Source organism: Oncorhynchus tshawytscha, linkage group LG22 (assembly GCF_018296145.1).
Source record: "Oncorhynchus tshawytscha isolate Ot180627B linkage group LG22, Otsh_v2.0, whole genome shotgun sequence".
Taxonomy (NCBI): domain Eukaryota; kingdom Metazoa; phylum Chordata; class Actinopteri; order Salmoniformes; family Salmonidae; genus Oncorhynchus; species Oncorhynchus tshawytscha.
Genome location: NC_056450.1, coordinates 3,981,530 through 4,090,635, shown reverse-complemented (window position 1 = coordinate 4,090,635; position 109,106 = coordinate 3,981,530). Strand labels below are relative to the sequence as shown.

The window sequence follows — 109,106 nt, the reverse complement described above, 5'->3', positions numbered from 1 at the left end:
CAGGGCCCCTGGGTATGTGCCTGGTCGGTATTTGGCCAAAATTAGTACAAGTTTAGCTGGCTAGTCTAACTACCAATAAAAAAATGCTTAGCTTTATAGTTATGTGATGACATCATGTGCCCCGCGTACCTTCAGAATTATTCTGCAATCATAATTTATTTGAAAAACACTTGTTTCCATCATCATTTGTCGCAAATAAATAAAGTTTGACTAGATAAAAATCCACCGTTGTTGAAAGGATAAAAATGTTGCTCTTTTGAAAATGTCTCCTATATCTCCCGTTTACATTACACATCACAATGTTGTTTTTTGCAACATCGCTTTTGTCTAATAAATATTTATATATATACTGTATACAGTGCATTCGGGAAATATTCAGACCCCTGCCCCTTTTCCACATTTTGTGAGGTTACATCCTTGTTCTTAAAATGATCAAATTCTTTATTTTCCCACTTATGCCTGGAAATGTCCCTGTTTATTTTGTTTGGTATCGTCAACCTCCTACTCACCTCCTTAGTTGTGAACTGGTTTCCTAGGCGTGTGCGGTTGTGTTCACGGCTTTAGGTAAATGTTGCATGCCCCTCTGTAGGCTATTTGGTTTATCCTGGTTAAGGGGTGTTTTCATTGTTTATCAGAAACACTCATGGAAACATAATGCATAAACTTGTGCAAATGATCCCTTTGTGGTAATTAACGAGTTAACTATTGGCCATTGTTGGTTAATATAAATTGTGGAATCGGATTGCCAGTCAAGTGTGTTAACTAGCCTACTGTTAATTGAAAATGTAGCCTACCTGTTTAAAGGTGTGAATGGTCTATGCCAGGTTAGGGGTGGCAGGTCCTTTCAGGATCCTCATTCAGGGAGATTCACTTGTTGTTTAACTATAGCTCTACTCAGATGTGAGTTTATGGGTGTTTTGCCCAGTGTTTGAGGCACGTTTTATTTTTCAAAAGTTAAATACACTTATTTCTCTCAAATTCTGTGCACAAATTTAGTTAGTGAGCATTTCTCCTTAGCCAAGAGAATCCACCCACCTGACAGGTGTGGCATATCAAGAAGCAGATTAATCAGCATGATCATTACACAGGTGGACAAAATGAACTGTAACTCATCTTTGAAAATGTTGTATGTTGCGTTAACATATTTTTCATAATTTTTCATCCCCTGTGTATTTTGAAAATACTTCTCTGGATCCAGTCTTCTTCATCACCGCCTGCACTGTAAATACATTCTACTGTTTTTTGCCCCTGAAACTCAACAGCCAGGTCCTTGCCTTATTGCTTCATTATGCAGTTTCATAATGCTCTACACAGTGTCCTGCACTACTGGCACAGTACTCAAATAGTTTAGCTTTTGTTCCCTCCATGTGCACTTTCTCTTCTAGTTTAATGTGTTTCATCCTAACAGGAGAGCCATTATGGGGCCTGGGCGCTGATCACGGCTCTGGAAGCCCTACTCAGAGCTATACTGAGATCTCCAATAACCTTCCATCCCACAGCAAGGGGATCAGTTTCAAACCACTGTCCCCCACCACACACACACACACACAAAGACAGATGCACACAGAGACAGACGCACACAGACACATCCAGCGATGTAGTGGTAAAACAAATTGGTGGAAAAACTCTGATCGCCAGTCGTTCTGAAAAAAGTAACGTTCCCTATACTTTCAATGCATGTTTCTCCAAAAGGTCAAATGTTTTGCAAAAAACACACAACAAACAAACATAAGACCCTTCTCTCTGTCTCATCTCACAGAACGCAAGGGCTTTGGTTTCCTGCCCGAGTATGTCAACAATAGTCAGTTCTGTTGATACAACAGCCCACGCAATCCTAGCATCTCCTTCCACAAGAATACTTGCACTGCCAACATGGAGTAAGTTTCTCCAATAGACTTGACAAGGAAGACTATTTCAGAGGTGCCAAATTGTTTTTTTGAAGCTGTGGCCTGGGTCTGACCGTCCAGTTGTGGCTGTCTCTCTGCAAAAGAAGGCAAGGACAATCTGGATGTGGTGAGTGCACAAGTTCTTATGACATGAACTACTGGAAGAACTCTGGCTAAAATTCAATCAGCCTTGTTATAGTGATGTTTATGCAGTGTCCTTTAATAAGGACCCTTACAAACTAACAAGGCTGCCTGTCTACTACTAGGGTCAGCTCCCTCTCCACACACACATGTTGGGCCTGAAGACATACACACACACAAACACACACTGGGTGAGCTATAGGTTGGGATGCCAATACGGTGGCACATTAACTGAAACGTTGCTTCTACATTGTGTGTCCAGAAACATTACAGTTCTTCTCAATCGCATAAAAGCATTTTCTGGAACAACGCTATCAATTTTCAGAATAGAGTGCACAAGACACAGAACTCTGTGGCCTTTTGTAAAACAGTAAATGTGTTTTTAAAATGTATTTTCCTTCTCAAAACATGACTGTTAAATTGCTAATAACTACTGCTCCCCTCTCTGCTTTCCCCCAGACTATCCACACTGACTTTATGCCCATCCACATGTCTCTACCCACTCAGAACACACACCTTCACCGTCATTATTTCACACACACACCCTCACACCTATGATGCTGCTAAAAATGTTATTGATTCGATTCATTATTACCATTACTCTGCAATTACTATCTATGTATTTAACCTGCTACTGGTCACTATTACTTCTGGGCAATAACAGAATTATGCTTTCACTCAGATTTCTCACTTGAACCCTTAGCCTACAATTTCCGTGGCCCCACGGAAATCTAATTCACGTTAAAAAAAATCCCCATCAAAATCTGTCTGTTTAAGCTAGAGATGTATGTTTTTGTGTATGGGCTACGTCTCAAATCCACCTCATCCACCAATATGGCCCTTCTGCATCTGGGTGGAAAGGTGACAGAGCTAGAGCGGCGTTAGTCTGACCATAAGACATCCCGAAAATCGGCCTTCTCAATTGGCCTATAACCTATAACCAGATCTCCGTTTTCCTCGTCTGAAGTTGGTGCAGCCTCTTCTGTGTACAGCGTCCCAACAGTTTGGGCTACACACTAATGTGACCATTTTGTGGAAAGGTGAGACTCTCACAAACACGTTCAATTAAATATCCAGTTTGTCAACATGTGAATCATTTAAATATCCAACTCAAACAAAAACTTAAATTAAAGAATCGGAATAAATCTAATTAAACTTTAAATGCACTTTGTTTCCTGCTACTGTCCTCCCTTCCATTGGTATACTGTTATGTTCAGCTCATAGTGTCTCCTGCTACTGTCCTCCCTTCCATTGGTATACTGTTATGTTCAGCTCATAGTGTCTCCTGCTACTGTCCTCCCTTCCATTGGTATACTGTTATGTTCAGCTCATAGTGTCTCCTGCAACTGTCCTCTCTTCCACTGGCGTACTGTTATGTTCAGCTCATAGTGTCTCCTGCTACTGTCCTCCCTTCCACTGGCGTACTCTTCAGCTGTACTGTACTCTAATTTACTCTACTGTACAGTACTGAACATATCTACTGTACTGTGATGTCTATGACTGATTCAGATTCACCATTGTTCTACATCAGCATTGCTTGCTGTTTGGGGTTTTAGGCTGGGTTTCTGTACAGCACTTTGTGACATTGGCCGATGTAAAAAGGGCATTATAAATACATTTGGTTGATTAAATGCCCATGCATGTTATGTTGTAAATGTGAACATGAGTTAAGGCTGCCACTTCAGACTACTCTGGCGTTTAATCTTGCACTGTACCCAATGATTTATGAAAACTTACTTGATAGGTCAATGTCCTCATTGAGGTTTTACAGACTTGTTTAATGCGTTTGATGTACACACTTTATTAGAATACTTATGAAATGCACATTGTTATATTTGGTAACACTTGCTTATTTTCCCTCGACTGATACCCCATTCGATGCATTGAATGGTAGTGGGTGGAGCAATGTCTTCATAAGGGTGCAAATTATTAACACTCACAAAAGCTCTAAGGAAGAGCTAGAGGCCGAGACATCGGGCTTAATAAAGAGCAGTAATACTAGCAATAGCAGTGTGCTGGTTTCTTCTTTTTTTCTCATTGTGTTAAGTGACAAAACTACACTATTAAAAGTGGTCTTCTATTGTCCCCAGCATAAGGTGCAACTGGGTAATGATCATGCTGTTTAATCTACTTCTTGATATGCCACACCTGTCAGGTGGATGGAAATTCTCACTAATAGGGATATAAACAAATTTAAGAGAAACAAGCTTTTTGTGCAGATGGAAAATCTGTTAGAGCTTTTTATTTCAGCTCATGAAACATGGACCAACACTTTACATGTTGGGTTTCTATTTTTTGTTCAATATAATTTGGTTGTTTTTTAGATGGTTGAAAGCATAGTGATAACACATTAGGACTTCTGACTGTCTTTTTGAGTGGGTGAATAAAAGTCAGTAGAAAACTGATTGATCAATCTCAACCAAATATCACAAAAATGTCCACGTCGAAATGACAGTGGTGTGCCCAGTGGGCTAAGACATTATTTTTGACAGGGATCATTGAATCATTGTTTGAAAATACATGCAATGCATAAGTGATGTGGTCTAGGCTACTGTATCACAGAAATTAAGCTAATACTGTTGTTTTCTTTCTTTACTTACCTATTGTTCACCTAACACCTTTTTTGCACTATTGGTTAGAGCCTGTCAGTAAGCATTTCACTGTTGTATTCGGCGCACGTGACAAATCAACTTTGATTTGATTAGCAATAAATGCAATACAATAGTTTCAAAGTGATTGTAAAATAATGATGCTATTGGCTCTACCATGCCTGTCTTGGACCAGTGCTGCGCAATCTCCAGTGTTTTCAAAATAATGTATTGGGTTGAGCCATGAATGCATGTATGCATTTTGTAGGCTATCGTAATGAATAATGAAGTATGGTTACTCACATGAAAGGTTGAAGATCTCCTAATCCCACTGACCAACATATCCTCTTCATTAAAAATATAAATGTTATTGCCATCTTCGGGCACATTTTCTCATTGACGTGAAAACAATGCTATTTTCACCTAATCACAAAAGAAAATGACACGCAAAGCCATGATGTCCGAAATATTGTCCAAACTAACAAATGTCCAAAAGTTTACCCAACCTTAAAAATACTACGTTTGCGTATTTGCGCTATTGCAGAGGTTTTCCAGCTGCACTGTTGTGCCGTGCGCCACCTCCAAAAGCACCTAGCCTACAACTTTTTGACTTGGAGGATTAGTTGATGTGTAAACTACTGGAAAAAAATTGTGTTTCACCAGATACAATGCTATTTTACAGTAAACAAATTGACAACAGAATTTCAGCATGCTTATAGGGAAGGACACTCAACAAGCACTTACACAAATGACTGATGATTGGCTGAGTGAAATTGATAATAAAATGTTTGTGGGGGCTGTCTTGTTAGACTTCAGTGGAGTTTTTGACATTATTGATCATAGTCTGCTGCTGTTAAAACATATGTGTTATGTCTTTACACCCCCTGCTAGAAGCCAGATAAAGAGTTACTTGTCTAACAGAACACAAAGAGTGTTCTTTAATGGAGGCCTATCAAATATAATCCAGTTAGAATCAGGAATTCCCCAGGGTAGCTGTTTAGGCCCCTTGATTTTTTCCATTTTACTAAACGACATGCCACTGACTTCGAGTAAAGCCAGAGTGTCTATGTATGCGGATGACTCAACACTATACATGTCAGCTACTACAGTGACTGAAATGACTGCAACACTTAACAAAGAGCTGCAGTTAGTTTCAGAGTGGGTTGGCAAGGAATAAGTTAGCCCTAAATATTTCTAAAACTAAAAGCATTGTATTTGGAAGAAGAAAAAAACACTCACTAAACCTCACCTAAATCTTGTAATAAATAATATGGAAATTGAGGAAGTTGAGATGACTAAACTGCTTGGAGTAACACTAGATTGTAAACTGTTATGGTCAAAACATATTGATGCAGTAAAAGCTAAGATGGGGAGAAGTCTGTCTATAATAAAGCGATGCTCTGCCTTCTTAACAACACTATCAACAAGGCATGTCCTACAGGCCCTAGTTTTGTCGCACCTTGACTACTGTTCAATCGTGTGGTCAGGTGCCACAAAAAAGAACTGAGGAAAATTGCAATTGGCTCAGAACAGGGCAGCACGGCTGGCCCTTGGATGTACACAGAGAGCTGATATTAATAATATGCATGTCAATCTCTCCTGGCTGAAAGTGGAGGAGAGATAAGACTTCATCACTGCTTTTATTAATGAGAGACATTGACAAGTTGAATGCACCGAGCTATCTGTCTAAACTACTGGCACACATGCATACCCCACAAGACATGCCACAAGAGGTCTCTTCACAGTCCCCAAGTCCAGAACAGACTATGGAAGGCCCAAAGTACTCTATTCCACATCAAGTAACTGACGCAAGCAGTAAAATTTGATTTAAATAACAGATTAAAAAAACACCTTATGGAACAGCGGGGACTGTGAAGCAAAACAAACATTGGCACACACACACAATGACATGACTAGACATACACTTCAATACTGTAGATATGTGGTAGTGGTGGAGTTGTGGCCTGAGGGCACATAGTGTGTTGTGAAATCTCTGAATGTACTGTAATGTTTAAAAATGGTATAAAATGCCTTAATTAATCAATACTGTTCACTTGTCAGTTAATCAACTGTCTGAGTCACCCAACTATGTAGGTTTTGGGAGGAGGAAGAGAGGTGGAGGGGCACGAACCCAAATCATTGATTTTACATTTTTGTATTGAGTTTAGCACCCTGGGTGGAAGAAAAAGAAAAATCACTAAAGCATTACATGTAGGTGTTTACAGAGTTAGACCTACAATTATTTTTAGTCACATTACCAATTAATGAATGTGCTCTCAATCATATCTCGTAGCATTTACAGTCAATAGATTTAGCACATTTTTTGCAAAATGATCCTTTTATACTCCACTATCTTTCATGAGGACATACACACACTGACCCATAAGTACACACACCATTTAATTTAGGTCCTATAGATCAGTGTCAGCATAGCAACATTACACAATCAGTTGGAGCATACTTTAATGTGATGGTGGATGTGAATTGTATTATGGGTTCATGTTAGGGCTAGGAGTTTATACTGGCCATAACCTGGCCTCGAAATGATAATGCCAATCAACTGCTGCTGTGAGAATAGCATATCCCACTGCACTCTATTTTCTCTCTCACACACTCACACACACACACACACACACACACACACACACACACACACACACCCCACACACACGAAAGCAAAGAGAGAGACAGTGTGATGTAATGAAAACTAAATAAAGCGGGATCAATTTTAAGAATATAAGACTGAATAGATCCTCTGGAACTCTAAATTGCCCAGTCTACGGCTGCTCTCACAAAATACATACTCGAAGGCTACACTACCACCTTGTGGACTTTGTCTTAGCCAGGTTCAGCATTTTGTGAGAGCAGCCATAGATGTTTTTTCTATTGTGTGATTGACTGTACGTTTGTTTATTCCATGTGTAACTCTGTGTTGTTGTTTGTGTTGCACTGCTTTGCTTTATCTTGGCCAGGTCGCAGTTGTAAATGAGAACTTGTTCTTAACTGGCCTACCTGGTTAAATAAAAGGTTAAATAAAAAATTAAAAAATTATTCCAGTGAAACAGTGTCGGATTCCAGATGGACAAGCACACGTACATTATCAAACAGCTATATTCTTTGTTCTCGCTATTCTCATTTTAGCAAGCTATATATATCAATGCATTATCTAAATTGTGCAGCTGCAGTGCCTTCAGAAAGAACTCATACTCCTTGACTTACTCCACATTTTGTTGTGCTACAGCCTGATTTTTTTTAAGACACCCATACAATATCCTATAATGACAGTGAAAATGTTTTATATATATTTAGCAAATTTATAGAAAAATAAATACAGAAATATTACATTAACATAAGCATTCACACACCTGAGTCAATACTTTGTAGAATAATCTTTGGCAGCAATTACAGCTGTGCGTCTTTCTGGCTAAGTCAAAGAGCTTTCTACACGTGGATTGCGCAATGAACAAAAAGTAGGCCTAATAAACCCAAAGGAAAACCCAGGCTCAATGCTGCCTGTTAACCCGGGCGCATGCCACTCTTATCCTGTCTGTTTCAGTCGTGTCCACCAAACAATAACAGGGTTTAAATACACATACCCACAATGCATCAGCCAATAGGAGGACGACCTGACACAATGATCAGTTAACCTTCACAATGCAATAAACTCAACATGTTCAGTTCATAAACATATGTATTCATATGTAAACATATACATTCACATATCAATAAAAGATGCTTGACCTGATCTACGCATTACTACAACCTGGGATTTAAACATGTACGTCCCCCTGGCATAAGCTACGACCGCATTACCGATACCCTGAACAAACCATGCACTCAAACACATCCACTGTTGGCCTGTGAAAACTCAGACCTGGAAATGAACAGATAACACTCTTCAATTAACAAGGAAAACAAGGTAAACATATACATTTATTTTGCTTAGCCTTAACGATATGATAGTTAAACATTGTAGCTGTAATTTTTGACCAGTATATACAGTGCCTTGCGAAAGTATTCGGCCCCCTTAAGTTAATACTTTGTAAGCGCCACCTTTTGCTGCGATTACAGCTGTAAGTCGCTTGGGGTATGTCTCTATCAGTTTTGCACATCGAGAGACTGACATTTTTTCCCATTCCTCCTTGCAAAACAGCTCGAGCTCAGTGAGGTTGGATGGAGAGCATTTGTGAACAGCAGTTTTCAGTTCTTTCCACAGATTCTCGATTGGATTCAGGTCTGGACTTTGACTTGGCCATTCTAACACCTGGATATGTTTATTTTTGAACCATTCCATTGTAGATTTTGCTTTATGTTTTGGATCATTGTCTTGTTGGAAGACAAATCTCCGTCCCAGTCTCAGGTCTTTTGCAGACTCCATCAGGTTTTCTTCCAGAATGGTCCTGTATTTGGCTCCATCCATCTTCCCATCAATTTTAACCATCTTCCCTGTCCCTGCTGAAGAAAAGCAGGCCCAAACCATGATGCTGCCACCACCATGTTTGACAGTGGGGATGGTGTGTTCCGTGTGATGAGCTGTGTTGCTTTTACGCCAAACATAACGTTTTGCATTGTTGCCAAAAAGTTCAATTTTGGTTTCATCTGACCAGAGCACCTTCTTCCACATGTTTGGTGTGTCTCCCAGGTGGCTTGTGGCAAACTTTAAACAACACTTTTTATGGATATCTTTAAGAAATGGCTTTCTTCTTGCCACTCTTCCATAAAGGCCAGATTTGTGCAATATACGACTGATTGTTGTCCTATGGACAGAGTCTCCCACCTCAGCTGTAGATCTCTGCAGTTCATCCAGAGTGATCATGGGCCTCTTGGCTGCATCTCTGATCAGTCTTCTCCTTGTATGAGCTGAAAGTTTAGAGGGACGGCCAGGTCTTGGTAGATTTGCAGTGGTCTGATACTCCTTCCATTTCAATATTATCGCTTGCACAGTGCTCCTTGGGATGTTTATAGCTTGGGAAATCTTTTTGTATCCAAATCCGGCTTTAAACTTCTTGACAACAGTATCTCGGACCTGCCTGGTGTGTTCCTTGTTCTTCATGATGCTCTCTGCGCTTTTAACAGACCTCTGAGACTATCACAGTGCAGGTGCATTTATACGGAGACTTGATTACACACAGGTGGATTGTATTTATCATCATTAGTCATTTAGGTCAACATTGGATCATTCAGAGATCCTCACTGAACTTCTGGAGAGAGTTTGCTGCACTGAAAGTAAAGGGGCTGAATAATTTTGCACGCCCAATTTTTCCGTTTTTGATTTGTTAAAAAAGTTTGAAATATCCAATAAATGTCGTTCCACTTCAATATTGTGTCCCACTTGTTGTTGATTCTTCACAAAAAAATACAGTTTTATATCTTTATGTTTGAAGCCTGAAATGTGGCAAAAGGTCACAAAGTTCAAGGGGGCCGAATACTTTCGCAAGGCACTGTACATGATTAGAACAAGCATCATACTGGGCACTGCACAACAAGAGGTTTTGCACACACAAACCAACTGTGGGCGTGCGACAAACTCGAACACACATTTCTTCTCTCTTTCACAGATGATAGTCAATCAAAAGGACATTGCTAACCACACAAATACAATTAGTAAATGTGCTTCTCATACATCATTAACCGTTTGCAATGTTTGGTTATTTAGAATAAGGCCTGGCTTTAGATTAGGTGACAGAGGACATAAGGATGATCATCACAGTATCCATAACAGTGGTGGCTGCATCATAAGCTTGAAAATATGAAAAGTGGTACTTAATGTGTTGTATTTGATTTGCCACAAAAATAACACTTTGTATTCCGGACAACAGGTTGATCGCTTTGCCACGTTTTTTGCAGTATTACTTTAGTGCATTGTTGCAAACAGGATTTATGTTTAGGAATATTTTTATTCTGTACAGTCTTCTTTTTACTCTGTTAATTAGGTTAGCATTGTGGATGAACTATAATGTTTTTGATTCATCCTCAATTTTCTCATTTTACATTTTAGTAATTTCATATTCAAAAAGGCACTCGCCACATCCAAGCGAACAGTTGAATAAGAAGAGAGAAAAAATAAGAAACCTGCATACTGCTCATGCTAGTATCACTGCTCTTTATTAAGCTTTACATATCGGCCTCAAGTCTTCTGTACAGAGCTTTTGTGAGTGTTTATAATTTGCACCCTTATGTAGACATTGCTCCACCCACATCCGTTCCATGCATCAAGGGGGGTTGGAGTTGAGGGAAAATAAGCAAGTGTTACCAAATATAACAATGTGCATTTCAAAAGTATTCTAATAAAATGTGTACATAAAACATGTCTGTGAAACCACAATGAGGACATCGACCTATCAAATCAAACTTTGTCACATGCGCCGAATAAAACAAGCGTAGACCTTACCGTGAAATACTTACTTACAAACCCGTAACCAACAGTGCAGTTCAAGAAGAGTTCATATTTACCAAATAAACTAAGGTAAAAAATAAATAAAAATAATCAAATGTAACACAATAACGAGGCTATATACACAGGGTACCGGTACTGAGTCAGTGTGCAGAGGTACAGGTTAGTTGACGTAATTTGTACATCTAGGTAGGGGTGAAGTGACTATGCATATAGTCAGGTGGCCATTTGATTAATTGTTAAGCAGTCTTATGGCTTTGGGGTAAAAGCTGTTAAGGAGCCTTTTGGTCCTAGACTTGGCGCTCCGGTACCGCTTGTCGTGCGGTAGCAGAGAAAACAGTCTGACTTGTGTGACTGGAGTCTCTGACAATTTCATGGGCTTTCCTCTGACACTGGAAGCTGGAAGCTTGGCCCCGGTGATGTACTGGGCCGTACGCACTACCCTCTGTAGTGCCTTTCGGTCAGATGCCAAGACGTTGCCATACCAGGCAGTGATGCAAACAGTCAGGATGCTCTCGATGGTGCAGCAGTATACGTTTTTCAGGATCTGGGGAACCATGACAAATCTTTTCAGTCTCCTGAGTGGGGAAAGGTTTTGTCATGCCCTCTTCACAACTGTCTCGATATGTTTGGACCATGATAGTTCGTTGGTGATGTGGACACCAAGGAACTTGAAACTCTCGACCCGCAACACTACAGCCCGTCGATGTTAATGACTTTCCTGTAGTCCACGATCAGCTCCTTTGTTTTCAAGTAAGTTTTCATAAATAATTGGGTACAGTACAAGAAAAAAACAGAGTAATCTGAAGTTGCAGCATTAACTCATGCTCACATTTACAACATAATGATGAAATGCCCATGCATGTTAAGACCTTCTGGGAACAATGTCTGGGGGGTGAAAATCCCAAAACATTCTATTTTGCTCAGAGCATTAATTATATCACCTCCCCTATCTGATATCTTGACTTTCTCTATGCCACAAAATCTAAAAAAAAGGTAGAAATGTCATGTTTTTGGACATTACAATGTACTACAACTGGATAATCTCTGTCATGTCTCCTGATTTAACTTTTATGGTCACTAATTCTCTGTTTGAGCGAACAAGAGGTTTAACCTACATGACACAGCCCACATGGACATTACCAAAAGGTCTTAGTGATGAGACTCATGCATGTTACAGTGCCTTCGGGAAGTATTCAGACCAATAGACTTTTTCCACATGTTTTTTTATACGTTACAGCCTTACTTTAAAATGTATTTAAAATCCTCATCAATCTACACACAATACCCCATAATGACAAAACAAAAACAGTTTTTTAGAAATAAATAAGCATTCAGACCATTTACTCAGTACTTTGTTGAAACACCTTTAGCAGCGATTACAGCCTGGAGTCTTCTTGGGTATGACGCTACAAGCTTGGCAAACCTGTATATGGGGAGTTTCTCCCATTCTGCTCTATAGATCCTCTCAAGCTCTGTCTTGTTAGTTGAGAAGCATTGCTGAACTGCTATTTTATGGTCTCTCCAGAGATGTTCGATTGGCTTAAAGTCCAGGCTCTGGCTGGGCCACTCAAGGGCATTCAGAGCCTTGTCCTGAAGCCACTTCTGTATTGTCTTGGCTGTGTGCTTAGGGTCGTTGTCCTGTTGGAAGGTGAACCTTCGCCCCAGTCTGAGGTCCTGAGCGCTATGGAGAAGGTTTTCATCAAGGATCTCTCTGTACTTTTCTCCATTCATTTTTGCATCGATCCTGACTAGTCTCCCAGTCCCGGACGCTGAAAAACACCCCCACATCATGATGCTGCCAGCACGCTTCACAGTAGGGATGGTGCCAGGTTTTCTCCAGACGTGACACTTGGCATTCAGGCCAAAGAGGTCCATCTTGGTTTTATTAGACCAGAGAATCTAGTTTCTCATGGTCTGAGAGTCTTTAGGTGCCTTTTGGCAAACTCCAAGCGGGCTGTCATGTGCCTTTTACTGAGGGGTGGCTTCCGTCTGGCCACTCTTCCATAAAGGCCTGATTGGTGGAGTGCTGCAGAGATGGTTGTCCTTCTGGAAGGTTCTCCCATCTCAACAGAGGAACTCTAGAGCTCTGTCAGAGTGACCATTGGGTTCTTAGTCACCTCCCTGACCAAGGCCCTTCTCCCCCGATTGCTCAGCTTGGCCGGGCGGCCAGCTCTAGGAAGAGTCTCAGTGGTTCCAAACTTCTTCCATTTAAGAATGATGGAGGCCACTGTGTTCTTGGGGACCTTCAATGCTGCAGACATTTTGTGGTACCCTTGCGCACGTGTGCCTCGACACAATCCTGTCTGAGCTCTGGAGCATTGGAAAACCTCTCAGGTCTTTGTGGTTAAGTCGGTGTTTGAAATTCACTGCTTGACTGAGGGACCTTACAGATAATTGTATGTGTGGGATAGAGATGAGGTATTCATTAAAAAAAATCATGTTAAACACTATTATTGCACACAGAGTGAGTCCATGCAACTTATGTGACTGATTAGCAAATTTCAACTCCTGAACCTATTTAGTTTTGCCATAACAAAGAGGTTGAATACCTAGACTCAAGACATTTCAGCTTTTCATTTTGAATTAATTATTAAAATTTCAAAAAACATAATTCCACTTTGACATTATGGGGTATTGTTTGTAGGCCAGTGACATTTTTTTTAATGCAATTTAAATTCAGACTAACAAAAAAATGTGGAAAAAGTCGACAGTGTGAATATTCATGTGCCTTAATAACAAATTTGTATTCAATCAAAGTTGGTTTAGCCACGGAAAAAAAAAACAGGAACCATTCCGCTAGCCATGATTAGCTGAGATAATGAGTGGGCTGGACACTTCACTGTACCGTTTACACCTTCTGGATCCTGTGCATGTGACAAATAAACTTAGATTGTATTTGATATCGCGTGTGTTAACCACATGGCCTCACATGTGAATCCTAAAGAGATGGGTGGGGCTACGGCTTAAGAGGGTGTGAACAATGCTGAATGGGTGTAGACAAAGAAGAGCTCTCCAGTAGGTGTACTTAAACATTCAAGGGCCATTTTCTCAAAAGTAAATCATACATGTAAAGTTAGCTAGCGAGCCAGCAAGCTAACGTTTGTTAGCTAGCAAACAGTACACTGTAACTTGCAATGAAAATGACTTTGACAAAATTAGAAACGTATAATATCTGAAAATGTAGCTAGACTCTTACCCGTATACATGGATGACAATTCACGGCAGACTGGAACCATTTAATTTCGTTTTGTTTGTAGCTACATCTTGTTTGGCCAGCGTTGTCAAGTCACTCCGGTTCACACTGACCATGGCGTGTGCAGAAAGTAGCCCATCACAAATTTTCAACTTATCTGTAGATAGCGCCTGCTAAATTCAGGGCATCAATGCTGTTGAGAAAAGCAGCAAAACTTTTGCAGTTCTCAATGGCTGATGTTATACACTATATATACACACAAAAGTATGCAGACACCCCTTAGTGGATTCAGCTATTTCAGCCACATCTGTTGCTCACAGGTAAAATCAAGCACATCGCCATGTAATCTCCATGGACAAACATGGGTAGTAGAATGGCCTTACTGAAGAGCTCCGTGACTTTCAACGTGGCACCGTCATAGAATGTCACCTTTCCAACAAGTCAGTTCGTAAAATGTATGCCCTGCTAGAGCTGCCCTGAGCCAAATGTAAGTGCTGTTATTGCGAAGTGGAAACGTATAAGAGCAACAACGGCTCAACCGCAAAGTGATAGGCCACACAAGCTTACAGAACGGTAACGCGAGGTGCTGAAATGAGTAGCGCATAAAAATCGTCTGTCCTCAGTTCCAACACTCACCACCAAGTTCCAAAGTGCCTCTGGAAGCAACGTCCTTCCGGATAAGAACTGTTCGTCGGGAGCTTCATTAAATTAGTTTCCATGGCTGAGCAGCCGCACACAAGCTTAAGATCACCATGCGCAAAGCCAAGCGTCGGCTGGAGTGGTGTAAAGCTCGCCACCAATGGACTGGAGCAGTGACAACGCCTTCTCTGGAGTGATGAATTACGCTTCACCATCTGGCAGTTCGATGAACGAATCTGGTGCCCTACCTCACTAATGCTATTGTGGTTGAACGGAAGCAAGTCCCCACAGCAATGTTCCAACATACAGTAGCTTTCAACTGGATTCACCTGGCCAGTATACATCATGGACAGAGCAGTTGTTCCTAATGTTTTGTACACTCAGTGTGTGTATAGATAGATAAACACAAACACACAAAAGACCTACTCTTTCCATGACGTAGACTGAACAGGTGAATCCAGGTGAAAGCTACTGTATATTCCGGACTGACATTGCTCGTTCTGATATTATTGTATTGACCACAATCATGTGCTGTCAAGTCTCGCACACCCAAATACCTCTCTGCAGCTGCTACCACAACCTACATTTTCTGACACTTCTGATCCATCCCTGCAGTACAATTAATAACCATTGCTATAAATGCTAAAAATCCAATCTTACTGAAACTTATTTCACTTCTTGGCCTATCCCTCTGTACTGGTATATCTCTACTACTCTCACCTTAACCCATCTTCCTCTACTTTCGTCACTGCCTCAGCATATGACAACTTCTGCTCTACTCTTAACCCTGGAAACCTCAACCTGCCTCTTTCTCACAGGACATTTCTGATCCCCAGCTCCATGGGCACCCCATACAATTAACACATTCCACTACTTTCCCCAATACTACACATTCCTTTGTCTCACACCTTGGGCCCTCTCTCCCACGCACTGTTGCCACATGCCCATAAGCTTGACACCTGTAACATCTTAATGGATAACTTATATATCCTAACTTCACTTTGTCAGGCAAAGACTCAACTTTAAAACTCAAAAGAACAGACAATGACTCGTCTGTTTCCTCCCTCCCACCCCCCTGTCTGTGTTGCATCAAACGACGAGCATCACATACACCGGGAATATTTTCCCTCAGCTAGTCAACGTTTATATCTACTGCTACCCCAGTTACCACTCCTTTCATTGGTGCCCTTTTCTTGAGAACGAAACAATTAACTTTCCTTGCCCCCATTCGTTTTATTTCGAGCGCATTCTTCCTCTGCCCAACAGAAACACAAACAATTATCACTAGACCAACTTATAGTTACCCTCACCGATTCCACCTGACCCAACACCCCCACAGTGAAACCACAAATGGATCAGCCAAAAGGCAAGAGTCCCCCTTTTCCACTTCACTCCTACTGTCACATACTCTTCTTCATCCTGATCTTCAGTGCATACCACGGTCTCCGATAACTTTACCACATCTACCACCTCCGATACTTCACCCTCATTCACTTCCATTTCTCCTCCTGTCTACCATTCTTCTTTGACCAACCATCTCCTTTTTTCCCACAATTTCTATCCGACTCAAGCTCACCCTCTTCTAAACTCACCCTCTCCGTCCCTCAATCTCTTAGACCTCTTCTCTCTCACTTTTTCCCTCAATTCAGACACAAACGTGACAATTTACAACTTTCTAGCTAATAAAAAACACAGTGTCGTAAAAATTCCCAACTAATTCCGACACTTCCGGTGCTATCATCCAACGTGATTTGCGGTAATTTCAGTAAACCCATGCAGAAGTGTCAACGATAGATTGGTGAGTTGCTTAAAAAGTAATCCACCTCAAAAAGGAATGGAATCCCAACTGCTAGACATAAGCGACAAATGAGCAACAATTGCACTCAATGGATGTATTGCCACGATGTGAGAAACAAATGCAAAGTGTTGCCTAACTAGCAGCGAAATGCTAGTTTGCAACCGCCATAACTTAGCTAGCTCGCTAGGTACGTTAACTCACTTAGCTTGTTTTGGTTAGCTTGTTAGCATGCTAACTGGTTAGGTTTGACAGCACTCAAGATTTGACATGGACATTTTAGCTAAGGTGCTGTTATTTGGATAGCAACATACAGTAGCTATACAATATTTGAGTACCAGGTTATTAGCATCGCTAGTTAACGTTATCTAGCTAGGTAAAGTTAGCTTACCTACCGTGTGCATTGCTAGCTACTATAGTTGTCAACAGGAAATACTTCCTACACTAATAACTCAAATCTTAAGCGGTCATCTCCTGATCTAACGTTGATATTGGTTAGAGAGAATGGAGAACCACATTTGACGGTCATGTTTTTTTTGTTATACTGGTAATTAGGTACTATAGCTAACTACTCAAATTGCAAACTTGAGTTAAAGTGACTCTAAAGCATAAATACAATGTGGCTTCAGCAAAGACTAAAGGGCCTACCAGGTCTGCTGTCAAGCAGCTGGGCTAGAAGAATGCTCATTGGACTGCTGTTTTTCCTAATCTTCTACTGGTACCTTAGCTCAGACGGCGCTTTGAGGTTGTTCAGTGGCTTAGGCCAGTCGGGCGGGCCAGCTGGACAATGCCTCCAGACTGAGATCCACAGGTGGAAGTCACTGGTGGACCGGGGCGAGGGAATCTACACTACTCCCCAGGAGAAAGCGGTCACGCCTTTCGTCTCAGGTAACGGCCATTTCCTGGTGGACATTGACTCCAACAGACTGTGGGTGGCCTCGTCCTCCCAGCCCGGCTCGGCCCCAGTTTACCAGACTGAGTACTCACCCATAGTGGGCATCCACGTCCCGGGGATGCGGGCCAAGGCGAGGGCCACCATGCTCTGGTTCCGCAAAGGGGCTGTCCTGTCCGTCCGATGCGTCCTCCCAGGGGGAGCCGGCAGCTCCGGGTCAGCCCGTGACTGCCTCACCATCCGAGAAGAGTTCATCGCCCACCGCAGCCGGCCCAATGTCTTCCTCCAGAGGATCCACATCAACAACCCCTCTGAGCGGGCCGCCACCATGGAGGTGTCCACCGAAATGCCCTCGTTCGGGAGCAAGTTCTCAGCCAGTGTGGAGAAGGTGGAGGACAAGGAGGTCGTGCTGTCATCGGGCCGCGTGGTTCTGCCTGAGAAGAACCAGATAGTGCTGGTGGTGGTGGCCACCAATAAGCTTGGCAGCCGCATCCAGGTGGCTGCCAAGTCAGAGTTTGCCGAGAATGTGTTGTCGGTGGTGTGGATGTCGGAGCCCATCGAGTCGGCCAAGCTGGAGGAGACCTTCACCAGGCTCCGAGACGGAGCCAAGAAAGAACTGGGAGAGCTGCTGAGGGCCAACGTAGAAGATCTGGTCCAGGACCACCAACAGGCCTGGATGGACCTCTTCATCTCTGGTGAGTGAATACAAAGTCGAGGCTGAGATGCCATGCCTTTTGCGTTGCAGTGCAGAATGACATTGTGGTATTTAGATAACTCTCACATGCTTTCTCATAGACTGTACAGGATGAAACAATTATTGGATGGTATTTGCATGCCATCTGATTATGATGAATGACTAGGCTAATGAATTATGTAGTTCTAGATCAAATTACTATAGAGCTGGGCGATATAGACAAAATTCCATATCGTGGTAAATCAAAGAAAAAAATAAAATAAATTACGATGCGATACAAGTGTTGATCTCATGTTTTATGGACTGAAATAAAAGATCTCATAAATGTTCCATACGCACAAAAAGCTTATTTCTCTAAAATAAAATAATTAGTGAGCATTTCTCATTTGCCAAGATATTCCATCCACCTGACAAATGTGGCACATCAAGAAGCTGATTAAACAGCATTATCATTACAAAGATGCACCTTGTGCTGGGGACAATTAAAGGCAACTCTAAAATGTGTAGTTTTGTCACACAACATAATGCCACTGATGTCTCAAGTTTTGAGGGAGCGTGCTATTGGCATGCTGACTGCAGGAATGTCCACCCGAGCTGTTGCCTCCAGCGTCATTTTAGAGAATTTGTCCAACCGGCCTCACAACCGCAGACCACGTGTATGGCGGCATGTGGGCGAGCGGTTAGCTTATGTCAACGTTGTGAACAGAGTACCCCTATGGTGGCGGTGGGGTTATGGTATGGGCAGGCATGAGCTACGGAAAATGAACAGAATTGCATTTTATCGATGGCAATTTGAATGCACAGAGATATCGTGACGAGATCCTGAGGCCCATTGTTGTGCCATTCAGCTGCCGCCATCAACTCACATTTCAGCATGATAATGCACGGCCCCCCAATACAATTAATTCCATTCCCCACCCCCAAGAACCCCCAATGCACCAACAACCAAGATAATGAACTAAAGAGAAAAAAGGAAAAGACAGAAGAAAACAGCAAACAACAATGCAAAAAATATGCAACAAAATAATACATTTTAAACAAAGGACATGAAGGACAACTGAAATCATTACAGCAATGCCAACTGTATATGTTTGTGTGCATGTCTGGCACTATTACATGTATGTGTGTGTTCTTGTATGTGTTTATTTGAATGAGAGTATGTGTATAATCATGTGTACAAACAGCTGCACGGCATCAGCCTCAAACTGGCATTAGTTGTAAAAACACTGCCACTTAGTGTCATTCAAATGTACCTTGTTTTATTTAGCCTTTTTTTCCCTTTATCTTTTGACCATCATTCTCTCTCTCACACAGCACCTCCACTCCCATTAGTCTCCAATTCCACATACCAACCCTCAGCCCATCCCATCTATCTCTGCTGGTCATCCACTTCGGTTTTCTATGCAACACATATCTTTCAACTATGCTATGATGTTTAACGTACAATTTCAATCTATCTAATCGAATAGAATCTACAGATTGCGTGTTGAAGATAAATACTTTTACTAAGAGTATTAGTAATTGACTGACCCGGTCTCTCCAGATCTCCTAACAGTACTATTTCTAGGGTCAATTTTAAATCAATGCTATGCATTTTCAGCCATTCCTGAACCTGAGACCAGAAACAGGCTACCTGAGGGCAATACCAAAATAAATGCTTGATTCTGTATCCTCACAACAAAATCTGCAGAGCTTCGATGATTTTATGCCCCAAATATTCAACATTTTGTTGGTGGCAAGAATTCTATATAATAATTTTAGCTGAAAAGCACGAAGTCTTTAAATCTTGCGTTGTTTCATATATCAAATCATACCATGGAATCGGTACATCAAAAATCTCTTCCCAACTACCTGTATGGCACAGTTGTCAACATCCTGGTCCTCAAATGAAACTTAACTTCCTATTTATGTTATTTTTATTCCTCCGCCAGTTTTGATTCTTTATATTGGGCAGACCAGTTCCCCACCTCCTCCCGCTGCCACCCGCCTCCTCCATTTTTGGGGCAATGTTGTAATCAATTGGTTGTACTCTTGGATTAAGCAGACCTTCCCGTACAATTCTGATAACTCCATGAAGGACATAACTTTACCATTACAATTTACAATATAATTTAAGAACAAAATACCCTTTTCAAACATCTTTCCCATAAATACAGGTATTTTATCAACCAGCACATTTGAGTTCAGCCATAATAGTTGTGGTAATATTTGTTCTATGTTTTCAGGGGGATGAAATTGTAGCCAGCTCTGCATTGCGTGTTTGAAAAAGACAGAAAATCTCAAATTTTCTAAATGTCCATTGCTTGTGTTTCTTGGCCCAAGCAAGTCTCTTCTTCTTATTGGTGTCCTTTAGTAGCAGTTTCTTTGCAGCAATTTGACCATGAAGGCCTGATTCACACAGTCTCCTCTGAACAGTTTATGTTGAGATGTGTCTGTTACTTGAACTCGGTGAAGAATTTATTTGGCTGCAATTTCTGAGGCTGGTAACTCTAATGAACTTATCCTCTGCAGCAGAGGTAACTCTGGGTCTTCCATTCCTGTGGCGGTCCTCATGAGAGCCAGTTTCATCATAGTCCTTGATGGTTTTTGTGACTGCAAAAACCGTATTGACTGACCTTTATGTCTTAAAGTAATGATGGACTGTCGTTTCTCCTTGCTTATTTGAGCTGTTCTTGCTATACTATGGACGTGGTCTTTTACCAAATAGGGCTATCTTCTGTACCTTATCACTAACCCACTACCTTGCCACAACACAACTGATTGGCTGAAATGCATTATGAAGGAAAGAAATTCCACAAATTAACTTTTAACATGGCACGGCTATTAAATGAAATGCATTCCATGTGACTACCTCATGAAGCTGGTTGAGAGAATTCCCAGAGTGTGCAAAGGGTGGCTATTTGAAGAATCTCAAATATAAAATGTATTTTGATGGGTTTAACACTTTTTTGGTTACTACAAGATTCCATATGCATTATTTCATAGTTTTGACGTCTTCACTATTATTCTACAATATAGAAAAACCCTTGAATTGAGTAGGTGTTCAAAAACTTTTGACCGGTAGTGTACATTCCTTATACATGTAAATGTATTAATGAGTTTGAGTATGGTGACATGAATAAGTACATTTCAAGCTAGAATCTAACAGCAAAATAAACGTAAGCTACCGGAGATAACTCTCATCTGGCTATACCTGCTGAATGGGGCTTACAATAGATTTAGATTCACCACCAGCAATAGCTTTGGTAGTTTTGCTTGAAATAATATATGTTCATTTTTAGATGTACATGTTAAAGTTTAAAATGTCATAGCAAGGACTAAAGTCACTTTTGCAAGGTGCACTGCTTGGCCGAAGAGAAGATCAATCTGTAAAAACTTCCAAACGTTCAAAACCATTCGATTTTGAGATAGGGTGGTGAAAGCCAAAGTTGTGCTATATATTCATTGCCTATGTCATAGCTAATTTGTGAACAAATATTGATACATTACTAGCTAACACTTAATCTGCAAAATTGCAAGTTAATTAGTAGGTGATGGTGATTTCAGAACCAAAGTGCGGGGACAAAAACCATAGGCTACAATCTGATAGTGTTAGTGGGGTGGTAGATGCCTTGTCTCCCTTAAGGGGCCTACATAGTACATACATTATTTATACCCACGCACAAACACGTACACACGTCAGCACAGAGAGGCCATGAGCTCCATCAGCAGATTTGAATTTATAATGGAACATTAATGTGTTTATGCAACAAATGGTAGTGCATCGAACCGAATTGCACCGATTAGTTCGCTAATCAAACGGAATCGTTTAACCTAAAACATATTGTTCCTGTGTCTGAACGGGGCCCATTTATATAGATGATTCGTATCGAATCCACATCCAGAATATATCAGGAAGTCTAGGCTGATGTCCTACAAAAACTTTCCAGCGCTAGGCCTAGGCTACTTGGCTCTGCTCATTGGGCGCATCAAATAACATTTTATTGGTGTCCTAAACAGTACATACATATGAGATGAGTAATGCCAGATATGTAAACATTGTTAGTGACTAGTGTTCCATTCCTGAAAGTGGTCATTGATTTCTAGTCTATGCCTATAGGCAGCAACCTCCAAAGTGCTCGTGATGGCTGTTTAACAGTCTGATGGCCTTGAGATAGAAGCTGTTTTTCAGTCTCTCGGTCCCAGCTTTGATGCACCTGTACTGACCTCGCCTTCTGGATGATAGCGGGGTGAACAGGCAGTGGCTCGGGTGGTTGATGGCCTTGATGATCTTTTTGGCCTTCCTGTGACATCGGGTGGTTTAGGTGTCCTGGAGGGCAGGTAGTTTGCCCCCGGTGATGCGTTGTGCAGACCTCACTACCCTCTGGAGAGCCTTACGGTTGTGGGCGGAGCAGTTTCCGTACCAGGTGGTGATACAGCCCGACAGGATGCTCTCGATTGTGCATCTGTAGAAGTTTGAGTGCTTTTGGTGACAAGCCGAATTTCTTCAGCCTCCTGAGGTTGAAGAGGCGCTGCTGCGCCTTCTTCACGATGCTGTCTGTGTGGGTGGACCAATTCAGTAGGCTGTCTAGTCATCGTTGGCAATCAAGCCTACTACTGTTGTGTCTGCAAACTTGATGATTGAGTTAGAGGCGTGCTTGGCCACACCATCATGGGTGAACAGGGAGTACAGGAGGGGACTGAGCTCGCACCCTTGTGGGGCCCCAGTGTTGAGGATCAGCAGAGTGTAGGTGATGTTTCCTACCTTCACCACCTGGGGGCGGCCCATCAGGAAGTCTAGGACCCAGTTGCACAGGGCAGGGTTCAGACCCAGGTCCTTGACCTTAATGATGAGCTTGGAGGGTACTGTGGTGTTGAATGCTGAGCTGTAGTCAATAAACAGCATTCTTACATAGATATTCCTCTTCTCCAAATGGGATAGGGCAATGTGCAGAGTGATGGCGATTGCATCGTCTATGGATCTATTGGGGCGGTACGCAAATTGAGGTGGGTCTAGGGTGGCAGGTAAGGTGGAGGTGATATGATCCTTGACTAGTCTCTCAAAGCACTTCATGATGACAGAGGTGAGTGCTACAGGGCGATAGTCATTAAGTTCAGTTACCTTTGCCTTCTTGGGTACTGGAACAATGGTGGCCATCTTGAAGCATGTGGTGACAGCAGACAGGGATAGTAAGCAAACTGCTTTGGTAATAAAAAGGCAATCTCTTTTAGCTTTTGCAGAGGCACCAGCAATTCTTCCTAGGGTCCACAAAAAAAGAAAACATCAAACATGACAAGTAATTAAACACTGATAGACAAGGACAGCCACACATTTGAAATACAACGATATACAAAATACAAATAATACAACAAAAAATAAAACTACAACAATTGTGTGTGTGTTTGTTTCTGTGTGTGTATCCCCTTCACAGTCCCCGCAGTTCCGTGAGATGTTCTGGAGCGTCGGTACTTTTCAGTTGTTCATCCCAGCTCTACTATGTTGACATATTCTGTTCCCACATCTGCTGTGTGTGTCCTGCAGGGGTGGAGATGCGTAAGATCACCGACGCACACACGCCATCCAGCGCCACAGTCAACACCACGCTCTACTACGTCCTCTCGGCCTCGCCGGCTCCCCTGCTGGACCGCCGTCTTGGCACTGAGGAGCGCGCCCGTCTGGAGTCCAGCCTCAACTACGCCGACCACTGCTTCAGCGGGCATGCCACAATGCACGCTGAGAACCTGTGGCCGGAGCGGGTCAGCAGCGTGGCCCAAGTCCTGCAGCTGGTCAACCTGTGGACCCTCACCCTGCAGAAGAGGGGCTGCAAGGTGCTGGTGGCGGCGGGCGCCCACGGCGTTATGCAGGGTGCCGTGCTCAGCTTCGGAGGCCTCTCATTCAACGAAAACCACCTTCAGTTCCAGGCAGACCCGGACGTGCTGCACAACAGCTACGCGCTGCGGGGAATCCACTACAACCAGGACCTGATCAACCTAGCTGTGCTGCTGGACTCCGAGGGCAAACCCTTTCTGCACGTGTCAGTCAAGCCCCAGGAGAAGCCCGTGGCACTGTACGCCTGCGAGGCGGGCTGCCTCAACGAGCCGGTGGAGCTGACGTCGTCGCTGGTGGAGGCCAAGGGCCACGTGTTCCCTGTGATGGTGACGCAGCCCATCACTCCGCTGCTCTACATCTCCACGGACCTTCGCCACCTGCAGGACCTGCGGCACACGCTGCACCTCAAGGCCATCCTGGCACACGAGGAGCACATGGCCAAGCAGTACCCGGGCCTGCCCTTCCTCTTCTGGTTCAGCGTGGCTTCGCTCATCACTCTCTTCCACCTCTTTCTCTTCAAGCTCATCTACAATGAGTACTGGGGCCCCGGCGCCAAGCCCCTCTTCAGGAGCAAGGTATAAAAACACAAACACAACTACTTTGAACTGATGAACAAACAGCTGTCCACAGCAAACTGATTTGCACTGATTAACAACTAAACTGTCAGTTGTCCTCTTCTCGATTTGTTTTTTCTGTGTGGTGGCGAGAATTCCCTTTTTCTTCAATGCTTTTCGGGTGTCTATCTGTCTGTCTTAGCAGAGATATAGTTTGGATGTGTGTGTGGGATTTTGTCTTTGGAGTGGATTTGCATAATTGCTGTGCACCCCCTCGCCCATTTTCCTGCTCCCCTCTGTACAAACCAGAAATTATTTGGTGTGTTGTCGTTTTCTATGGATGAAAGCAATCTTTTTGAGAAGTAATTTGACGACAAATTATCTAATTGGAAAGTAATGCACAATATTTAGTGGGGTCCGAAATTATTGACACCCTTGTTAAAGATAACCCCCGTTAAAGCAATAATCACTGTATAAATTAAACAACTCCCAATACGGAGCTATATTGTATGCTCAACAAAATTGGGAGGTTGTATTATTTTTATATTAACACAGTTGCTCTGAGATTTTGTTTCACAAGTCATACTTTTGTTTCTCTCAAAATGAGTCCAAAATTATTGACTTCCCTGAAGATTCTTATAAATAAAGTAGTCAAAAGTTTAGAATTTGGTCCCATATTCCGAGCACACAATGACTACATCAAGCTTGTGAATCTACAAACTTGTTGGATGCATTTGAAGTTTGTTTTTTTGGTTGTGTTGCAGATTATTTTGTGCCCAATAGAATATGAATGGTAAATAATCTATTGTGTCATTTTGGAGTCACTATTATAAATAAGAATATAATGTTTCTGAACACTTCTACATTAATGTGGATGATTATGGATAATCCTGATTGAATAGTGAAGTTACAGAGGGTCAAAGATCATACCCCCAAGACATGCTAACCTCTCACCAATACCAATAACTGGAGGTTCGCATGTTTGGGGCATGATCTTTAACCCTCTAACTTTCTCACTCAACATTATTCACGATTCATTCAGGAGTATCCGTAATCATGGTAGCATCCACATTAATGTAGAAGTGTTTAGAAACATATTCTTATTTACAATAAAAGTGACTCCAAAATGACACTACATAATTTATTATTAATTTCTGTTGAAAACAATCTGAAACGCAACCAAAACGAACTGCAAATGCATCCAACAAGTTTGTAGAGTCACAAGCTTGATGTAATCATTGCGTGCTAGGAATATGGGACCAAATATTAAACTTTTGACGACTTATTTATTATTTGGGGCGGCAGGGTAGCCTAGTGGTTAGAGCTTTGGACTAGTAAACGAAAGGTTTCATGTTCAAATCCCCGAGCTGACAAGGTACAAATCTGTCGTTCTGCCACAGAACAGGCAGTTAACCCACTGTTCCTAGGCCGTCATTGAAAATAAGAATTTGTTCTTAACTGACTTGTTCTTAACTGACTTATTTTTAAAAAATATTTTAAAATTCTATGAATAATTAGGGGTGTCATTTTGACCCCTACCTCTTTGAAACGAAAAAAAATGGTACTTGTTAAACATTTGCTCAGAGTAAGAGAAGTTGCATTCGTATAATATAATCCCACCCCCCCCAATATAACTCAGTATTTGAATTATTTATTTTATACAGTCATTATTGCTCATCTTTATCAAGGATGTCAACAATTTCGGTCCCCACTATATTTTGCAATGACTAGCCTTTTAATTTAAGCCTATATATGAGATATGTACATTTGATTAGAAAACGTCTGTCATTGATCGCAGCAGTATAAGGAGTCCTCATTTAAGATGGCGGACCACAAAATCCCAGTTCTATTACTGAACATTTAACTATATGCACTAGCGTTGTCATAATACTAGTATCGTGTTAAGGAAAAAACAAAACATGAAGCGGATTTCATTTCTCCAGAATAACTGTCCTAATGTTGAAAAAACACAAAATAAGTAGGTTTTTCAAGGACCATAGTTTCATCTTTTTCATGTTTTTTTTTGCCATGGATCTGGTATCGCGATACTGGTGTTGTGACAACCCTAACATGCACTAATGCATCGATAATATAGTCTTACTTGTTTCCTGACGCAAGTTGTTTTAGTCCATCGATTTCAGAAACAGTGCAAGCAACCTCCTTTTGTTGTACTTTATCAGAGAGGATGAGGCGAAGTGAGGTTGTTAACTCCACCCAAAATCTGTCCCCGTCAAGCAGATCATTATTTATTAATCAAGTGGAGTTTTTGTATGAGGGCTAATCAGTGTCGAATTTAGTCGAGTTAAAATTCATGTGTGAATTTATTTGATCTAATAAGGTTTCGTAATGCTTAGGTTGTTACAAGTGTACTGATATCAATGCGATACACGTGACTTTGAGAAAATACACTTTATATCGGAGTTGTCCCGGTTGAAATTCGAGGCTAGCATAGAATCTCACTCTCCATTGAATAGAAGCAGTTGATGTCAACACACCTCATCAAATTGAAATCAAATTTTATCGGTCACATACACATATTTAGCCAGTGTTAAAAATAAAAAAAAAGATGTATCCACCAATCCAAAGACGGGAATAGGCGGGAGCTTGACAGCCTGCCGTTCCGCTCTGTGGACAATGAATCCCATTGTTAGTGGAGACACAAGCATCTCGTCATTTTATCCATTATCTTTGACCTTATACATATTTCCAAATGTAGGCTGTAGCTTTTCCTGTCCGTGTGGATGCAAACAAGGTTTCCCCCCAACCTTAAGCCTCTGGTATAGCTAATGATGTGTTTTGTTCCCCTTTGTTCAATCCCTTTACTGGTGCCTTCAAGTCTTCTCTCAATCAACAAGTGTACGAATGTGGGTTTTGAATCTTTTCAGTTCTGTTCGCTTCAGTACTATCCTAATTTCTACTTTCTATTGACACGCGGCATAATTATTTCAGCAAGAAATGACTGAGCCCAGATCGACCCAAGGTTGAGCTTCTTGTGGTCCGCCATCTTAAATGAGGACTCCCAATACTGGTGCGTTCAATGACACACAAGTGTTCTAATCAAATGTACATGTCTCATTTTAGACTACAGGCCTAAAATGCTAGTCATTGTAAAATATAGTGAGGTCTGAAATTCTAGACTTTGTCTCAAAATGAGAAAGAAAATATGCCCATCAGGCATTTAGCCAAAGAGAGACCAAAACTGGAAAACGCTAACGGGGTTAAACGAGGTGGTTCTAATCCGGGAATTTTCCAAAAGCTTCTTGATACTCATCTATCTACAGTATTTGTTGCAAAATTAGATGTGTGTTTGAAATAATGGGCACTACGAAGGATGGACATTTCTGCTGTAAGTGGTTGTGCTTTGATTAACTATGACTGAGCGCCAACTAATCCCTTTTCGCTGCGTGGCATCGTTTTGGTTTGTGTGTATTTTTTTGGATGGTGTTTACTTTTGATTCACTGATTAAATTAAGGAATTAAATTGGTCTCTCTTTGATAACGAATCTAACAATAAGCTTGCTGTTTACGCATACCTATGTGTGTATAGGCACTCATCCTATCCCCAACTGACTTCTAGCTCCTAGGCACTTGTAGAGATTTCGATGACCGTTCCAGTAGCTCCACATTGTCTTCTGATAGGCCAGGTGGAATTTCTGCCATATTTCTTACACCTTTCCAAACTTCTTAGATCACATTTGCCCTGGGGTTAGAAGCTCAAGCTTGGGTCGATTTGGGATTGGGGTAAATCAAATCAAATTTATTTATATAGCCCTTCGTACATCAGCTGATATCTCAAAGTGCTGTACAGAAACTCAGCCTAAAACCCCAAACAGCAAGCAATGCAGGTGTAGAAGCACGGTGGCTAGGAAAAACTCCCTAGAAAGGCCAAAACCTAGGAAGAAACCTAGAGAGGAACCAGGCTATGTGGGGTGGCCAGTCCTCTTCTGAATATGAATTCAATCACTTTTTGACAGCATCCTTTCTGATTTAAACAAAACTTTGCATATATGTTTGCCCATGGCAGTGCTGGCGTTATGGGCGTTATACCTCCTCAACCGTCCAAATTCAATATTGATCATTTATCTGACCGAGACACGCTCAGACAGAAAGACGGATCAATCTCAGTTAAAGCATCCGGGCGAGTGAAACAGCGCCCTCTGTCTCAGTATGTGTAGCCCTTGTATCTGATGCTTTCTGGACCAAAAGAGTATGGCATGTCATACTATTTTGGTCCAGACAGCATCAGATAAATGGGTTACACATACTGAGACAGAGGGCGCTGTTTCACTCGCCCGGATGCTTTCTCCAGTGATGTAGTTTCAGACAAAATCTGTCCAATGCGTTTCTATGGGAATAATATGCAGACCTAAGCTTGTCGCCTGCTTTCCCAGACTCCCATTGTTAGGGCGGAGATATGACCATCTCATCATTATATACCGATCTCTGATTTCAGCCTCTTGCGAATTTGAAAGGAAAGTTGGCGGGTGTATCGGGCACTGTTAGGATGCTGGATTGCCCTAAAGTAAAGTGATGTTTTGCCAAAATTATGTAATTATTCCTGTCTAAAAAATTAATTTTTAAATACTTCACCAAGGAGCTTGACTTAGCCATCCATTTTGGTAGGATGCGTGGCAATAGGTCTAGTTGATTGAGTTGCGGCTGTCGGTGAAAAGCGTCTAAAATATGTGTGAAGATAATGTGTCTACACACATATATAATTTAATTTAAAATGTTGCATCATGAAGAAGGGGAGAGGGGTGTGGCGAAGATATGGTGCGTCTCCAGAATGCATGCATCAGTAGGAAAGTGCCCATTTAGCCGCCAATGGATCACAGTGTAACGATGTGTCCATATGGTAGAGGCTAGTGCTCTAGCCATAGTTGAGTTTGAACTTTTTAGATTTTTATCATTTTATGATTGGGGGAGAGAGAGAGAGTGTTGTTGTTAACATTGTTCCTGTGTAATGTCTGAGTGTGCATCACACATGTGCACACCTACTGTAGACAAAGCTATAAGGAAATTAAACTGTTCCACGAAAATGTGCACATATTAATTACTGGCATATAGATCGGTAGAAATTGTAGGATAAATTGTAAGCTTCCTCAAACTTGAAACTCCTGAGCTGCGTATGGTCTTTACTATTACACCTATTTAGAACATGTGTGCAAGCGCATGCACACACAGAAGGTCCTGGGAAAAAGTGGGCGAGCCTATGGAAATCAAATGCCCGTCCAACTGATTCATTCTGGCCCATGGAAAAATGGTCAGAAAGTGACTTTTTGGACCTGAATGCCAAAACATTCAGGAGATAGAGGTGCTCAAAGTTGACCCATTTTGTATACCCTACCATATCATGAGACATCCATGTCTTCATCACTGGATAATATAAACAGTTCAGTTTGATATCATTTAAAACCTTACAAACAGGGTTTTCAAACTTATCATTTCTTGAACATCATGTTTTTAATTAAAAAATATATTTTATTTACATTTAACGTAAATTATCTGAAAAAGCATAAACACACATTTCTCATTCGGATAGATTGTAGCTTAGACCCGACTTACATCATCTGGGGTTTTTGTGTTGTGCCCGCCATCTGTTGAGACACAACATGCTCTTGAATACAGGGTGGGTGTCATTTCAATCATAGAAATCAAATTTATAGAATGGACCTATCCCTTCAGACTACTGCGATTTAGCTGGTACACCATTGAAATGTAAATGTACATTTTAACTTCTAATTACTACCACAAAGATGTCTGCTAGTCTACCCACCATCGAACGTCAACTTAAATGGTCATATCTAATTCTATTATCTATATTTCTATGATTTCAATTGGTTTTCTATGGAGGGTTGACTGTATAATTTAAAACGCATATTCCTATTCAAGTCAACATTATCTGATGTATAGACCACCAACCATCTTTGGGGTGCCATTTAAAAGTTGATATTTTAATTATATTCCCATTTTAGTACATTTATCAGCCCAAGCATGACACCCACCATGTATTCAAGAGCATGTTGTGTCTCAACCGATGGCGGAAACAACACAAAGACCTCAGATGTCAAATGGGCTCTAAGCTACAACCTATGCAAATAGGACAAAAATCTGAGTTTGCATGTTATTGGATAATTGACTTTTAAGGTTGTTATTTTTTTATTATTTTTCTTAAATAAATTATGAAACAGTTTGACCACCTATTTGTACGTTTTTAAATTACATACATCTCAACCATTTATCTTTTCTGGTGATATTGAGATGGATGTCTTATGGTATGTGAAATCAGTCAACTTTGAGCCCCTTTATCTCTTGAATGTTTTGGCATTCATGTCCGAAAGGTCACTCTGATCACTTCTACAATGGGCCAATATGTATGGAAGGTTTTGTTCAAATCAAAAGGGGTGCTATCAAAAAGTGATTTAATTCAAATGGATTTGTCTTGCATTTCCTGTTTGCTCTTCCTGTTTATAACCCTCCCCTTTAAACTCACCAGGTGACGAAGCCAAGTGAGGAAATGGAAGCTTAGGAAGCAGCCATGACATCACAGGTGCAGAGTAGCAGCCAGCGAATTACATTGCCATAAAGTGTGTTACTGTTCATGTCATCTGATTGGGGTCATTATTTGATAATGATATTTGTGTTGAGATGGTCAACGTGTTGATTTGACTTTCGACATGTTGGAGCTGAATTCAGAGAATAAAGCTCACATTGCCTGATGAGGTCTTTCATTGGCAAGGCAAGTGAAAGTTTGTCATTCTTTACAATGCTTCCATTCATTTTGTCAGGGCGACCTGTCGGTTTGAATGAATACCATCATCATTCACATTATTGGTCCTGTTGGTAAATGTTAATATCCATCCTTGCTTTCTTACATGGAAGTCTAACATGGTCTAAAATGATTGCATTGGTAAAGGGTTCCACTATCTAGCTTTCACCAGTGTTGTTGTTACAGGGGATGGATTTTCTAATTATTTAAACAGGTCAATTTCCTATACCCCTGTAGTCTATTTTCTGCCAAGCTTAATATAGTCAAAATTAAGTATAAAAAAAATCTGAGGATCAGCTTGTGCCGAGCAAGTGTCAATTTAGTCTAAAGACCCATTGATATCAAACTGATGCTAAATTAGCAGGTCCGTCCGGCAGTGTGCATTGGGTCTTAATTTCCTAGTGGAAAAAGTGAGTCTTATTGGTGAATTGCTCTGTCTGCCACTCAATGCACTTCTTCAAGACCTCTGCTTCTGAACACCAAACATTGCTAAGGTGACCAAAATATATTCACTTCCTGATCTTTTCCTGTCCCTTTACGGGAGATGTAGTAGGCATAGAAGTAGAATCCTAGAATAGGGGTATAATTTATATGGTTCTAGTCACTGCTTTGTGCTGTTTCTACCATATAGAATTCTGGAATATGTGAGTCTTCCCTTCCCTGTTTTTCATGACATCTCATGACTGAAATGATTGGCACCCTTCATAAAGATGGTATATTGTGTTTGCATTTTTTGTTGTTGAAATTATATTTTATACTAATACAATTCCTCTGAATTTTTAGTTTTTTTAATAAGTAATACAAAATATATAAAAGATGGGTACATTTTTGGCACCCGTTTTCAATACTCCGTTACCCTCCCCTTGTGAGGATAACAGCACTGAGCCTTTTTAGGTACTGGGTTATTTTCTGCTTATCACATCCTCCTTTCAATACCAAACCCACCACTGGTGTGTGTGGCCAAAGAGCTCTATTTGCATGTCATCTGAACATAGCACTGGTTCCAATCCAAGTCAGTGCCAATGCCCGTTTAACAAACTCCAGACATTTATTGAATGACATGAAAATAGAGCTCTTTGGTCACGCACACCAGTGGTGGGTTCGGTGTCAAAAGAAGGCTGTGATGAGCAGAAAAAAACCTCATACCTACTGTAAAATATGGTGGTGGATCTTTTTTATGGGCCTATTTTGCTTCCACTGGTTAGGGCCTACAGCATCATGAACTTTACCCAGTATCAGGACATTTTAGCCAAAAACCTGGTTTCCTCTGCCAGGAGGCTAAAACTTGACCGCAAGTGGATCTTCCAGCAAAACAATAACCCCAAGCACACATCAAATTACACAAAGAAATTTTTAATTTAACACAAAAATGTTTCATTGCAATGGCCATCGCAGTCTCTGGACCCCATTTGAAAACCTGTGGTATGAATTGAAGAGGGCAGTCTAAGAGTAGACAAAGGATATCAAGCTCTAGACTCTATTATGCAAATTAATCTACCATGATTGAGTGAATTTATACGCTTAATATTGTTTTTAAATACTCCAAAATGACTAGATAAACTGAGTCTACCAATCTGATTTGTTGTGAAGTGTGAATTGTTTTCTTGTTCTTATGTATTTTTCACCTTTGTTCATATAAAATTTAAGGGCTTTTTTGAATCCGTTATTTTGATTATAACGAACTACTGAGTGTGCCTTTTTTTTAAAATTAATTTATTCTGATTACACCTACAGTTTGGTTGGATTGTACTTGAATATAATGTGATTTGAGAGAAAATAAAAATGTATGTGTATGTTATTGTAAATTGATTTGGATAAATTACAAATGTATGCATAAAGATTTTGTATTATACATTTGTAAATATGTTCAATTAAAGTATGTTGTCAGAGAAATTGTTAAACTATTTTGTCAAATCTATGAAGTTCTATTTGTATTCAACAGTGATTGACTTGGGCCGGAGCTGTCTGAAACGCTGTACCTTCTCTTCTAGTTTTGGGGGAATTGCGTACCTGCTCCTCTGATCAGAGCTGAATGAATAGCAATGGAGAGTGGTCATTCATTTCCTCATTCCGCTTGTTCCGGTGTATTTGCCGCTAGTATGTGAATCTGTGAAAGACCGTATGTTGTTAGAGATTACACAAATTGAAAATGTGCCAGACTGAATGACATGATGCACTGTTCCAAGTTGTCAAATGAGGGTTTGCAAGGTCATGGAAATGAATTAAATCATTGTTTTTAATGTAGTTCATGAAAGCACACTTTTAAATATGATAAATATAAACTACATATCAGCCATTATCGGAATGGCCCTTCAGTGTATGTCTGTCGTGCTGTGTGCCAGTGTGAGTGGTCCGAGGAGTGGGAGCGCGGCGTTTCAGCAGCAGGTAGAAAATAATGACTGTAACTAGATCACCAATTCAAAACGTAATTGTAGGTGTTATCTCGCTAGTTAATTATAGCGAACTAAGTATTCATTTAATTGTTGCCTTTCCACCGGCACTGTAGAGCCTAAATAAATATGCACCGTTGGAAAGCTGGGATTCCCCTCTATTAAATACTAATGTAATTGCAACGTTAAACATATAAGAATAGCGTAATTGACAAATAACTTTCTGTGCATAGATCTCCCCCGAAACATTACATATAAAAACATGTCTAGTTAGCTTGATTTGAAGCAGTGGCTTGTATTCATGGATGCCAAGGGAAGCCAGGCATCATTTTTTAATTTTTAGATAAAATAACTTTGCTTTCGTCTCTCTGTTTTCATAATTCCCTTCAATTCGCAAGAAGCTGAATGTATCTCTCAGGAGAAAGATTCCTGAGCATCGAAACAGAGCCCCCTTTGTCTCTACGTGTATGGTAGCGTTGAAGGCAAGGAAAGCCAGCGAGCATTTTGCCTCACTTGATAAAAAAAATTAAAAGTATAAAAAGATCTGCTTTGAGCTTAAACTGGCACACCAACAAAACGTGTCATGGGAAGCCAGCTTGGATTTTGAACCCATTGAGAGCATAAATAATTGATAGGAAAAACTTGAATTATTGCATCTCATTGTATATTGTTTTTTTTCTTCTGGTGGCTAAAATTGTCCCTTTCCTAAATTATCCATGGATGGAGATAGGGATTTTGACTTAATTCTCCATACTGGCCAATGAGCATAATAACGGCGATTCTGATCCAATGATTAATTCGTACATTGTTGTGCCCCTGGCCTGAGAGGATGGAAATTCAATACGTAGCTAGATGTAGAAGGCTAATATTAACTAGCTAACGTTGCTCATGAATGGAAGTTAGGCTAGCGAGCAAGCATTTTAGCCAGGTGGCCAAGGACAACAAAAAATAAAAGCGTGTACTGTATGACAGAGTGATAGACCGTTTCGTCAACATGAAAGAGAGGATGGCGGCATTGGCGTTTCTCTACAAGTAGGGAGAGTCAAACATGTTGTTCTACTTACAGGAACGCGCAAGCGCACACCAGTGGCGACCTGTCATTCAGGGCAAAAAAATTGTTTGCATGTTGTTTTGGTATTAATATGCGTCACATCAGTTTGCAAACAAAGTACAAAAAAAATATATATATATTGAGTTAATAAAACTGCATACAAACATGGTCTCTTTTTTTGTTTTCTTGAGTAAGGCAGCTACAAAATGCAGGTGTTTCAGCCGAGCGTGGTCGTGGTGGTGGTGGTGGTGGTCAACAGAAAATAAGGAACGTTGCTCTGTGATTGGCTCAGTTTTCTGTCACTCATGGGGACTTTACATCACCGCCAAGTCTAAGGGTAGACCGTGAAAATTCTTGCCTCTGGTGCTGCCATAGAGTTACATTAGAAGTGCCCATCCAAGAAGGCTGAAGGTCATTGGCCACAGATAAAATGACGTCAAATCACGTTATATATACAGTAGCTTTGATTGGACTGATGTCCCGGTCAGAGGAATAAGGCAACCTCAGAGTTATCTACAATAGAGAACTTTAGTTCAATGCACCGTTTTCAATACTTTCAAAATCTTAGCTAGTAGTCATCATCATGAATCAAGTCAACAATCTACTGGCAAATCCTTGTTAAACTACCCATCCCGCAATGGAGAGCGTAATCATAGCCTCAAACTAATTAGCATAACGCAGCGGGCATAAATCTTCCTAGAAAAGGAAATCACAAATGAAATATATTGAGACACAGCTTAGCCTTTTGTTAATCACACTGTCATCTCAGATTTTCAAAATATGCTTTACAGCCAACGCTAGACAAGCATTTGTGTAAGTTTATCATGGCATAATGCTATGCTAGGCTCTGCTACCAGCAGGCAACATTTTCACGAAAATAAGAAAAGCAATCAAATTAAATCATTTACCTTTGAAGAACTTCGGATGTTTTCATTCAGGAGACTCCCAGTTAGACAGCAAATGTTCCTTTTTTCCAAAAATATTATTTTTGTAGGCGAAATAGCTCCGTTTGTTCTTCACGTTTGGCTGAGAAATCGACCGGAAAATGCAGTCACTACAACTCCGAACTTTTTTACAAATTAGCTCCATAATATCGACAGAAACATGGCAAACGTTGTCTAGAATCAATCCTCAAGGTGTTTTTCACATATCTATTCGATAAAATATCCACCGGGACAATTGGTTTCTCATAAGAAGCGATTGGAAAAATGGCTACTTGTGTACTTTACGCAAGATTTTCTGCGGGAGCCATCATGTGACTACTTGCTCAATGTGGTCCCTTACGGCTATTCTTCAACATAAATGCGTAAAAAGACGTCACAATGCTGTAGACACCTTGGGGAATACGTAGAAAGCGTAAGCTCATTCGTAGCGCATTCACAGCCATATAAGGAGTCATTGGCATGCAGGGCTTTCAAAAAATGGGGCACTTCCTGGTTGGATTTTTATCTGGCTTTCGCCTGTAACATCAGTTCTGTTGCACTCACAGACAATATCTTTGCAGTTTTGGAAACGTCAGAGTGTTTTCTATCCAAAGTCCAATTGTATGCATAGTCGAGCATCTTGTCGTGACAAAATATCCCGTTTAAAACGGGAACGTTTTTTATCCAAAAATGAAAATACTGCCCCCTAGTTATAAAAGGTTAATGCTTGTCATATGAAGAGAAATAACGAAGACAAATTATAGATTTTTAAAAACGTATCAGTGCTCATCGGCCATTGGACATAAACATTACACAGCAAGTTGGAAATCGTAAATTCAACAATGAGTGGTTTGGAAGCATAGCAAACCAATCATTGGCCTGCTATTCAGTGGAGTGGCTGTGGCTGTGTGGTTCCAATTCTAAGATTAAGGGTCTCTTTTCCTAGTTTAAAATTCTAAACATTCAACATTGGCAATGATGTCAATGAAGCATGATTTGTGCCATGCTCAAAAACAACTGTTAACTGCAAAATCTGACTTAAGTGAGTTAAAGACAACTGGGAACTCTGGAAAAACGAGCTATGACTGGGAAAATAAGTTTTGAACTTTCATCCACCTTGAAACTGTAAATCAGGAAATCGGGCCTCTTCCTAGAGCTACGACCTGAAGATCACTGACGTCATGATTATACCTTTTTTTGTCGAGTTCCCACACTAAGACCTTTCTGTAATTTCAACAGTAAAACACTGTAGGATGCACCCAGTGACCCACACAGACAGCTATGTGTTATTTGTTAGGCTATTAGTTGGTTGTGTTGTACTTACCAGTACCCAGTGTTCGCGGGGTTCGACATGCCAACCAACCTGCTATCTGCCTATCACAGGAATGCCTGGAATGTTCTGATGCCGGGCATCCTGGTGGTTGGCGGAGTGGCTAGGAAGGGGGTTGGACAGGGGGATGGAGTATTGGAAGTCAAGACCAGGTTTAGCCATTCTTCTCTCTCTTACGTCTGGACTTCACAAGAGGTCACAGTTGTTTTATAGGGTATCCTTTTATTTGGCGTGGGCTACAGCCAAACAGTAGCCTGTGTGAAGTTGGGTTAATAAACCATAAATTCGTAAACTCAATCCTCTGTCTGGACAATTGTTCCTTTATGATCTAGTCAGGTCATTACAGTATAATACCATGAATGTGTTTTACAGCCTTCATGCTGTATATTGCACTGCATTATGGAGAAAATGCAGGAAAATGCTGTTACCTAATTCGAAAGCCTCCAGTAAAAATTACTCTAACATACTGTATTGATTTACAGTAATAGCTTATGCCTACTGTAGATTCAAATGATACGTTTCAGGCGCCAACTTAATGCTGTTGGGTGAGACACATAAAGCTCAAACTATTTTAGGAAATATCTTCTTGAAGTGGAAGAATATTCTCAGTGACTGCTGGGTAGGTAACTTTACCTTGCCTTGTTTCTAAGCATATTTATGCTAGCCAACGTTGAATAACTGCATGTTTGCTTAGCTAACCTAGCTAGATAGCTGGCTAACGTTTGCTAGCTAGCTAACGTTAGCTCAAGTTGACAAAAGCCATTTCGGTCTGCTCTAAATTGCTGTATCTAGCTGTTGTTAGGGTTGCGTCAATCGAATCTGGTATCAGGATAAATATGACAATGAGTCACCGCATTGTATGCTATGTCTTTTTTATTAGCTAAGCAATAAGTGGTAAATGCAATTTTCGTATATACGGGCTCTCTGTCATGCCTCAGAGAACTGACTTGTTCCTGACAAAGATATTATAATATACTCTGATGACAGAAGTAGTTCCTGCTTCCCGAGCCGGCATGTCAGAGTAGAGACTGGGCGTGGTTTAAACTCACCCAGCCTATCGTTGAATGTTGGCGCACAGGCTGGTCCCGGCCTCCTAGGCGCTTCAGCGGTCAGTCGTTGTAGTTGTGTAGAATATCTATGCGCTCACACACTCAATACAGTTATCTCACACCTGGCTCATGTTATCTAACAAAAGACCGTTTGTTCCCGCAACACTACGTTCTGAATGTGCCCTCACAACTCATTGCACAGTTCCTGTCTTCATGTTATTCTGTATTTTTACATCACGAGAAAGGCCCATGGCCCTGAAACTGTTAACAATGTCTCAAGTCAGCTATGTTGCATGACACATATACCCACACAAGCCAACAGAAAATAATATTCCATCACATATGATATGGTAAGGGCTATAGTGTATAACACAGAACCTCACACTGTGCGACCTAGAAAAACATCACCCAGAGAATATTGTGATTATAAGCTGTATCGCAGCCTCTGAGTGCCATAGAGAATAAACTGAACGCAGATTCGTGACCGTTATGTTTCCACCATTACTACAGAGAAAAGGTCTTGTTTCTGGCAGTTCAAAAGATGACCCATATTGTTGGGATTGACGGACCAAATTTTACATACACACCGCGTTGTGGGCCGTACTCGAGAGCCGCTAAAGCTGATGTAAATTACCAGTGCACCATATTGTATAGAGTAGGGTGACCAGACGTCTCCGTTTTCTGGGAAATGTCCCAGTTTTTAACTGTGCGTTAAAACACACCGCAAAGTGAAATATTTTACTTGGCAATTAAGACCGGTCAGCAGAGCCTACCGGTTGAAGTCTCAATCGCGTTGTGCTTGTTTTGTCCAGCAGAGGGGGCTGCTCGCTATAGCAGCTTAATTCACTCTTCTTCTTCTACTAACTACTTGCTCGCGATACTTTTAGAGAAAACTGCTGTGGAAAACTCGGCCAGAAGCTAGAAAGTGTCAGGTGAATCCACAACATCACCACATGATAGATGATCTGCTCTATAATGTTTTAAATAGGTCATGCTAGCTAACGTTAGCTATGTAGATTAAGCTGTTATAGCTAGGTTAAAAAACGTTCACATGTAAACATGCAGTGGACGGGCTATTTTGAAAATATGATTGTATTAAATGAATGCACAATTAATTCTGAGAATATTTTTGTAGATTACAATTTTAATGGTTTGGCATTATATTAAGTAGTGTGGAAATATAGTTAGAAATGTCCATGGATAACATTAGCAGTGGAGAGGAAGGAGAGGAGGAAGACTGGATAGGAAGAAGAGTGAAGGAGACAGATGAGGAAAGGTAAAGATATGATTACAGAGCCTGCCAATTTATTATTCCAAACAATGTTTTTGAGATAAAATACAAACATGAGGCAAGCCATGGGAATCTGTTAAAATACTTTGGTTATCTAATAGTGTACTATTTATTAATACAGATTGGAGAGGAAGGAGAAGGAAAAATGAAGGGAGTAAAAAGAGTGAAGCAAGGAGAGTGTAGAAGAGTGAGGTGGAAAGGTGAAGAGAAGGAAAGGAAGATGAGTGAAGAAAAGAGGAGGAGAATAAATAGTTAAGAGAGTAATTAAGAGTGGCACAAGCAGAGTGAAGAAGAGCAGACAGAGGAGATACAATGACTCTTTCCAAGAAACACACTTTTTGTCATAAACATGATGAGAGAATTTCCATTTCATACGCTCAGGTCAAGACGATAGAATTGTTCACTGCATCCTCTCTTTCAATAGGCAGCCGGTGAAGAATGGCAGTGGTAGAACATCAGCAGACGAAAAAGCATAAAGCCTCTGATTGCCCCGTGTTGGTATGTCCTCTGTCACCACATTCTTCAAGAAGGTAGAGCCTTCCCAAGAATAATATGGTTTAGCTGTGCAGGAGGATGTCTTTGCATACCACACTATGTGACACAATCATAGTTACAGATCTATGGACTGCACAGCACAACTGACACGAAAGCTTTATGAGCCGAAGTTTACATGTGCTAGGACAAAATGTGACGCCATAGTGAACACAGGAAACACAGGACCTACACCAGGTTGAATTTGTGTCCCTGTCCATTGACGCATCCAATCATGGACATGTAAAGCTGCTGCCAATAGTAGTCAGATATAAATGATAGCAGCACATCTGTGGAAACAAAACTGCCTGATTTTGTTGAATTGAATGGAGAAACAGCAGATGAAATTGCAGCTGAGGTCCTGGTGGTCATCCAAAAATATAACCTGGATAACATTCTCTGCCGACAACATTCTCTCCCAACTTTTGAGGACTGAATAGGCTGGGGAGGTCTTAGGTTTTCCTGCCCACATCATTCATAACATGGCCAGAACAGCTTTGGATATGATGTTGAGTATCTGCTCACAAAGATATTTGAATATGTTCTTATTTTCACTGTCAGAGTAGAAAGACTGAAGGGCTTTTGTGAGTTTGTTGGCCAGGAGTACCATAATATTTTAGGACACAGCAATGTTCGCTGGATGTCCATGCTCCCTGCTCTAGAAAGAGTGCTGAAAATGTGCCATTGAAATCCTTTTTTATTTCTGAAGACAAATGCCCTGTTGTCCTGCAAACAATGTTTGAAGATCCACTGACTGAACTTTGGCTGGCATTTGACCATGGAAACGCGACTGTATTCAGTGACACGATCAAGATGCTTGAAGGCCAGGACCACTGTGCTGTGGACTACGCTGCAATTCTGAGAAACGTTGAGGCAAAATTGACTGCAAGACGTGATGACAACTTCATCCCAGTGGTCAGAGGACTTCTGAGAGAGCTGGAGGAAAATGGAGCAATGTCTAAAGAGAGCTTTCTCAAAATATCCCAATCATTCTTCACTATGGCTGTGAACTACTTGCAAGCATGGGGAAAGCACACAGATAATCTAAAAGATTTACATGGTCTCCTTTTAAAAAGGCAACCTCTGCGTGAAGAGATCCAGAAGGCAGCAGGCACACTGCAGGAAAAATGCCCCAATGTGACCATCAATGAGGATGCATTGTGTGACGAGGTTACTGGCCTGCAAGAGTTCCTAAAGGGGGGATCGCTTGAAGAATGGAAAACATCTGCGACACCGCTTAGTCAGAGAAGGAGCACGGTGGTTAACCACTTCAAAGAGAACGACATCCCACACACTAACCTGGCTAGATTAGCGTCTGTTGTGTGCTTACCTAGAAGTAATGCACCGGTCGAGAGAGTGTTCTCCCAAATGAATGATATATGGACAGCAGCAAGAAATAGGTTCACTGTTCCTATCATCAAGGCCATGCTTATTGTGAAGACAAACTTTAACCTCCCCTGCCAGGAGTTCACAGAGAAGCTGTCCAAAGACCTGAAGAAAATACATTCTTCTGAGAAATATACAGATTAGGTTGGTATAAGTATATTATGTAGTTACCAATCTCATCAGCATCTTATTTCTTTATTATGATAAGTATTTCACATATACTATTGTCTGTTTTTTTCAATTTTGCTCATGTTCTCTTCTGCTCTTCTAGCAGGACCACTGAATGGCTGTTCAGATCAGTTCTGTCTTGTCTGTAGTGTTTCTGTAGTATAGTTGTTTTCTCTATCACAGTGTGCCTGTTAGACTAAATACATGAAACTGGAATTGTCCCCCTTTTTTATTTCATAGATAATAACATTGGATATTTTAATGATATAATGACCACCAAACTGGAAATGTCCCCGGTTGTCATTTCAGAAATCTTAGTATAGAGGTGCCTGCCAACCTAAAGTGCTGGTCAGCTGTAGCCTAACACAGTGTCGGCGGTGGAAACTAGTAACGCGGTGATTTTTCCCCTCCTTGGATTATACAGTATTTCAAGTCATTTTGGTAGCCATCTAGATGTCACCGATTCTACTCAATTGGGAGAGCATAAATGGCAAAAACACTGGGTGTCACAACCTTTAGCTGTCACAACCCTGTGTGATTCGGTTCACTTGACTCATCTGCGCGACATAAATCATATTTTTGTGGGGCAGGATTGTCAATATTGCCTCTCCGACTAACCATTTGGTGGCACAGCTAGAAAGGAAAATGTTATGAGTCTGGTAAAATAATCTGTGATATTGTGTAGGCTATAGCAATGTTGTATTAGTTTGCTCGGGTTTGAAGTAGGTGTATCTAGCTGTCTTATTTGTATTTGTTCAATGCCTCAATTGATTTCATAAACTATATTGGATACTGTGGTGTAAAGCACTTAAGTAAAAATACTTTAAAGTACTACTTAAGTAATTTTTTGTGGTATCTGTAATTTACTATTTATATTTTGACAACTTTGACTTATACTTCATGTACTTTTTACTCCATACATTTTCCCTGACACCCAAAAGTGCATGTTACATTTTCAATGCTTAGCAGGAGAGGAAAATGGTAAAATTAACATACTTATCAAGAGAACATCTCTGGTCATCCCTTCTGCCTCTGATCTGGCACATTCATTTAACACACATGCTTAATTTGTAAATTATGTTCCCCTGGCTATCTGTAAAAAAATATATATATATAAATGGTGCTGTTTGGTTTGCTTAATATAAGCAATTTGAAATTATTTATACTTTTACTTTTGATACTTAAGTACATTTTAGCAATTACATTTACTTTTGATACTTAAGTATATTTAAAACCAAATACCTTTGGACTTTTACTCAAGTAGTATTTTACTGGGTGACTTTCACTTTTACTTGAGTCATTTTCTATTAAGGTATCTTTACTTTTACCCAAGTATGACAATTGGATACCTTTTCCACCACTGATTGGATATATGCTGTATGTTCAATCAACTCAAGAGGATAAATCCTGAAGATGGAACAATGTGCATAACAATGTGGTCCAGAGGAAGCCAGCTTTTTGTTCTCAATCCCTACCTTGCCCCATTCTTCCAAGAGCTCACTGAGTTTGAATGAAAACCTTGAGTGAGGTAAGTACAGATACTCACAACTCCAGCCTGATATGTCCCTTGTCCCCTGTCTTTTTACCCACAGTGTAACAGCCCTGGTGCTCTCTGTCTCTGTCTATTCTTTCTTTTTCTATGCTTGTCCTAGGGGTGAGAAGAGCTAACAAATGTTGTGGGAAATTGCAAGATTATGTTATAATGCTTGTAAGATTATATTGTAATCTTTGTATTGCATTAGAATGGTTGTTTTATTCGACAGAATAGAGTATTCTGTTAACTATTGTGTGTGTGTGTTCCACTGAGGATGGGCCTCTGAGATAGCACTGACAGAGGAGATTTACGATGTCTTTGGGTAATAAAGCCTAAAGAGCAGTCCAGATAACATGAGGTAATGTTTTTGCGCTATACCGTACCAGGGTAAGACAGGTTCCAGTTTGGAGTAGGAGAGGGCCAGACACTAGTCTTTATAATGAGAACTGTTGACACAGCAGTAACTGTCTGCTATGTTTTATAGATATATTTCATACAAATCTTAACCTTTGTGAACTGTTCCTAAGATCTGTGGTTCATCATGTAAGTTGAGAGGGGTGTATGTTGGCTATAAAAGATCTTTGTACTTTCTGGTGCTTTTCAATGGTTCATTAGAGATAGCGCATCATTGAAAGTCAAAAAGGCTATTGCAAAGCTCTTGATAAAAATATGTAATTTAAGTGTAACTCTGACTGGTGTTGTGAAGTTTAACTCTCTTCTCATTTGGTAAAGCAGAAAAATGCCACCACTCAAATCATAATTGAGGAGGTTTGTTAAAGAGCCCCATCATGAACAACTGATGCTGCGCTGATTTCTCTCTCCTGGATGCGCTCTGGCCCAAACTGTCCTGTTGTGTGTTTCCCCTCCTCTGGACCCACTTAACCCAACAGAGTTGCCCCTGATCATAGAACGGGCTGCATCACAGCCTGGTAAAGGCAACTCCACCACCGCAGACAGCAAGGCGCTTTAGAGGGCGATACACGCAGCCGAACGCACCATTGGGTCCAGGGTCCACACTGCCTGCCATCCAGGACACCTACAATACCAGGTGTCGCAGGAAGGCGAAGAAGAACATCAGGGACCTCAGCCATCCAAGCCATGGCCTGTTAGCCCCGTTTCTATTCATCAGACGCGGGTAGCACAGGAGTATTATGGCAAAGACTGGCCAACAATTCCTACCCCTAGACCATCAGGCTGCTGAATAGCCACCACTACCTGCCCCCCCACACCCCAATGACATTCATCACTGCTGCAGTTAATACAGTATGTACTGTATATTTGTATAATTATTGTTTTATTTCACTTGGCCCCAACACCCCCTTCAATGGCCATTTAGCCACAATGGATATTCATTTAGTTATCACTGCTACAGTTATTATGTATATAGTACTATTTCTATTTTTCTTATTACCATTTTCATTGTTTTATTTCACTTAGTTCTGCATGTTGGAGTTCTGAATCGGAAGATCTAGGATTGTACCCAATCCCAATTTTAACTCTGTCTCCCTCTCTCTCTTTGTCCCTCTCTCCCCCACAGCCAACAGGCACACAATATAGTTTTTACATTAGTGTTGTAATGATTCTCTTATTTGGTTACATATGTGTTAACTTCTTGTTCCTTCTATTGCAATTCTGTTGTTAATTCATTTTTTAATGTTGTTACCAATTTGAATAAATGTATTTTCATGTACAAATGTATTTTTCTTTCATTTAGATTACAGGTAGAATTTCACTGTAAATGTACAGCATTATCCTGGAACCAGAGTTGCCAGCTTAATACTGTAATTTTGCTTTACAATACTATTTTCCTTACTGTAAAACATTACAGCATCCCTGTACATTTACAGCAAGGATGCTGTAATATGTTTTTACAGTAAGGAAAATAGTACTGTAAAACATATTACAGCATCTCTGCTGTAAAGCAAAATTATAGTATTAAGCTGGCCACTGTGGTGCCATGTAATGCTGTAAATTTACAGGGAAAAGTTTTACAGTGCTGTTGTCTTGAAAGCACCATAAATCCAGAGAATGTCAGACTTTGATGACAAAATTTGCCCACGAAGGACCGTCGTGCCACCTTCCTCTTCAAGTGAGCACATCACGTTGAGTCCAAAAATGTATTGTATGCTACTGCATACATGATGTAATATGCCAGTGAGATATGTATACTATAGCAAATAAAGTAATATGAAGTGTATGTTGTGTAGTAAGCTGTTAGTGGCCCATGTGCCTCGCGCTAATAATTTGGTCTATTTTCACCTCTTAATTTCACCTACTGTTCTGACTTGGTGGCGCATATGCAGCCTATAACCTTTTTTGGAGAAATGTGATCATTGAATATTGTAAGAGCTTTCATTGTCTGCTTATGTCCTTCCTAGCTCACACATTAATGTCTTAATTGAAATTACGGATTGCCTCTTATCCGCTTATCGTCCCCTTATGCCATAGTTTGTACATCTCAATTGTCAGTAGAAACCACATTTGTTTCAGCAATTCAGCTAATATGGCTATGGTTTTTTTAAAGCCTGTAAATGAGGCTGAATGAACTGTTTCACTGCCAGACAAGGCTCTGCTGATAGCCAGGTGTAGCAGTGGTATAGTGCAATGAATGTATTGTTTAGTGTTGGGTAGTGGCTTTGCTGGCACGCATCCCACATATATATATTTTTTGCCCCACCAAGATTTACATGCTAAAATCGCCGCTCACACACACACACACACACACACACACACACAAATCAGAACCATGGACAGCCACGTCATATTTAGCTTGCGTTGATTGGACTAAATAGTTTTTGTAATCTTTTAGTTGCCACTGTATTAGATTAAGTTGAAATGGTCCTGGAATAGTGGAGGCAGCTCCTGTTTTCTTTGCGACTTGCGGTATCTCCCTGTGGTTCTAAATCAATAGTTGTATAGTGGTCCGAAAATGTCAAACAATAACTATCTGTTACTGTACCTGCAATATGCTTTGTGGACTTCACTGTCTGGTATTGTGATAAAACAGATATGTTTTGAATTGATTGTGCCACTGTGTCTTCTTATTGTCTCGGCCTTTAGGCCTATATATCACGGTCACAAAGCATATTAATTAATAGGTTATAGAGCAAACAACACAATTATCACAACACAGATTGTAATATGGCTTTTATTTTTTTTGAGGGGATGGGTGGGCTTGGCTTTCCCAGTGATTTTTATCCACGAACTTCTACTGCTTTGAAGTAGCCTACCTTATCCATTTGATCTTTGATTTATTGAATGAAGAAATTATTTCCAAGGAGCTCTCCAGGTGGAGGGTTGACAACATGCATAGCCGTGGGAAGTAGGGGTGACCCCCTGAAAAATCTGGAGAAAAAAAATATACAGTACCAGTCAAAAGTTTGGACCTAAATCATTCAAGGGTTTTTCTTTATTTTTACTATTTTCTACATTGTAGAACTTTTAGAACTTTGAAAGTTTCTTCAAGTGCAGTCGCAAAAAACATCAAACACTATGATGAAAATGGCTGTCATGACGACCGGCACAGGAAAGGAAGACCCAGAGTTACCTCTGCAGCAGAGGATAAGTTCATTAGTTACCAGCACCTCAGATTGCAGCCCAAATAAATGCTTCACAGAGTTCAAGTAACAGACACATCTCAACATCAACTGTTCAGAGACCGTGTGAATGGTTGAATTGCTGTAAAGAAAACACTACTCAAGGACACCAATAAGAAGAGACTTGCTTGGGCCAAGAAGCACAAGCAATTGACATTAGACCGGTGGAAATTTGTCCTCTGGTCTGGATTCCAAATTTGAGATCTTTGGTTACAATGTCTTTGTGAGACGTGGTGTGGGTGAACGGATGATCTCCGCATTTGTATTTCCCACCGTAAAGCATGGAGGAGGAGGTGTTACGGTGTGGTGGTGATTTGCTGGTGACACTGTCTGTGATTTATTTAGAATTCAAGGCACACTTAACCAGCATGGCTACCACAGCATTCTGCAGCGATATGCCATCCCATCTGGTTTGCACCTAGTTCCACTATCATTTGTTTTTCAACAGGACAATGACCCAACATACCTCAAGGCTGTGGTTTGGGATGAGTCGGACCGCAGAGTGAAGGAAAAGTAGCCAACAAGTGCTCAGCATATGTGGGAACTCCTTCAAGACTGTTTGAAAAGCATTCCAGGTGAAGCTGGTTGAGAGAATGTCAAGCGTGTGCAAAGCTTTCATCATGGTGGCTATTTAAAGAATCGCAAATTTAAAAAAATATTTTGATTTGTTTAAAACGTTTTTGGTTACTACATGATTCCATATGTGTTATTTCATAGTTTTGATGTCTTCACTAATATGCTACAATGTTTAAAAAAAAATAGAAATAAAGAAAAACCCTTGAATCGACTTTGAGGCTGTTGGTCAGGTTGTAAAACGTTTGACTGGTAGTGTAGATGTCTTCAGTCCAGGCAACATTTTTTTCCTGCAATTTGCACCACGCCCAAACTACATGTGACTCACAGTGCAGTTCTATGCATGGACTAAGTGCCTTGATCAAAGGGTCAACAGCAGGTGATAGGTCTACATGTGATGAGACACAGCAGCTTTCCAGTGTCAATAATGCTTACTTTTTCATGTAGGCTATGATAACAGTAATGCTAATTTTGTTAAAAGTCATGGAAAATGTGTATGAACCATTTACAGTGAATAATCAGAGGTAGCATAATGTCGTTTGTGAATTTCGGTGAACATAGTCTAATGAACCGACTTGGAAAAAGACAGTTCCTGCGCTTCTTTCATCGGAAGTCAAGCACTGGTAATCAACCTTACGTTCGTTTTTGGTTCCAAGCTAAGGTAATGTCCTGCGTTTTCTCACCCCACCAAAACAAAGGACATTTCAAGAAAGGATGAAAACTCACATAAGCCATGAACAGTAATTCAAACGGAGTTTAAACGCATGGCAAGAAGTATTTCTTATTTTTTCATATTATTATGGAGCAGACACTGAATTAGGCAAATCAATAACTGGATGCCTACAATTTCCCTCCTTATTCTGCATACAAAGATTGACCGTATTTCCCTTTATTTAGACTGTCTCAAATATCGATAGGCTAAGCCTATGCTCAAAGGTGGACGGACACAGCTGTCATTGAGTCCCATAAACAAAACCAATTACGCAATATTAATTCATACCCCCGTTCGTGGAAACGCATATTTTTCAACAAACTCTTCCGATAAGGGAACATCTCTCAATTATAGATATGAGTGAAAATCAAATAATTAAATTCAACTCAATTGGAGTCCATAGGATATTTTTGTACGCTAATAAGGATTTGCCTTATTCATTTTGGAGTTTGAGCACAGAAACCTGCCTACTTTGTTACCTCAACCATTCGTGTTAAACATGAAACGAATGAATATTGTTAATGAGTGTAATAATACAGGATATTTGAACTATTTTAAGATGATGGGCAATTGTTGATTGTGCTTTTTATAAATTGCCATCAAATAAAAATGTCAACATGAAAATGTAATAAAATATTTAAAAGAGAAGCATGATCAAATTTGAATATAATGTATTACTTTTTTCTGTTTAAAAGCCTGGATGAAACGAGGTGAGATTTGATTGGCATGTATTCCCTCCCTTGGCAGAAATTAAACCTCACAATTATCCAAAGCACGTCACTAGTTGCGACCATTCTATGAGTCCTGTATCTGATAGCTGGAACATGCGATATTCCAGGTCCAAATGACAGACATTTTTGTAAATAATAGGTCACAATGTTCAAATTTTATTCTCTTGACATTTCTTCATAATTATTCTTTTTTATATATTCGCGATTTACTTTCGAACGACGAGTCCATGTCATCTTTGGAGTACATGAAAAAGGAATGCTTCGCATCTGGGACCCTGTCCTCGGCTTCTCTGAAAGGAACAATTACCAAAATTCAGAAAAGCAGACGTAAACGAAGAGTCGCACCAAAGCCACAGGAAGAGACAGACAGCGGCTGCAATATTTGCAGGTGTGTATGTCAATTGTGTGTATTGTTTTATAAATGTTAATAGCCTACAAACCGAACATCTTAGTTTACTTTTGTAGGCCTATCCTATAAAGTGCTACGTTATTTTAGCCTTTTCGCAGAAAGATAGCCTATTTGATAGAGTAAGTGGACTAATTTATTAGCCTACATTCTTTGAAAGAAAGGTTCTGGATAGAACCAAAAAGGAAATTGATTCCATACAGAACCCTACATGGAGCCCAAAGGTTCTATGTGGAACCCATTTTGGTTCAGTGGAGAACCCATGGGGTTCTGATCAAATAACCCTACAAATGTCATATACACTGGGTATACCAAATATTAGCAACGCCTTCCTAGTACTGATTTGCACTGGGTGTAATTTGGGTGGTGGACCATTCTTGATACATATGGGATATTATTGAGTGTGAAAAACCCAGCACGACTGCAGTTCTTGACACAAAGCGCGGTGCCTGGCATCTACTAATGTACCCATTCAAATATATTGTTTTGCCCGTTCACACTCTGAATGACACGCATATACAATCCATGTCTTAATTGTGTGAAGGTTAAAAAAGGATTTCTGTCTCCTCCACTTTATCTACACTGATTGAAGTGGATTTAACAAGTGACATCAATAAGGAATCATAGACTGACCAGGTGAAAGCTATGTCATGGAACGAGCATATGTTCTTAATATTTTGAATACTCAGCGTATGAAGCAAGCAATAAAACCCTTTTTGGTTCTGTCCAGAAACTTTTTTTCTAAGTGTAATCAAACATTTACATCCTACACGTTAATTAATTCACCAATAAATAGCAACTCAGCCTTGATTCCAAAGTTTTTATATGATAATGGTATACTTTCATAATAATTCATATTGAAAATCTATTTTATTATTTGTATTATTTAATCAGATCCTTATTTCTGTATCTATGTGTGTGTATATATATATATATATACATCTATGCTGGAGAGTTAGGAATATATATATATATTGCAGTTTCTCTCTCTCTCTGTGTCTTGGCAGTAACCGCACTGTTCGTCGCATCTTGACTGCTTGTCTGCTCTCGTTTCTGGCTCTGCTCGGCTCAGTCTCCGTCAACCTCAGCTCCAACTTGGACCTGCTGCGCGCCACAGAGGCCGCTGTCACCGAGCTGACTTCATGCAGGACTACTGCTATTCTCCAACTCATAGGGGAACTCCAAAACAGGAGAAGTCTATGCAGAAAGTACAGGAGTAACGAGACACACCAAGAAAAGTGTACAAGTCCACTGACTAGCATTTTACCAGTGATTATTAGACTTTGCACTGATATGGAGGGCCACAGAAACAGTCAGGGTCACCCATGCAGCGAGGAGTTGGTGGAGTTCTCCCAGAAACTTAGGGAAGATTTGACAGAATTTCTGAACACAACATGGGGAGTTGAGGACAACAATGACATGTCCGTGTTCTCTTTGACCATTGTTAGACTCCTGGACATTTGGGGGGACATGGAACAGGACATTAGTCAGGTCAAGCAGTTTTCAGACTGGAAAGATGTCCTCTCACTGAGACTGATGGTCACATTTCTGGAACTCAACCACCAGTTCAGTGAATTCCCTTCCGTAGGAACCCAAGCTGACTTTCACAAGAAGTGGATCCATGCCCTCAGCCGTCTAGCCTTTGCCCAGCTCTTGTCAGAAACGCTAGAGGACTGCTGGGTGGAGAACGTTCACCTAAAGCTCAACCTGACCAACAGCCTCAAAGTCGACCCATACATCTTTGACTCCACCCCCTGGCAGATCCCAGCGGTTGACACGATGGAAACAGTGGACATCCTCACAGGCTCTCAGACTGGCATCCAGGCTCTGAGGGATACCCAGGCGTGCCTGCTGGCTGGGGCGTTGCCAGCTCTGAAGCTCCGATCCAGGGTCATGTTCTCAGGGCTCAGCATGCGGATCTCCCTGTTGACATTGGCCTGCCTGATCTATCCGCTGGTGCTGGTGTCCTTCAAGCAGATGACGGAGTGGATCCAGAACTATGCATGCAGTCTGCAGGAAAGAACCGAGGACCTGAAGCGCCAGAGACAGCTGGCCGAGGACCTCCTGCACCAGATGCTGCCCAAGACAGTAGCCAAGCAGCTGAGACAGCAGAAGCACGTGGAGGCGGAGAGCTATGAGAAGGTGGGTTTGATTGATCTGAGCAGATTTGGGATTTCAGTTCCATCATGTCGATCAATTCCATTTCTTGCTGCGTCTTCATTTCCACATCCCATGGTCATCACTATCTGGTTATGCTGGAGAGTTAGGAATTCAAAATGAGCCACAACCCTTCAGTGAATCCCTCTCAACATTATAAAGAACCATTTGGAAGAGAAAAGGCTTATTTGTGTAGAGCAAATAACCTCTCAAGAATCCTGTTTTCTTTATAGCACACTCTAACCACAACTTTTAAGTTAAAGAACCTCTTTAAAATGTCTATAACCAACTTAAATATCAGCAAGATTATACACTTTCTCTGTGACACTGGCACAAGGTTTATTTTCATGCCAACCCCCCTCTTCCTCATCACTTTTAGCATTGAAACAAATTAGTGTGAGGGCCTTGTAAAGGACCGTATTGGTGCAATACATTGGCAAGATCACCAAACCAACGCGCTGAATGATCCCTGCATTTGGTTTCTTTGTTCTTATTGTTGTTGTAATTGCCTATAATTACGGTGTTCCATATTCATTAGGAGATAAAACGGGTTACGCAGGTGCAAATTGCATCCAGCTCATTGAGGGGCTTGAAGCAGCTGGGCCAAAAGCACTCTGCTCAGGGCTATTAGCTACCAAAGGGGATGTGGTCTGTTTTTACACAGGCTTCTTTGAGTTCCAGCAATGGAACATTCTGAAAATGGAACACAATATTGGCACAAGAGTATAATCTGCATACATTTGTGTATCAACATCATAACACGTGAGGAAGGTCATACTGTCTTAGGTCATATAAGCTAAACAGTGAAGGCCATAAGACAGATTCCTGGGGAACCCTCATTGTGCTTAACAAAGACACTATAAGTATACAATATGACTGCAGTACACTTACAAATGACACGCCATTGGTTTGCTCATGTTTACCGTGGATCACTGTCTCTTTTGTAAAATACTGTAGATTGAAATCACAATGGCGTCAACTAATGGCGTCATGCAGCTATTATTTTAGAGGGGACACAAAGTGCATGTTGATGGAGGGGGGGTTATCGGAAGTCGTAGAATTTTGAATTTTTTTAAACACCTGAAACAGCTTTTTCTTGAAATCTAGAGCCATAATCAAAATGCCTAATTCTATGTAAAAAATGGGTCTATTTTTTTTTTTACAGAAGTTATCTAAGCATACCTCTTTAACAATTCAATTATCATTTTAATTAATTATGCACATTATACACAAAATCAAATCAAAGTTTATTTGTCATGTGCGCCAAATACAACAGGTGTAGGCAGACCTGGCAGTGAAATTCTTACTTTACAAGCCCTTAACCAACAGTGCAGTTTTTAAGTAAAAAATAGGTAACAATAGATAAGTAAAGAAATATATATTTTTGTTTTTAAATGTAAAAAATAACAGTAGCAAGGCTATATACAGGTGGTACCGCTACAGAGTTAATGTGCGGGTGCACCAGTTAGTCGGGCTATTTGAGGTAATATGTCAATGTAGAATTAGTTAAAGGGACTATGCATAGATGATAAACAGAGAGTATTAGCAGCGTAAAAGAGGGGTTGGTGGGGGGCTGGAGGGGTTTGGGCGGGACACAATGTATAGTCCGGTTAGCCATTTGATTAGCTGTTCAGGAGTCTTATGGCTTTGCGGTAAAAGCTGTTGAGAAGTCTTTTGGTCCTAGACTTGACGCTCCGGTACTGCTTGCCATGCGGTAGTAGAGACAACAGTCTATGACTGGGGTGGCTGGGGTCTTTGACCATTTTTAGGGCCTTCCTCTGACACCGCCTGGTGTAGAGGTCCTGGATGGCAGGCAGCTTAGCCCCAGTGATGTACTGGGCCGTACGCACTACCCTCTGTAGTGCCTTGCGGTCGGAGGCTGAGCAGTTGCCATACCAGGCAGTGATGCAACCAGTCAGGATGCTCTCGATGTTGCAGCTGTAGAACCTTTTAAGGATCTGAGGACCCATGCCAAATCTTTTTTGTTTCCTGAGGGGGAATAAGCTTTGTCGTGGCATCTTCACGACTGTCTTGGTGTGTTTGGACCATTCTAGTTTGTTGGTGATGTGGACACCGAGGAACTTGAAGCTCTCAATCTGCTCCACTACAGCCCCATCGATGATAATGGTGGCATTCTCGGTCCTCCTTTTCCTGTAGTCCACAATTATCTCCTTTGCCTTGAATACGTTGAGGGATATGTTGTTATTCTGGCACCACCCAGCCAGGTCTCTGACCTCCTCCCTACATTGATTCCTTATAACCTTTATACCTTATGAGATTAGTACAACTGCCGCACTGGTATATAGTATCCTAACAAAATAATTAAAGCAATTTCAGTCATTTCTAAAGTATAACATCCTTGCCAGCAAGCATGCCAGCTAAGATACACTACATGACCAAAATTATGTCCAACCAAAATCTCATCGAACATGTCATTCCAAAATCATGGGCATTAAAATGGAGTTAGTCCCACCTTTGCTCCACTCTTCTGGGAAGGCCTTCCACTAGATGTTGGACCATTGCTGCAGAGACTTGCTTCCATTCAGCCACAAGAGCATTCGTGAGGTCGGCACTGGATGTTGGGCGATTAGGCCTGGCTCGCACTCTGCGTTCCAATTAATCTCAAAGGTGTTCGATGGGGTTGAGGTCAAGGCTCTGTGCAGGAGAGTCAAGTACTTTCACACCAATCTCAACAAACCATTTCGGCATGGACCTCCCTTTGTGCACGGGGGCATTGTCATTCTGAAACAGGAAAGGGCCTTCCCCAAACTGTTGTCACAAAGTTCGAAGCACAGAATCGTCTAGAATGTTATTGTATGCTGTAGCATTAAGATTTCCCTTCACTGGAACTAAGCAGCCTAGCCCGAACCATGAAAAACATCCCCAGACCATTATTCCTCTTCCACCAAGCTTTACAATTGGCACTATGCATTTGGCAGGTAAAGTTCACCTGGCATCCGCCAACCCCAGAATCGTCCGTCAGACTGCCAGATGGCAAAGCGTGATTCATCACACCAGAAAACCTATTTCCACTGCTCCAGAGTCCAATGGTGGCGAGCTTCACACCACTCCAGCCGACGCTTGGCATTGCACATGGTGATCTTAGGCTTGTGTGCGGCTGCTCAGCCATGGAAACCCATTTCATGTAGCTCCCGACGAACAGTTATTGTGCTGACATTGCTTTCAGAGGCAGTTTGGAACTCAGTAGTGAGTGTTGCAACCGGGGATAGACAATTTTTATGCACTTCAGCACACGGAAGCCCCATTCTGTGAACTTCGTGGCTGAGCCATTGTTGATTCTAGATGTTTCCACTTCACAATAACAGCACTTACAGTTGACCGGGGCAACTCCAGCAGGGCAGAAATTTGATGAACTGATTTCTTGGAAAGGTGACATCCTATGATGGTGCCACGTTGAAAGTCACTGAGCTCTTCAGTAAGGTAATTATTCTGCAAATGTGTGTCTATGGAGATTGCATGGCTGTGTGCTCAATTTCATACACCTGTCAGCAATGGGTGTGGCTGAAATTGCCGAATCCACTCATTTGAATGGATGTCCACATACTTTTGTATATATAGTGTAGTTAGACAAGCTGGTCTAACTTGATTGATAGCCTGAAACGGCTTGGAAGGTAGTTACTTCATAAAATTGCTAGGTGGCTAGTATTACAGAGAAACAACAAAATATTTTCATTTGATTTATTCATCAAGAAGGAATCAATAGTCAACATACATAGCTTGATCAAATTCATTTACAAGCACACCTCCTGTGAGTCCTGCCCATCTTACTAGGGAGAATAGGGGGGGTACTCTTTGCCTGGTCCAGTTAGTGTGCCCCCTCCGCAGCTGACACATCTTTGTATAAATGCAGTGGGGCAAAAAAGTATTTAGTCAGCCACCAATTGTGCAAGTTCTCCCACTTAAAAAAGATGAGAGAGGCCTGCAATTTTCATCATAGGTACACTTCAATTATGACAGACAAAATGAGAGAAAAAAAAAATCCAGAAAATCACATTGTAGGATTTTTAATGAATTTATTTGCAAATTATGGTGGAAAATAAGTATTTGGTCAATAACAAAAGTTTATCTCAATACTTTGTTATATACCCTTTGTTGGCAATGACAGAGGTCAAACGTTTTCTGTAAGTCTTCACAAGGTTTACACACACTGTTGCTGGTATTTTGGCCCATTCCTCCATGCAGATCTCCTCTACAGCAGTGATGTTTTGGGGCTGTTGCTGGGCAACACGGACTTTCAACTCCCTCCAAAAATGTTCTATGGGGTTGAGATCTGGAGACTGGCTAGGCCACTCCAGGACCTTGAAATGCTTCTTACCTGGGCGGTGTGTTTGGGATTATTGTCATGCTGAAAGACCCAGCCACGTTTCATCTTCAATGCCCTTGCTGATGGTAGGCTTTGTTACTTTGGTCCCAGCTCTCTACAGGTTATTCACTAGGCCCCCCCGTGTGGTTCTGGGATTTTTGCTCACCGTTCTTGTGATCATTTTGACCCCACGGGGTGAGATCTTGTGTGGAGCCCCAGATCGAGGGAGATTATTAGTGGTCTTGTATGTCTTCCATTTCCTAATAATTGCTCCCACAGTTGATTTCTTCAAACCAAGCTGTTTACCTATTGCAGATTCAGTCTTCCCAGCCTGGTGCAGGTCTACAATTTTGTTTCTGGTGTCCTTTGACAGCTCTTTGGTCTTGGCCATAGTGGAGTTTGGAGTGTGACTGTTTGAGGTTGTGGACAGGTGTCTTTTATACTGATAACAAGTTCAAACAGGTGCCATTAATACAGGTAACGAGTGGAGGACAGTGGAGCCTCTTAAAGAATAAGTTACAGGTCTGTGAGAGCCAGAAATCTTGCTTGTTTGTAGGTGACCAAATACTTATTTTCCACCATAATTTGCAAATAAATTCATAACAAATCCTACAATGTGATTTTCTGGATTTTTTTTCTCCAAATTTTGTCTGTCATAGTTGAAGTGTACCTATGATGAAAATTACAGGCCTCATCTTTTTAAGTGGGAGAACTTGCACAATTGGTGGCTGACTAAATACTTTTTTGCCCCACTGTAATTATGACAAAACGTTGACTTAAAATTGTTTAGTAATTAATTTAACATCTGAAAAATTAATTACAAGACAAATTTGAGGAGGCATTTGCACATGATCCTCCTATGGGCATAAATAAGAGAGAAATTACTCAAATTACAATGTACTGACTGATTGTGACTAGCAATCGCAATTTAACATATGATGAGGCCAAGACAGACATCTTAAAAATGTTTTTCTGTACAGGTGACTATTTTCTTTTCTGATATCGTTGGTTTCACCACTATCTCGGCCTCCTGCACCCCTCTGCAAGTCGTGGAGATGCTGAACAACCTGTACATGTGCTTCGACACTCGCATCGACTCCTATGATGTCTACAAGGTAAGACTGAACTGGGGTAGCCTACATGGAGATTGGATTGGACCAAAATCTTTACTTACTAAAACGAAATACTTTGTACTACCCATACTACGTACTATTTTTAACAAAAACGGAACAAATATCAACATACTAAGCTCATCCATACTGAGAAGGCATCATCTAATTGGCAATGGGGTTGTTCCCCCCCATTCCTTCATTTTGATACAGCCCATCCCCTTATCTGATTACTAGCTGTTGTCAAACATATGTGGGAATGATAAGACCACTCAATAGTGTGCAGCGAATTCATACTAGACAAAAAGCCTAAGTAAGTTGTTGTGGAAAATTGCAAGATTATGTTATAATGCTTGTATTGCATTATAATGGTTGTTTTATTCGACAGAATAGAGTATTCTGTTAACTATTGTGTGTGTGTTCCACTGAGGATGACCCTCTATGAGAGCACTGACAGTGGAGATTTACGATGTCTTTGGGTGATAAAACCTAAAGAGCATTCCAGATAACATGAGGTAATGTTTTTGTGCTATGAAGTACCAGGAACGAGATAAGAACCTCGTCTTAGGGACCAAACTGAACGATCATTTATAGTGAATGCTATCTGGCTATGGGATACTCCTCTCTCTCAAGTAAAAGTCTTTGTTTGTGAACTGTTCCTAAGATCTTTGGTTCGTCATGTAGGTTGAGAGGGGTGTATCTTGGCTATAAAAGATCTTTGTAATTTTCTGTTGTCACTTTCAATGGTTCATTAGAGATAGTGCATCATTGAAAGTCAAATGCTATTGCAAAGCTCTTATTATTAAAAAAGTAGTATAAGTATAACTCTGACTGGTGTGTGAAATTTGTTTCTCCTCATTTGGTAAATACAGAAATAAGCCACCACAAAGTGTGATATCCTGGCATTTAAAGCTGTAAAACGTTCTATTTTTGCTTACTCAAAGCGCCTACTATTTAAAACACAATTATGTGTAATCGGATACGGCCTATGACCCAATCTACATACTAGCATATTATTTAGTATGCATGGCCAATAAGTCACTTCATACTAAATAGTGGTGAGTATTACGATGTTTCCGACCTATCTGAAATTCACTTATCATGAGTGGACCCATGTTATTTGCTCCCCCAGGTGGAAACGATAGGAGATGCCTACATGGTGGTGAGTGGGCTGCCTGAGAGGAATGGGGACAAGCACGCAGATGAGATCGCCAAGATGTCGCTGGACCTGGTGGCAGCAGTTCGACAGGTGGCAATCCCCCACATGCCCAACAAGAGACTGCAGCTTCGCGCAGGCATACACACAGGTGAGAGGTCACACACATTATCCACGCACGCACGCACACACACACCACACACCCACACTCACCTTTCTTACCCATGTTCAAATCACATAATAGTTTTAGGTGCTGGAAAAGTACCTGATAAACTCACCTAACAGGCTGATGCTTTGAGTTTTTAGACATGGGTACGCAAGCAATATTTCATTCAATTCAAACCATTTTCATTTCCTGAGAGGGGACTTTATGTGTGGTAATATACACTGACTGTACAAAACATTAGGAACATCTGCTCTTTCCATGACATAGCCTGACCAGGTGAATCCAGGTGAAAGTTATGAACCCTTATTGATGTTAAATCCACTTCAATCAGTGTAAATGAAGGGGAGGAGACAGGTTAAAGAAGGATTTTTAAGTCTTGAGACAAAAAAAAGTGTGCCATTCAGCGGGTGAATTTGGAAGACAAAATATTTAAGTGCCTTTGAACGGGGTATGGTAGTAGGTGCCAGGCTCACTGGGTTGAGTGTGTCAAGAACTGCGATGCTGTTGGGTTTTTCACGCTCAACTGTTTCCTGTGTGTATCAAGAATGGTCCACCACCCAAAGGACATCCAGCCAACTTGACACAACCGTGGGAAGCACTGGAGTCAACATGGGCCAGCATCCTTGTGGAACACTTTCAACACCTTGTGGAGTCCATCGTCCGAACAATTAAGGCTGTTCTGAGGGCTAAAGGGGGTGCAACTCAATTTTAGGAAAGTCTTCCTAATGTTTTGTTCACTCAGTGTATATACTATATATTGCATACTTATTGCTGTGGTAGGTTTGATTTCAGTCTATATCCTGATTATCTATCTATAACCTAGGGTTATTACCAAAGTAAATATCAGTGAGTATATTATGGTGTAGCAGGCTTGTCTTTCTCTTCATTTGCTCTCCTTGCACCAGGTCCATGTGTGGCAGGTATTGTCGGCTACAAGATGCCCAGATACTGCCTGTTTGGAGATACTGTCAACACAGCCTCTAGAATGGAGTCCACCAGCCTGCGTAGGTGTACGGCATGCGTGCACACACACACACTCTCCTCTCTTTTCGTACAAGCATTCCACTTTTCTCTGTGTGTGTGTGTGTGTGTGTGTGTGTCAGCTCAGAGGATCCACGCCAGCTCAGCCGTATACCTGGCTCTGATGAAGGACGGTGCCTACGAGCTCCAGCTGAGAGGAGAGATCGAGGTGAAGGTAGGGCTCTTCTATTGACACTGGGGAATATAGCATACCCCTGAAGTTCTCTAAGAGGGAAATATACTTAAATTTTTAGTCCTGGAATAGGCTTCATCTTCATCTGTCCAAACACTACGCCATGCCCACGGTTTCTTCCCCGCAATGAGTCTAGATCTGAGCACTTCACAGAGTGTGAATACATTTGGTCCAGAAACCGATGGGTTGGGCCAGAGCCAGAACACACATGGGTAAAGCAGCAATTTGAAAAATTGTCATTGGCTTTGATTGGTTAGAGACGATCCAATTGCTGAAGACTTTTTGTGCAACACCCCTCGTGCCCCTGGTCACCACAAAAGACGATGATGGCAGTTTCAGACTAAGGTATGTAGCAAACGACAGAGCAGTGGAAGAATTTAGTATGAGTCGTCAGTAGGGATTTTACGGTGATCGTATTACCGCCACACCAGCGGTCACGAGTCATGACGGCAGTCAAATTCATTTAGTCACGGTAATTAGGCTTCTCTAAGCTCTCATGATGCTGATGGTCATTAGTAGCCTACCAAACTTGCTAACTGCCTGGTACTCAGCATTCTATTGTCCCTCTAATCACTCTGACATCAATGCAAATGTAATCTAAAATCTAATCAAACACTTCATGAGAGCCCATGAACTCATGTTGCACAACATTGCTATAAGCTATGCAATTGCGTGAGAAAACAGAGTGATGGCCTCTATGAAAAAGAGGAGAGTCCCATCAACTTTCTATAGACTAGCCCTACTATATCCTATTTATTTATAATCTTTCCTAATATTAATCACATTGCTTCTCTTTACAACAGGAGTATAGCCTACCTAGCTAGCATGAAAATGAACCCACTGGAAAATTGTTCTTCATTCGCAATTTAAGTGCAAGTATTTTTTTCCGCTGCCCCTGTTTCAAGACAGGTGCATGATGATGGTCCATTCTAAATCAAAAGCAAATTTCACACATATATTATTTAGTATATATTAAGACAAGATTAAATCAAGAATACTGTAATGAGTGAAAATGTTAGCCTATCACTTGTGAATGATATACAATACCAGTCAAAAGTTTGGACATACCTATTCAATGATTTTTCTTTATTTTTACTATTTTCTACATTGTAGAATAATAGTGAAAACATCAAAACTATGAAATAACACATATGGAATCATGTAGTAACCAAAGTAACCAAGTGTTAAACAGATTCTTCAAAGTAGCCACCCTTTGCCTTGATGACAGCTTTGCACATTCTTGGCATTCTCTCAACCAGATTCATGAGGTAATCACCTGGAATGCATTTCAATTAACAGGTGTTCCTTGTTAAAAGTGAATTTTTATTTGTTTATCATTTTTTTGGTAACTACATGATTCCATATGTGTTATTTTATCGTTTTGATGTCTTCACTGTAGGTGTGTCCAGACTTTTGACTGGTACTGTATATATATTTTTTACACATATTTAACCTCTTTTTTGGGGGTAGGCACAAGACTACCTTCATACTTCCATTTGTTTTTTTAAAACCGGTACTGCTTACCTTCAGATGAGTCCCATGACACTTGTGGGAGTGTTGAAGTGTCTGTCCTATAAAGTGCATTCAGAAAGTATTCAGACCCCTTGACTTAAACATTTTTTTTAACATTACATCCTTATTCTAAAACTGATTAAATTGTTTTTTCCTCTTATCCACCTACACACACTACCCCATCATTACGAAGCAAAAACGTTTTTTTAGACATTTTCGCAAATGTATTAAATATAAAAATCCGAAATCAAATTTACATAAGTATTCAGATCCTTTATTCAGTACTTTGTTGAAGCACCTTTGGCAGCAATTATAGCCTCGAGTCTTCTTGGTTATGACACTACAAGCTTGGCACTCTTTTATTTGGGTAATTTCTCCCATTCTTCTCTGCAGAACCGCTCAAGCTCTGTTAGGTTGTATGGGGAGTGTCGCTGCACAGCTATTTTCAGGTCCAGAGATGTTCAATCAGGTTCAAGTCCGGGCTCTGGCTGGGCCACTCAAGGACATTCAGAGACTTGTACGGAAGCCACTCTTGCGTTGTCTTGGCTGTGTGCTTATGGTCGTTGTCCTGTTGGAAGGTGAACCTTCGCCCCAGTCTGAGGTCTTGAGTGCTCTTGTCACGACTTCCGCCGAAGTCGGTCCCCTCCTTGTTCGGGCGGTGTTCAGCGGTCGACGTCACCGACCTTCTAGCCATCACTGATCTATTTTTCATTTTCCATTGGTTTGGTTTTGTCTTGTCTTCCTTCACACCTGGTTCCAATCCCATCAATTACATGTTGTTTATTTAACCCTCTCCCCTCATGTCCTTGTCGGAGATTGTTTTATTGTATGTACGTGCAATTCATGTGTCGGTGTGTGACGGGTTTTGTACCCATTTACATTATTTTTGATTATTTTGGTTTTGGAGTTGTATGAGTACTTATTAAACGACTCCGTTTATACCAATTTTGTTTTCCTGCGCCTGACTTCCCTGCCACCGAAATGCACCCATTACAGAATCTCCGACCACAACTATGGAGTCAGCAGGAGAGGGTACCCCGGCCATTGAGGTGGAGGAGCGCGTCCAGGATCATGCAGTTATGCTCTACCATTTTGGCGCCGCCATGGATCGAGTTGTCCAGAGAATGGACCGCTGGGAGAGAAAGGAAGTTCTTCCAGCGCCTCCGCCAGCACAACCGGGGTCTCCCCTGAGCGCCCCTTTCCTGCCTGAACCCAGTGGGATCCCTCTCTCCTTGCCCCAGTAATACCACAGGGGGGCTGCGAACTGCCAGGGGTTCTTGTTGCAGTTAGACCTTTATCTGGCCACCGTCCACCCTGCTCCATCGGATCGTAAGAGGGTGTCCGCCCTCGTCTCGTGCCTCACCGGGAGAGCCCTGGAGTGGGCCAACGCCGTGTGGAGAGAGGGAGATGCGGCGTTGGACCAGTTTGAGGAGTTCACCCACCGTTTCCGGACAGTCTTCGACCACCAGCCCGAGGGTAGAGCGGTGGGAGAGCTCCTCTACCATCTAAGGTAGGAGACGAGGAGCGCCCAGGAGTTCGCCCTGGAGTTTAGGACCCGGCTGCCGGCGCGGGATGGAACAACAGGGCCCTGATCGACCATTATCGCTGTAGTCTGCGTGAGGATGTCCATCAGGAGCTGGCCTGCAGAGACACCACCCTCACGTTTGACCAGCTGGTGGACCTGTCCATCCGGCTGGACAACCTGCTGGCTACTCGCGGACGCTCAGATCGGGGTCTGGTCTATATTTTTTCTCACCCATCTACACACAATACCCCATAATGACAAAGTGAAAACATGTTTTTAGACATTTTAGCAAATTTATTGAAAATACAGAAATATCTCATTTACATAAGTATTCACACCACATGTTAGAATCCCCTTTGGCAGCAGTTACAGCTGTGAGTCTTTCTGGCTAAGTCTAAGAGCTTAGCACACATGGATATTATTGTTCTGCTGAAAGGTGAATTTGTCTCCCAGTGTAAGTTGGAAGCAGACTGAACCAGGTTTTCCTCTAGGATTTTGCTTGTGCTTAGCTCGATTCTGTTTCTTTTTAGCCTAAAAAAAATGTTCTAGTCCTTGTCAATGACAACCATACCCATAACATGATGCAGCCACCACCATGCTTGAAAATATTAAGATTGGTACTCAGTGATGTGTTGGATTTGCTGCATCAGGACATAAAGTGATTTTCTTTGCCACGTTTTTGCAGTTTTACTTTAGTGCCTTATTGCAAACAATATGCATATTCTGTACATGTCAAATCAAATCAAATCAAATTTTATTTGTCACATACACATGGTTAGCAGATGTTAATGCGAGTGTAGCGAAATGCTTGTGCTTCTAGTTCCGACAATGCAGTAATAACGAACAAGTAATCTAACTAACAATTCCAAAAAAACTACTGTCTTATACACAGTGTAAGGGGATAAGGAATATGTACATAAGGATATATGAATGAGTGATGGTACAGAGCAGCATAGGCAAGATACAATAGATGATATCGAGTACAGTATATACATATGAGATGAGTATGTAAACCAAGTGGCATAGTTAAAGTGGCTAGTGATACATGTATTACATAAGGATGCAGTCGATGATATAGAGTACAGTATCTACGTATGCATATGAGATGGATAATGTAGGGTAAGTAACATTATATAAGGTAGCATTGTTTAAAGTGGCTAGTGATATATTTACATCATTTCCCATCAATTCCCATTATTAAAGTGGCTGGAGTAGAGTCAGTGTCATTGACAGTGTATTGGCAGTAGCCACTCAATGTTAGTGGTGGCTACTGGTTTAACAGTCTGATGGCCTTGAGATAGAAGCTGTTTTTCAGTCTCTCGGTCCCAGCTTTGATGCACCTGTACTGACCTCGCCTTCTGGATGACAGCGGGGTGAACAGGCAGTGGCTCGGGTGGTTGATGTCCTTGATGATCTTTATGGCCTTCCTGTAGCATCGGGTGGTGTAGGTGTCCTGGAGGGCAGGTAGTTTGCCCCCGGTGATGCGTTGTGCAGACCTCACTACCCTCTGGAGAGCCTTACGGTTGAGGGCGGTGCAGTTGCCATACCAGGCGGTGATACAGCCCGCCAGGATGCTCTCGCATCTGTAGAAGTTTGTGAGTGCTTTTGGTGACAAGCCAAATTTCTTCAGCCTCCTGAGGTTGAAGAGGCGAAGCTGCGCCTTCCTCACGATGCTGTCTGTGTGAGTGGACCAATTCAGTTTGTCTGTGATGTGTATGCCGAGGAACTTAAAACTTGCTACCCTCTCCACTACTGTTCCATCGATGTGGATGGGGGTGTTCCCTCTGCTGTTTCCTGAAGTCCACAATCATCTCCTTAGTTTTGTTGACGTTGAGTGTGAGGTTATTTTCCTGACACCACACTCCGAGGGCCCTCACCTCCTCCCTGTAGGCCGTCTCGTCGTTGTTGGTAATCAAGCCTACCACTGTTGTGTCGTCCGCAAACTTGATGATTGAGTTGGAGGCGTGCATGGCCACGCAGTCGTGGGTGAACAGGGAGTACAGGAGAGGGCTCAGAACGCACCCTTGTGGGGCCCCAGTGTTGAGGATCAGCGGGGAGGAGATGTTGTTGCCTACCCTCACCACCTGGGGTGTCCCGTCAGGAAGTCCAGAACCCAGTTGCACAGGGCGGGGTCGAGACCCAGGGTCTCGAGCTTGATGACGAGCTTGGAGGGTACTATGGTGTTGAATGCCGAGCTGTAGTCGATGAACAGCATTCTCACATAGGTATTCCTCTTGTCCAGATGGGTTAGGGCAGTGTGCAGTGTGGTTGAGATTGCATCGTCTGTGGACCTATTTGGGCGGTAAGCAAATTGGAGTGGGTCAAGGGTGTCAGGTAGGGTGGAGGTGATATGGTCCTTGACTAGTCTCTCAAAGCACTTCATGATGACGGATGTGAGTGCTACGGGCGGTAGTCATTTAGCTCAGTTACCTTAGCTTTCTTGGGAACAGGAACAATGGTGGCCCTCTTGAAGCATGTGGGAACAGCAGACTGGTATAGGGATTGATTGAATATGTCCGTAAACACACCGGCCAGCTGGTCTGCGCATGCTCTGAGGGCGCGGCTGGGGATGCCGTCTGGGCCTGCAGCCTTGCGAGGGTTAACACGTTTAAATGTCTTACTCATTTCGGCTGCAGTGAAGGAGAGACCGCATGTTTTCGTTGCAGGCCGTGTCAGTGGCACTGTATTGTCCTGTATTGTCGGGCAAAAAGTTATTTAGTCTGCCTGGGAGCAAGACATCCTGGTCCGTGACTGGGCTGGGTTTCTTCCTGTAGTCCGTGATTGACTGTAGACCCTGCCACATGCCTCTTGTGTCTGAGCCGTTGAATTGAGATTCTACTTTGTCTCTGTACTGGCGCTTAGCTTGTTTGATAGCCTTGCGGAGGGAATAGCTGCACTGTTTGTATTCAGTCATGTTACCAGACACCTTGCCCTGATTAAAAGCAGTGGTTCGTGCCTTCAGTTTCACACGAATGCTGCCATCAATCCAAGGTTTCTGGTTAGGGAACGTTTTAATCGTTGCTATGGGAACGACATCTTCAACGCACGTTCTAATGAACTCGCACACCGAATCAGCGTATTCGTCAATGTTGTTGTCTGACGCAATACGAAACATCTCCCAGTCCACGTGATGGAAGCAGTCAAGGTGTGTATGAAGGCGAAGTCAAGTGCAGGAGAGCAGAGTATGATAAATAAAGTGCACTTTATTTAGTTCCAAACCGGGAGCACAACAAAACAAACTCGCTCAAAAAAACGGAAAAAATAAAGTAAAGATCTAAAGAACATCGCTTGACATGAAAACAATTACACACAAAACATGATGGGAAACAGAGGGTTAAATACAATGAGATTGATTGGGGAAATGAAAACAAGGTGTGTAAGAAAACAAGACAAGACAAATGGATATAAGAAAAATGGAGCGGCGATGGCAAGAAAGCCAGTGACATCGATCGCCGAACGCCGCCCGAACAAGGAGAGGAGCCGACTTCGGCGGAATTCGTGACAGTACAGGCTTCCTTATTTTCACTTTGTCATTTAGGTTAGTATTTTGGAGTAACTACAATGTCGTTGATCCATTCGCAGCTTTGTCCTGTCACAGCCAATAAACTCTGTAACTGTTTTAAAGTCACCATTGGCCTCATGTTGAAATCTTTCAGCGGTTCACTTCCTCTCCGGCAACTGAGATAGGAAGGACACCTACAGTGCCTTGCGAAAGTATTTGGCCCCCTTGAACTTTGCGACCTTTTGCCACATTTCAGGCTTCAAACATAAAGATATAAAACTGTATTTTTTTGTGAAGAATCAACAACAAGTGGGACACAATCATGAAGTGGAACGACATTTATTGGATATTTCAAACTTTTTTAACAAATCAAAAACTGAAAAATTGGGCGTGCAAAATTATTCAGCCCCTTTACTTTCAGTGCAGCAAACTCTCTCCAGAAGTTCAGTGAGGATCTCTGAATGATCCAATGTTGACCTAAATGACTAATGATGATAAATACAATCCACCTGTGTGTAATCAAGTCTCCGTATAAATGCACCTGCACTGTGATAGCCTCAGAGGTCCGTTAAAAGCGCAGAGAGCATCATGAAGAACAAGGAACACACCAGGCAGGTCCGAGATACTGTTGTGAAGAAGTTTAAAGCCGGATTTGGATACAAAAAGATTTCCCAAGCTTTAAACATCCCAAGGAGCACTGTGCAAGCGATAATATTGAAATGGAAGGAGTATCAGACCACTGCAAATCTACCAAGACCTGGCCGTCCCTCTAAACTTTCAGCTCATACAAGGAGAAGACTGATCAGAGATGCAGCCAAGAGGCCCATGATCACTCTGGATGAACTGCAGAGATCGACAGCTGAGGTGGGAGACTCTGTCCATAGGACAACAATCAGTCGTATATTGCACAAATCTGGCCTTTATGGAAGAGTGGCAAAAAGAAAGCCATTTCTTAAAGATATCCATAAAAAGTGTCGTTTAAAGTTTGCCACAAGCCACCTGGGAGACACACCAAACATGTGGAAGAAGGTGCTCTGGTCAGATGAAACCAAAATTTAACTTTTTGGTAACAATGCAAAACGTTATGTTTGGCGTAAAAGCAACACAGCTCATCACCCTGACCACACCATCCCCACTGTCAAACATGGTGGTGGCAGCATCATGGTTTGGGCCTGCTTTTCTTCAGCAGGGACAGGGAAGATGGTTAAAATTGATGGGAAGATGGATGGAGCCAAATACAGGACCATTCTGGAAGAAAACCTGATGGAGTCTGCAAAAGACCTGAGACTGGGACGGAGATTTGTCTTCCAACAAGACAATGATCCAAAACATAAAGCAAAATCTACAATGGAATGGTTCAAAAATAAACATATCCAGGTGTTAGAATGGCCAAGTCAAAGTCCAGACCTGAATCCAATCGAGAATCTGTGGAAAGAACTGAAAACTGCTGTTCACAAATGCTCTCCATCCAACCTCACTGAGCTCGAGCTATTTTGCAAGGAGGAATGGGAAAAAACTTCAGTCTCTCGATGTGCAAAACTGATAGAGACATACCCCAAGCGACTTACAGCTGTAATCGCAGCAAAAGGTGGCGCTACAAAGTATTAACATTTTGCACGGCCAATTTTTCAGTTTTTGATTTGTTAAAAAAGTTTGAAATATCCAATAAATGTCATTCCACTTCATGATTGTGTCCCACTGGTTGTTGATTCTTCACAAAAAAATACAGTTTTATATCTTTATGTTTGAAGCCTGAAATGTGGCAAAAGGTCGCAAAGTTCAAGGGGGCCGAATACTTTCGCAAGGCACTGTATATCTTTGTAGTGACTGGGTGAAATGATACACCATCCAAAGTGTAATTAATAAGTTCACTATGCTCAAAGGGATTTTTTATTTTATTTTGACCCATCTACCAATAGGTGCCCTTCTTTGCGAGGCATTGGAAAACCTCCCTGGTCTTTGTGATTGAAATTCACTGCTCGACTTACAGATGTGTGGTGTACAGAGATGAGGTAGTCATTCAAAAATCATGTTAAACACTTTTTGCAAACAGAGTGAGTCCATGCAACTTATTATGTGACTTGTTCAGCATATTCTTAACCTCTTGAGCTTATGGCTCAATACTGCCCCCGTTGGAGGAAGTGCGTGCCCATAGTAAACTGAAAATATTTTTTTCCAAAATTGCTAATATATGCATATAATAATAATTATTGAATAGAAAACACTCTAAAGTTTCTAAAACCGTTTAAATTATGTCTGTATGTAAAGCAGAACTCTCAGGGCAGCCTTTCTCCCAAACTCTCTCTTGTCAAGAGAAAAGTTGGGTCAACTTTGACGTCATCGCCCCCACCCTTCCCAGGCAGCTACCGATCTGGGAACAGTATGTATTTGTTCAGCGCGATGTCTGCTTTCAATTGGCACGTTCATTGTTTGAATTTCGGCTCCCTCATCCTTTGGCGGGCGAAAATGCCCGGTTCACTCTCACATACATGCACTCTAGCGCGCGTGATTTGGGGAACGTTCTTTTCCAATAGACACCAGTTGAAGCCGGTTCGTTTGTTTGCGATTATCATTGTTTTACATGATAAAAACATCATTTTGCTCGATTCTGCACTTAGTTTGACCAGTTTAGTCGACATATAATATGTAATTTTGAAGTTTGATTGCGCAAGAGTGCGGGACCAGAAGGAGCAGAAGTTATTTTGGGTGCATTTCAGCTGAAGCTGTTAGCATATGCTAATACAAAGACGCACAACTTGAAACCAAACGATGTATTGGGTAAGTATGACTCCTTCTACGTCTTCTGATCGAAGAACATCAAAGGTAAGGGAATATTTATGTGGTTATTTTGGGTTTCTGTGGACTCCAAACGTAGAGGAGACACTGCTAATATCTGAGCGCCGACTCATAGCATAGACTAGTGAACGAATTCTGTAACGTTAAAAATAAATGTAACACAGCGGTTGTATTAAGAAGAAGTGTATCTTTGTAACTATATGTAGAACATGTATATTTAGTCATGTTTATTGCTTGTTATCTGACGTTATCTGTCCGAGCTATCATAATTTCTCCGGACATTTTGAGTAGCATTTTTGAAATGTCGTCATTGTAAACAGAGATTTATGGATATTAATGGCATATTATTGAAAAAAAAAAAAAATGTACTGTGTAACATGTAATATTACTGTCATCTGATGAAGATTTTCAAAAGGTTAGTGAATTATTTATTTTTTAATCCTACTTTTAAATTTTATATTTTCTGGGACAAAATGGCCGCCGTTTGCCTTTTGTTTCGGTGGTGGTCTAATATAAATGTGTGCTATGTTTTCGCCGTAAAACATTTTAGAAATCTGACTTGCTGGGTAGATGAACAAGGTGTTTATCTTTCATTTGAGCTATTGGACTTGTGTAGGTGTGGAGGTTAAATATGTCTAAGAATATTTTTTCACATTTTGTGTTATGCTAATGAGCTTGAGCCGTAGTCACGATCCCGGATCCGGGATGGGTAGCATCAAGAGGTTAACCCTGAACAAATTAAAACTTGCCATAACAAAGGGGTTGAATACTTATTGACTCAAGACATTTCAGACATTATGGGTTATTGTGTGTAGTCCAGTGACACACAATTTCTATTTAATCCATTTTCAATTCAGGCCATAATACAACAAAATGTGGAAAAAGTCAAGGGGTGTGAATACTTTCTGAAGGCACTGCACATGATCCCAATTCTATCTCCCAAGACGCCAGCAATTTGAAAAACCGAGAAAGTAGATTGTGCTGATTTATTGTTCCATAGTTTATTGTTCCTGTAGTTTAAAAATGATCTGGATACTGCTAAAACAATGACTTCATATCTAGACTCTGACATATTTATGCACGCTCGCTAAGATGTCTCAATACGAATGGCTGCTCTTTTTAGTGGGTGCGCTTGCACCCCACCCGCGCCGAGTCGTCGACGGGATGGACCAGGCCCCACCGGACATCCGTCCGGTCGGCATGGAAGCGAGTGCACCCACAATCACCAGGACCAGCATACATGCGTCTACAACATTAAAAAAAATTGATTCATTAGGTTATTAACTGATAAATTTAGGTTATGTTCTATGGTTTACATGTTCTGATAGTGTCCCAGTGAACATCTAGTCCATTGTCATAGTCCTGGAGGGCCAATCAGCTTCTATGGGGCGGAAACCGTTCCTTTACCAATAGCAACATCCCTCAGTTTGTTGTCTTAAGCATTTTTAGATCCCACATCAGTAACCCTTAAGGAAATACACAGCATTGAGCTGTAAATAATGTAGAAATGCTATATTATTCAGGCCAAACTCTGATATCAGCTGTTGGAATGGTATAATATTTCCGTCCCTTACGAACTGCCCCACCTGACTGATGTTTTGGCGTTGCCAGGTAATATTAGCCAGTGTCTTTCCACCTGTGGCAAACAAGGAGTTGTGCCATATTAGACATGAAGGGAAGGAAGCTCCATTGATAGATAACCTTTTACGATGTATCCTTGCCAATTCACAATAGCACTCCAGTAGTGGATGATCTATCTCAATCTGGTCTCAGAGTATTTCGTATTGTTCTTTATGTAAATCCAAGACACTCCTTTTAGTATGATATGTTACGTTTTGTATGGTATGTACACATTTGTGATGTCCATCACCCATTTCGTATGATATGTTATAAATTACAATTTGTAAACTCAGCAAAAAAAGAAACGTCCTCTCACTGTCAACAGCGTTTATTTTCAGCAAACTTAACATGTGTAATTATTTGTATGAACATAACAAGATTCAACAACTGAGACATAAACTGAACAAGTTTCACAGACATGTGACTAACAGAAATGGAATAATGTGTCCCTGAACAAAGGGGGGGTCAAAATCAAAAGTAACAGTCTGGTGTGGCCACCAGCTGCATTAAGTACTGCAGTGCATCTCCTACTCATGGACTGCACCAGATTTGGCAGTTCTTGCTGTGAGATGGTTCCCCACTCTTCCACCAAGGCACCTGCAAGTTCCCGGAAATTTCTGGGGGGAATGGCCCTAGCCCTCACCCTCCAATCCAACAGGTCCCAGACGTGCTCAATGGGATTGAGATCCGGGCTCTTTGCTGGCTATGGCAGAACACTGACATTCCTGTCTTGCAGGAAATCACAAACAGAACGAGTGGTATGGCGGGTGGCATTGTCATACTGGAGGGTCATGTCAGGATGAGCCTGCAGGAAGGGTACCACATGAGGGAGGAGGATGTCTTCCCTGTAATGCACAGTGTTGAGATTGCCTGCAATGACAACAAGCTCAGTCCGATGATGCTGTGACACACCACCCCAGACCATGATGGACCCTGCACCTCCACATCGATCCTGCTCCAGAGTACAGGCCTCCATGTAACGCTCATTCCTTTGACGATAAACGCGAATCCGACCATCACCCCCGATGAGACAAAACCGAGACTAGTCAGTGAAGAGCAATTTTGCCAGTTCTCTCTGGTCCAGCGACGGTGGGTTTGTGCCCATAGGCGACGTTGTTGCCGGTGATATCTGGTGAGTACCGGCCTTACAACAGGCCTACAAGCCCTCAATCCAGCCTCTCTCAACCTATTGCAGACAGTCTGAGCACTGATGGAGAGATTGTGCATTCCTGGTGTAACTCGGGCAGTTGTTGTTGCCATCCTGTACCTGTCCCGCAGGTGTGATGTTCGGATGTACCGATCCTGTGCAGGTGTTGTTACACGTGGTCTGCCACTGCGAGGACGATCATTTGTTCGTCCTGTCTCCCTGTAGCTCTGTCTTAGGCGTCTCACAGTACGGACATTGCAATTTATTGCCACATCTTCAGTCCTCATGCCTCCTTGCAGCATGCCTAAAGCACATCCACGAAGATGAGCAGGGACCCTGGGCATCTTTCTTTTGGTGTTTTTCAGAGTCAGTAGAACGGCCTCTTTAGTGTCCTAAGTTTTCGTAACTGTGACCTTAATTGCCTACCGTCTGTAAGCTGTTAGTGTCTTAACGACCGTTCCACAGGTGCATGTTCATTAATTGTTTATGGTTCATTGAACAAGCATGGGAAACATTGTTTAAACCCTTTACAATGAAGATCTGTGAAGTTATTTGTATTTTTACGAATTATCTTTGAAAGACAGGGTCCTGAAAAAGGGACCTTTCTTTTTCTGCTGAGATTATGTCCTTTTGGTCTGATGAGTCCAAATGTGCGATTTTTTGTTGTTGTTCAAGTCACCGTGTCTTTGTGAGACACAGAGTAGGTGAATGGATGATCTCCGCATGTGTGGTTCCCACCATTAGTTGGACCACAGAGTGAAGGAAAAGCAGCCAATAATTGCTCAGCATATTGTGGGAACTCTTATATGTTATGTATTGTTACAAATTCTAGCTAATCCATTTTAGAATAAGGCTGTAATGTAACAGAATGTGGAATAGGGAAGGGGTCTGAATACCATCCGAATGCACTGTATATACAATATACATTTTACGGACGCAGTATATTTTACATTAGTTATCTTTTTTTATTGGTTTTTATTTAATTTTATTCCAAAGCCCTTCAGCTACCCTCAACCCCTCCCATCTATCTCTGAAAACCATCCAGTTTTGATTTCTAATTGCTATATATTTTTCAACTGTACTGTAATGGTTAAGAAACGTTCAGAAAGTTTGTATTCTCATAGTTTCTACAGATTGTAAATTAAAGATAAACATGTTTATTAGGAGTATTATTATATTATTGATCGATTGACAATGGCTTTTCAAGTCACCCAGCAGTGCTATTTGCAGACTTAGCTCCAGGTAAATGTTGCAATTCTTCAGCCATTCCTGAACCTGCAACCAATAAAAAGCTACAGTACCAAAACAAGTGATCTGATGCTTCTAATAATGTCAGCCTTCCGAATTCATATTCATTATATAAATAGTCCCATTTAATTTAGTTTGGCTTGCTGTTCCAAATAAAGTGGAATATGTTTTGCCCATTTAAAAAAAATGTTGTAAGCAGGGCCATAAGTAAATATGATATGTATGATAACTATGATAATATTAGTGTCATAGTTATAATACTTTTCGTAGTTTGATGGTAATCCAGAGAGTTTATAAAAATAATCGAGATCTTCTATGAGGCTGTGCAGGGATCCAAATTGCGGATTTAAAAGAAAACACGAGTCATGAGCATACAATGACACCTTTGTTTTTAATAAGCCCTGGATTTCTAGCCCCTTGGTAATGTTGGATCAAATTTTAATAGCTAACTTTTCGATGGCCATAATAAATATATATGCCGATAGTGGACAACCTTGTTTCACTCCTCTTGACAGTTTAATAAGATATGATTTTGAAGTTATGACCACTCAGATTGATACATACCACTTACACTGAGTGTACAAAATATTAGGAACACCTGCTCCTTCCATGACAGACTGACCAGGTGAATCCAGGTGAAAGCTATGATTCCTTATTGATGTCACCTGTTAAATCCACTTCAATCATTGTATGTCTTGAGAAAATTGAGACATGGATTGTGTATGTGTGCCATTCAGAGGGTGAATGGGCAAGACAAAAGATTTAAGTGCCTTTGAAAAGGGTATGGTAGTAGGTGCCAAGCGCACCAGTTTGAGTGTGTCAAGAACTGTGATCCAGGCTGTTTCACATCCGGCCGTGATTGGGAGTCCCATAGGGCGGCGCACAATTGGCCCAGCGTCGTCCGGGTTTAGCTGAGATAGGCCGTCATTGTAAATAAGAATTTGTTCTTAACTGACTTGCCTAGTTATATAAAGGTTAAATCTAAAAATAAAAATGCTGCTGGGTTTCTCACGCTCAACAATTTCCTGTGTGTATCAAGTATAGTCTACCACCCAAAGGACATCCAGCCAACTTGACACAAGTGTGGGAAGCATTGGAGTCAACATGGGCCAACATCCCTGTGGAATGCTTTCAACACCTTGTAGAATCCATGCTCTGACGAATTGAGACTCTGAGAGCAAAAGGGGGTGCAACTCAATACTAGGAAGGTGTTCCTTATGTTTTGTACACTCCGTGTATATCATCCTTTGCTCAAACTCATTCCACGGCAGGCTGAGGGTTTTTTCCCCTCCCTTGTCCTTGATTGATGAATTAAGGTCACTGATTAGTAAGGACAACCTCACCTGGTTGTCTAGGTCTTAATTGAAAGGGAAAAAAACAAAAAACAACATTAGGCCCTCCCTGGAATAAGTTTGACACCCCTGCTCTAATGGGTCAATGAGTCACACTGAGGGCTTTGAGTCACTTTTAACTTGTTAGTTAATTAGAGTCTGGATCGACTCCACATAATTAAACACTTCACCAGCACTCAATGAAAATGATTCTATTTACAGTTCATTACACACCACTTCTCTCTTCTATGTTGGTGTGATGACAGTTGACTTCCTCATTATCCTGATATCCTGTCGGATTGTAAATGAGTTGTTCAACAGTCATTATCTGAGCTACTCCACTTTTCTGGAGGGATATTAAAGGCTATGAATAGCCAAAAGTTGTGCTTAAAGCTGTTGTTGCATTCAGCTGATTTCAAGATTCCGTATACATTACTGCGCATCTTAAAATAAAGCGAGCATACTAAATCATCTAAAGTATTATATCCACCTCTCTCCCAGGGTAAAGGGAAAATGAACACATATTGGCTGATCGGACACAAGAACTACAGTGTTCAGAACGACAGTCTTGTGTGCCACTGGAACCCCAATCTAGCCAGAAAAAAGAAGACATTGGTGGGGAGCGACATTTCTATGGCGAACGTGAGTGCATTACACCCTAGGCAAACTGTGTTTGTACATTAATGTATTACACCTGTTGATTATCAGCCCAAAATTGGAACTAGCTCTCTCAACTTTTTCCTCCCCTATCTTTCTTTCTTTCTCCTACCCTCTCTCTCTCTGCCACTCTCCCTTCCTCCCACTTCCATCTCTCCTTCCTCCCTTCCTACCTTCCATCCTTCTACCCCTTCCTTCTCTTGTACTCAGTCCTGTGTGACAGTGCAGAGCCTCAGTGAGAATGCTACCACTCCCGTGCCTCAGGGCTCCAAGGCCCAGCAGGGGGCCCTGTGTGTGTCCGTGTCAGCCCAGGTGGAGCACTGTGCCAGCAGCTTCGGCACCCTGGGCTCCATGATCGGGGGCCTCCAGGGACTAGAGAGCCCCAGGGAGGGGAAAGCCTGTGGGGGGACGGGAGGAGACAAACCGGACCTGCTGCCTGGATCTGGAACCATCCCTCATATGTGATGGAGGGCTGGGATGGTAGGATGGACTGGGACAAGAAACTTTTCTAAAACTATATTGCTATGGTTTTTTCCTCTGGCTGTTTGAGTGGAGATTCAGATGATTTTAATGATGATGTAAATACAGTATATTTAGGGATGTGTGAAAGAACCGCAATGAATAAAAGAAAGACTGTTAGTCTGATATCTGGTGTGGGTGTGGGTGTGTGTGTGTGTGTTTTTATATCCAGAGTAAACGTTTTTGTATCAACCTTGGACAGATTGTGTTGTCATTGTCCATCTTTTTATTAAGATCAAACCGTCTGTGGATGAATAAAAGCTCCTTTAAAATGAGCAGCAAATTCTTTTTAATGTTCAGTCTTCAAAGGCACCACCGCAATAGCCGAATTAGTTGAAGTGGGTGCAATTATATGCAGATTTGTGGGCGGGGTCATTCTGGTTAGACAGGCCCTGATTGGTGCAGCGTTCCAAAGGGTAAAAACCCCCGGACATCAAATGAAGATATAGGGCATTTTCCTTTGCTCAAGCGTTGCTGACGCCTGCCAGATCTTACAATGCCTGGATAGGTATTTTACATATCAGCTAACCACATATGTTAAAGCAAGTCGATGACGTGGCATGCAACCATTGGTTAACGCATGCAACGTCTGAGCAGGGTAATGCAACCAATTATAGACTGCTCAAAGGAGAAGACAGACACGCTCTTCTTGAAGAGTACATCTCAATAGTCTAATAGGCTTTTGCCATGCTTCTGTATTAAGGCCTGGGTTATTACATGCCAATTGGATCTCTAGAGGATACCGGCCAGACACTCCTGGGTCTCAGATTGGGATTGCTGATCTAGGCTCAGGTCCTTACTGTCCATATAATGATATTCATTATATCTCAAAATCATCCTAGATCAGCGCTCCTGAATGCAGGCTTTGTAGATTAGAAATGATTAGCCCAGTAGTTGGACCTGTAGCCGAAATGTGGCCAGTTCGAATCCAGGGCCGGGAGCTGAGAAAAACGTGAATTGATCTGGCAACTGGAGGGCTGCTGGGATCAAATCCTAAAGATATTCCCCTACCTTGGTCCATGAGCTAGGCCCTTTACACGTGTGGGAATTGGCCTATACAGATAGGGCTAAATGGAAATGTTTCTTACAGAAGAAATATAAATAGCATACAGTTGAAGTCGGAAGTGTACATACACCTTAGCCAAACACACTTAAACTCAGTTTTTCACAATTCCTGACATTTAATCCAAGTAAAAATGCCCTGTTTTAGGTTAGTTAGGAACACTACCTTATTTTAAGAATGTGAAATGTCAGAATAATAGTAGAGAGACTGATTTATTTCAGCTTTTATTTCTTTCATCATATTCTCAGTGGGTCAGAAGTTTACATACATTCAATTAGTATTTGGTAGAATTGCCTTTAAATTGTTTAACTTGGGTCAAACGTTTTAGGTAGCTTTCCACAAGGTTCCCACAATAAGTTGGGTGAATTTTGGCCCATTCCTCCTGACAGAGCTGGTGTAACTGAGTCGGGTTTGTAGGCCTCCTTGCTCGCACACACTTTTTCAGTTCTGCCCACAAATTTTCTATAGGATTGAGGTCAGGGCTTTGTGATGGCCACTCCAATACCTTGACTTTGTTGTCCTTAAGCCATTTTGCCACAACTTTGGAAGTATGCTTGGGGGTCATTGTCCAGTTGGAAGACCCATTTGCGACCAAGCTTTAACTTCCTGACTGATGTCTTGATGTTGCTTCAATACATCCACATAATTTTCCTCCCTCATGATGCAATCTATTTTTTGAAGTGCACCAGCACCCCCACAACATGATGCTGCCACCCCGTGTTTCACGGTTGGGATGGTGTTCTTAGGCTTGCAAGCCTCTCCCTTCCTCCAAACATAACGATTGTCATTATGGCCAAACAGTTGTATTTTTGTTTCATCAGACCAGAGGAAATTTCTCCAAAAAGTATTATCTTTGTCCCCATGTTCAGTTGCAAACCGTAGTCTGGCTTTTTTATGGCAGTTTTGGAGCAGTGGCTTCTTCCTTGCTGAGCGGCCTTTCAGGTTATTTCGAAATAGGACTTGTTTTATTGTGGATATAGGATATAGGACAAAGTCCTTTGCTGTTGTTCTGGGATTGATTTGCACTTTTTGCACCAAAGTACGTTCATCTCTAGGAGACAGAACGTGTCTCCTTCCTGAGCGTTATGACGGCTGCATGGTCCCATGGTGTTTATACTTGCGTACTATTGTTTGTACAGGTGAATGTGGTACCTTCAGGCGTTTGAAAATTGCTCCCAAGGATGAACCAGACTTGTGGATGTCTACTTATTTCTGAGGTCTTGGCTGATTTCTTTTGATTTTCCCATGATGTCAAGCAAAGAGGCACTGAGTTTGAAGGTTGGCCTTGAAATACATCCACAGGTACACCTCCAATTGACTCAAATTATGTCAATTAGCCTATCAGAACCTTCTAAAGCCATGACATCGTTTTCTGGAATTTTCCAAGCTGTTTAAAGGCCCAGTCAACTTAGTGTATGTAAAGTTCTGACCCACTAGAATTGTGATACAGTGAATTATAAGTTAATTAATCTGTCTGTAAACAATTGTTGGAAAAATTACTTGTGTCATGCACAAAATAGATGTCCCACCCGAAATGCCAAAACTATAGTTTGTTAACAAAGAAATTTGTGGAGTGGTTGAAAAACTAGTTTTAATGACTCCAACCTAAGTGTATGTAAACTTCCAACTTCCACTGTATGTATAACCATGGTAACAATTGAAAGGGAACAGTTTGGAGAAAATTATTAGACTAAACACAAGACTGAAACCAAACATTACACTGTTGATTTTAAGTGCATTTAGTGTACTTTTCGATGAATTTGTGAGAATGAAATCTGAAAATACTCTGGATACATTCAGTAACATGATATTTGAGTGAGAGGACTAACTGGTGTGGCCACAGCTCTCCAAAGTGTGCATAGTTCCTAAGTCATTTCAATGGATTTTTATGACTCAGAGAAGATTCTTCAACTGTAAAGTGCTTTTTTGAGCTCTCCTACCTGCGCTGTTGAGGAGAACACTTGTAGTTGTTTTGGATGGAACTATAAAAATCTTTAACAGTCAGTTGCCTTGTTTTTTTTAAAACAACTTTTGTGAAAGTTGCATCCCCGCCATCACACAATTACTGTTGTTGTTTAAGCAATCCAAAAATGGTCCATTATAAATCACAATCTGTGTCAGGTGGGAATCATTTGAAAGCTTGTTCTTTTGCCAACATTATAGATATGTTATAATATATATTTCTATATTACAGTGTTAGGCTTTCACAATTCAATTCAAAGAAACTGAATTTTGGCATGCTAGAAAGGAGTCATTAATGGATTCAGGTGCGTGTGCTGCAGAGAATTTTCTTCACAACGGACAAACATAGGCTCGTTATTTTCAGAACAACCCAGCGTATGACGGCAAGTCATCTTGTAACAATACATTAAACACAGTGATCATAAACGTTGACCCTGTATATGACATGAGTTTTATGCTATGGATATGCGAAGTGCACATTTGGACTCAGGTAATAAAGCTGTATTTATTATAATCTTCAACGTCTTATCTTTCAAAATATATAGTCCTCTTCATTTACAACATTTTCCTCACTCAGATAACAAATCATGTGCAAAAGTTGCCTTATTAGCAGGAGGGATGGGAGCAACTTCTTGTCACACAAGGTGCTCGAGTTCAAAACGCCTGTCAGTCAAAACCCATACAGCGCTGGGAAGGGCAGAGCTCTGATGTCATGTGTAGCATGTAATTGTACAGCCACTACATTCCAATTTAGGTGTTTATCAGTGCCCAAATCCAGTGGTGGAAAAAGTACACAATTGTCATACTTGTCAAAGTAAAGATGCCTTAAGAGAAAATTACTCAAGTAAAAGTGAAAGTCATCCATTAAAATACTACTTGAGTAAAAGTCTAAAAGTATTTGGTTGCCTGTAGCTCAGGACCTGAAGCAAGGATAAGCATATTCTTGATATTCTTGATACCATTTGAAAGGAAACACTTTGAAGTTTGTGGAAATGTGAAATGAATGTAGGAGAATGTAACACATTAGATCTGGTAAAAGATAATACCAAAAAAAACATGCGCTTCTTTGTATTTTTTTTGTACCATCATCTTTGAAATGCAAGAGAAAGGCAATAATGTATTATTCCAGCCCAGGCGCAATTTAGATATTAGCCACTAGATGGCAGCAGTGTGTGTGCAAACTTTTAGACTGATACAATGAACTATTGTATTTCTGTTCAAACTGTTGTATCAAGACTGGCCAGATGTGCCTGATTAGTGTATTAATACATTTTCAAATTCATAACTGTGCACTCTCCTCAAACAATAGCATTGTATTATTTCACTGTAATAGCTACTGTAAATTGGACAGTGCAGTTAGAATAACAACAATTTAAGCCAATATCAGATATGTCTATGTCCTGGGACAACCTCATGCTAATCACATTAGCCTTTTTTAGCTCAACCGTCCCGCGGGGGACCCACCGATCCTGTAGAGGTTTTTTAAGTATCAAAAGTAAAAATCATTTCAAATCCCTTATATTAAGCAAACCAGAGAGCACCATTTTTTATTTCATTTTTTATTGATGGATAGATAGGGGCACACTCCATCACTCCAACACTTTACAAATGAAGCAGATCAGAGGCAATAGAGATGACCAGGGATGTTCTCTTGATAAGTGAGTGAAATTGACCATTTTCCTGTCCTGCTAAGCATTCAAAATGTAATTTTGGGTGTTAGGGAAAATGTATGGAGTAAAAAGTACATTATTTTCTATATGAATATAATGAAGTAGAAGTAAAAGTTGTCAAAAATATAAATAGTAAAGTAAAGTACATATACCTCAAAAACTACTTAAGTAGTAATTTAATGTATTTTTACTTAAGTACTTTACACAACTGCCTGGGTGCGAGTGTAAAGGGCTACCCCCACAACATGCTCTCCATCCAGGGGCACTGCACAGCAGCTTAACCATGCTTGTCTCAACTGTATGTGATGTGTGCTGTCCAGAGACCGTGCTATCAGGGGTTGTTCGCTGTAACATGGAAAATAAAGTTGTATTGTATGTATTGTCTTGTTAAATGGCCAGAATTCCACCCTCGCTGTCAGAAATCACGGCAGAGCGAATACTCCAGCTTAAACCAAAGATCTACAGCAGTGCTTCAGGTAGTGGCCAAGGGTGGATTTGGAGTTCAGAAATCGTGTCGGTGATACAATAATGGTACTGTGTATGGATCATGTAGCTTGTCAAGTGTAAGGTGTTCTGTCAATATGCCACAAGGGGGCACAATTTGATCAAACGTCAGCCCCTTGCTGATGTACAAGTTTACTGTGCACTGCTTCACTAGTCAAGGGCTGCAGGGGGCATAGCCGCGGGAAGTCTTTTGGGGGTCGGGGGTGCTGCGATTTGCAGAATAAAAAAAAGTAAAAACATCTATATTGGTCTGCTAAAACGGGACTAGTAAAGGCCCCGTGCTTACCAGCATTTGTAACTTGAGTCTGATAGTTATCTGTACAAAACAGTTAATCTGATAATACTTGTGGAATATAAAAATACTTGCTTGATATATGTTTTCCAGTTTCTTGAAATACTTTTAAATGTAACTTATTTCTATGTGAAAAGTGAAGTGGTCTATTCATTCCTTTTTAGTAGACGCTCTGATCCAGAGCAACTGACAGTAGTGATGGCACATGGTCATACTTTTTTCACATGGAAATCAAACCCACAACCCCATCAGCTATCTTATAAATATATAACTATAGCTCTGTGCTTCTCAGAGCATGCACTTGGTAGCCTACCGGTAGCCTACCAACCCTCTGTATATAGCCTCACTACTGTTATTTTATTGTTGCTCCTTAACTGTTTGTTATATATATATTTTTTCTTTAAACTGCATTGTTGAATTCGGCGCATGTGAAAAATACCATTTGATTTGATCCTTTGCTTGAGCCCACGCTAAATAGCCTATAGGCACACTTGATATTGCGAGCACTGCGGAGAAGCAGAGATAAGGGGTGGCATCAGGCACACATCGATATAGCCTAATTAGCAACTAAATTTACAAATGTTATCAATTACAAATTAAATTACATGATCCTCCCCTGGACTAGATTTAAATAAAATACTAAACGCTCTCCTTGACCAGTGCCTAATTTCAAGGATGAAATTTGAGCTGGATAGCTGAACTGAACTGAACAATAGCCATGGGAAAATTATATATATATATATATAATATATATATATATATACAGTACCCCTACTGTATATTACTCTTTATTTTCAATATTTTCTTTGCAGCAATTCAACCATGAAGGCCTGATTCACGCAGTCTCCTCTGAACAGTTGATGTTGAGATGTGTCTGCATTTATTTGGGCTGCAATTTATGAAGTTGGTGACTCTAATGAAGTTATCCTCTGCAGCAGAGGTAACTCTGGATCTTCCTTTCCTGTGACGGTCCTCATGAGCACCAGTTTTATCATAGCGCTTGATGGTTTTTGCGACTGCACAGAAACCTTCAAAGTTCTTGACATTTTCTGGTTTGACTGACCTTCATGTCTTGAAGTTTTGGTGGACTGTACTTTTTATTTGCTTAATTTTGCTGTTCTTGCCATAATATGGACTTGGTCTTTTACCAGATAAGGCTATCTTCTGTATACCAACTATACCTTGTCACAACTGATTGGGTCAAATGCATTAAGAAGGAAAATTGCAAAAAAGCACAGGCATTGTTAACTTAAAATAAAATGGATCCGAATATATAACCTGATCTATAGCAGTGCCTTGGTCCGTGATGTTAGAAACAAAGTAAAATACCCAGGAAAGACGTGACTCAGATGAATATGTGGATATCATTGTTTTGTTACAACCTATAGCTGAGGAGACAAAACATTGACTTTGCTTGGGAGGTAATCTAATTCTGTCACTATCAATTGAAGAAGCTATTCACTTTCTATACAAAGATGTTTAAACCCAGACAGCCTTTAGGGAAACACTTGTGACCTTCTCCCGTTGGGTTAAGCCACAGAAGAAGAGTAGCCAGCAGTTAAAACTTAGGCTAAATATTTCTGCGTCGGTTGGTCTACTCTGCTTGGGGTGGAAAGCAAGGCAGGCCTAACTTTTGATTCCAAATGACGCCTCATATTGAATTATTTGCAAGCAGGGACAGTTTCGTTGCAAACAAGACACACTGATTTGGCATTGGAGAAATATGACAACATGATAATGAACACACAGGCCTATCTCCCTGTCTATTAGCCTGTAATTTCGGTAATTTGTGTGGTATTAAAAAATATTCTGCTAATATGTAAAATGACGTAGAATTGCATGAAATGTTTATAGAAGGCAATTTTTTCCCTAACCTTTAAATATGATGATAGATAGATTCATGCTATGCTTTTAAAGGAGATCTTTCCACCCCTACGTTTGTCCACGGTGGTCTGCGAACCCACAACCTTCTGGCCCGCAGCCCTGTGCGTAATCAAAATTCTGGCCTTAGCAGCCCTGAAGCGAAACCTTTCAGAGATAACAAAATAACAAAATAAAAGTAGGAATATGGGAGAGTATTATTTTGGGTTCAACATGGAAATACACTTTTATTTACATGTGCACATTAACACCTCATCATGTTCAAGCAATCCTGAATACTGTTTTGCATATAGAAGTCTAAAACTCGGAGCTACGACAAGTTGTCCAGAACTATAATGTACATCATAGACATCTTCATTAAAAAATTACTACAGTGAAAACAGACTGGTTATATCATTCATTGGATACTCCTTGCATGTTTGAGCTCAAAATCCAAGATGCCTTGTGTGGGTTAAGAATATGTTGTAGGGTGAGTCATTTATTGGAGCGAGCTGGTTTCAGGGAGAATTACCTGGGTGGTATTCATTTGAGCACACAGTAGCAAAGCATTTACAGCTGGTGTGTAACCGAAAACATAAACAAGTGTTGAGTTTTGGACAAGTTCAGATAGTACCTCACTGTTCAGGACCGTTTGCTTCCTAATGAATATGACCCTGCTATCTTTGTCAGGTCTACCAGAGGCTTCTGGGACTGGGGCATCATATGACTGGTGCTGCAGTAAACACTTGAAAGTGTTCGCCACGTCCATGGAGTGACACCCAGAGAGAGAGAGAGAGATAGAGAGATGGGAGTCGTGTGACTTTGACTGTGCCCGGAATGGCAAGAGACCACCTATTGACAATTACACACATAACACACACACGGAGGCACAGTAGCACCAATCCAGTCTAGGCCAGCCATAAGTGACACAGTTACTGTTGGGTTAACAAAGATGGGGACATAGGATACATAAGTCCCCATTTGTAATGATTAGGGCCAGGAGTTTCACCTTACCTTATCACCTGACCATGTGTGTCCCTAATAATTAATCATTGATTAATAACTTCCCCTACCTTAAAACACCACAGCATGGGTGAAATTATGTTAGTCACTACATGACCAAAAGTATGTCCACAGCACTTCAAAGTGTTTCCTTTCAAATGGTATCAAGAATATGCATATCCTTGCTTCAGGACCTGAGCTACAGGCAGTTAGATTTGTGTATGTCATTTTAGGCGAAAATTGAAAGACAAGGGTCCGATCCTTAATTAAGGAGCCTTTTGGTCCTACACTTGCCGCTCCTACTGATGAGAGGTAATATTTACAAGAAGCTCTTGTCCTATGGCCCAACAGTGAATTGCCAGCTATTAGGGCCATTTTGAATGCCAAGCTTGTCATTTACTTCAATTACTGCTAGCAGCAGTCAGAGACTTGACCTCTGACCTCTGTAATTGAGCGGGGTCTATGAACAACACCACGCCTGACAATAGCTGACGGAACCTGCCAAATGGCGACATAGGGATCCTGTCGGAGTTTAGTGTTAGTATCATACAACATGTTAATCCGAAATTGTTGACTAAAAGATTTTGGCAATAATTATTTTGTGAATGATTTATAGGATGACATTTTGGGAACCTGTTTTTGTGAAACATTTTGTATTAATATGTTAAACATTTGGACACAGTCACAGATATTCAAATATAATAAATGTATCTTCTATCTGGGAAAGCTGTTTGACTGCGGTTAGTGACGAGTGAATAACACAGTTGTGAATCAGTAGTGACGTGATGTGATAGAGGAAGGGGACGATTGTTTGTGCTTCCACAGCTTAGCTTAGGATGCTGCTTCAGTGGACAAAAATGTTGATAAATAATATGGAAAGCTTATCACCTGCTCCGAAGTAGTGGAGATGACTTAAATGCCACATTTTTTAACAGTTTGTTCTTTATCACAGACAGCAGTCAACATACCTGCTGCGTTCTTCATGCAAACAAATAAGTGATTAGGAGGGGTGTCAACCAGCCTTTCAGAGAGTAATGTCGGCTGCTGTTGATGAAGAGAAAAATGATCCAATCCATGCTCTTCTAAACTTTCACCTATTATTATTTATTATGCTACTACTTCATACCACAATAACATGTCCCAATGATCAACTTGAATAATGAAGTCATTTGATAGAAAAGGTCAAGATAGGCCTTTACCTTCCCATCTCTAGTCACCCCCAACCCCTCTTATACCCCCTCAATCCACCTCCACAAACACACAAATTCTCTCTCTCACACATCACACACACACTCCCATGGAGAGCCTGGATGTCATGCCACACTCACTTGTCGTGAGGTGTGGAAGCAGGTGGGATCATTTGTGGAAATGACTCTTGTGCATTCCTCCCCTGATAATAACGCTGTCACAAGGGGACAATGGGATGACGGCACAGCAATGAATAGGTGCTGCCTTCTCTCTGCTCTCTCTATTACTACCTCTATACCACAGGCAGCCAGAGGCAGCTTAAATGGGGAGGACGGGCTCATAGTAATGGCTGGCACAGAATCAATGGAATGGTATCGAACACATCAAACACATGGCTTCCGCCCTCGCCTCAGCATCCTCCTGTGCTCTCTTTGTCGTTCTGTTTCTCTCTCTCACTCTCTTTGTCTCTCTCTCTCACTCTCTTTGTCTCTCTCTCTCTTTGTCATTCTCTCTCTTTGTCTCTCTCTCTCTCTTTGTCTCTCTCTCTCTCTCTCTCTCTCTTTGTCTCTCTTTCTCAACCCCAGGCACTGACTCAGAGAGAACTCGCTGCCATCTAGTCATATGCACACCCCTGTGCAATATTACTCTATGACTCTTATATTACATGATATAATATTGTTTCATGTACGTTCTCGAAAACGGGTCCAATCAGAAAGGAGTCTTGTTTTCTTAAACCGTATCAGATACTTTTGAGAAGGTATTACATGTTCAGGGGATGTCAGTGTAATTTCTCAATGCTCAGTGCTCCATGCCCTGCATACATATCTCAGTGGTTCTCTACTTCTGAAAATGGAGTTGTTCTTCTAAACGGCATTATTTTCCCTTCCCAGATCTCTGTTTCAGTCACCAGGGCAATAGCCAGGGTCGGAGTTTTAGTTTAGTCAGTTAAGAAAGTTCAAGATCATTTGCTGCATTTCTATTCAATTTAAAATAAAATAAAAATGCTATTTGGAGAACAGTCAAAAATAAACAAAAATGACTCCTGCCATTATCACATTGGTTGATGTAGCTTCATTCACCTCAGACTATCTACAAACACAGCCTATTAGCTATACAATTAGCCGCTACACATTAACTCACATTAACTCAGCACGGGTTTAAACATTATAATCAAATACGTACAGAGGGACCTGTTGGTAGAAAAAGTATTTTATTAATAAAAGGTAAACAAATGTTTGCTTTACAGCTAATTTCCTGCAATATGACACATTTTGCCATGGGGTGGGGAGACATGTTTGCAGTTTTAAAAGCACATTTCCTGCAATTCTACACATTTTGTCATGACTTGTGTTAACATCAAATCAAATCCAATTTTATTGGTCACATACACATGGTTAGCAGATGTTAATGCGAGCGTAGCGAAATGCTTGTGCTTCTAGTTCCGACAGTACAGTAATATCTAACAAGTAATCTAACAATTCCACAACAACTACCTTATACACACAAATGTAAAGGGATGGAATAGGAATATGTACATATAAATATATGGATGAGCGATGGCCGAGCGGCATAGGCAAGATGCAATAGATGGTATAAAATACAGTACATACATTTGAGAAGAGTAATGTAAGATATGTAAACATTATTAAAGTGGCATTATTTAAAGTGACTAGTGATCCATGTATTAACGTGGCCAATGATTTGAGTCTGTATGTAGGCAGCAGCCTCTCTGTGTTAGTGATGGCTGTTTAATAGTCTGATGGTCTTGAGATAAAAGCTCTTTTTCCGTCTCTCGGGCCCAGCTTTGATGCACCTGTACTGACCTGCGTGGTAGCGAGGTGAACAGGCAGTGGCTCGGGTGGTTGTTGTCCTTGACGGTCTTTTTGGCATTCCTGTGACATCGGGTGGTGTAGGTGTCCTGGAGGGAAGGTAGTTTGCCCCCAGTAATGCATTGTGCAGACCGCACCACCCTCTGGAGAGCCTTGCGGTTGATGGCGGTGATACAGCCTGGCAGGTTGCTCTCAATTGTGCATCTGTAAAAGTTTGTGAGGGTTTTAGGTGACAAGCCAATTTCTTCAGCCTCCTACGGTTGAAGAGGCGCTGTTGTGCCTTCTTCACCATACTGTCTGTGTGGGTGGATCATTTCAGTTTGTCCGTGATGTGTACACCGAGGAACTTAAAACTTTCCACCTTCTCCACTACTATCCCGTCGATGTGGATTGGGGGGTGCTCCCTCTGCTGTTTTCTGAAGTCCACAATCATCTCCTTTGTTTTGTTGACGTTGAGTGAGAGGTTATTTTCCTGACACCATACTCCGAGTGCCCTCACCAGCTCCCTGTAGGCTCTCTACGCGTTGTTGGTAATCAAGCCCACTACTGTTGTGTCATCTGCAAACTTGATGATTGAGTTGGAGGCGTGCTTGGCCACCCAGTCATGGATGAACAGGGAGTACATGAGGGGGCTGAGCATGGACCCAGTGTTGAGGATCAGCGAAGTGGAGATGTTATTTCCTACCTTCACCACCTGGGGGCGGCTCGTCAGAAAGTCCAGGACCCAATTGCACAGGGCGGGGTCGAGACCCAGGGCCTTAAGCTTAATGATGAGCTTAGATGGTACTATGGTGTTGAGTGCTGAGCTGAAGTCAATGAACAGCATTCTTACATAGGTATTCCTCTTGTCCAGATAGGATAGGACAGTGTGCAGTGTGACGGCGATTGCATCGTCTGTGGATCTATTGGGACAGTAAGAAAACTGAAGTGGGTCTAGGAGGGCAGGTATGGTGGAGGTGATAGTCTCTCAAAGCACTTCATGATGACAGAAGTGAGTGCTATGGGGCGATAGTCATTTAGTTCAGTTATCTTTGCCTTATTTGGTACAGGAACAATGGTGGCCATCTTGAAGCATGTGGGGTCAGTAGACTGGGATAGGGAGCGATTGAATATGTCTGTTAACACACCAGCCAGCTGGTCTGCGCATGCTCTGAGGACGCGGCTAGGGATGCCGTCTGGGCCAGGCTAGTTTGTCTGGAAGCAAGATGTTGGTGTCCGTGGTGTGGCTGGTTTTCTTTTTGTAGTCCATAATTGCCTGTAGACCCTGCCACATACATCTCGTGTCTGAGCTGTTGAATTGCGACATTTCACTTGTTTGATTGCCTTGTGGAGGAAATAACTACACGGTTTATATTCATATTCCCCAACATCTTTCCATGGTTGAATAGGGTGGTTCGTGCTTTCAGTTTTGCGCGAATGCTGCCATCTATCCACGGTTTCTGGTTAGGGTAGGTTTTAATAGTCACAGTGGGTACAACATCTCTAATGCACTTCCTTATGAACTCCCTCACCGAGTCAGTGTATAAATCAATATTATTTTTTGAGACTTCCCGGAACATTTTCCTGTCTGTGTGATTAAAACAATCTTGAAGCGGGGATTCCGATTGATCAGACCAGCGTTGAATGGTTCTAGTCACGGGTACATCCTGTTTGAGTTTCTGCCTATAGGATGGTAGGAGCAAGATTGGAGTCGTGGTCGGATTTGCCGAAGGGAGAGCGGGAGAGGGCCTTGTATGCATTGCAAAAGTTAGAGTCGCAGTGGTCCAGTGTATTGCTCGCACGGGTGCTACAGTCAATGTGCTGGTAGAATTTAGGTACCCTCAAATTAGCTTTGAGGTGGGGGATATGGCTGTGACATGGCTATGACTATAATCAAACATAATTCTCTTGGGAGATAATGTGGTCGGCATTTGATTGTAAGGAATCCTAGGTCAGGTGAACAAAAGGATTTGAGTTCCTGTATGTTGTTATGGTTACACAATGAGTCGTTAATCATGAAGCATACACCACCGCGTGTCTTCTTACCAGAGCAATGTTTGTTTCTGTCGGCACGACGCATGAAGAAACCCGGTGGCTGTACCGACTCCGACAACATATCCCGAGAGAACCATGTTTCAGTGAAACAGAGAATGTTACAATCTCTGACGTCTCTCTGGAAGGCAATTTTGTCCACCTTGTTGATTAGAGACTGGACATTGGCGAGTAATATGCTCAGAAGCGGTGGGTGGTGTGCATGCCTTCGAAGTCTGACCAGGAGGCCGCTCCGTCTACCTCTCCTGCGGCAACGTTGTTTTATGACGTTGATAATATGATAATATGATATCTGAGTGATGGGCCCACTGGAGATCATGGCCCCTGGGCACGTGCCTGGTCGGTAATTCTGTCATGATTACTAAAAGTTTAGATAGCTAGCTAGACTAACTAATTTGCCAATCTAAAATGTTCTACTGACATGGGCTAATTGATTGACTGTCAGTGAGTGAAATATAGCAAGAGGAAAACTACTGATGCACAACCAAGTTTTTAAATGTCACACTGTGTATTCTACTATTCTAACTCTCAACAGTAAGTGAGTTCCCAATTGTATTATTATAATATTTTTACATTTGAAAAGATTGCAGAGTTCCAGACCTCTGTGTCCTCATATGTAGCGACGGCCCTGCCCTGCCAGTCACTAGTCTCCATGTGTGACGTTCTGGCACAAAGGGGCTAGAAGCATTCCACCCCAAAAATGGAAGTGGTGCGGTGCAGATAGGGCGAGCCGAAACACCACCCTGCCTCTGCCTCAGGATGCCAACACAGGAACTGGTCTCATAGACTTGATGTAACATAGTAAACGAAAATTCTGGGACACTCAAATTACTATATGTTACGTTTGGTATGGTTACATAATACAAAAGTTTTACTTAAGGCAAAAACAAAAGGAGGGAGGTTGGTCGGGGTAGATGGGTGGGCCTATAACGCAAACCTCTAGCAACCCAAAGGTTGTGTGTTCGACCTTAACCTTAACTCTAACCCCTAGCCTAGCTAACGTTAGCCACCTAGCCAACGTTAGCGTTAGCCATCTAGCCACCTAGCTAACGTGGTATTGTAAATGAGTACATATTGTTCAAATTGGAATTCATAACATATCAGATGAATTGTAATTCGTGACATATCATATAAATTGTAATTCGGAACATATCATATACTAATTAATACATACCATACCAAACATAACATATTATTCTAATTTGAGTGTCACAAACTTTTGTTTACTATGTTAGTAATGAAACAGAAAACTATTTGAAAAACAAAAACAAAAATGAGCACTCTCATTGGTCGTACCTTCTCCACTTCAAAGTGTATTCCAATTGAAACGCTCATTTTCCTTTTACGTTTTAAGACATGCTTATTTTGAACGTTTTCTGTTTTAATGCCTACTGAACACGATCCATGTTACTGTACTACTTCCATGGGTCATACAGTCTGTTATTCAGCAACAATATTATGTTAATGACAATTCATCGCAATTCATGAATACACTTGTTCATCTATTCATTAAATCTTGGATGACTAATCAACGCATCTCCCAAAGCCTTCCTGATATCATGCTTCAAACCTTCCGAATATTAACTTTTAAAAGATTTGGACTTTGAATGGAACAGTTGGGGTTATGTCGCAGGTCGGTTTCATACAAAGCCACCAGCCAAGACATAATAGCTCATGCCAACAGCAAAAGCCTGGATTCAAAACTAATTACTCATGGGTTTAAAACCCTGCGGACTGGGCTTTGATACCAGACCCCAATGCGTTACCACAGGAACACACAAACTGTCTGTCGCAACTGTCCCTGAATCCCCTCTCCAAGGAGAAAGCCCTCCCCTGAAAAGTCTGAAAGTACCACTGGGGTGTGAGTAGACACGGCAGGGGCCCTTGTTGCCTGGGGTAACGTCATTGATATCTGTCAGAGAGCTACGGGGGGTCACTAAAGAGATTTTAATTATGTTGTAAAGCTAGCTCTTTTTTGATTTGTGCACCGGTGCAGAATGTCTTAGGTCACCGACTGTAAAAGTGGTACATTGAAATGTATATTTTATGTTGTTTATTTTGTTGGGTGGTTGAGCCACACACTGAAATATGTGTTTACCATCAAAGAGGGGGCCTGTCAATATTTCAAGGTACATTCCAGGACAAGGTAGTTTTGATATTGTTCAAATATCAACGGGTTATTATTTATTTATTTGTTAAAATTCTCAATGAATTGTTGGAAATCAGATTGGTTATGACATTTTCTCAGCAGAAGAATCCTCAAAATCTTGTAACAGGAATTCTCGGAGGAATAGGAAATTCGAATCTACGGATCTAAATATACAGTAGCATATATTTCACATTACGAGAACTTCTTTGCCATTTTGAAAGCTCCACTTGGCTTTTTTAAGAGACATACGATAAAAATAGCATGAACTAACACTGAAGGAGGTCTCTGTCATGTTAAAATAGCCTTATCTCTGTAAAAGGTGGCTCTAGAGAGGTCACATTCAGCACACGGTTATGTAGGGCCTTCCGTAGCTCGAAGGGAGTGCAGCAGGCCTTAGATTCCTCATGGAACCATGGGCTGTGATGTAATCATTTGGGACTGGGAGTGCAGGCTAGGGTGGCTGTAGGGGCGGGGCTAATTAGTACATAGGCCTATATGTTCAAACTCTAATGAACATCATCCATGTGGCGTGTGACTGAAGCCAACTATGCATGGTCCATTGCAGACCTGGGTTGAAATCATACTTTAGCTGGGCTTGCCTGTTGCAATTGAACCAATAGAAACGTCCCAAAAGTGCAAGCAGGCAGGCTAAAGCAAGAATATGAAAGATTTCAAACAGTATGTGAAACCAGTTTGGATATGTCCTAACTAACATCCATCATGCCTGTGGTGTGTGCCTGAAGCCAACCTTGGTATATTGACGCAATTGGACAAATTGAAAAGTAATGAGATGACATGACATGAGGTAACATGATATGAGATTTGCAATGGTTGCTCATGAGAATCAGTATGTTACAAATTATTATGTTTTTATTATGTTACGTTATGTTGCACAATGTTGATATTCTTAGGACCCAGAGTTTTTCCTTGTCAAGTCACATGGCCTTAAGTCTTGAGTATTAATCACTCTATTCATATTCAAATCTAGAGGATATTTTTGCATTTTCTCATCTTTTGATATGATATGTCCAACAAATGCCTGTCATTTGAGTCTTGTCGTGTCTCCTGCCCTGCAAGTGCCATTCCATTATGAGGTCAGTGCACACACCTCTCTCTCCCTGGCCTTTCAGAGGCTAGCCACACACATGCACGCACAGACACGCATGTGCACACATGCACACGTACATGTCACAAGGTGGATAAGTGACAGGTTCTAGGTCTAGGATTGAGCAGGCAGCGTGAAGCAGAGGCAGAACACAAAAGACCGTTTTCAACATTTATTTTGTAAGACATGGTTTTCAATCAGTCTCAGCACATTCTTAGTTCGGGCACATTGTAAATTTGGTTTCACAATTCAGTTAGAATGTTTATTTTGGAAATTCATTTTCTCGATACCTTTACTTTAAAAACCATGCTACTTAAAACCAGACACATACAAACAAAACAAAACAAAACAACAGGGGGCACAGGAAGCAACACAACTAATCTAGTTGGGGCGTGCCCCAATGTCAACATTTTTAATGGACACTGGTTTCTTAGTTACCCTTATGACAGAGGCATGGTGGATCCTTGTTGCTGAAAGCTAATGGCTGAAAAGTTTGGTGAGAGCATTGAATTCCTCAACCTTGTGTATATTGAACCAAACAGTTGAGACATATTTACTGGTCCCTGTTTCATTGTGCCTCAGGTCCATTTGGAAGAGACTGGACAGAGCAGGAGTAAAATGCGGAGCAGAGCGGATCGGGCAACTGCCGGTTTCCCCCCACCCCCTAAAACAGGAAAACAATTTTTCCCGTTTCCATTTTTCATTTTTGTGGAATCGATTCCACCTTAATACCTTTAGTAGGTGGCCCACATAATTTTAGATACATTTCCAATCTACATGTTTTTTATTAATAAATGTTCATCCTTGTTTTTAACTGGTCACTAGCACTCAATCATTTTACAGTTGAGTCCTGGTGCTCCAAACCACCACCAGGTGGCGTAGTCAGGTTTTTTGACATACACACACCCTGCACACACACACACACACACACACACACACAAACACACACACACTTCACCAAAACCCCTCAACAGCCATGCTAATGATCCCCCAGTGGCGAATCAATCATTACACACATCTGCGCCATGAGCAATACCCACAGTTCATAGCCAAAAATAACACGGATAATGTCTTCACAATGTCCTGCCGATGACGCACTGTTAAAAAGTCATCCAGATTACCTTAAATGTCTTTGAAAAGTCAGGTTTCGCCAGGTATTTTTAGCATTGACATTAATGATTTGTTAAAGGTGATATGGAAGTGGGGGGTGGCTAGGGATTCAACCAAGGCCTTTTTCAGAAAGACAGTGGTTGCGTCCTAAATGGCAACCTATTCCTAATCCCTATGGGCCCTGGTCAAACGTAGTGCACTATATAGGGAATAGGGTGCCATTTGGGATGCATCCAGTGAATCAGGGATAGTGAGTTGTTCTTGCTACGCTTTAGCAATGTCTCTATGATAAGGTAATCAGTGTGTGTTGGAGGGGTGGGAGGACAGTGCTGACAGTCTGGGTTAGTTGACAACATCTGTGGTTTGGTGGCTGTCCCTCGTCCCCCTCGCCCTGTCCCTAATCGGGTGACAAATTCTCGACTCATTCTCGTTCTGTCACACAGATATGATGTAGATAGATATAATTCAAGTGTTGGAGCGGGTGGATGGTTAGTGTCGTTGTAATAGTCATCATCATCAATGATTCGTTATCAATGTTCACTATCATCTCTCATAGCTATAGTGCCTTCAGAAAGTATTCACACCCCTTGACTTGAGATTTTTTGTGTGTTACAGGCTGAATTTAAAATTGATTAAATTTGTCACTGGCCTACACACAATACCCCATAATGTCAAAATGGAATTATGTTTTTAGAATTGTTTTACAAATTCACTAAAAATGAAAATCTGAAATGTCTTCAGTCAATAAGTGCTCAACCCCATTGTTATGGCAAAACAAACAAATTTCAGGAGAAAAAAAATGCTTAACAAGTCACATAATAAGTTGCATGAACTCACTCTGTGTGCAATAATAGTATATAACATGATTTTTTAATGACTACCTCATCTCTGTAGCCCACACACACAATTATTTGTAAGGTCCCTCAGTCAAGCAGTGAATTCCAAAAACAGATTAAACTAAAAAAGACCAGGGAGGTTTTCCAAAGCCTCACAAAACAGGGCACCTATTGGTAGATGGGTAAAAAAACAAACATTGAATATCCCTTTGATCATGGTGAAGTTGTTCATTACACTTTGGATGGTGTATAAATACACCCAGTCACTACAAAGATACAGGTGTCCTTCCTAACTCAGCTGCCAGAGAGGAAGGAAATCGCACAGGGATTTCACCATGAGACCAGTGGTGACTTTGAAACAGTTGCAGAGTTTAATGATTGTGACAGAAGAAAACTGAGGATGGATCAACAACATTGTAGTTACTCTACAATAATAACCTAATTGACAGAGTGAAAAGAAGGAAGCCTGCACAGAATTAAAATATTCAAAAACATGCATCCTGTTTGCAATAAGGCACAACTGCAAAAAATGAGGCAAAGTAATTAACTTCATGTCCTTAATACAAAGCGTTATGTTTGGGGCAATCCAACACAACACATCACTGAGTACGATTCTTCATATTTTTAAGCATGGTGGAGGCTGTATCATATTATGGGTATGCTTGTCATCGACAAGGACTAGGGAGTTTTTTAGGATAAAAATATACAGAACAGAGCTAAGCACAGGCAAAATCCTAGAGGAAAACCTGGTTCAGTCTGCTTTCCAAAAGACACTGGGAGACAAAGTCACCTTTCAGCAGGACAATAACATAAAGGCCAAATATACACTGGAGTTGCTTACCAAGATGACATTGAATGTTCCTGAGTGGCCTAGTTACAGTTTTGACTTAGAGAAAAGCTATGGCAAGACTTGAAAATGGCTATCTAGCAATGATCAATAACCAAAACTCCAGAAAATTGTCATGGCTTTAGAAGCTTCTGATAATTGACATAATTTGAGTCAATTGGAGGTGTACCTGTGGATGTATTTCAAGGCCTTCAAACTCAGTGCCTCTTTGCTTGACATCATGGGAAAATCAAAAGAAAATCAGCCAACACCTCAGAAAAAATAGTGTATGTAAACTTCTGACCCACTGGGAATGTGATGAAAGAAATAAAGGCTGAAATAAATCATTCTTTCTACTATTATTCTGACATTTCACATTCTTAAAATAAAGTGGTGATCCTAATTGACCTAAGACAGGGAATTTTTACTAGGATTGAATGTCAGGAATTGTGAAAAACTGAGTTTAAATGTATTTAGCTGAGGTGTATGTATATTCCAACTTCAACTGTATATTAGTGTTTTATTTTTCATACATTTCTTTATTTATTTTTTACAGATGTTAGAATTGTTCTTCCACTTTGACATTACAGAGTATTTTGTGTAGATAATTGGAAATAAGACAAATCAATTTTAATCTCACTTTGTAACACAACTAATTGTGGAAAACGTTAAGGGGTTTAAATACTTTCTGACAGTACTGTAATATATTAACATGACTGTGATTTACACTGTAAAATACAACCTGTATCATATTGACATTTTTGTCTAAGCGCTTACGACGACAATTGAGTCTGTCTACTGTAGGTGACATTTATACATTTTTGTAAGTTTGTGGGTGGGTGGGTGTGTGTGTGCGTTTGCATGCATGTGTGCGTGCGTGCGTGCGTGTTTTTGAGTGCATATTAATGCCTGCCTGCATGTGTACGTGCATTTAGGTGTCTAGAGGCTAGAGGCTTGTTCCAAACAACCCTACACACACCCAAGAGGACACTCACACACTACCCCAGTGAGAAAAGAGACCAAGGGCAAATGATGAGCGATTAGCCCAATTACTCCCTCCTCCCACTGCCTTGGATGTGGGGCACACAGTTTGGAGATGGAGGGGGACTAATTGACATTTCACCAGCCACTTGGCACAAGGAGCTATCATCCCAAATTTACTTAAGTCTCAGGGCATCTGGTTATAAAGTACTTTTCAAGGGTTTGAAATGGTTTTAAACTTTCCTTAAAACCATTTATCATATTGGACTATCGAATGTAGCACCTGGCAAATGAAAATGGCTGAAGTCTCTCTCTCTCTCTGTCCCAGGACAGAGTTGATTCGGTAAACATTAGGTGTGATCATTTGCAATAAACATTAATATGTATGTGATAATAATAATATATTATGAATCAACATGAACGTTAATCTCAGTGTTTCATCAAAATTGGAAACAATGATGTGTTGACTTTCAAATGGTAATTACCATGGGAATCATTTCAGGATATAATCCGGATTTATCTAATCATGTGTTTCATTTTCCTTTCAAAATTACTACAGCTTTTGAACATACAGTTCTGAACCTGAAGAAAACTAAAATCATGCCCTACAGGTCAATGGGGTGGCAGGTAGCCTAGTGGTTAGAGCGTTGGGCCAGTAACCGAAAGGATGCTGGATCAAATCCCCGAGCTGACAAGGTAAAAAATCCCTGAGCTGACAATGGTCGTTCTGCCCCTGAACAAGGCAGTTAACTTCTTGACGCACCCATCCCTTTAGCGGGATAATTTTCATCAACACCGCTGAATACTAAAAATATTTAATTTTCATGAAATCACAAGTGCAATATAGCAAAACACAGTTTAGCTTGTTGTTAATCCACCTGGCGTGTCAGATTTCAATACAGATTTTCAGGGAAAGCATGTCAGAATATCTCTCTCAGTAGACAAAATATTACAAACACTAGCAGCCAAGTAGATTGGTCACGAAAGTCAGAAAAGCAACAGTTTAAATCGCTTACCTTTGATGATCTTCGAATGTTTGCACTCACGAGACTCCCAGTTACACATTAAATATTTTGTTCCTTTTTGTTCCATGAAGATTATTTTTATATCCAAAATACCTCCATTTGATTGGCGCGTTCTGTTCAGAAATCCACAGGCTCGAGCGGTCACGACATCGCAGACGAAAATTCCACATAGTATCCGTAATGTCCACAGAAACATGTCAAAGTTTTTTATAATCAATCCTCAGGTTGTTTTTAAAATATATAATCGATAATATATCAACCGGGACTGTCGGTTTTCAATAGGAGAGGGAGAGACAATGGCTGCCACACTCTGTTGCGCAAGCAAAACTCTGCAAACACCCAGCTATCCACTGACGCGATGTTATCTTTCTCGCTCATTTTTCAAAATAAAAGCCTGAAACTATGTCTAAAGACTGTTGACACCTTGAGGAAGCCATAGGGAAAGGAATCTGGTTAATATCCCTTTAAATGGAGGCAAGGCATCCAATGGAACAGAGAGCTTTCAGGAAAAACAGCACTTCCTGGTTTGATTTTCCTCAGGTTTTCGACTGCAATATCAGTTCTGTTATACTCACAGACAATATTTTGACAGTTTTGGAAACGTTAGAGTGTTTTCAATCCTAATCTGACAATTATATGCATATTCTAGTTTCTGGGCCTGAGAAATAGGCCGTTTCAAATGGGTAATTTTTTTTGCCAAAAACTAAAATCCTGCCCCCTACACTCAAGAAGTTTACAATGATGTTTGTAAATAAGAATTTGTTCTTAACTGACTTGCCTAGAAAAATAAAGGTTAAATAAAAATACTTTTTAAAAAAAAGGATGCCGTGCGCAAAGCACCCACCGGACCGAGGCCAAGTAACCTCCGAAAACGGAGGATGTCAGAAAGGGAACAGCTCGAAATCCAGGGGGATGTCAGACATACAGTAGGCATAACCTTGGGAGCAAAAGCTGCATTAGGATGTAATAACATGCCTTTGGGGTCTCCAAACAGGAAGGGTGCGCTGATAGCGAGTGGAGATCCTCAACATGCTTGGCCAAAGCCATGAGCAGGGCAGTCTTGTAGGAAAGGACCTTCAGGTCCACAAACTGCAATGGTTCAAACGGAGGGTTCACACAGAGCATCTAGAACCAAAGCCAGTATATCTCTCTGGTCACCCCCAAAACCAATTCCTCCTTTGGCCGCCTCTCCTTCCAGTTCTCTGCTGCCAATGACTGGAACGAACTACAAAAATCTCTAAAACTGGAAACACTTATCTCCCTCACTAGCTTTAAGTACCAGCTGTCAGAACAGCTCACAGATTACTGGACCTGTACATAGCCTATCCATAATTTAGCCCAAACAACTACCTCTTCCCCTACTGTATTTATTTATTTATTTGTTTATTTATTTATTTATTTTGCTCCTTTGCACCCCATTATTTATATTTCAACTTTGCACATTCTTCCACTGCAAATCTACCATTCCAGTGTTTTACTTGCTATATTGTATTTACTTCGCCACCATGGCCTTTTTTTGCTTTACCTCCCTTATCTCACCTCATTTGCTCACATTGTATATAGACTTATTTTTCTACTGTCTGTTTGTTTTACTCCATGTGTAACTCTGTGTTGTTGTATGTGTCGAACTGCTTTGCGTTATATTGTCCAGGTCGCAATTGTAAATGAGAACTTGCTCTCAACTTGCCTACCTGGTTAAATAAAGGTAAATAAAACATTTTTTAAAATAAAAATGTGTTTTCGATGTAGCCTTCCACAAGCTTCCCACAATAAGTTGGCCAATTCCTCCTTACAGGGCTGGTGTAACTGAGTCAGGTTTGTAGGCCTCCTTGCTAGCACATGCTTTTTCAGTTCTGCCCACAAATGTTTTATAGGATTAAGGTCAGGGCTTTGTGATGGCCACTCTAATACCTTGACTTTGTTGTCCTTAAGCCATTTTGCCACAACTTTGGAAGTATGTTTGGGGTCATTGTCCATTTGGAAGACCCATTTGCGACCAAGTTTTAACTCCCTTACTGATGTCTTGAGATGTTGCCTCAATATATCCACATAATTTCCCTGCCTCATGATGCCATCTATTTTGTGAAGTGCACCAGTCCCTCCTGCAGTAAAGCACCCCCACAACATGGTGCTGCCACCCCCACAACAGGATGCTGCCATCCCTGTGCTTCACGGTTGGGATGGTGTTCTCCGGCTTGCAAACATCCCCCTTTCTCCTCCAAACATAACGATGGTCTTTATGCCCAAACAGTTCTATTTTTGTTTCATCAGACCAGAGGACATTTCTCCAAATTGTACAATCTTTGTTCCCATGTGCAGTTGCAAACCGTAGTCTGTATTTTTTATGGCGGTTTTGGAGCAGCGGCTTCTTCCTTCCTGAGTGGCCTTTCAGGTTGTGTCTATATAGGACTCGTTTGACTGTGGTTATAGATACTTTTGCAACTGTTTCCTCCAGGATCTTCACAAGGTCCTTTGCCGTTTCTTCTGGGATCGATTTGCACTTTTCGCCCCAAAGTACGTTCCTCTCTAGGAACTCTCTCCTTCCTGAGCGTTATGACGGCGAAGTATAGCAGTTCCTTGCAGGTTTCCTCACAAGATCCACAGCAAGCACAGCTATCAATGCAGACAGTACTCTTTAGCAGTAACCGATATCCCATGGGAACATGAACTCGTTAATCTTTCCCAAGCTATTCTCTCTCTCTCTGTGTCGCACGATGCTAGGCTATCCTCAAGGCTGTCAAATACCTCCACGATGAGACAGTAGCTTCAGGCTTTACTAAGTCTTTCTTAACAAAATTATAACAACTCTCTTATAAAATAAAATTGGTATTTCCCTTCAAACTCGGTATGTATGGGTTTTGTTCTATTTTTAGTCATAATGTAACGTCCATGTCCCTAATCACAAGCTCCTGCCTTGCAAATCACGCTGTTAAGACACTAATGCCCTATGCAACCACGTACCTATGTGAGAGTAAATACAGGCACAGACTGTGTGTGGAAAATGCTAGTGGTCTTCACCCTTAGCTCGGACTCCTGCCACTTTAGCCTGGATAGCCCGGATAATACCTGCCAGTCTGCACAGCGTGATACCAGCCCTGAGCATATCGGACTGCTTTTTTCCACTACATCACCGGATTCCTGCCGCAAGCTCTGGACCATTACACCAGATCTTCGCAGCTAGCTAGTTGCTACCAAGTGGCTATAGTGGCTAACACCCTTGTCCAGAAGCATGCACCAGTTAGCCTCGAACTAGGCTCATCTCCCGGCTAGCAAATAAAGTACACCAACAACAACATTTCTCTTGCCAATTGGCCTGGACCCTTTGTCGACGCGGAGCCCCGAGATCCATCACAACTGGTCTGTTGGTCTGCTGTCATAACTCGGCCGGTGTGCTCTCACCTGGCCTCTGCCTCGTGGATCTAGCTTGCTAGCTCCCTGAACGCCGTGTCTCCCGCTCGCTCAACGTAGTAATTGACTACCAAACGGTTCCCTGTTTCATCTATTGCTGCTATGATCACTCTGCTACACAGCCGATGCCTGCTGGACTGTCCATTAACACTGTACTTCATTTTGTTTATCTATCTGCCCCAGCCACAAACTCAGGCCCTGTGTGTAGCTAACTGGCCCTCTCTGCCCATTCATCGCCATATACCCGTTGTTGTTGTCCTAGCATTTTACCTGTTGTTATCTCACCAGTTGTTGTCTTAGCTCTCCCAATCAACACCTGTGATTGCTTATGCCTTTCTCTAATGTCAATATGCCTTGTATACTGTTGTTTAGGGCAGCTCTCATTGTTTTATTTTACTATGTAGCCCCTAGTCCTGCTCAACATGCCTCAGATAGCTCCTGTGTCCCACCCCCCACACGTGCGTAGACCGAAACCAGCTTAACTGGCGCCTCCTGAGATGCAACCTCTCTCATCATCACTCAATGCCTAGGTTTACCCCCACAGTACTCACACCCTACCTTACCCTTGTCTGTACACCATGCCCTGAATCTATGCTACCATACCCAGAAATCGGCTCCTTTTATTCTCTGTTCCCAACGCACCAGACGACCAGTTCTTATAGCCTTTAGCCGTACCCTCATCCTACTCCTCTTCGGTTCTTCGGTTCCTCGGGTGATGTAGAGGTTAACCCAGGCCCTGGCTCTCATTTGTTGACTTCTGTAACCGTAAAAGCCTTGGGTTCATGCATGTTAGCATCAGAAGCCTCCTCCCTAAGTTTGCTTTATTCACTGCTTTAGCACACTCCGCCAACCCTGATGTGCTAGCCATGTCTGAATCCTGGCTTAGGAAGGCCACCAAAAACTCTGAAATTTCCATCCCCAATTACAACATTTGCAATCTACTGTAGAGATATACTATCCAGGTATATGTCCAAACAGTTCGAGCTTCCACTTTTAAAGATCCATCTCTCCAGAAATAAGTCCCTCACTGTTGCCGCTTGTTATAGACCCCCCTCAGCTCCTAGCTGTGCTCTGGACACCATATGTGAATTGATTGCCCCCCATCTATCATCAGAGTTCATAATGCTAGGTGACATAAACTGGGATATGCTTAACACCCCGGCCGTCCCACAATCTAAGCTAGACGCCCTTAATCTCACACAAATTATCAAGGAACCTACCAGGTACAACCCCAAATCCGTAAACATGTGCACCCTCATAGATATCATCCTGACCAACTTGGCCTCTAAATACACCTCTACTGTTTTCAACCAGGATCTCAGCGATCACTGCCTCATTGCCTGCGTCCGTTATGGGTCCGCAGTCAAACGACCACCCCTCATCACTGTCAAACGCTCCCTAAAACACTTCTGCGAACAGGCTTTCTAATTGACCTGGCCAGGGTATCCTGGAAGGATATTGACCTCATCCCGTCAGTAGAGGATTCCTGGTTGTTCTTTAAAAGTGCTTTCCTCACCATCTTAAATAAGCATGTCCCTTGCAAACAATGTAGAACTAAGAACAGATACATCCCTTGGTTCACTCCAGACTTGACTGCCCTTGACCAGCACAAAAACACATTGTGGCGTACTACACTAGCTTCGAATAGTCCCCACGATATGCAACTTTTCAGGGAAGTCAGGAACCAATACACACAGTCAGTTAGGAAAGCAAAGGCTAGCTTTTTCAAGCAGAAATTTGCATCCTGCAGCACTAATTCCAAAAAGTTTTAGGACAGTCCGTGGAGAATAAGAGTACCTCCTCGCAACTAACCACTGCACTGAGACTAGGAAACACTGTCACCACTGACAAATCCACAATAATTTCAATAAGCATTTCTCTATGGCTGGCCATGCTTTCCACCTGGCTACCCCAACCCTGGCCAACAGCTATGCACCCCCCGCAGCAACTGGCCCAAGCCCCCCCCCACCCACTTCTCCACAGCTGATGTTCTGAAAGAGCTGCAAAATCTGGATCCCTACAGATCAGCTGGGCTAGACAATCTGGACCCTCTCTTCCGCAATTGTTGATTACAAATACAAATACAAATAAAACGTCCTCAGAAACATGCATCTTCTCCCTTCGGACGACAATAGCACTCTGACCTGAGTGGGCAGGTGCAGTGTCCAGATACGAGCACTCTGATTGGTTGGGAATGGCAGGGTTATTATGGGTGAGGGATAATTTAGGTGGGCTGAGCTGCCAAACTAACGGGACTTAAGGGAAACTGAAGAGACTGTGAGGGAAAGTTGGGTAGAGAGGAGAACAGACTTTTTTTTTTACAGGTATTATGACTCATAATGTGGTACTCTATATGAGAGCCATCTGGCGATCTCAATACATGTTCATAGTTTCAAGGTACAGTATTTTATGTAGACTTCTCCACAGTAAAAAAAAAACATGTTTTTATGACTTCTTGATTGATACTGGTTGGATAAATAGAAGAATGTTTGTGACAAAACGAGTGAGAGAAACAAAAACTCTTACTGAGTATCTATTTATGGTTATAATGAGTACAGGTGTGAGGAGGAGAGGAAAAGATGAGATAAAAAGAGTAGAGTAGAGAATACAAAAATAAGAGAAAAGAGGAGGATATCATCACTGCATCTTCATTGACAGGGATCCAGAGTGAGTTAGATAGATGCAACAAGCCATCAGTAACTAGTGTCAATCGATATGCTTCATTACAAGTATGTGAGAACAACCTGTGCAAGGATGTAAACCATTCAATCCTGTGGATGAGATGACTAAACTCATCAAAATAATTCTAATAGAGTTTTGGGAACTCTCAATGCCGAATAGGAAAATATTATATACGCAAATCTATTGTCTCTGAGCAGGTCTTGGATATCACTTTTCTTTTCTATTAAAGGTAAAAAAGAGACTGAAAAAAGACACTGTGATAAGTTGTCAAACATTCATATGTAATGGATGTTTCCTCAGACATCCACTTCACTTGAAATGAATTGAATAATATGGGAAGATAAACTTTATTCAAAGTCATATAAAACTATCAACAAGTTTATCTTGAGTTTGTAATTGATTCTTTGTTTGCTCCACTTCACTGCATGGGGACTTCATATTGTCTGCCTGTCTGCCTGCCTGCTTGCATGCCTGTATGTCTGTCTGTCCCTCCTTGTGACAGCATCACAAAACAGCATCATCTCAAATGAACCTCAGAGACCTGTCAACCTGAAACGTTTAGCTTGAAGTATGGCCACCTTTCTGTCTCTCTTGGTATGGAGATATGGGTAATTGGGTAGAGCCCTCTTAGTGTTACAGTTTTAAGCCTATTATGTCAATTGAGGTAAAGCTTCCAGTTAAATGAATTACACCCCCACGGCATTGTCGCACCTCTCTAGATTAGTCACGGACCACGGTTAATGTTTTCTTGGGCCTCCGTAACGAAACGCCACAGATATAAATGCGCACCTGGTGACGTTTTGTTGCCAAAGGAGAACAGTCAAGGGGAACGATTTGGTCTACCTACAGAGCAAAGGGGCGAAGACAAATTACACATGAAAATGATTTCAAATATCACATTTGGCTGTTTATCCGCGCTTGTACTTCTGAACTTGGTAGGAGCCTACCCCGTGTCCAACCTGCAGGTAAGCTGGTGCATCATGCGCAAAACTTTCGATCATTACATTTTTGCAGTTCTTATTCCACCAATTCCCATAGATATGTTTATTATAGTTGATGGAAGACTGTTTAAAGTGGCTTTAAGTGACATTGCGACTAATGATTCCATGTTTTATCTCAATTAGAGGGTGATACGGCTTCTGGAGGAGGAAAGAAATGTTCCATATAACGTGTCGGAGGAGAGGGAGGTGGATGGGAAAGAATTGAATACAGAGAAGGCAGCCTTCACCGCGGGAGTGGTGAGTCCTTGGGACTCCGAAGACGCAAGGAATTCCGCGCTGGCGGGAAAGGAGAATGCAATTGCGCGTCTTCTCAATTACATTCTGAAGACCTCCAAGCACCCGTGGAGCCGGTTCAAGAAGGGTGGAATGAGAAGCTGCTTCGGCGTCAGGCTAGAGAGAATTGGGTCATTCAGCGGGCTTGGATGCTAAAGGACAGGTACGGTTATATACTGCGTCAATCCAACCGATGGATTCTCCATTTAAATTGTTGGCTATGTTGGTGTTGAATTGATATTAACATCTCACTTGTTTGAACCATCAAATGAATACATGCAATATTGTTTCTCAAGACCGGCTCCATGTTTTGTGTTGTTTCTACAGGTTTTACTGGCTGTTGATCAGAGCCCAAGAAACTACCCTTACTTGAACTATTCGACAAGGATGAACCTCTTCAACTCAGAAAGTATTGACAGAGTTTACAATGGCGTTTGTGATGAGATTTATTTAAATATGTGGTTTGCATTTGGCATATTGAATTGTTCTTATTTTAAAACTGTACAGACGAATTTTAATTTTCAAATGAACATCAAACATTTGGCTCTTGATATAATATATTATTGTTGTAGGCTATGTATTTATCTAGGTCTATTTATTTTCTTGAGAAAAAAAACATGTATACTAAGAGACAGTAGATTGCACGGTGAAATAAATATTTTGCATAATACGTTTCTTTCTCATTTTTACAATCTTTGTCTAGCATACCGAGACTTCGACACTTCACTTACTTCAGTAAGGGAAGACCCCCTGAAGTGGACAAAAATGCATGGGAAGTCATTGGCATCGGACAAACCATATACACATTGGCCAATACCACCCATCATTCGGCGTAAATCCTGTGCAAAGTGTATTGCAATTGCCATTTTTGGCATTGCCTATTCATAACACTAAAATACAACTAGGTATGTTGATACCAGTTTTTCATATTGTGTAATTACACAAAATTACAAAAAACGGTCCAGAAAGCACTTTTTTAAGGTGTGTGAAGTTTTTACACCCACTTTTGACTTTTGACTTCCTATGAAATCATATTGAAAATGGACAAAACATATTTGCCCAAAAAAAAAAAAAAAAAATATGATTAAAATTGTCAAAAGTATATTCATACAGTTCTTACAATGTGTAATTGACAAAAAAATCAAAAGAATTTCGAAAAACGGTCCAGAAAGCACTTTTTTAAGGGGTGATAAGTTTTTGACAAAAAATCATTTTTTCAAAATTTTGCTTTTGGATGTTGACTTGGGTGACATTTCCCAATATGAAAAACCATGGTGGAGCAAAAGCCACCTGTTGAATTTTTTGTAAGTGTTACAATAGGCAATCGCCATTGGCAGTTGCAATACACTTTGCACGAATCAACGCCGAATTTTTGGCCAATGTGTATATGGTTTGTCCGATGCCAATGACTTCCCATTCATTTTTGTCCACTTCAGGGGGTATTCCTCACATAAGTTGGAAATGCAACCCAAGTCAACATCCAAAATTTTGCAAAAAACTTCACCCCCATTAAAAAGTGCTTTCTGGACCGTTTTTCAAATTCTTTAGATTTTTTTAAGTCAATTACACATGTGTAAGAACTGTATGAATATACTTTTGTCCAATTTTAATCATGACTTTTTTTTTTTTTAACATGGCATAAGAAATATGTTTTGTCCATTTGCAATATGATTTCATCAAGTCAAAAAGGTCAAAAGTCAAAAATGTCAAAATCATTGTAAAAAACTTCACATTTGCTTAAAAAAGTGCTTTGGGACTTTTTTCAAATTTTTCTCAAAAATTGTGTCAATTACAAATAAGAACTGTATCAACATACTTTAGTCATATTTTATTATCATCATTTTTATTCATTTTTTTTTACTTGTGCATAAGGCATATGTTTTCTCCATTTGGAATATGATTTCATAGGAAGTCAAAAGTCAAAAGTCAAAAATTTACCATAAAATTTTACATGCTCAAAAATGCAACCCTTAAAAAGTGCTTTCTGGACCGTTTTTCGAAATTTTTTCCTTTTGTGTCAATTACACACGTTTAAGAACTGTATCAACATGTCTTTGGTGATTTTTTATCATTAATATTATTCTTTTTTTTTTAACTTGTGCATAAGGCATATGTTTTGTCCATTTGCAATATGATTTCATAGGAAGTCAAAAGTCACTTTTTGACATGCTCAAAATCCTGCAAATGCAAAATTGACTGGCCTGATGAACTCGGGATGGCCGGGCAGTGATAGTTGTTCCTTTCCATCACTCGTTGTGTTGATTTCATCATGTCATTTGTTTGATGTTTTTTCACTATTGAATCATATTGCAAATGCACGTGCATTTGCAATATGTTTCAATGGGAATTTACCAAAAAAAAATATGCTCAAAAGTCAAACTATACTTTGCTCACACTATACTTTTGTTAACTTTTATTATCATAATTTGTTTGTTTTTTACTTGTGCACAAGGCATATGTTTTGTCCATTTGCAATATGATTTCATAGGAAGTCAAAAGTCAAAGTCAAAAGTCACTTTTTCTTTGGCCAAATGCCAACAGAAATTTGAAATGCTCAAAAATACTGCAGAATTGCAAAATTGACTGACCTGATGAACACAGGATGGCCGGGCAGTTATAGTTGTTCCTTTCCATCACTCGTTGTGTTGATTTCATCATGTCCATTTGGTGATGTTTTTTCACTATAGAATCATATTGCAAGTGCACGTGCATTTGCAATATGTTTCAATAGGCATGTACCATCACGAATTTGGCATGGTCAAAAATCCTGCAGAAATGCAAAATTGACTGGCCTGATGAACACAGGATGGCCGGGCAGTGATAGTTGTTCCTTTCCATCACTCGTTGTGTTGATTTCATCATGTCCATTTGGTGATGTTTTTTTCACTATTGAATCATATTGCAAATGCACGTGCATTGTTGTGCAACTGGTAACCCAAAAATAAAAATATGGTGATTTCATTATGTCCATTTGTTTATGTTTTCTTACTTTTGCAAAGTCACTGTGCATTTGCAATATGGTTTATGGGCAGGTACCATCACAAATTTGTCATGCTATAAAAATCCTGCAGGAATGTGAAATTGACTGGCCCGATGAACTCGGGATGGCTGGGCAGTGATTCTGGTTCATCTCAATCGCTCGTTAGGGTTGATTTCAGAATGTCCATTTGGTGATGTTTTTTCACTATAGAATCATATTGCAAATGCACGTGCATTGTTGTGCAACTGGTAACCCAAAAATAAAAATATGGTGATTTCAATATGTCCATTTGTTTATGTTTTCTTACTTTTGCAAAGTCACTGTGCATTTGCAATATGGTTCAATGGGCAGGTACCATCACGAATTTGTCATGCTATAAAAATCCTGCAGGAATGTGAAATTGACTGGCCCGATGAACTCGGGATGGCTGGGCAGTGATTCTGGTTCATCTCAATGGCTTTAGGGTTGATTTCAGAATGTCACTTTGGTGATGGTACCTCACTGTTTAAACATATTGCAAATGGACAACAGTCAAGTCAATTAGATATCATTCTGACACCAAACTGATACAAACTGACACCAAACCCACTTTTTCCAACTCGTTTAGTAGCCAACTATTACATATTCAGAGCTGGCCCAAAATTCACAACGCCTTCGGTTCAAACCATACAAAAACCATAAAACACGTAGTTACGTTCTAGCTGCGGGTCCATTTCTTATGATATGTGTTGGCCTAGCTGAGGCGACCCAGAATCCCAAGTTTTGGCTCGATAGGTCATTTGGTGTCTGAGCAAAACCCTAATTGGTGCTGAAAATCCACTTTTTTCCATGACTTGCTACGGGGTCCTTGAATGAGCTATCGGACAGAAACATTGGGGTCCGTCTCTATGGGCCGAGCCGGTTTCAATGCACCTAGTCTTGCGTCTCTGAGGATTTTCTAAAGTCGTCATTTTTGTAATGGTCAAAATGAATTGAAGTCATTGCAAATGTACGAGGCTGTTTCTCGGTCCGAGAACCTTCTAGAGCCACCTAACTCACCACGCACTATCGACCTGAGGTCTAGAACAGGTTTCTAAAGTTTCAGAACTCTAGGTCTGACGGTTCTTTAAAAGTTCCAACAAGGTTAACTAATGCAGGCAGTGTATGTCTCTACGCACCTCAATGGGTCTCTCCTTCCAAGCTGTGTGTGTGAGTGATTTAGTTTTCCTTTGAAATTTTATGGGAAAAATGACTGATTTACAGTTCATGGGGGTTGCCTAATCACATATATGAAGTTTTGGAAAGATCAGACTTTTTTAACCCCTCGAAACAGCCCCTGAGACACCAATTATGGCACTTCCGGTTGGCACAGGAAGCTATAAATCAACACATATCCTCATTGGGGTATGCTTTTACAGAATCCTGTGTTTTAAGTCCTTACGTTAAAGAACTGACTGATTTACACAGGGTTGAATGCGCTATGTCTATCAAACTGCAGGCAGGGTATGGGTATACACTTTTAGGGTGATTTGAAACCACTTCCGGTTGCTCCAGGAAGATTAGAATCGATACAGGTAGACCTCATAGTGGCCTGATGGACTGTTATCGAAGACAGGTTCATAAGGCATTCATAACCCACATAGGCCTGAGGTTGAAATTAGGGGTGCAGGCAATGTATTCCTTTGGGGAGAGAAGTCATTGTAATCTGTGAGATCAAAAAACCCAGTTTTACTGTTAAGGGTTAATGCCACACGGTCAAGGTTAGGCTTGCAAAAATCGGGAGGACCTTAGGAACATTCCTGTGGTTGAATTGTCCTTCTAAACCTAACGGTTCCGCCGCTGTCACCCAAAAGCAAATGATGTTGTGGGGCAGGCTTCATTTTGGGCCTACTTTTCTAATGGTCGCTGCGTTTACACCGAGCGAGCTACGGTCAAGCGGGATATCTCGTTGAACTCGGCACGGCCTAGGGATTATGGTAATGCCATTGCCTGCTCTCTGTGTCTTTAAGCACTGCACTTTGTCACTCCATCCTTGCTGTGTGTGTGTGAGCTTTTCTTTGACATCTGTTGGAAGAAAAGACTGACTTACAGTTTATGGGGGTTGCATAATCACAAATATGAAGTTTTGAAAAGATCTGACCTTTTTAACCTTTGGAAACTGCCACTGTGACACAATTTAAGGCACTTCCGGTTGGCACAGGAAGCTATAAATAAACTCATATCCTGATTGGGGTATGCCTTTACAGAATCCTGAGTTTTAAGTCTTTACGTTAAGAACTGAGTTATTTACGGAGGGTTTAGTGAGTGTGTGTTATTTCAGAAAATCATAGAAAATCACAG

At 41.2% G+C, this 109,106-nt stretch overlaps 3 protein-coding genes and 1 long non-coding RNA gene across 4 annotated transcripts; all 4 read left to right on the top strand.

The window, feature by feature from the left end:
- Window positions 1-16,564: 16,564 nt before the first annotated feature.
- kiaa2013 (KIAA2013 ortholog) lies at window positions 16,565-33,601 on the top strand. Its single transcript, XM_024383746.2, has 3 exons — window positions 16,565-18,226; window positions 23,747-24,609; window positions 31,085-33,601. Exons 1-3 carry the CDS (start codon window positions 17,257-17,259, stop codon window positions 31,115-31,117), a joined length of 1,866 nt encoding a protein of 621 aa, XP_024239514.1. The 5' UTR covers window positions 16,565-17,256; the 3' UTR covers window positions 31,118-33,601.
- A 5,269-nt stretch (window positions 33,602-38,870) lies between these two features.
- On the top strand, window positions 38,871-42,307 carry LOC112221593. Its single transcript, XR_002949044.1, has 2 exons — window positions 38,871-39,032; window positions 39,816-42,307. It is a non-coding gene; the product is annotated as an uncharacterized LOC112221593 (long non-coding RNA).
- Window positions 42,308-50,047: 7,740 nt separating this feature from the next.
- Window positions 50,048-75,178, top strand: LOC121840497 (receptor-type guanylate cyclase gcy-28-like). The gene is made up of 7 exons (XM_042304358.1): window positions 50,048-51,170; window positions 56,490-56,624; window positions 57,751-57,925; window positions 58,846-58,944; window positions 59,044-59,135; window positions 74,336-74,476; window positions 74,702-75,178. Exons 1-7 carry the CDS (start codon window positions 50,322-50,324, stop codon window positions 74,954-74,956), a joined length of 1,746 nt encoding a protein of 581 aa, XP_042160292.1. The 5' UTR covers window positions 50,048-50,321; the 3' UTR covers window positions 74,957-75,178.
- A 28,153-nt stretch (window positions 75,179-103,331) lies between these two features.
- Window positions 103,332-104,446, top strand: LOC112233902 (C-type natriuretic peptide 3-like). Its single transcript, XM_024401807.1, has 3 exons — window positions 103,332-103,498; window positions 103,658-103,970; window positions 104,135-104,446. Exons 1-2 carry the CDS (start codon window positions 103,409-103,411, stop codon window positions 103,961-103,963), a joined length of 396 nt encoding a protein of 131 aa, XP_024257575.1. The 5' UTR covers window positions 103,332-103,408; the 3' UTR covers window positions 103,964-103,970; window positions 104,135-104,446.
- Window positions 104,447-109,106: the final 4,660 nt, after the last annotated feature.

Excerpts from the sequence above, each read along its gene's own strand:
- LOC121840497 (XM_042304358.1), top strand. The coding sequence starts at position 50,322 with ATGGAGGGCCACAGAAACAGTCAGGGTCACCCATGCAGCGAGGAGTTG. Across the intron at positions 56,625-57,750 it reads ACTCCTATGATGTCTACAAG|GTGGAAACGATAGGAGATGC; the intron begins GTAAGACTGAAC and ends TTGCTCCCCCAG. Across the intron at positions 57,926-58,845 it reads TCGCGCAGGCATACACACAG|GTCCATGTGTGGCAGGTATT; the intron begins GTGAGAGGTCAC and ends TCCTTGCACCAG.
- kiaa2013 (XM_024383746.2), top strand. The coding sequence starts at position 17,257 with ATGTGGCTTCAGCAAAGACTAAAGGGCCTACCAGGTCTGCTGTCAAGC. Across the intron at positions 18,227-23,746 it reads GATGGACCTCTTCATCTCTG|GGGTGGAGATGCGTAAGATC; the intron begins GTGAGTGAATAC and ends TGTGTCCTGCAG. Across the intron at positions 24,610-31,084 it reads AGCCCCTCTTCAGGAGCAAG|GTGACGAAGCCAAGTGAGGA; the intron begins GTATAAAAACAC and ends TAAACTCACCAG.
- LOC112233902 (XM_024401807.1), top strand. The coding sequence starts at position 103,409 with ATGAAAATGATTTCAAATATCACATTTGGCTGTTTATCCGCGCTTGTA. Across the intron at positions 103,499-103,657 it reads ACCCCGTGTCCAACCTGCAG|AGGGTGATACGGCTTCTGGA; the intron begins GTAAGCTGGTGC and ends TATCTCAATTAG.